This window comes from Coenobita brevimanus, chromosome 89 (assembly GCF_032717465.1).
Source record: "Coenobita brevimanus isolate Jiangsu-jjx chromosome 89, ASM3271746v2, whole genome shotgun sequence".
NCBI lineage: Eukaryota > Metazoa > Arthropoda > Malacostraca > Decapoda > Coenobitidae > Coenobita > Coenobita brevimanus.
Genome location: NC_137042.1, coordinates 26,294,915 through 26,439,093, shown reverse-complemented (window position 1 = coordinate 26,439,093; position 144,179 = coordinate 26,294,915). Strand labels below are relative to the sequence as shown.

Genomic DNA, 144,179 nt, shown 5'->3' with positions numbered 1-144,179 from the left:
TGCTGCTACAACCACCACCAGTAGTACTGCAACGACTATCAAACCCCCTTGCCATATTAACGTCTTTTATATTTTATTCTTAATACCATTAGACGATTCACTTGAGCTAAGAGAGACTCCGAACAAGAAGTGTTGGATATAACTTTTATTACCTCCCCTACCACATGATGGCCATCCTATGCTTAAAAAAAAATCATCCAGTTGTAGCAAGAACGGTATACTTTACGTGAGTGGATGATGGTCGCCACCTAACACTATCAAATGTTACAGTGTACTATGCAGAAGGAATCGCTAAGGAACAGATTTTAAGAAACCCCCAAAGCCACTTACAACACGAACCAACTTTCCACGTTGTCTCCACTCAGCCTCCCCCATCCAACCACCATCACAGTTCCTCTCCACCACCATTCTCCACTATCAGCCATTCTCCACCATATCCATTACTATCACCACCATAATCATCTCACCCATGCCGCCATCACTAAGACTCTTCATCATAACCGCCATAACCCCCCACCTCTCTCTCTCTCTCTCTCTCTCTCTCTCTCCCTCTCTCTCTCTCTCTCCACCACCACCATAACCATCCTCTACCAGCATTTGCCACCTCTGTACTACGCTTTTCATTTTTTTTTTCAGTCATCACCATCACCAACACCACCATCATATTATCCACTCTCAACCTTTCGCACAAGTTTCTACCCCTATTACCACCACCATCATCACCACACCTCAATCCCCATCATTATCACTATAACCCCCCCCCCTCCACAGCTACTCTTTTATCATTATCCTCTACTACTTTCACCAACATCATATCCTAGTCTCTTCTTTCACAATTTTAAGCTTGCATCACCATCTCCATCATCACTAATCTTCAATCACTGTCACCATCATCACTGCACATCCACCCCATTATCACCACAATCACCATCAGCATCACATTCACATTTCCTTAACATCACCACATCAAAGTGTAGGGTGGTAAGGAAGTGTGGCGCTAGTTGGTGTGGCAGGGGTGTGTGTGACAAAGGAGGGGTGTGTGGTGCAGTAGGAGTGTGGCAGGGCAGGTGTGTGTAATATGGCAGAGGTGTGTGCCAGGGCAGGGGTATGTGGTGTGGAAGGGGTGTGTGGTGTGGCAGTGGTGTCTGATATGGCAGGGATGTGTGGCGTGGCAGGGTCTGTGGTGTGGCAGGGGTGTGTGTTATGCCTAGTCTGTTGGATAGGGCAGGGGTGTGTGCAATGGCAGGGGTGTATGATGTGGCAGGGATGTGTGGCGTGGCAGGATGTGTGGCGTGGCAGGGTGTGTTGTGTGGCTGGGGTGTGTGATATGGCAGGTCTGTTGGGTAGGGCAGGGGTGTGTGTGGTGTGGTGTGGTGTGGCAGGGGTGTGTGGTGTGGCAGGCGTGGGAAGGGCCTTGGGCACGCGCGAGGCAGGTGCTGGGCAAACCACCTTGGACGACGCCAGAATACTGATGAGGCACGGCAACACTACCACAACACCACCCTACCATACCCTACCATGCTTAACCTACGCTACCATACCCTATCAGGTTTAGCCTACCCTACCATGTTCATCCTACTCAACCATGTGACCAGTTCCAGATTTGTTTCCGCATTGCCTTAATTGTTTCTGTTCACCCTGTGGGACAAGATTTGTTTTTCTCTTGTTCCCACTGACTGAACAGTACAACCTTGGACATGAATGTAAAACGACTAATGCCGGTCGTATTCTAGTGGAAGACTGAGATTTGGATTTTCTGAACTTGATGCATTAAAATCTTCTTCCTTTGTCAGTATGAGATTTGTCTGCCCCTTGTCCCTGTTCACCCAGCTCTACAACTAGGGACTAGGATGTATATAGAATATTGCAGTTCGTATTCTACTGGAAATTTGGAACTTGGAAAATACTGAGTCTTACCTTAATGGCCTTGGTGCAGCTGATAGGCATAAGTCAAACTCTTCTCACTGTGCAGGTACTACAACCAGGCGAATTTACTTAGCTCTGCAGTAGTAAGTCCGTCGTTGTCTGGGGATTACAAACAGTCTCCATTAATCATCTAACGGCCCCAGGAGTTTTAACCATTCTGTTCTTGCTATCGCCAGGTGTGTGTGTGTGTGTGTGTGTGTGTGTGTGTGTGTGTGTGTGTGTGTGTGTGTGTGTGTGTGTGTGTGTGCGCGTGCGTGCGTGCGTGCGTGCGTGCGTGCATGCGTGCGTGCGTGCGTGTGTGTGTGTGTGTGTGTGTGTGTGTGTGTGTGTGTGTGTGTGTGTGTGTGTGTGTGTGTGTGTGTGTGTGTGTGTGTGTGTGTGTGTGTGTGTGTGTGCGTGCGTGACTGAGTTTTTCATTCTTTGGAGTGGCCTCTCATCGTCAAAGGGTTAACAATCATTGGCTTCTATGGCTCACTCTCAGCTGCATGTAATCGGTTGGCGTTTGTTAGAATAGAATATAAAAGTTATCCTGACCATGAAAGAGTTAATGGTGGTAATATAAAAACTCTCAGCCTCACGTGAGTGACTCTTAGCTACATAAAATCGGCTGGCTGTGGTCGAAACAGAATACTAGAGTTTTCCTAACCATGAGAGGGTTAACGGCAAAAGCATAAACATTTTCAGACCCCTCAATTACTCTCAGCAAAAAACTTCGTCTTGCGGTAGCTGGAATAAAACATACAAGAAGACGCGACCGCGAAAGGCCTAAACTAACTACGATATATTTTTAACCTAGCCTAAAATTGCCATCTCTTTACCTTTATTGTTAAGCAGTAACAACAGATTAACACAAGAATACGATGCTAGTCACGAAAACTTACTATGGAAAAGAATGTAAAGTGGTATTGTCATAGTCTACCACTGAACTTCGTGATAAAAGCTGCAAAAAGACAATAATCTGGACCGAGTTAAGGTAAAAGAACTATGACTAAGTACGAGTTAATGCAGCGAGGGCCACAGAAGTTTCCCTCCTTGACCCTCAGTAGGGGATCTCCTTCTTATGCTGAATTTCAACGTCTGGCGGTAGCGGAAATTGAACATACTAAAAATTAAAATAAAGTTACCATCACACTGAAGTGGTTAATGGACATTGCATTTTGTCCTATTCAATATGACAACCTTTTTTGTTATATTTGTTACCTCCAGACGGCTGTACATAGAATTTTTTTTTTTTTTGTCTTCTTTTTTACTGGAGGGATTAGACCTAGCCTTCTTAAGTTCCATCAGTACAAGAGGGTTTTCTTAAACTGAAGAAAATCCTTTGGCAGAAACATACATCACTGCAGTAAAGGAGTTAAGTTATGGGTATTGTCACGTTTTTTCCCTAGAATTTCCCACCAAATAAATCTTCATCATCTGAATCTAAGTGTCTAGTTTAGGCCTGAATGAAGTCCGTAATTGTCACCATAATAAATGAAGGATGAACCACCAAGCAGCTGCCAGTCACTTCTGAATTTTGCCATATTTGTCTGTCTATCCCCAAATGCTTTAATTCCGAAGTGGGTGACCACGAACAAATCGCCTGAATGTCGTTCTGTCCTTTGCAGCTCCACCTCCGTCTCACACCACTCTCATTCCATGTACCTCTGTGCACTGTAAATCTACTTCATCCTTGGTTTTCTTTTCCACCTCATCCTCGGTCTCCTTCTCTCCATCTTATTCACATAACTTTCCAACCAATCCTTCACTCCCTCTCATTCACATACGTCTCCACTCCATCCCTCCACCTCACTCTCGGTCTCCCTGTCTCCCTTTCCCCTTCCCCCTCATTCACAGACACTCTCTTAGTGTGTCTGTCAGATATTTACTCACCACAGGGAAATCCGCTTTCGTCCTAGAATTATTCGAGATAGTGTTCATATTAATATTGTAAATTCTGGCATCTCATAAAGGTCACCAAGTTCCAAACGATTCTTCTGTGTCTAAATTTAAAATACAATTATCAACTCGCAGGCGCCATCCTGCCACCAATAATCTCTCAGCAGGAATGAGCAGCTGCAAGCCAGGAAGTGGTAGTTTCTACCAGCTGCAAGCCAGAAAGTGGCTGTCTCTACCAGCTGCATCATCCCTCCCACCTCACCGCACACACCATCCCACATCATACTACACCACACCTTCTCACTTTACCACACCTCCTTACTCTACACCACATGTCCTCATCTCATCTCACGTTGCATCACACCTTACTGCACACCATACTTCACCTCACCAAACCACACTCCGCTCTTTACTTCACCTTACCTCACAATGTACATTTCCTCACCTCACCTCACACCACAGTATACCTCACTTCACACTATACCACACTTCACCTCACCATACCACACCTCGCGTATTTACCTAATCTTTCCTCACAGTACACATTTCCTCACTTACCTCACGCCACACCATAATCTCACTTCATTGTACATCACACTTCGCCTCACCACACCACACTACACGCACCATACCTCCTCACCTCACCTCATGACTGGAATGTCACACTGCTATATTGCAGAACTTCCGCCTATCAGAAATCTTTTATTCCTCGAACTGCATCTCTATGGAACTCACTTCCCCAAAGTTGTTTCCCCCTAAACTTCAACCGGCAGCTGTTCAAGTCCAACTGTTACAGATTTTTTATGAATGGAGGACACCAGTAATCTGGTGTATGGGTTGTTTTTTTTATTCATTTGATTTTCCTTCCTCTGTTCTGTTATAAAAAATAAAAAAAATCACAATTTCACCTCACCTTACCTCCCCTCACCATTTTGACCACCCTTACATGGCAAGAGGTCACCTAATAATACTGGTACTATCGCGTACAGAGTGTCCCTTCCGCCAACTTAGAAACTAAAAGTTGCCAAGAATCACAAAAACAGCGAATCCATATCGCACGAATTTCAGCCCACAAGACATCTAGCTCTTTCATGGATTAAAGTTCAAGTGATCTGGATTTTCACTGTGACTGATTAGTGGAAGAAACTTTTGTGCACAGTCATCCTAGTCACGCACTAGTCCAGTTATGAACCTGGTTATGCTGTGCTAGTTTTAGATATAATTATCAGACAATAAAATAAAAAAGAAAAAATGAGAAGACAGTTTCTTTCCTGACTGCTATACCAAAATTTTGGAAATTCATTCTCTTAACCTCCTCAGTACGGTGACCTTGACCTTTTGTAATATCTTTTTCTTGTACCATCAGATAACTTTCAGCTTCAGGAGAAACTCCTCTTAGTGGAGAGATTAGCAAAGTATCCATGAAGTTCCTCAAAGGTGTTTCATTTTTACGTGAGTCGTGAGACGCCAAGCATACAAGACCGACTCAAGTTCACCTTGTTGTTATTGGAAAATAAATTAAGGTATAGTAACACACATACTACCCATCCTATATAACACCCATTTTCACAAGCTGCATTACTCCAACCCTGTCTCCCAACCTCCCACCAACTATCTCAGACCGCCCACTCCTTTGGACCATCCCCACCCTCTACCTACCCTCCTTCTTCTCATGTCAAACTTTAAAGAGAAATCGTTTCCAACATCTATTACTCTCTTCATTCAATGCCCATTTTCAGAGGGCGTTGTAATGGACCTAAACTATTAAATGGGTCTTACTGGGCCTGAACTAGATCTGAATGGCCCCAAACTGACCTGACAATGCCGTAATGGATGTTATGGTTCTGTCTAGCTAAAATGTTCTTAGTGACTCTGAATGGATCCAATTATTGCTGAATAGATCTAACTGGGCCTGAGTGAGCCCCAGTGAACCTACATTCATCTTGCCAAGCCTGGACGGATGTGAAAGACTTTAATGGATTATTGAACTGGATGAACTTAACTGGACCTGAATGTCCCTAAATGCCCATAATTGGAGCTAACTGGACCTGAGTTGACTTGGACCAATCTAACGAATGCTAAGGGATGTGATAGGTCTGACTGGTCTTAACTTGCTCTGAATGGAGCTTAGTAGATCTGACAACTGGACTGACTCTTAAAAGACTGAATATGCATCAACAGATCCAAATGAATCTATGTGAACCTGTTTGGCCGTGAATGACCTTAATGACTGAGGTCGTATTCTCAACAGCTTAATAATCAGTCCTAGTTTCCCTTTCTTAGCAACGTATTTCTGCATATTCACGTTAACGATATCCTGTCTACGAGTATATTATATGCAATCCATAACAACGTTGCAGTGACGTTAATAACATGCAATACAGGGGAACAGTTTTGTGTTTTAAGGAAAAGATACAGCTAAGGAAGAAGAGACGTAAGAAAGCCTTCTTAACGGAAAATGACATCAATGTACAGAGTGGTCCACAAGTTGTGCTTTACTAGACTAACCTTGCAATATCTTATGTGTTGTGGGGACGGCTCAACCTGCTGGAATGGGCGCTAGTGTGGCAGTGAGAGTAGGAAATGAATAAATACTACTGGACATTCATTGATAACGTTGACTGAGCCGTACCCAGAACACACAAAATATGAGATCATCTTGTATGAAAATAAACTTGAACGGACGAGAATTGTCCTTCACCTCGTCACCTCGATGACGTAATTTTCGTATTATTCTTCCAAACTTCAGACCATCTGGAACAGATCAGAAGAGACAAATAGCAGTGGAGGGCTTAGATGCAGCTTTTATAAATTGTTTCTGTAAGAGATTTCTTTCCCAAGTTTCATAAAAACGTCCACAGCTAGCAAGAAAGAAAAATGCTAACTAATACGTCACTGGACTGATGAAGTTAATGACGAAAACTGACCTGACGACCAGAACACACACAAAAGTGGCCTTGATAGCTGAGACTGAACAAGAAAATGGAAGCTGTGACTTAAAAGAATATATATAACAGTACTTTATGGGGCTTGGCTAGACCACTGGATTAATTTGCTCAAAGTTAGCTCATCCTGAAAAATCAAAGGCAATTTCAACTGTTGCTCTCTTCACGGTAAGTCGACTGACATAAACCGGGACAAAGGAAAACGCCAAAGAAATGATTTATTATTATTATTATTATTATTGCATAGGTGCCAGATTACGCGAGGAATGGTGATGTGTCCTTGTAAGAGGGGTCATTACTGAGTAGTCAGAAACGCCTGAGGCATCAGATAACAGATAGATCTCATCTCATCTCATCAGCCGTTTGAACTGATGTCCACTGCAGGACCGGCCTATCCCTACCGAAGTGGGGACGATACAGCCAATGTATCTCTACCAAGTGGCTTAGGCTGTCTAGTTGAGATTGTATGTAGGGTGAGTAGTGCTTGTAAGTGTAATTGTAGTTTTGGAGTGGCTTTGGATGTGTGTGTAGTCTGTGAACCAAGTGTAACTGGCCCGTGCAAACCGAATGGGTGCAAGCATACTTTAGAGCATGCAACACTGGTTCAACCACAGCACCCCTTGTGTCCGCCAATGAAGTATGTGGCCTGAAGAACGCTCCCAAAGTTTATTACCCAGATGGGGCGCGAGCCCTCGTTCTTCAGTGTACGAAAACGCACACTCTACCACTGTACCACAAAGGCTCCAACAGACAGATATACGAATATATATATATATATATATATATATATATATATATATATATATATATATATATATATATATATATATATACAGGTATATATCTATATCTATATCTATCTATTTACCTATCTATATATATACATATATATCTGTACCGTACATATATATATATATATATATATATATATAAGGGAGAGAGAGAGAGAGAGAGAGAGAGAGAGAGAGAGAGAGACAGAGACAGACAGACAGACAGACAGATATGCAACCAGATACTTGTTTGTGGAGAAAAATATCTGTAATTACTTCTCATTTACATAATTATCGTCCCACATTTTCCAGCAATCCTCCAGAATTTATGTTGAAAGTCTGCTCATATTATGACTAGAAGAGTTGGTGGTGTTTATTTTCTTGGCGATTTATTTTGCATATTACACCATGGTAGTCTTGTATGTATATCTTCTTCTTGATACTGGAGAGGGATGCCTTCATGCGGTGGCACTTACTTAACGTGGTGTAAAATAAGTACAAAATATCATGCAAACACGCCATCAACAACAGCACTTGCATAAGACAAAATCTGTTAGCGCGAAGATAATGTGTGCAGAATGAGAGCAACTCACAGGCGCTGGCTTTGTGAATGCCCCATGGTTGTAACAGTGCTCCTTTGGTCGTAAAAGCGGTTAGCTCGGAGGGTTAACTTGTAATCTGGTTGTAATTAGTGCTAACAATGCCCAGGGAGGAGGGGGGGAGGGTGAGGGGAAAGGGACGCCTTCATATAGTGGCACCGATGTGACAAGGCTGTGGAGCTGCCTGTTTACAGAAACGTCCATCAATCCCCTCCCTCCCTGAGTTCCGACTGCGGAAACAGGGCTTCCTCGTTCTGCGGTCTATTGGGTTTACGTTCAACTGAGCCTGGGTTTGCAGTTACTACTATTATTACTACTGCTACTACTGAGACGCCCGGAAGGTAACCCCCTGGAGACAGAGAACGTATCTTCCGTTTTATGCTTTTCCTCCACCTGACTGTTTGACTTATTTTTCAATCAATCAATCAATCAATCAAGAAGGGGCAAACGCCGTGGGGAGCATTGCCTTACTCACCCTCTGACTCCACCCACTCGGGTCCCTTTGCAACCCTCCTGGCAGCGACTCTTCCTCCACTAGGTATCTCCCGACAGGTGTGATCGACCTGCTCCAGCCATGAATTGCGTGGCCTTGCCCTTGGCATCCTCCGCTCTGTGTTAACTGGTTCAGAGGTCACCCTGTGAGCAGGATCAGCCTCAGGAAAGCGGGCCACGTGCCCATATAGCTAGAGTTGGCGTAAACGTATTATGAGGGTAATTGGCCTTTATTCAGTCTCACGGAGCTGTCACTTCTTACGCACCCTACTGTATCAGCGACATCCCATGATCCTGAGAAGACACTCAGTACCAAAGGAGTCAATTCGCCGCTTCAAGTCACTGTTTAGCGTCCATGTCTCACAGCCATAAAATAAGACTGGGAGCACCAGCGCCCTGAAGATGCGAATTTTCGTCCATCTACACAAATAACGACGGCGTCAAATTCCTGACCTGAGTAAATCCAAAACCCCGTAGGCCAGACCAATGCAATGAGAGATCTCACTGTCTGATCTACCGTTGGGATGGACCACACTACCGATATAAGTGAATCTTTCCAAGACTTCTATATACTCAACACATGTTTGGACAGACTGGACTGCTTCATCCAACGAGCCACCAAATGCCTGGACCTTGGTGTTGGCTCAAGAGACCTTTAATCCCAATGGATTTGCATTTTCGCGAAATTCCTCGAGGGCACTCAGTAGTATCTTCAGCGACTCTGCCAGGATAACTGCATTATCAGCAAAATCAAGGTAAGTAACCCTGAAACTGCCAACTGATATCCCACTGTGACTTCGACTCACAGCCCGGTCCAGTACCCAATCCATACATGTGTTGAAAAGTGCGGGGACAAGAACACAGTTTGAGGAGATCTTTCTCAGTGGGGGATTTTTTTAAATAAATATTTTCTCTCCGTTTCATTGCGAAGGGATTCCCAGAAGTATGACAAAATCCCCTGGAGGAGTAAGATTTTTTTTAAATATGCAACTGACGTCCTCGGGCTGAAGATGCTATGTAAGTATGCTGGTTGTATTAGTAATCTGCAAAAATTTACCACTTAACACTGGTTTCTTATTATTCCTTTCACTGCTGTAACCTTTAGAAGCACTTATTTAGCTCAAGGGAGACTTTATGAACTAGAGTAGAGTGATCTCCTGTGCTGAATATGTGCGATTCAAGATAGGAAGAATGAAATATGAAAAGTACGACATCGCGCTCAGTGGGTTATAAGTTGATTGTGATAATACGAGTATGTCAGACTGCAATATAAATAAATAAATAAATAAATAAATATATATATATATATATATATATATATATATATATATATATATATATATATATATATATATATATATATATATATATATATATATATATATATATATATGTGTGTGTGTGTGTGTGTGTGTGTGTGTAATGTACTGATATCTCGCAAACCCAAATACTGTCTTTTATTTTATTTACACACTTCTTAAATCGAGATACGGTACCTTGCATAAATAAAATCCAACCATCCATCATGCAGAGTTGTACTGGCTCTGAACTCAGGAGCGTTGGGGCCCGGGTCTATGCTATGTATTCCAGACATTTAAGGCAAACGTAAGGAGTCACCTCCCCTGAGAGGCATTATGTGAGCAATACACCCCAGCCACACCTTGGATTCTAACCTCTATGAGACATATACGGTTGGAGCGACTTGCCCTGTGTCTCGCGTGTCCAGTTACTGCTTGTATCAGCCATCTTGGTAAAAAATTTCTTGGAGTACAGAAAATCGTTTGTCTTACCACTCTGTGCAGGGTCACCTGAAGGTAGTACTACATTAAGTGACTGGTTGATGGGCGCCCCGATTTACCACATATTAACGTGCCGTGCGCAAAAATAAAGTACTGAGGAAGAGGTACCAAGGAAGCTCCTTGGCCTTCGAGTTACAGGCGGATATTATCTTTACAAACGAGAGCATTATTTACCTGCTGATGGGATACACTTCCCCAGAAACAAAGCAACGTCTAAGTATTGTTCGCTCGCCTAGCACTTAGTGCAGAAAATACACACAAGCCATGGATCAGTGTCTCATTTAAAACTTATCAAGAAGAATTAACAACTAAACACCACCATCGCAAATCACTTAGGGTAATTATACGCAATTTCAAAGATGTTTTTTCTTCTCATTCTACTTTTTTGTTTTATTTGCCACGTTATCCCTCCATCATTCTCCTCTAATTCCTGATAAGACCGACGCTCATTTACTGCAAGTTATTAGACACCAGCCGCCAATTTGCCAAGGTATAATCTTACGGACAAAAACCTAGCAAATTCTGGCAATAGGTAGCCTCGTGAAAAAAGAAAAAAGAAAGAAAAGAAAAAAGGAACTGGTTAGCAGAGTTTGATAATAGGTCAGGTTGTGGGCTTAAAAAGAAAAAAAAAAAAAAAGGAAAAAGATAAAACTGGTCATCAGAGTTGGGCAATAGTGAGGCTTGCGTTAAAATCAATAATACAAATAATATAAACAGAGACTTGGACCAACCAGACCTTGAATTTTTGTGGGACTAGGTCAGGGTTACTCCATATTATTTTTAGTTTGTTCTTGCTGCCTTCAGACGACTTTTTTCAGCTAACGAGAGACTTTTCGAAATGGAGGGGTTAGATATAGCTACTACTAACCCCTTGACCACGATGACGCCTTTTTTGCTAGTTTATTCTTGCAACTTCCAGACGACACTATTTAATTTTGAAAAAGTCTTCTCGAAACGGAGGTGTTTCTAAAGTCATCTGGAGGTAGCAAGAATAAATTACAAAGGTGCCATTGTAGCGATAGGCTTAATTATCAAGCCGCATAAAAAGGTTTGTTCGGAAGACTACTGTATTTGGAATAAAATTTCGGTAGTTTATCTGAAGGCTAAAAGATCTACTAATAGTAACCCTTCCTCTGCTCTTGGTACACTTAGGAATTTTATTTAGGCTAATAAAAGTCTTGTCTTGTCGAAAGAAACCCTAGCAACAGAGGATTAACCCTTTCAGACTGGGGACATTATTTTCTTTATATTATTTTTGTTGCTACCAGATTATTTCATACAGCTTAAGACAACACCCTTGTAATTATACCGAAGGGGTTAAGGAAAGCTACAGCATATGCATCCTTCTTGTCTGAAAAGTCTCCCCTTTGTTAAGTAGAATTATCTGGAAATGGCAGGAATGATTATGGCAAAAGACGTCACGGAATTGAAGGTGTTAGTATGGCTTTACGAGTGCTGAAGCAGTTGCGAGGAAAGATGTGATCTGATACTACCCAAAATTGTTACTATGCCCAAATTCAGTTAACACGCTTCTCTCTTCGCTCTTCCCTTTAAAATCCTTAAAACTTTGCCCTTTCTTCCTTCTCATCCTCACTTCACTGCCTGGTTCTCTCTCTCTCTCTCTCTCTCTCTCTCTCTCTCTCGTTTTGTTTTAAAAGGTTCCAACATGCTTTTTTCCGTCGCCCTTGGTCACGGCAGCTCTATATGCTACTCGATCTCTGGCAGCTTGCCTATTCAGTCCCTTATCCCTAATATCACACTCAATGGTTTTGCATGGTGCATTTTGACATATCAGTATTGCTTGGAACTAGACACGTTTTATGCATGGCTTTCTTACACTTAGTTGTGGTCATCAGGTACGTCAGTGAGATGGCTGAATTTTCTCCTCCTCCTTTTAATTAAACGGTTACATGAAGATCATACATGACCTCTCCAGTTCGAAAAGTTTCCCTTGAGCCGAAGAAATCGCCTGGTGATAGCAAAAACAAAACATCTAAGCTCGAAAATCACAGTAGAATGGTTAAACACTGGGTCAGACACTTTACAGCTGCTATCTTGTGGCTTGTCTTCTGGAGCTGGGCCAGTGTCCCGTTTTCCAATGCAAAGATACGCAAATGGGATTATATTACAGTGTGGTAAAGCTTGTTGTTGTTGTTGGTGGTGGTGGTGATGTAGGGTGAATGGATTTAAAGCTACGTAAATGAGATATAACACAATGTTCGGTTTTCCATTATACAACTGCACAAATCGGATAATATTAAGTGTCCATCCTCCAATATTTAGTTACACAAATGAGATATAATATAGTGTGGTAAAGCTTGGGAGGTGGTGGTAGTGGGGTTGTATATCGAGTGGATTTAAAGCTACATAAACGAGATAATATACTGTCGGTCTTCCAATATAAAGTTATACGAATGAGATATAGTGTGGCAAAGCTTGGCCGTGTTGGTGGTGAGTGTAGGGTGTGTGTATTGATAAGCAGAGCTGCCGATTGTACTGTACAGTGGTGTCGCTCCGGAGGACTTCATGGGGATGAAGTAATTGATCCAATACTTTCTCTCCCCCCCACCCCCCGTCTCTCTCTCTCTCTCTCTCTGACACACACACACACACACACACACACACACACACACACACACACACAATAGCTACTCTTCTCAAAAACTAAAAAAACAATAATGATGAAAGGAACGTCATTCTGGATAGTACTGCTGCAAATAAATGCTTATAAAGTGCCACAAATTGATGGTTAACCCCTTGAATCATATGCCGTGGTTTTTCTTTTATTCTTGCTATATCCAGACGTTTCTGTTCACCTTAGGAGAGATTTTTCGAGCTGGAGAGGTTAGACATGGGCTTTATTTAACTTCTTGTTTTCTAAGGGTTGTCCTTTGCTGAATAAAAATAATGTGGCAGCAATAAGAACAGGCAACAAAAACACCTCACCGTTTTCAGTGTATTAATGCACAGTCATGTTAGCCACGACCATCTTTCTCACCCTCCAGTAAATTGAAGCGCTAACACATCTCCATACAGCTAACAGACCTCTGGCAATGAACTCTAGTCTGTTGGCATAGGAGGCTTCGCAGCACTTCTTCCATTGCGGTTGATTCTGCATATCACACTTTAAAATTTTCTTGTATTCTGAGTGTGTTTTGATGGACAGTTGACACAGGAGACCTCGTGTAGCACTTCTCACAAACAGTTTACTGTGTGCAATACATCTTAATTTTTCTTGTACGGTTTTCATTGTATGTATGATTAACCCATAACCAAACAATCCGACGCACAAGTTAAGCTCAGGTATGTCTAGAAATATGGCACCAGTTCGTCGCTATGGCATCTCTGCTAAGTAATGTTGACTCTTGGCTGGTGATTCGAGTAGGTTAGGAGGGAGCTACTAGAGAGGTAGAGGAGGCACTAGGAGAGAGTTTGAGGGTTGTGTCCGGAGGTTATGGAGGACGATGGCTGGCCACTGCTAAACGAGACACACGTCACTCCAAGAAGCAGGAAAACATATGACGAGAAATCACAGAGGTACGGTAATTATTACCCAGCGTGGCACTGATCATCACGACGGGTCAGCACTGTTTATTAGACGTGTATACTCGAGATTGGTTATGTGTGGGGGAAGGGAAGGGGAGGGAGGAGATGGGAGGGGGGTGATAAACAGTAGATGAGGTAAGGTGATGCAATTGGAGGAGGGGGGAGGGGAATAGAAGCTACCGTGTTCTCTACCCTGGCCCAGGATCTCAATGTTGCCTGGCAGGAGGAGGAGGAGGAGGAGGAGGAGGAGATAATGATGATGATGATGATGATGAAAGTGAATTAGCTTAGTGCTTATCGACTACATGGACCATTACGACAGATAAATTTTTGCTCAGTTTCAACCAACCCCTAGAAAATGACCTGATTAGTAATCTAGAGGGGGGTTTTTGGCGAGAATCATGCCAAAATAAATTTAGACTAATTATGGCAACAATATTGAATATGGAGAATGTTGCCAAAACAGGAAATCAGCTGATCGTGTGTTCGCATGTTTCAGTTCATTATATTATGCCGTATTAAATTCGCTATCTATACGACTAACATTAAGCTAATGTAAGTTGAACAGGGAGGCCATATTTCATCTAGGATGCCGACACGTTGTGAGTGTTTACTTTATGAAGACGTCGTTACCAAGTCAATATCAGTTTAAATACCTTGGGAGCAACTTTGACTAATCTTGACTAGTACCAAGATACAATTTCGTACTGACTTTCCGTGCTCACAAAAACAGGTATCATCACGATAGTCAATATTCTGTGCCAAGATTAGTTAAAATATCTTGATTTTTAACGTTGCAATAACCAGTCTCAAGTATAATATCAAGTTAACCTGTCCGCCAATGTTTGAATCTCCGACTGAAACAAAAGTACTGCTAACTATGCACTTACTGACAGCTTCATTACTATAATTTACTAAGCCAAATTCGACTGGGAGCAGCTACGCTTGGCTGCTCGAGCATGGAACATTTATGAAATTAACATTTTCGCTACGGCTAGTGAGATACATTCAAAGTAAGAGGCGTTTCTTGTACTTACAGGTTCAAGCACTTCTCCAGCTGATTAGCCCATATCTTTTTAACGCAATATTTGTTGATGGTCAGACGAGTCTTGGAGGGGTGGAGGACAATTTATGGGTCCCTGCGCTGATGTCTGAGTCCTATCCACCTACTGGAACATGATTAATGAATATCTGCTGCCACGGGGGTTTGTGTCTCTATACCATATCATCGTCATCATCATCATCATCATCATACATTTCGTCCCACTTGAGATAAGGTGATGTAGGGTCTAGAAAACAAGGAATGAGAGACCATGAGAGAGGGAGAACTATCAACAAAATGTCCCATGAAATGAGTCACACACACATCTGCACACCATTCAATCGTTCGGAATCCTGTCTTCGTTTAACCACACACACACACACACACACACACACACACACACACACACACACATTCTGCTTGTCATATATACGATATCCTCATTACAATTAACTGTACAACGTCGTTAGTAAGGACAACATTACTGTGGTGCAATATATCAAGATAAATAGTATGGGTGCCACACGACGAAAAAAATAATAGCTTACAGTTCTGATTTATATTCTTATCGGAGTAGTGAAGGAAATTATCGAGGCTGTTTATCAGAATACCGACAGTTAAATACTCCGATAGCTTGTTCAGTTCATTAAGTTTAAAGCGAAGCAACACCCTGTGTAAAATTAACAGCAAATTCTAACATTACTCTGCTTTTAGATCTCGTAGATAATCCACATTTTTATCAATAAACTCAGCATCATGCATTAACCCACATTAGCCCCTTCGATAAGCCCATTTTTTATTGATTTGCATTCTTGGTAGCTTATCTCCATGCAGTTTTGTTCATCTCGGGAGGGACTTTCCGAACTGAATATAGTATTTATTAGCTCCTTCAGTAAGAAGCCTTTTTCGTAGGCTGAAGAAAATCCCTTAAAGAGAAAGGGCAAGGTTGATGATGATGATGATGATAATGATGATGATGATAAGAAGAAGAGGAAGAAGAAGAAGAAGAAGAAAAGGAGGAGGAGGAGGAGAAGAGAAGAAGGAGAAGAGGACAAGAAGAGAGAGACGAGGACAAGAAGAGATAGAAGACAAGAAGACGAAGAGGAAGAAGAAGTGGGAGAATAAGAAGGAAAAAACGCCACCAAATTCAAGGGCTTAATGCAACAATATTCCCTGCAGACGAGTTAACGGTACGCCAAAATCTCAAAATTGATCACTGACGGCCAAAAACGTGTTGCCTGGCGAAGCAAGCCGAGGCGATATTCTGGCATGGTTTCTGCCTGAGCGAGGTGGCCGATCGATTAAGATAAGTCTATTAATCGGGCTGGGGTTTTTGCTGCGTCAGTTGACCCGTGGAGCCGTGTGCTGTTGCTGTTTGGTTGTTCACTGTCTTCAGTATCTTATTTGGCATGGAAGGCTTCGTAACACCTATTCCTTAGCAATTTATTTTACATAGTACACTTTAACATCCTCTCGTCAGTTGACCCGTGTGGCCCTGTGCTCCTCCACGTCTGATAGCTGTGTATCGTATTCTGTGTGGCATAGGATGCTTGATAGCACCTCTTCCTAAGCGATTAATTTTGCATATTCCATTTATCATTTTCACTTCTTAATGCCATCACAGTTTACATTAAAAAAAAAAAAAAGAATCTGAAAGGATACTGCTGTATAATGTGCAGAATAAATCGCTGAGGAAGAGGTGTCACGAAATTTCCAAAAATCGTAAGTAGTAGGTGGTGGCGACCATCATCCACTCACTTGATGTAGTGCTGCCTACTTCTTCCTTAGCTTTTATCATTCTTTTTCTGTGTCTGCCCTCCTGTCTTCCTATTTCTCCCATCTTTCCTGTCACTTATTGCTTTCCTTTCCTTTACAGGTGGCTTTACATTGAGTGACAAGCCAAATGGTTTCCTGTATGCCAAGAAATCACTTACAACGCTGGGTGGTAACCATATAACCAAACCATACGTGCTCCCTTCGTGTCAACAAGTGGGTTGGTGGAGGGTTAGTGCCCCTCCCCGTAAAACAAATAACTCAAAGCCAAATGGGCACCCTTTACGGGATTATGGCGTCTGGCAATAGAGAGATAGAGAGAGCTTAGAATACAGGCCAGTGTATCGTGTACAATTTACTCACTGGGTTATCTTCTTGTCGGCTTTGGAGATCTCCCAACGCCTCTTCCTTACCGATTTTTTTTTTATGCGGTTAATATAACATATAAGAAAATGTTAAGGTATAAAATGAAAAATAAATGGGTAATGATGTACAACGATGCCTCCTATACTACAGAGAAAACGACATTATTCTTCATTCCGATTTCGCAACAACACCCTCTAAGCGATTTATTTCGTCTACTACACATTACATATTACTGGTGCAATATGTAAGATGTATATTACCGATGGAAATCATGTCTGTTTTAAAGATACATAAGTAACAAACAAGGGACTACTAAGGATATGCAAAATGAATCGCTCAAGAAGATGCTACAAGTTCTCTATGCCAACAAGAATACAGCCGAAGAATAAAGGCACAGAGACGACACCCTTTTCACACAACTTGACCTAGAATTGTCATTTCTCCATCTTGAATGCTGAAGTGTAACAACAGATTAACACTACAATATGATGCCAGTGAAGATGCAGTGCTATGGAAAGGATGTGGAGCCGCAGGACTGTCTGTTTCTACAACCGAGTTACGTGAAATAAGCTGTAAAAAGGACGAAAATCTGGACCAGATTAAGGTGAACAGAGTATAATACACAAACAAAATGTGCTGTGAAATGAAAATACAATAAACAAGCGCCGCAAAAGACAATAATACTCACATAAACAACACGCGCAAGGGTTTGAAAAGCAAACACCACATGCTATAAAAAGTAAACGGCAAACACGACGCACTGTGATGGAGCAAACACAGACCCAGCACTGAAAGGCGTATTCCCGTTGGCACAGGGCACCTCTTCCTCAGCAATATACAGGGTGACCCATATATTACAGATCCCAGTTGTGTGGTGCGGGGATGGCTCAGTCAGCGTTACCAGTTTCTATCCAGAATTATTTCCTACCTCCCATAACCTTTTTTCCATACTTTACAATGTCAGCTTTGTACGTCTACTCGTTGCGTCCGTGATTCGTACTCGTAGTTCCACGGAGTAGCTGAATTATCTGAGTTTCCCACACAACCAGAAGCTGTTTCAGCAACACACAAGCTTGGAAGGCGCCGGGTACGGACCATCATGTATATGGCAAATTACTTCACAACTCACGTACGGTAGTCTTTTCTTATGCTTTCTTCAAGCTAACGCTAGACCTTCAGTCGTACGCACCAGAGAGTGTTAACCCTCTCAAGACCGGAATAACTTGTCTTCCATTCTAGCTAAAGCCAGACGATTTGACTTATCCGAAAGTGAGTCATAGAAACCTATAAGTTAATACTGTCACCAATAACCGTTCACGGTTGGATAAAACTCAAGTATTATATTCCAGCTAACAACAGATTATTTCATTTAGCAGACGGTGAGTAAACGTGCCCAAGAAAGTTAATACAGGTCACATTAACGTTTTTCATGGTCGGAATAATTCTGGCAATCTAAGTTGGCAGGTTCCTGACCATTTTATTCAGCAGAGTAAATCGTAAGAATCTGTGAGTTATTACTACTGCATTATAATGATCTCACTTACCGACGAGGCACTAGGACAATGTAATTCAACTAGGTGTGAGGGCCTGAAAATGTCAACATTATTCTTGGTGTTACTTATTTTTGTTCAGTTCTTAGAGGACGAAAGGCTGCTCCTGAGGGCAATAAAATCGTCTGTTGGTAGGAAGAATATAGTGCGGAGTGTTCTTAAGCCCCAGTGCACGAAAGACCAATAGCAGTATAACTGAAACCGTATGCTGGAAGATATAATGTACTGTTTTATCCTCAGTGAATACAATTGCCCAGTAAATTTCTCTAGGCACCTATAAACCTAATTTCCGCTTTCTCCAATCTACATTACTAATTATATATATAAAAAAACGCTCTGGTTACATATTGAAGGCTGCCTTTATATATATCTCGGAATCAGGCATAAAAGGATCACAAATTCATAAAAACTGCGGTAAAAGCAGTGAAAATATTAAGCCGCAAATATTATGCTGAAAAGGGAATAAGGAGGAAAGGTCAGAGAAGAACAAAAAAGATAGATAGACAGACAGACAGACAGATAGATTGACTGATAGATAGATAGATAGATAGATAGATAGATAGAGATAGATAGACAGAGAGAGAGAGAGAGAGAGAGAGAGAGAGACGCTGAAGGAAAAGATGAAGTACAGCAATTTGAGAGATAAACAGAGGTGCCAGGGGAGGAAGGGAGGGAAGGGGTGGGGAAGGAGAGGAAAAATAGAAGAAAGGGGAGATAAGGGGAGAGTAGGAAGAAATGAGGAGGGAGGGTGGGTGGGAAGAATGGAGGGAGAGAGGGAGAAAACATAGCTGGAAGGAGGAAGTGGTAAGGAGGGAAGAAGGGATGGAAGATGAGGTATGGAGGGAGGTGGCGAGGGAAGGAAGACAAGAAGTAATATAAGGAGATGAAGTAAAATTTTGAGGAGCCAGTATGAAGAGGGGGGAAGGAGGGAAAATAGAAGAAAGGAGGGAAGAAAGAAAAAGAAGGAGAGAAGGAAGAAGAGGAGGGATGGATTGATTGTGGGAGGGAGGAGGGGAAGGAGGAGGGTGAAATGGAAGGAAGGAGGGAACAGAAATGGAGAGATTGGAGGAGATAGAAGAGAACGATAAGGAGGGAGGGAGGGAGGGAGGGAGGGGAGCGGTGAGGGACGAGGGGGAGGGGAGAGGAGGGGAGGTAGCATGGCCCGGGGGGAGGACAGACAGGTGTTTTCCCACAGTGTGTGTGTAGGGTTGCCACACGTCGCCACCAACCTCCCCTCCCCTCCCCTCATCCCTTCCCTTCCCCTCTCTCTCTTGCCTGCCCTCCCTAAACCCTCCCCCAACCACCCAAGCCCTCTCCACCCCACCCAAACCCTCCCCAGAACTCCACAATCCCTCCCTTCCCCCTCCCCGCAACTCTCACTTCAAGCATTTTCTCCAGATTTGATAAGTTTTTGCTAGTTTAATGGAATGTTATTTTTTTTCCATATCCTGCTTCGCTAAATATCACTCACACTCTTGCTCTCTCTTTTATTCTCGTCCTTTTGCCTGCGGTGGGTTTGTTGGAGCTGAATAAAATCGTCTGTCGTAAGCTGAGATAAAAAGACAAGTTTCTGATTTTCAGTCAAGACGTCAATCGTGATCATTTTTTATATTAGGTGACCATTTTCTTTTTTTTACTTTTTGGTGTCTAGTTTTTTGTCGCCAACACCTCTTACCCCATGAGAGAGAGAGAGAGAGAGAGAGAGAGAGAGAGAGAGAGAGAGAGAGAGAGAGAGAGAGAGAGAGAGAGAGAGAGAGAGAGATGCAAAGTAGGTTAATCGCAGTCAGAGTTAACATTAATTTTGAAACAAGTTATATTGCTTTTTTCTTTCTTTTCTTTTTCTTTCCTTTTTTTTTTTTTTTATACTTTTTAGTGGTACTTCTACACTAGCATTACTGGCATCTCGAGGCTGCTTAATTATTAACCCTTCAATCAGGTGACGCATTTTCTTCTTTTATTTTTGTTGTCTTAGAACGATTTCACTCAAGAAGGATCTGTAGTAGTGAAGGTGTATTCTGCTGGAACTGATCACCTCGTTTCCGAAAAACCTTAGTGAGTGACTGACAAACAGCGTCGTTCCTAAAAATGTTCCCGCATCTAAAAAAAAAAGGTATCATCGCAGTGGGGAGATGTGGTCCTGTGCTTATCGTACTCATCTAGCAACGCACGTGCCCTGAGTACGATTTGAGCTCATGCCATGGCGGATATTTAAAGCTGGTCGTATGTCTTTTCATTTGCATATAGATATTTGTATCCTGTGCATTCTACTAATGACGTATACAAATTTTCACACACACACACACACACACACACACACGACCAATACAACGCTTCCACTTTCACATGCACCACAGCACAAACACCCCTTCCCCTTTCGTACTCTGTCAACATGACAAGGGTTAATCCTGGCAATCACTCCCCCTCCGAGAAGAGAAGGTTCGGTTCTGCAGTAGACCTCTGAACCAGACCCAGTTCCATCGTAATGTAAATCAAGAGAAGGTGTCGGATCCGTAATACCAAAGGATATACTCATTTTAACCGCTTCATTACGGTGGCGTCTTTTTCATTTTATCTAACAACATGTAGACAGCATTCTTCATCCTGAGATAGACTTTCCGTACTGGAGGGGTTAGATAATAATTGGCTACCCAGATTTAGTAGTATCCACTACCATTACCAGGATGCTTAGACAGAACAGCTATCACTGCCAATCTTATCAAAATCATAAACAAATAATAATGATGATGATGATGATGATGATGACAATAATAATCTATCTATCTATCTATCTATATACCTAGGCTGCTTCCCCCAAGGAAAGGGAGGTAGCCGAGACAGGACGACTCACTCTCCATTTACTCATCCATTCAAACACATTCATTCGCATCTTAGCCCCAAAGGGGAGAACGGACAGATCCTCACCGCACCACACCGCACAAGGGTCAACTGGGCAATGCAATCAGTGACATCCGCAGCAGGGCCCGACAGCAGAACTGGTTTACCCCTGCCACATCATAACAGACCCATCCCCTTACCCGCACCTGACCTGACTAGCTGATCAGACCAAAATGCGGGAGAATATCCCCTCAGGGCTGCGTCATCACTTATTCATTCACAATTTCTCTCCATTTATTTCTGTCACGCACAGCCACTCTTCCTTGCTCAACAGACATCCCTCTCGCATCCAGCGCTCTCTTCACACTGTCCATCCATCCTATTCGTGGTCTTCCTCTCAGCCTTACACCTCTCACATCAGATCTAGTTATCTTTTTCACCAATCGCTCATTAGCCATTCTCTCCATATGCCCAAACCATTGCAACACCCTCTGCTCAACTCTACCAGCCATCTCCCGAACAACTCCAGTTCTCCTTCGCAATTCATCATTTCGCACCCGATCCATACGCGTCACTCCACACATACTCCTCAGACATCTCATCTCCATTACATTCAAACTTTTCCTCTCTGCTACACCCATATTCCATGTTTCAGACCCATATAATGCAGTCGGTACCACAACACCCTCATACAGCCTTCTCTTTACATCCATTCTAAGCGAACGACATTTAAACACTTTTTTCATTCCTCCCAGCACCTTTCCTACTTCATTTATTCTAAACTTCACTTCTGCATCTATTCTTCCATCCACAGCAACATGTGACCCTAGATATTTAAAACAATCTACCTCCTCAAGCAACTCACCATTCAAAACTATATTCATCCCCCTACCATCTATCAACCTCGTACACTTCATCACTTTACTCTTATTCTCATTTACTTTCAATTTCCTCCTTTCACACACCCTTCCAAACTCCTCTACCAACTCTCTCAATCTCTCCTCTGAATCAGTCACCAGTGCAGTATCATCTGCAAACAGCAGCTGCTTCAGATTCCACTCTCCTCCATCAACATTTACCAGACTCAGACCACCTAAAACTCTTGCATTCACCTCCCTTACAACACCATCCATGTAAATATTAAACAACCAAGGCGACATCACACATCCCTGTCGCAGCCCCACTCTCACGGGAAACCAATCACTCACAGCATTTCCCACTCTTACACACGCTCTACTATTTACATAAAAACTTTTCACCCCTTTTAGTAACCTACCATCAAGTCCATACAATCTTAAAACAGTCCACAAAGCCTCCCTATCAATTCTATCATACGCTTTCTCTAAATCCATAAATGCCCAAAACACATCCTTGCCTTTCGCTAAATACTTTTCACACACTTGTCTCACAGCAAACACCTGATCAACGCATCCCCTCCCTCTCCTAAAGCCACACTGCTCATCGCTAATTACTCCCTCTGTACCCTCTCTAACTCTCATAATTAACACTCTACCATACACCTTACCTACAACACTCAACAGACTTATACCCCTAAAGCTAGTACATTCATACTTATCACCCTTGCCTTTATACAACGGGACCACACAAGCACTTGCCCAGTCAATTGGCACCATACCTTTCTCAAAGCACACATTCAACAATCTTACTAACCAGTCAACAATAGTCACTCCACCACCCTTCAGGCATTCCACAGCACACCCATCCATACCTGCAGCTTTCCCTACTTTCATCTCCTTTACTGCCTTCTCCACTTCCTCCTTCGTGATCAAAGACTAATTCAACTCTCCCAACACATTTATTCCTTGCACCCTTCCATCCGCCACAATCTCAGCCACCCTTTCCTCCTCTACATTTAACAATCTTTCAAAATACTCTGCCCATCTCTTCCTTACTGCATCCATCTCAATTAACATCCTTCCATCCTCTGCTTTTACTCGCTCTTCCTTGTATTATTATAATAATAATAATACAAACATCCCACCAAAACTGGCCACTGGTAAAACAACTACCACAATTACCACAGCCTTGACAATTACCACCAACACATTAGTGAACACCAACCCAGCACCCACACCTGACCCCACTCACACACATAGCAACTGTCATAGCTATGTATTTATCAGGACTGGAACTTAGGTTTTGTTTTCTTCCTACGCGTCCGCAAACACGTGCGCATATGCACATACACACACGCATATTTAACTAATAAGTATGTAATAAAATAAATAAATAATAATTCATTTATTTACCAACAAGAGGGAACCATAACCTAGATTCTTTTCCTATGAAGTGGCTGGACACAATGCGGTTGAGAGATGACTGATAAAAAGTTTATGACAAATTAGTTTCACAACTTCCAGCCTCTTAACGGCCGATGCAATTAACAGAAATAATGTGATCTCTAGGGGAAAACTAAGAGAGAGAGAGAGAGAGAGAGAGAGAGAGAGAATTACGTCTCTGGGTGCGCGACATTGTGCCATCTTCGTAGTTTACTTTCCTCCGTCTGGGATATGGGGAGTGGGTTGCATGGAAATATACAAGAAGAGACAGTTAAAAAGGAGTTGGAGTTAAGAAAATCATTGCTTTTGCAACGGATGAAGTTGTTTTAGGGTTCTCGAAAGGAAAGAAAGAAACTGGTTATCATGAACCTAGACAGAATCGTAAAGTGCAAATGGTTGAGCGGAAGTTGGCAATATAGTGTTTAATAGTAAATTTGTTATGGAAGACATCTGAGTAAGCGTTGGTAAAGTTGTGTGTGTGTGTGTGTGTGTGTGTGTGTGTGTGTGTGTGTGTGTGTGTGTGTGTGTGTGTGTGTGTGTGTGTGTGTGTGTGTGTGTGTGTGTGTGTGTGTGTGTGTACTAGAGCAAGATAATAGATACAAGCTTCCATTCCCTCCGTAATACGTGCTCTACACTCTGCAGGTTCTCAGCCATGGAAACAACAGTTAATTCATGTAATATTAAAGTCAGTTGCACTTCCCTAACCGCAGCGTCCAAGCGCCACAGACGATCGCTGCCTGGGATGATTCAAAGGTCTTACTGGAACACAAGAACTGCTTACTTAATTGAGAATGCAGTAATCGCGGGAGAAAAAAATTAGTACGTTGAAAAGGACGTTGTGAGAAATAGGTAAGACATGCTGGATTAGACCGTGAGGGATACGGCTTACAAATTTTCTAGTATTTTTCTCACCTGAAAAAAATTATCTCCCGTTACCATGAAACAAAAGAAGTAAGTGCATATGTATCAGCAAAAGAGATAACAGAAAAGAGAAAAAAGTATTTCATGATGTGCATCACAGAATGACTAGAGGAAACTAAAGTTTGTGGTAAGCATTATACTCTCCTAAAATGGGAATCTCTAAGAGGAGGGAAACGGGCAAAATTTTACCTACTTCCCTTTAGAGGTGAGCTTTCCAAAAGTTTGGATGTGGAGAGGTAAATAATGCAAGACAGCAGCCGATGATCAAAGCTAGTGAACACGAAAACTAGCTAAGTCAGTGCAAATATACTGTACACACTCAACCACCATTGTTTTGCAGAGAAAACAATAGACTGTAGACAAAGGGTTCCTGTCAGTTATCCCAAACACTGAGGCTTCAATGAACAAAGAAGTGTGGCCTTAAAGAGATGGTGGTTCGGAGTGGATACTAACTAAAGATCAAGATATTGCTTAAGTTGAAACAAAATTTATCAGAAAAATGTTTAAGATATTACAAGCGTAAAGCACAGGCTGAAGAGATACATTTGATCTCCCTCCCCAGGGAACTCTGAAGCACAAGTATTAGACTCCCTGTTTAAATGATTCTGTATTGTGTACTGTGCGTCTGGGTTTCGTGAGGAAAGGCAGAGAAAAATGCACTCGAGAGCACACTGAAATACCCTCATAGTCACACAAGGAAGGAAGAATAGCCAGAAGGAAAAATGGGCATAGTACAGTGTTATCTTGGGTGCTGACATGCGGAAAATCACTAAAAGGAAAGACGTGCATCTTATGCAATCCTGCTGGCAACTACAATGCAGGAAAAGATCATCAATGAGAATAAGGCTGATAATGTGGAATCCTACTGAGAAATGAACGCAGAATAAAGACCGCCAGAGGGAATATGGAGATAATATGGAATCCTATTGGCTAGTAAAACGCAGAAAAGATCGCCACAGGGAATGTGGAGATAATATGTAATCCCGATGGCTAGTAAAACGGGATTTCCAGCTCCCCTCCTCCCCTGTCACCTGCCGTCCAGCCACCTCGGGAGTCCTACCCGCGTCCAATGTTTGCACTCTCCTCACTGGCACATACATGGCAATTACCACACAAATGACAGCCATCACAACCACCACAACTTCCACATTCACTGCATCACCACATACCACACAAATGATAGTCACCACAACCATCCAAAACTACCACAATCACTGCCTCACCACGACCACTAAGTCCATCACACATGACAACCACCAAACATGACAGGTACCACAACTGCCTCACCACAACTGCATCGCTCACCATACACGACAGCTATCAAAGCCAACACAGCTACCAGTCACTGCTCCACCTCAACAATTACATCCAAGAAATACAACAGCCACAACAACCACCGCAATCACTGTCCCACCACATCTACCACAATCTCCCACCACAACTACCACAATCACTGCACCATCAAAACTACCACAATCACGGCCTCGCCACAACTACCACAATCACGGTCCCACCACAATCACGGTCCCACCACAACTACCACAATCACTGCTCCACCACAACTGCCACAATCCCACCACAACTACTACTTTCACAACACACAACACCCACCACGACAACCAGACTCACTACAGCTGTCATGTACACACTGCACCTGCCACAACTTCTCTTTCTACCACACACGACATGCACCACAATTACCACACCCCCATGCCAACTACCAAAACCACCACACACACAGCAACCACAACTACCATAACTCCCAAAACTATCACTACCACACCCATAAAAACGACCACAACCACAACCAGCACAGTTACCACATCCACCACAAACATCAAACCCACCACACCCTTGACAACCACTAACCTTACCACATCCACCACAACCATCAAAACCACGACAACCTACACATCCACGAACCACCACAATTACCACACTCTACAAGTACATAACCACGACACCAACCACACCCATATGCAGCAACACTCACCTCACTCACCTCAACTACCACACCCACCACAACTACCACACCCACCACAACCACCACACCCACCAGTCAACACAGCCAGCATACGAACCACAACCATCAAACAGCAACCACCACATCCACCACAGCTACCACACCCACCACAACCGCCACAGCCACGACAATCACTGCCTCAGCACACACATGACCTAAGGCATTGGCAGCTTGGCGCACCTGCCTTACCAAACCACCTGCCTCACCCTTGCCCTACCTCGCCTCCACCTGCCTCACCCATGCCCTGCCTCATCCTGCTCCGTCTCTCTCTCTCTCTCTCTCTCTCTCTCTCTCTCTTCTCTCTCTCTCTTCTCTCTCTCTCTCTCTCTCTCTTCTCTGCTTTTTTTTTCTTTCTCTCTTCCTTCCAGTCCTCCTCTTCCTCCTTGCCTTTCTCAACGCTTATGAAATAATACTGCAATTAAATATGAAACGATATAACCGCATATGAGAGAGAGAGAGAGAGAGAGAGAGAGAGAGAGAGAGAGAGAGAGAGAGAGAGAGAGAGAGAATATGAGGGGCCAAGACAAGACAATGACATGCACATAATATGTCAGTAAGAAACGAGAGAGAGAGAGAGAGAGAGAGAGAGAGAGAGAGAGAGAGTCACACCGGTACACAGATCACACACACATTACGGTTCAGGGCAGGTGATGCAGACTTTTAATACCTAAGAGAACTAGAAACCACCGCACGATGGGATCTCACCACCCGCGAAACCAGAAAGTTTTTCCTAGGCACATAATTTTGTTCCTCCATTTCTGATTTGACGCAGATTCAGGATGTAAAACACACACAAACAAAGCCAGCCAGCCAACCTCACAACTGAAAACATTATCACTCTGCTCGCACCGTAACTCGGATGGTAAGAAACACAGGATGCCAAGAGTGAGAGAAAACGAGAATAAAGTAACGGATAGTTTCTTCGATTAAATTCCTTAGCACTTTCTTCTTACTGATTGATTTTTTGTATCTGGCTGGCTGGTATATTAGAGTGCTATTTATGTAGTCTACGTCGATATTCACAGTACTACTAGTAGTAGTAGTAGTAGTAGTAGTAGTAGGAGGAGGAGGAGGAGGAGGAGGAGGAGGAAGGGCTGCAATCCCAGGCTTATCTGAAATGTGAACCCTTGTGGACTGCAGGTTTAAATTGTCCTTCTTCAGCCCACCATCCTCCTTTCGCACGGTAGGGAAGTAGCTGAGGGACTTTTATATTACCAGGCAGCTGAGCCACCTGACTATATCGAAGAGAAAAATAACGTGTAATAAGCAGAATAAATCACTGAGGATGAAGCGTTACGAAATCTTCAAAGCCACCAAATCCCTCAATCCGAGGACGTATTTCTGACTCTATTCTTGCGTTCTCAAGACCATTTTATTCAGCTTGGGAGAAAATCCTAGTAGTGGTGAGGTTAATGAAGGCTTTATCTAACACCGACTAGTTCGAGAAATTTTTCCTAAGCTGAATCTAATCATCTGGAGATAGAAAGAATATAACAACAACAACGACAAAAAGAATATAATAATAAGAATAAGAATAACAATAATGATAATGATGACAATAACAGTAATGAAAAAGTAATGAAGCTGATAAACCGAGAACCGTACTGTGGGCTTAGGGGGTTTTCCAGCACCTCTTCCTCAGCTCCCATGACTCCCTCTCAGCTGAATAAAATCGTCTGGCGTCAGATGGAAGAGAATACTGGAGTTGTCCCGATCGTGAGAGGGTTAGTGAGCGAAACGATAGAATAAAATATACGGTTATGGAAATAGGGCAGATAGTGCGGTGTGTCAGTGCTCTTCGTCTTGTTTCGAAACGTGAAATTCAGATCATAGGGAGTCAATGTATTTTATTTTTTCATTCTTTTTTTCTCTGTTTTCTTTCTCTTTTTTGGACTAGGGGGACGAACTATTGATAAAAATGCTTCTATTCATGAGCCTTGTTTTTTGGATGCGTTGTTAATATCGCGCACTTATCTTTATTTATTCATATTTTATTTATTTATTTATTTATTTATTCATGATGCTTAAGCGATCGAGTCCTTTTCTAAATGGGTGCTTGCGAATGTGAGAGAAATCTGTTATTATTATTTTTATGCACTGAAATTCGGAGGTAGATATAATTTGATTGTCCATTCTTCTTCTTTTTCTTCTTCTTCTTCTTCTTCTGAGAGAGAGAGAGAGAGAGAGAGAGAGAGAGAGAGAGAGAGAGAGAGAGAGAGAGAGAGAGAGAGAGAGAGAGAGAGAGAGAGAGATAAGGAGGCAGGGATGGGCAGGCTGGGATGTGATTGGCTGAAACCTGCCCACCCTTGCACCTGTCTGGAGGGAGGGGGAGGGGAGGGGTGGAGGGAAGTGGGAGGGAGGGGTGGAGGGAAGTGGGAGGGAGGGAGGGAGGGAAGCGAGAGGGAGAAGGATGGAGGGAAGCGAGAGGGAGGGAAGGATGGAGGGAAGAGGGTGGGAGGAAAGAATGGAGGGAATAAGGGGAAGGATGGAGGGAATAGGAGGGAGACAGGGAGTGAGGGATGTATGGAAGGAATAACGGGGGAAGAGAGAGAGCGAGAGAGAGAGAGGGTTAGTCTGTTATAACTGCTCCTCTCTCTCTCTCTTTCTCTCTCTCTCTCTGTACTGGTTTCCTTTAAGATGTTATCGGATACTTGTCAAACACGTTCAGTATTATTCTGATCTTTTACCTTATCGCTCACAACAACACTGATTACAACATTTACTAAAACTAAAACTTAAAGCCCACACCTGATAAGGAAATTTGCTGCTGCTGCCGATGATGATGATGAATGTAGCGAAGATGATTATAATACTGGGCTGAGATTCACACAGATAATATTTCATCTCGTAACTAGGACCGGCTCTTGCATGAAAAAATAAGTAACGCGGGAGACTCTGTAGAAAGTCTTTTAATATATGCTGTTTTCACTACCAACAGACGCTTTCATTCAGCATAAGTTTTTTTTTTCTCGTAGTGATTAAAATGGTCAAGATTAATGGTCTATCAACCTATGTACGGTACGATGGCTTGTGTGATCAATCAAAATCAATTAATCAGTCTGTCTATCTATCTATCTAATTTTATCCATATCTATCAATAACTACGGTATCTATTTATCTATTACTTTCAACCCGGTGCTGGAGGGGGGGAAACCTTCACGTGGTGGCACCGATATAAATGGACGGGTCCACTGCCCAGTTTTACAAAAGTCCCTCACTTCCCTTCCTGTCCCCTCAAAACAGGATGGTGGACTGCAGGAGGAGGGGAACTTCAGCCTGCAGTCCACTGGGTTCACATTTCAGATGGACCTGGGGCTACAACAACAACAACGTAAACAAGAAGAAGATGAAGAAGAAGAAGAAGACAGTAACAACAACAACAACAACAACAACTACTACTACTACTACAACTACTACTTATTTTCAGTCTTGCCCCACGACGCATTTGTCGAGCTTACCTCTTCAGTCCGATGACGTATTTATTAATTTATCTTTTATATTTCCAGACGATTTTATTCACCTTAGTACAGATTTTTAGAAGCAGAAGGGTTAGATACAGCGTCTACTAACCCCTCCACTCCAAGAAGTCACTCTTAAACCCAATAAAACCCCCTACTGGTAATAATAATAATAATAATAATAATAACTCGGTCAGACAGAGAGGTTGATCAACAACTACAACAGCAACAACAACAACAACAACAATAATAATAATAATAATAATAATAATAATATGGACGTCATTAGAGCTAAATGGTTCAGGGGAAACTTCTCGTAGCGAAGGGGTTACATACGGCATTGAAAATATAAGAAAAAAAACACCGATGCAGGTACAGGACATACTATAATACTGTATGCATCAAAAGAAAAAATGGAAAAAAGTAAAAGAAATAGGACCGAAGAGGATTAAAAAAAAAAAAATCCCGCCCCTTGACCTTGCTCCTCCCATATCGCATCTCGTGGTGTTGGAATACCCCCCCCCCCAAAAAAAAAAAAAATCGTGTGGTAAGGATAATAATGATTCGATTGGCCAGACATCAAGGTAGATGCTGATGCTGAAGATTTTTAACATATTCCTTTACATAACTGAACGTCCTTTTTCTGTTCTTGCCTATTCCAGACGATTTTATTCAATTTAAGAAAGGCCTCTAGTACTGAATGAGTTAATTAATGCTATATGTAACCTGTCCAGTTCGAAAAAACTATCCTAGGGTGAATGAAATCGTCAAGACATAGCAAATTGTATACGAAAAAAAAAAAAAAATGACTACCTTAGGCTCAGTGGGCTAAATCCAGTGGCTCCATAAACTAACTGTTACCCATCTCGACGTAAAATATAATTCAAACACTCCCCACTATTACTATCACACCAATCCTGAATAAGGGAGACCAGGGCACGTATTCAGTGTAGATGGTAAGTATTAGCGGCAAAGAGGTGACAAGTAGAGGTGTGCAGTATGTAGAAAACCTGCTGGGCCTCTGGGAACAGACTTAAATAAAAGTGTATCCATAGCAATGAAAGGATTTATTAATTATATGGGATAAAAAGAAAAGATAAGAAAAAAGAAAACGAAAAACCAGTAAGTATTTGAAATCTGGGTGATGCCGTCCGTAGATTGTTGTTACAGTCAGCTTATTTTCATTTGACGGTCATGGATCACACCCATAACCTACGTACTAAGCCGTGGTTGCATGAAATTCGACAAGCCTTAGTTATGAGCTAGTAATGAGTCTCCTTTATTAGTTGTCAAATGAACCCTCTAGTCTGACCACACTTTGCCATCCACTGAACAGATGAGGTTTGGTGATCCTCGTCAGACTAGAACAAAGACATTATAACATAATCTTATTCCTCGTTCCGCGACTGCTTCAAGGTCAATACAGAAAATGCACAATAAAAGTAAACTCTACATTAATTTTAAACTGAGCAATTGTTTAACTCATCATAATTATGTATGGTGTGCAGGAGAAAGGTATTTTCCGCTTTGCCACATCAAAAAAAGTTAAAGCTCATCATATAATAAATAACAGCAGGCAAACACACACAACAGAGGCTTACAACCATCGAGTATATGCTAGTACACTACAGCACACACGTCGAACTTTGACTTTACCCTGTGACCCTGACCTTTGGATTTATCCTGAGCACTTCAACGATGTTAGTCTAAATCCGATAAAAACTATTTAAGGTGACTTTGCCATGTGTTCCTAGCTTTTTATCTATTGTTCTAAGAAACAACAGGTCAGACCCTTGGTTAGCTCTCATCCGTTTCACCAAGTTTGTTTGAAATCGGACCATAACTGAGAAAACTAGTACACTAGAACTTGGTCCACAACATACAACTCTGTCCCATATATATACAGTCAGCCGAGGATAGAGCAAGACATTAAGATGCTTGTCAGCATTAGCAGAAGTACTGAAACAGAGGATATACGTAATTTTTGAAATTAATACTCGCAGAAATTGTGGTGGCTGGGATGATAGCAGTAGCCTACTCGTAGTGGTAACAGCACAATATAAAGTATATTGAATGTGAGTACGACCGCTTCTTTACCAACGTCTGATGGTTACCTAGATCTGAAAACAACGACCAGAATCCGGATTCACAAACTTACTGTGAGTTCACTGTAATACCATTTTTTAAAAGAAAGAAGAACAAGAGGCAATGGAAGTTTCTGCGCTCTCCTTTCTTCGTCCTCTTTGCTAAAACAAGTACTGGTTACGACAGTGCATTGATAGCATGCTTGCTTGTGGCCCTTGGGCTGTAAATAGCCGGTCACGTGTCGTAGTGTGAAGTATGTTTAGGCGTTTTCCTTGTCATTTACGTTTGGGATCACCAAGTCACTCAAGATCGTATTCTAAATGGCAGTGTAGGCTTCGTAGCATCTTTCCCAAGCGATATGTCATGCCTAATGCACCTTGATATATTCCCTGTACCGACAAAGACTGCATCAGTAACATACAAAAGGATCCTGAGGGATAGTGTGCAGAATATATCACTGAGGAGAAGGTAGTACGATATACAGTATATACAAAGAATATACGTACACATGAATACATATACAGCACACTCACGTAACACAAGGTCGCGTGGAAGATGGTGGATATTCATCAGCATAATATTACATGGGAAGGATTCATAAAGGATCTCACCCCCTCAGTCCGGAGACCTCTCTCTCTCTCTCTCTCTCTCTCTCTCTCTCTCTCTCTCTCTCTCTCTCTCTCTCTTCATTTCTTGCTATTTCCAGACGATTTTATTTAGTTCAGGGAAGACCGCTCGTACGAAAGGGGCTAAATGAAAGCTGTCTCTAATTCCTCTGGCTCGAAAACTCTCTCCAAAGGCAGGCAAAAAAATCGTCTGGTGGTAGCAAGAACAAAATACGTCCACGGGCTGAAGAAGTTAATCAGTTTTTCACATTAAAAGAATCCCCACAAGAGATGAGAACAACCATGCATAACTTTCGTTCCCTTTCTCTCGATATTATTCACCCCACTTTGGCAGTGAAGGGCTTGGTGACTGAATTTATTATCCCTTTCATTTTTTTTTTTTTTAACTATATGCATAATACCTCCAGACGATTTTATTCATCCTGGGCTAGACTGATTGAACGACAGGTGTTGGATACAGCCTTCAATAACCTGTTCTCTGCTAGGGGGATTTCCAAAACTGAATAAAGCTCGTCAGGTTGCAGCAAAAATTTACTAAAAAATAAACTAAAAAATTAAATTCGATGGCTTATATTTGTTTTTTGCTGTTTTCAGAAATAACCACAGTACTGACGAGGTAAGTGAAGGCTGTATCTAACCTCTCCAATTCGAAATGTCCCCAACAAAACGAAATCATTAGAAGATAGAAAAATACCTGAAACACACACACACACACACACACACACACACACACACACACACACACACACACACACACACACACACACACACACGTCCTGGGGTTGAAGGAGTTAAGGCAAAAGTACAAACAAAACGATCCTACACGCAACTTAAGCACAAAAAAGATTTATGAATATACGGCTCCTGTACCCAGACATCAGGATTAGCATATGACCTTCGCCCCTTCAGTGCGATGACGTATTTGCTTTTTGCTTCTCCTACCATCCGACGATTTTACCTTCGAAATGACATCTCAGTGGGAAAAGGTTAATTTATCGAGAGAGAGAGAGAGAGAGAGAGAGAGAGAGAGAGAGAGAGAGAGAGAGAGAGAGAGAGAGAGAGAGAGAGGTTAAAGCAAGGTGAAATCGCGCTGTGGTGATCGGAAATAATAATAGGGGAAGGGGGAGGGGAGATTAAGAAGAGATGAAGGAGTGAGTTGAATGAGGGCGGTGTGATAAGAGGGTGTGTTATCAGCGTGGGACTGTGACTTATCTTGCTTACCACACTAACTGAAGGATTAGAGGTGAGAAGAAGAGGAGGGGGAGGAGGAGGAGATGGAAGCAGGAAAGGAAGAAGTGATAGGTGAATGAAGAGGCGAGAAAAAGACGAGGAGGATGAGGAGAGAAAAGAAGAAGATAAGGAAATAAGAGGAGATGGAAGATATGAGAATAAGGGGTGAGAAGAGATGGAAGGAAGAGGAGGAAGAGATGAGAGGAGGAGGAAGATGGGAAGGAGGAGATTTAAGAGATGGGAAGAGGCGCAGAAAGGAGAAGGAGGTGGAGGAGGAGCAGGAGGAGCAGGAGGAGGAGCAGGAGGAGGTAAGAGGAGGGAAGGGAAGAAGTGACAGAAGGAGAAGAGGTAGTGAAGGAAAAGGTAAATGGGCAAACAAAAAATGTGATGAGGTGGAGGATGAGGATAAAGTGAAGGAGGAGGAGGAGGAGGAGGTGAAAGAAGGAAGAGGTGAGAGGAGGTGGAGGACAGATGAGAAGTGTCAAAGACGTGGGGACGGGGGGATTGAGGTTAGGAAAGCATGAAAATTATAATAATGAAGAAAGTAACGGGCAGTAAGAACAATCACAAAAGTACTAGGCAATAAGAAATTTCTGATATAAACCTATAATAATGATGATGATGATAATAATAATAATAACTATAATAATAATAATAATAATAATAATAATAATAATAATAAATGGTGATCATTAGTTTCTTTAGAACGATGATGTCTTATTTATATTTACAAGTAATTCTTGTCACCCCCGGATGACCAAATATTTTCCATTAACAATTATTGCGAGAAGTTTTCCCCACGCAGAGCTGAATAAAATGATCTGGCTGTATGGAGAAGTCATCTAACTGAAGGGGCTAAGAGAGAGAGAGAGAGAGAGAGAGAGAGAGAGAGAGAGAGAGAGAGAGAGAGTTTAAAGATAATGGATAGCTGCGAGGAGAATACAGTATTAGGGAAAGTACAGGAAAAAAAATAAAAAAGAGATTTGTCAGGTCTAGAAACTAGCAGAGAATGAAAATGATTATGAAAAAGGGAAAGGAAAATGATAAAAATATACGAATCCAAGTAATACAGCAGGCATTACATGATTAATACTGGAATATTTAACCAAATAATACATGATTATGACAGGAATACATAAGCAAAGAATACATGATTAAACCCGAATATACTGTAGAAGCCGTGAATGTTCATTGAATGCATGAATATACGAAAATATAGGCAACACACGATTAACATACAAATATACTGGCAAATAATACACCTACCCCATCACTACGAGGATACACTTACACCCAGCCCCACCACTATCCACAACACCATCATCCACACAAGACATACAGCCCAAAATTTTAATAAATGTATCTACGAACGAAAATTCCTCGGTGTTTCTCTTATCGTGCACTATCAATTTACCTACTTGAAACGCACAGCTAATTTCAGGACGGGTTATCGTTGGTGAAGAGCGCTGGTGAGAATGGATTACATTTTTCCCCCAGGAACATGATCGCGGGAATAGTACCGGTGCGGCATTGATGAAAGTGACTGATGAACTGATAAGCAGACAGAGGGACAACTTTTTCGACAGTTTCTTTTCCATATCTTTTCATATTTCGAGTGAACATACATCTTGTACAGTCCCCACCCCGGAGGGGCTCTGGGAAGGGTATTGTTTTCGTTCGGTTTGTCTATCTGTCTGGCTGCTAACACTTTACGAGAAAACTACTTGTGCGATTTTGACTAAACTTACAGGGATGATGGGCTATGACTTTCTGATCACCTGATTAAATTTTGGGCCAAATTGGCCCAAGGCCCAAGCTGTAGCCCCAAAAATGTAAAAAAAGAAATAGTTTTTCGCCATAACTGTTTTCAGTTCCGTCATATCGACATGAAACCGAAACCTAAAGGTGGATCTTTCAAATCTGCGCCCTATAACATGCCTCATTACACCAGGGGGGTCACCCCCCAGTTAGCGGTAGGGAGGTCACCCCCCAGTCAGCGGTAGGGGGGTCAATGTCAGGTGGGTCGGGCTTAAAATTTCAAATGGGGATTTAATCAATTTTCACCCGATTTACTCCAAATTTGATGTGACATCTTCGACTAGATATCCTATTGTGCTTATACTGTACGTCAGCACTAAAATGACTGCCGGGGACGGGTTTGCTGTGTCTTGGCACCGCTACTTCTTCGTCTTTGAATTCTACTAAATAAAGTAGGTTCTGCCAGAATATGACATTCTCTCCTAGCTCAGTATCTCCTACAAACACTGGAATGGGCAGAGCCAAATTGAGACTTATTATAACAGAACATAAATAAGAAAATAAGTAGTCGTAGGATTCACCTTCCCATATACTGACTCTTAGAAGTTAGCCTACCTACCAGACTGCCTGCAGAACGGTAGGCAGCCACATTCCTGCACTAATACACTGAAGAGAGTGAAGGGGTGTGTAGGGGTTGTCTAGCTCCTTGCTCATGCCTCTTTTAGTTGCTTTGTTCTTTCTCATCCCGCCACACAGACAACCTGACTGAAAAATAAAATGCATAGTTGTTTGTTTTTTATTGTACTTAGGGTAATGTTTCCTCGGGAAATTTTTCCGTTTGTTTTATACAAATAATTTTCCACGCGATTTTAAGAGACGCAATACATTCTAGGTGGCCACCGTTATCCGACATTAACGATAACGATAAAACAATCATGTGCACAACGCGTATACAGAACAACGGAATGATGTAGGTATGAAATGGAGGAAGGAAGAACAGGAAAGTCATGCAGTATTTGATACTTATCTTTTAAGCGTATTCAGTACAAAGCTGGAAGGGCTGACAGCAATAAACAAACAGAACAAGCGATTCTTATTACCCGCTGAAGAGATAAGCCCATGTCTTTCTTATCACGGTGTATGAAAATAAAGACACCCATGGTCGCCTGCCATCCGTCCAGACCTCCGCTGATTGGCTACTGGCAGCACGCTTCATCTAGCCCCGCATGCCACTACACATCAGAAATATCCTGTCTTCATCTCTGTTTATTCCTCAAAGTATTTACTTCCAATCATATGCATAGTTTTCATATCATTTTATAAACCACTTCTGATGTCGATGGGATTAGTATATTCATTTCTTTGATTGTATGTATAAAATGAGTAGTTAGGTATTACAGAAGCCTTTGGCAAGGATGGCGCGCGACCTAATGGCTGCCTGGGCAAGTTTTTGTTTACTCTGAGGGGATAACTTTTTTTTTTCCTCCCTCTCTTTCCCTCCTTTGCAAATCCCCTCAACCATATCGGCCTGTATTATTACGAAGCTGATTTAAGTGGGATGAGATTGATGATACCTGTTCCTGAAGTGTTTTTAATTAGGGAATACGGAACGTATGAGATTGTTGTGGTAAGGAACAGCCTATGTACTCAAGGAAGACGGTAGGGAGGCACAGTATGGGTTACTCTCATGAATATGGATCAGGTACTCAGAGGATGAGGAGAAAGTTTAAATTTATGAAGGCACCTAAGGTTTAATCATCGAGTTTATGGCGGTCCGTATATGGGTGTGGTGGAGAAAACGGCAAGCTGAGAGAGAGAGAGAGAGAGAGAGAGAGAGAGATGAACAACGCAATGTAGTGCCAGGAGAGGCAATCTTCAAGTAGAGAGTTCTGGAGAATGCACAAGGAACAAAGCGTTGTCAGGAACGAGGAGGGAGAGATATTACGTATGCAGGAGAGAGACTGGAAAGCGAATCGAATCTGATAATAACATGGGAAGGGAAGGGAAGGGAGGAATGTCGGGTGTGATGATAGAAATAGGGGCAGGAGGAGGAAGAAGGGAGAAGGAGGGCATGGGGGGAGGAGGAAATAACTGTATGCCAGGTCGAACAAGACAGAGAGAGAGAGAGAGAGAGAGAGAGAGAACAACAGCACGGGAAGCGTGAAACATAAAAGAAAGCAGACGAAAATGAGTGAGCTGAGCGTTAGAAAGGGGACACCATGATCATGCAAGAGGCAGGTGGTGGAGACGGTAGGGAGAGGGGGAGGGGACAGGTGATGGAGAGGGAACGGAAAAGAAAGAGGCGAGAGGTAGGCAGGTGGTGAAGATATGGAGAAGAATGAAGGAACAGATGGTGGAGAGGGGAGAGGGCAGGGTAGGGGAGGGGGAGAGGCAGGTGGTGGAAAGGGAAGGGGAAGGAGGAGGGGCAGCTGGTGGAAAAGGTAGGGTAGGGGCAGGTGGTGGAAAGGGTAGGGCAGGGGGAGGGGACAGGTGGTGGAGAGGGTTTGGAGAAAGGGAAGAGGTAGGTGGCGGTGAGGGGAGTGGGGATAGAGAGAGGTGGGACAGGAAGGAGGGGAAAGGTTGGGGGAGGGTTAGGGAGGGATGGACAATGTGGGAAGGGCAGGTGGTGGTCAAGGGCAGAAAAGGTTAGCAGGAACGGATATAGGATAATGTAATCGTAGAAAAAAAAGGAAAAAAAAGTATTAGGAGTATTATGTTCAATGCTGAGGTGATATTATTAAGGGTAAGAATATGGGCAAGGATGGAAAAGAAGTGTGAGCCAGTATGATACTCAAGGGAAGGAGCACTGGTTGAGTAAGAGCAGGAGTGTCATCGATGAGGGCAGAAATCTGTGGGCAATGATGGGGGAGACGTGTGAGGTGGCGTCATAGTCAAGGGCAAGAAAGGCAAGAATGCAAGAGGGCAGTAACTGAGGCCAATGATAAGAAAGAAGTGTGAGGTGGTGTCATATTCAAGGGCAAGAAGGTGGGTAGGGTAAGGGCGTGATCAAGGCCAAGAAAGACAAGCAGTGGTGAGCTAGGATTTACGGGGCGTAGGCCAGTATATGTGTGTGTGTGTGTGTGTGTGTGTGTGTGTGTGTGTGTGTGTGTGTGTGTGTGAGAGAGAGAGAGAGAGAGAGAGAGAGAGAGAGAGAGAGGAATCTGAAGGGGGTGGTTAGACGAGGGTATGGGTTGATATGGGATGTACTTGTAGGTGGGGACGGGGTTGGGCTGTGTCAGGATGGGAAATGCGAATGAATAGGAAAAGGATGGATGAAATACAGACAGAAGGGGAAAAAGTAAATGGACAGATGTGATGGATATGCAGAAGAGAAAGGGAAAGAGTGGGAGAAGGGGATAAGGTGGGTAAAAGAAAGAGGGGCTAGTGAATAAGCAGATCGAAAAGGAAGCTAACAGGGAACAGTGAAGGGAAACAGAAAGAGAGAATGAAGTAAGAAGGGGCAGTGTGGACTGTCAAGGGTAAAAACAGTAAAGGTGAGAAGGGCGAATGAATAGGCAGAGATGGGATGGGTAAATGATAAGAGGTAAGAATGGAAAGAGTTAATAGACAAAGGTAAGAATGAGAAGGGAAGAAGAAGAAGAAAAGAAGGGCGAATGAGTACATGAAGACAGGACGGGCCAACGATAAGAGGAAAGAATGGAAAGAGTAAATAGACAGAGACAAGAGCTGGAAGGGAGGACAAATAAGAGGAAAGGGCTGAATCTGTGGATGACAATAGGGTGGATAATCAAAGAACTAAGGTTGGGATGGGTAGATGATACGATAAATTATGACAGCAGACAAGGACGATAAATATAAACAGACGAGGAAGGAAGAAGGGAAGCGCTGAGCAGAAGGGCAAAGTGTAGGAGAGCGGGCTGGACAGGGAAAGGGTGGACTGGGCATATGAAGCAAGAATGGGAAGGGTAGTTGGGAAGGGACCGAAATGGGAAGAGGGCAGGAGTGCAGGAGGAGTGGAAGAGAAATCAGGGTGAATCGAAACAGGGCTACGGTAGAAAATGTGAATATTATATATATATATATATATATATATATATATATATATATATATATATATATATATATATATATATAAAATAAAGGGCAATTGTGAGAAAGGGGAACTAGCAAGGGCAAGAGTGAAAAGGTCGAGCATGCAAGGGGATAGATTTAAAAAAAAAAAAGTTGATCTGGCAGGGGAAAGGATAAGCAAGGCAAAAAAATAAGACTAGGATGAGACGATACAAAATGAACAACGGCAAGGATGAAAGATGAGACCTAACAGCAGAAAGATCGTGATACAGTGCCACAGGACGGTGTATAATGGCAGAAAAAGCGTGCAGGTGACATGTAAAGAGCACAAGAAGTACTGGCGGTCACGGACAAGGGCTGGAAGTGCAGCTGGACCGAAGCATGGGTAAAAGGCCTGATCAAGGGTAGGAAGGGCAGGCAGGCAGGTGGTGGAGAGGAGGGCATGAGGGAGGCAGGCAGTGAGATGGGTGGCGACGGTCAGTATAACTCAGGCCACGGGGCGGGTAGGAGGCGGGCGGTGACTCAGCTGCAACTTCACCCAAAGGTAAGCATTCAACCCCGCACTCTTTCCCATACTGCACTACCATCCGTCTCGCTTTCATGGTCCTCTTCGTTTTTTACACTCTTACTTTCCACTCACTACCTTCCCCTTCCAAAGCTCTCGGGGCTAATTGGTGAGCTGGGATGCTGCAGACACACTGAGATTTGTCCGTGTGCGATGCTGGTGTTGCTGTGACCACGCGTTTCATGACGTCATGGTGATGCGTAGATATCAACGCCACATAATGACTGGTTTTTCTCTTATATGTACTATAATACATACCTCCAAAGTAATAATTCATAATTACACTGATTAGCATTTTTGGATAGGTGTCACTCATTTATATTTTTCGATTTTACTCTCCTGCAGGTCAAAACTCTAATAGAAGGCCTACTTTTTTTTTTGGGGGGGGGTGTATGTGTGTGATATTCGTGTCACTTATTGAGCAAGAGTTCTGAATGATGGATTCACCTTGATATTAGCTCATCATCTGAAGGTCGTGATCACTGGGGTCATTAGCGACGATGATGAGCTACTCGATGCTCTGGTTACCATCAACCTTAACACTGACAAGAAGGAAGTTAACTAAGGATATTACTTGTTCTATCGACAGGTTATTACATGTTTCTAAAAATATATGGCGTTTTAGTGTATAAGGTCACTGACGCCATCCATAACAAGACCGAGGTCACCTCAACTGACTATCACGAACAAAACTGAAGAGTCATCCTCGATCACCCCAATTATTTTTTCTCGATCACCCCAATTATTTTTTCTGATTGTCCCGTATGTCAATTGCCGCCTTATACTCTGGAACAGGTATATATTGCTTACTGTAAATCACTGATCACATCGTAATAACAAAAGTTAGACGTGGTAGATTAACAATAGTTCAAGGTTACTTTGTCTGTTCTATTAATTAATAATGAAAATGATATACTTCTCCACAGGTGCTGGTCAGATACCTGCAATAATTGTCAATATCTGTATTTCTCCACTGTTGCAAACAACACAAGGACTAACACAAACAACAAAAGGACTAACAAACAATGCAGGAACTAAAACGAACAACACAAGGACTATCACAAACAACGCAAGGACTAACACAAACAACACAAGGATGATCACAAACAACGCAGGGACTATCACAAACAACACAGGGACTAACACAAATACACATGAACTATCACAAACAACACACGTACTATTACAAACAAACTACCAAGAACAACGCAGGGACTAACACAAACAACGCAGGGACTATCATAAACAACGCATTGGCTAACACAAACAACGCGGGGACTATCACAAACAACACAGGTGCTAACACAAACAACACATGGACTAACACAAACAACGCAAGGACTAAAACAAGGCAGGGGTCATTAGGATTTCGGGAATGAAATCTCGACTACATAATTTTTGTACTGTACTTCGGTGGCACCTTAAAAGTATGTGTTTTATGCATTTTTCTACAGTTGCTTTAATATATGTTTAACTACATCATTTATCATCTGTGAGCGGGAGCCACGCGCATATTTTTTTAAAATTACATTTAGAACTACTCGGCCAGCTGCAGATTACGTTCAAAATTTTTCTTTTGCAATTTAAATGCCTTTTCTGCGTCTGACTCGCACCCAAAAACATAACCAGTAATCATGAGGTGAAACCTGCCCCACCAGCGGCTCACCGAAACATTTTCCTTGTTGCCATTATTGATGTGCGAGCAGACATCACGTTTAGTCTCTTACAGGATATCAGCAGGAACCATACACTCAACGAATGGGTGCCTGGTGCTCTAGTGGGTTAAGGCGCTCCAACTGGATGTGTCCCATTAGGGTTCCAGTCCTATGGATGCCTGGAGTTTATTGCATAAACAGCGCTGCTCAGGGTAGAGAAACTTGTCCCCTCGCCTAAGCATCTGGACTAAGTACCGGTATTTTAGCCCCGGACTCCTACGCTCCTGACGGGGCAATTCAATGGTAAATGATGGCTGAATGAATAAATTAAATCATAAAAAAAATCTGTTATACTTTATCAAATACCGCTGTGATATTCTAAGAACTGACGTTCCACTAATTTAACCAATCGACTCTCTGGACCTGAATAAAAAAAAAGAAAAAAGAAAAAAAAAGAAGGGGGCTGAATTTGGGGTTGGGGTGGTAGGAGGAGAGGTGGTGCCGCACCACGGTTTGTTCCGGATTTAAAAAAAAAAAAAAAAAAAAAAAAAGGATTCATGAATATCAGAGGACATAGTAAAAGTAGGAACGGGAAAGTACAAAACTAATTCTGCATTTATACATACCAGCTCTTCCTTCTCGATCCCTCCCATCCCGTGTAAGTGAGAAAGGTGATGATAAATGATGAGGATGAGGACGAAGATGATGATGAGATGATGGTGATGATGATGATGATATGATGATGGAGAAAAGTAGAAGCAACAGTACTGGAGAGTGGCTAAATTCAAACCGCTCATGATCCAGGGCCAAAACAATGGTTATCCTGAAATGTTAACCTCCTTGCATCCGACGACATACTGTCGTTTTGTTTGTGCTACCTCCAGACGATTTTATTCAGTTTAGGATGAGCCTCCAATGGTGAAGGGGTTAATGACGGTTCTCTAACCCCACAACATTCTTTCCACCTTAACTTAGCCCAGATTTTCGCCCTTTTGCAGCTTATTTCCATAACTCAGTGACAGAGTAGAGCAACGCTACGGCTCAACATCCTTTCCATGGCACCTCTCTGTGACTAGCACCTAGGGGAGGATTAACCACTAGGCTGACTAGGCTGCAGCCCGGGGCACCCATCCTTGAATGGGCTCCAACGATGGTCACTAAAATCTTTATATTGGGGTCACGTACCCTGGGTAGGAGCCCCAAGTCTAGTTTAGCATATGGTCCCCAATGAAGTAAATCCGGCTCTGCTAGCACCATACTCTATTATTAATCACTTTCTATGGTTCAGCATTCATGATGGAGAGACGACAATTTTACGCCTAGTTTAAGTGAACAGAGTGTTGTTGAATAATAAAAACTACGTGACTGATTGGATGGAACTACTGTAGATATGAAGATGTAACTGGTCTTTCTTTCTTCCCTCCTTGTGTAGGTATTTCTTTTGGACTGAGTTGTGTTAGGTTTGGTTAGAAATGGTTAAATTAAGTTAGACACTGGTAGGTTACTCTAATCAGTAAGGCCGACAACTCCCTGCAGCACGAAATGGAAAAAGGTCCTCATCAACATTCAGTACAGAGAGCTGGAACGTCACAACAATATCAAGTAACCCAAACATGGCGAACGTTCGACTAGGAAAGCAACAGAGAGTAATCAAACGTAATGGAGTCGAAAAAACCGGTGTAGGGGAATCGGGTGTAATGTCCGGGTTCGTCTGGGCACATTCTGGTTTTCAACATGCAGGTGACTGAAGACAAGACTAACTGGCGCCACGGATGCAAATACCTCTTGGCGCCGAACGACATTCGAATAATAATTATGACCAACCCTTCGACTGCTATGAGCATATTTTATCCAGGCTACAATCAAGTGATTTTAACCTCAAGGAAATTTTGTCAGTGAAAGAATGAAAAAAATATCTTGATTTACGCTTCACCACCATGGCCTCACGTTCAGGCTAAAAATAGATTTTTTTTTTTTTTTTTTTTTATACTATGGAGTGTCGTAGCCAGAGGTAACTTAATGGAACGTTTGGTAAATACAGGATCATTTACTATGCAATTATAAGGATATTTTACGACTAACTATAAACGGAAACGCGTATCTCCCACCGAAGTTGGCACGACTTTACCGAAAAATGTTGATAAAAGCGTACAACCCGTGCCCGCAGTCATAGAAAACGCAACTCCAAAATGTCAACAAACAGGGGAGACTCGCGACGTCGCTTTAAATATCAGGAGATATCAAGTTTTCTTTTTATAAGCATTCCTGGGAGTGTTAAGTGCCAGTATGATTGCATCCATCTGACCTCGGCCCTGCTAGAGTTTACCGTGGGAACCTGGGCAGCGAGGAGTGAGCATTGGCTCTCAGTAAGACGCGAAGGTCGGCCAGTGTAAATGTGTGTCATTACTGCAGAGGATGTTGAGGGTACAGGCATGCATAGGTTAGACTACTCTCTTGTCTTTTTTTCACAGGATGCCTCCTCTCCTCCCCACCTCCTCTCTCTCTAGCTCGCTCGCGCGCGCACGCGAGAGAGAGAGAGAGAGAGAGAGAGAGAGAGAGAGAGAGAGAGAGAGAGAGCGGAAGGGGGGGTTCAAGCAGTCTCCCATCCTCATCCCTTCCTCGTAGTCGTTTTCTTTTGCCATTTTTTTTTTTTTATTGTTCGCGTTACATTTCACTTTTGATTCTGTGTCCTTTGTGATCCTCGTTTTCTCTTCACTAAACCTCTTCACTGTGAGACGTCCTGTTTATTATAGTCTAATTACATACTGACGAGTGTATTCGACTTTACGATGTAATTATAAAACTGGAGGGGTTAGACAGCGTACAGCCGTCATTAACCCTTTCACCTCCAATGAACTCGGCTATACTGAATAAAATAATCTGGTGACGGAAAAAAAAAAATCATACACTCGGGCTGGGTTAATGGATGCTCTGACTGGAGTAACTGGAATTGACCTTATTCGTCCATTTGATTCTCAGTTTCTTTTTTCATCTTAATCGTTTCACTGCGATCACATCTTAATATTTATGGCCTCGGTCATCCCACCCTAAAGTTGAATAAAAGGTTATAATGATGATGATTCTTTTCAGGGTAGGTGAGACTTTTCTGACTGGATGTTATTGTTTTTAATTTCCGCAATATGGAAGTGATTCTTATAATTCTAGTAAAGATTGCTAGAGTTAACAAACATGAAATATCAAGACGCTTTCGCAGATAATGGATTATGATATTTCTTTACCTTGTCTGGCTCCTATGACTCACTCCCGGTTGAATAAGATCATCCGGCGTTAGGTGGAGTAGAATAAGAGTCGTCGTTATCTTGAGACAGGTAATAGAGACAGTATTAACTCTCAGGTTCCTATGACCCACACTCTGCTGAAGAATATCGTCTGACGTTAGATATACCATGAAAAGGTAACCTTGACTAGCTTACCAGAGATAAAAAATTAAAAATCATTATTGCTATTTAAAAACGAAGTTAATTAAGGGAAGGCCATTTCAAAGTGGAGGGGTTAGATACAGCCGTCATTAACCCCTCCAATCCGAGAGTTCTTATCTAAGCTAATAAAATCATCCGGAGGAATAAAAGACAAGAAAAAATAAATAAAATACAAGACGTCGCGTCGCCAGGTTGAAAGGAATATAAACTCTATGGGATGAGCTACCACGTTTTCAGTTTATCAAACCTTTTACTTCCCGTCCCCGCTCCGGAGGGGCTCGGGGACGGGCACTGTTTTCACTCGGTTTGTCTGTTTGTTTATTTGTTTTATTTGTTTGTTTGTTTGTTCGTCTGTCTCTCTGTTTACTAACAACTTTACGAGAAAACTACTGATGCGATTTTGACTAAAATTATAGGGATAATGGCTATGATCTGATCACCTGATTAAATTTTGGACCAAACTGGGCCATGACCCAGGCTGTAGGCCCCCCCCCAAAAAAAAAAAAAAATCGCCATAGCTCCTGTTAAATTCGTCATATCGACATGAGACCAAAATCTAAAGGTGAATCTTTCGAATCTGCATCCTATAACATGCCTCATTACATCACGGGGGTCACCCCTCAGTTAGTGGTAGTGGGGGGGGGGTCAATGTCAGGTGGGTCAGGCTTAAATTTCAAATGGGCATAAAATCGTCAATTTTCTCTCGATTTACTCCAAATTTGAAATATGACATCTTTGACTAGATATCCTGTTGTGCTTATACGTCAGCACTAAAATGACTGCCGGGGACGGGTTTGTTGTGCCTTGGCATCGCTCCTTGTTTATTTATTTCATTTTATTAAACTGATCTATTTTTGGTGTATTCTGGCTACTAGAAGACTGCTTTATTTAGACTGGTGAAGAGCCTCTCGCACGCAGGGGAATAACCCCTAGAGTAGGAAAAAGAATTCCTTGGCTGAATAAAATCGTCTGGAGTCAGCGAGAATAAACTAAAGGTTCACATCATACTGAAAGAGTTAACAGGTACAATATAATAATGTTCTGTTTGAATGTGAGTATTAGTGCCTAGTGTGACGTTGTGAGAAGAAGACTGAAGCAACGTAATATTCACATTAACCTATTGTTCGTAATTATTCATATGATTTTCTTCACATTTTTATAAGTTCTTCAAGGTGTTTACTTCCCTGGTGTCATAAATTTATATTATAAAGTATGCGGTGGAATGCACTCCCTGTAACTGGTAGCATATTCTTCTGATATTTCTTATGGATTAGAAACCTATAACGTTATGAAGACGTCTGAACGTAAGCTCGGTAGTTTCGAAGGGAATGGAAAGAATATGCTACGTACCATTAGAAGGGATGGGAAAAAAGTCTCCTGGATAACAGAACAGACAAAGACAGAAGTCAGAAACAACAATTAAAACACAGAAGTAGAGATGAAGAAGTTACCAACTTGTTGACCAGAGAACAGACAGGAAATCAGGGAAACGGAGCGAAGATGAGAAGAGTAAGTCGGCGCAAAGTGAGAAATTGGCATAAAAAACGTTCACAGTGGATTATGATGGAACTGGCTGACATTTTATACGAATGAGTGGAAACAACTAGTATGGCCTTGTCCTGCAATGAACTGACAGACTGATGATGATCATAATGATCATGATTGTGGTGGTGATGGTTGTGGTGATGATAATGAAATGGCTTCAGGCTACAGTATGGCAGTGCCAGGGCAATAAACTAATATTTGACAAAAAAATTAATGTGTTACACTGATTTTGTGGACGGCGGTTTAACTATATACAGTATATATATATATATATATATATATATATATATATATATATATATATATATATATATATATATATATATATATGCATATTGTGGAGTGATTAAACAGCATCTATATCATTTTCACCCGTAAACTCAGTGACTACTTATACTTTTTTTTTCCCTATCAGCAAACTATCGCCTTACACCTTCAATGAGGGCGTGTTTCTTCTTGTTCTGGCATTTTAGAATTCTATCTCCCAATATTCACAGAAAGAAAACGTTTCAGATCAAACAATAGGAAAATCAGAGTAAGCTGGTGTGGAGTGCAAATATTAACATCACATGTTTACAGTGAAGACATCCCGTGAATGAAAGCACGTGTCTTTGTTTGCACGCGTGAAGTGTAACAGACAGATACAGTTTGATCTCCTAAGAGTATCTCAAGAGTATCTTAGGGTTTTACTCATGTATGTGTTCTCGTAGCAAAGTACCAATGCAAGTATCCAGTAAATTTTAAGGTAATTTTCGATTTTAGATGTTCACTTGCTGAAACAGTTATAACACTATGACTGGCTTCTCACAACCTTAGCAGAGGAGGTCAAGGTGATTACGTATCCCCTTAATTAGAATGCATATTAATCTGAAGACTGAGTGAAGCAAAATGATAATTCCGTCATTTTCATAATCTTAATTCACATTCCCATGCAGAGACAAGGACAAGGAGATTAAGGATTTTGGATCTCCTTGGAGACATGAATTAGATGAAAAGAGAAGCCCCAGGCAGTTTGTCACCTGATATGCCGTAGCACTTCGGTGGAAATGCTGGCTAGTGGGATCACCTCCTACAAAACAACTGCGAAGGGGGGAGATTGTCTTCCTTATCCGCAGAGACAAAAGCAAAATAATATTTGCATCTATATACTCGTACAAGACAAACAGCTTATAACATCACCAGATAAACGATTTATATGTTAATTCCATTACGATGACTTGACCCAACCGAATTAGGTCTGGCCTGAACTCACTGGACAAGAGGCAGCCTGAATGGACCCAAACTATCCTCAACCTGACTGAATGCAAAGGAAACTGGGATGACCTTAACATCTTCAGTACGATTACGTCTTTTACACTGTATCCTTGGTACAATCGGACTTTTCATCATAATCACCATCATCACCGAAAAGATAGGATGAGATATAATCAAGAAAGAAAAAAGGAAAGACCCATCTAGCAGTGTGACCAGTGAAGTAACCCACACAACCTTCACTCATCAACAGTATTTCCATCCTTTATGTTTTCCTTTAAGCTAACACCCAAAGACTTTTTGTCCAGTTGAAATCCAAACCATCAAAGGACACAGTTCAAATAAATATATACCATCTTGTACATTTACTGGCCATACTGAAGACGTGCATTTTGATCCCTTGCCATTTCCTTTACGTTAACACCTGACATTTTTATTTATTTCTTTTCCTTTTCTATCTTTTCTTCTTCTCCTTCCTCCTCTTCTTTGCTTTACTTGAGAAACAATCAAAGGGCAGGGTTTAAGTACACATTCATCCACTTGGCTACTGGCCATAGTAGTTCAACACATATCAATTTGCATTCCTTGTCAGTTCCTTTAGGCTAACACCCATTTATTATTTTAGCAATCTAATGGCAGAGTTCGGACACACGTTCACCCACATAGTTACTGACCATAACAGGTGAACAAGTGACACAGGTGTAGGTCAAGGTCACCCACCGGTCACCTTCAGAATATGACGATGTGTGTAACTCCTCGGTCAGTGATGGAGGTCATCGGAATCTAGGTGATGGTCTTTTTAGCTTACTCTTGCTGCTGGCAGACGGTCTGAGTCAGATTAGGAATGGCCTGTCGTATTGAAGGAGTTTATTGAGAGCATAGTAAGTCCCTCTAGCTCGAAATGTCTATCTTAAGCTGAATAACATTGTCAGGGAATGGCAGGAATGAAATGGGTGGAAAATGCGCATTCAGAATGATAAAATAATCACGTTACCAACCCTTTATTTATTAGAAGTTACAGCAGCAGTCTCTCTTTGCATGCTTGTCTTCTTGCCAACTCATCGGAGTGCTCGAAATGTGTCGTAACTTGCACAGACAATCAGGAGTCTTCAACCACTTTTGCAACGCTGACAAAAATCAGATGAAGGTAAAAAGAATTAAGTAATAAAATTAATCGTGTTTGGTGATCAGTACAGCCTGGTTACATTTTTTTTTTTTTTTTATCATGGTATTTGCGTGTATGTGTCTGTGTGTGTCCGACTCTGGGCATAGACTTAATACCCAGTCCCCCGAGGCCCAGTAATTCTATGAGCCATACTCGTACACCTGCACATATCACCACTTCGTCGCCCATACCCATAGCCCATGTTACAACGGTCTGATTACGAACAGCAACTGACGTACCAATGGCCAGCATGCAGTAAACCATTATTATTATTCAAGTAGACGCGACCATGCACTGTTAATTGCAAATCATGTGTACCTCAGCATGCATAATTTATTCAAGACGAGACGCTGAACTGACTGCACGAGCGACCTTGGCCCCGTGAAGGCATCTCGGGCGAGTACCGTTCAGACACACACACACACACACACACACACACACACACACACACACACACACACACACACACACAGTAATGGTCGTAAAATTAAACCCTGCCCCCTGATAACTTCTTAAAAAGTTTATTCATGCTCTCTCCAGACGATTTTAATCAGCTCCGGTGATGTTTTTCGAACAGGAGTTATATTTAGCTTTCATTAACCCCCTCACTACCAGAGGTCAGTACTAAGCTAAATAAAAGCGTTTGTTATTAGCAAGAATGAAATAAAATGTGTCATCGGACTAAAGGATTAGAACCTGAGATCGCCCCGGGGAAAAAAAGGCCCTAAATTTTGAACATCATTACCAAAACACATGATGGAAAGTACAAGAAGTTTGACCTTATGACCGTCTTGTTAATTACACAAAGTAAAGTAAAATGTACAGTAGTTTTGATTTAAAAAAAAAAAAAGTATCACTCATGAGTGATAAAATGATATCCTAAACGACCAATACAGCTTGTGAAATCCCACGAAAATAAGGCTGTTATCACCTGAATATGCATAAATACAGGTTTAATAACGTAGAGAAAAAAATCATCGATCATTATCCAATAGTTTTTTTATTTTTCCATATTATGAAAGTTTCGCGTGAAATGTGCATCTATATCTTTTTTTTTTTTTTTTTTTTTTTATCGTGTGAACAGCAATGTATTTCTTATCCTTAAAGGTGTCTGTAAATTGACCTTCATTAAACAGGGCCTTGCCTTCACCTTCGACCTTTCAGTTTCAGTAATACAGACGTTGACCTCCATCTCACGTGATGCCCATTCTATATTTCCATTAACTATTTGGACTGTAATATTATCATGAAACGCATTTTTCTAAACTTAAGAATACTGTGTGTTCGATAGGGACGACACTTACAGCCACAAAACAAACCACGTACTCTTATCAACTGACATTTTGAATATACCGTACTATATTATGTTCCTGTATTAACTCACCATGATTACAGATAAAATACGTGACTGATGAATGCATATATTAGGTTTGCGAAAGGCAGTGTAGCCTCTTCAACCCGAGGATGTATTTTTTAAAAAAATGTTACACTAGGTGCCACCAGACGATTTTTTCGCCTTTGGGAAGGCTTTTCGAACTGGAGGATATATATATATATATATATATATATATATATATATATATATATATATATACTGTATAGATGGATATAGATAGATAGATGTGGTATGTATGTGTGTGTGTGTGTGTGTAAAACTTTCATTAAACCCTTCAATACTAAAGGTCCTTAAGCTGAACAAAATCGTATGGTAACAGCAACAATAAAATAAAGTTGTCACTGGAATCAAGAGATTAAACGATACTCTGCTTCAGACGAATTTTGTAATGTTATGCATGATTAAGATGGGATCTATTTTTTTTTTTTTTTACCAGGAATCAGTAGGTTGCTCTCACTTACAATGCATCAGAAAATTTATGAATGTGATTAATCCCCTCATGACTGGGAATACTCTAGTAACCTGTTCCAGCTAATGCTGGACTATTTTAATCAGCTGAGAGTGAGTCGTGGGAGCGTGGGAAAGTCAAACACTACAGACTCTTTTATACAGCAAAGGAGACAACCTCTAACCGTTAAAAAAATGTTAATGGGCCTTGTTTTTAACTTCATCGCCACCAGACTCTCCTGGAAAAAATAAGAAACTTCGGAGGTAAAAATAAAATTAAAATGGTGTCATCGTACTGAACAAATGATGAAATGATCTCAGGGGCCTACACATAGCGTTTTAAACTGTGCTGCAGAGGGGAGTCTTCGCGCTGTCACAAAGACATAGCTGGTCAGCTCCACTGCCTAGTTATGCATACACCCCTCAATTCTCTCTCTGTCCCCTGAATGAGGGATAGTGGACTGCAGGACGGTGGGGGTAGACAACTTTAACCTTCAGTCTGCTGGGTTTACATTTCAGATGAACATGGGGTTACAACAACTACTACTACTACTACTACTGCTTAGTTGTGTATGAGATTGTTTGTATGTAGCCTACATTTCTCTTCACCTATACAGCTATCAAGAACTTCACAATCAAACTAAAGTTAATATTACAGCAACAAAATAGGAAAAAAAAAATGTGATTCATGAGATCAGTTAACTGTTATGCAGATTTTATCCTATACATGTTTTGTGATCCCGTACACCAGGGCTATTCAGCTACTCTAGAAGTAGGGCCGAATTATGAAACTCAGATTAACAAAAGGGCCATACATTATTTTACCTGTATTTTTTCCCTCTAAACACCTATATACAGAAAGAAACGAGAAATTCACAAATTATTTGCGTTTATATTTTCCGTTAATACATAAATAAAAATGTTTGTTTATTTGTTTCCTTTCACTCTTTTGAGCCGGTCAAAGGGAAACGACTCAAGGGCCGGATTTGGCCCGCAGACCTCCAGTTGAATAGTCCTGCTGTACACATACGACCCCAGTGGTTTTACCGGAACAAATTATATCAAGGGGTAAAACAGCTTTAATTATGGACTTATATGCATAACTGCAATTGGTTAGCTTATGGCATAAGGTTAATAAGGTCATCGATCGTCTGAAATTACACGAGTTTGAGCCAAGGCTAGGGCAGGGAACAGTTTGACGTACGAGGACTGCTGGGCCTAAGAGAATGGGATGTCAAGCCAATGCCCGGGGTCGAATTTAAAAAAAAAAAAAAAAAAGCATGACAATTTATGAACTGATTTTCTTTTCCATTTTTACAATTCAGTACTAACCACTCACCTTTTCTTCTGTTGACAGTAACTGGCGCGGAGCGGTGAAGATGATGCAGCCAGACGAACTCAAGCGCCCTTCCTTTCACCCCACCGTCTTCCTATCATCATCCTCTTGCTAGTCCTTCATTATCTATCCATCGCTCAAATCTAACCTAGTACCAAATAGCATTTTTTAAGTATGAAGTGTGTGTGACTGGCTAGGAAAAGCATCCAAGCATTCACCTAGACTAGGTTGACTTGAGGAATACACAGATGAGAAAGATGTATTGTTAGGTAGAAGTGTTACTGAAGATATGAGCATGAAAGAAACAGTATATATATTAGAGTGACTGATGAAGTCTTTTTCGTCAGCTGAGTAAAAATAATACACTTAGCAGATGTCAGTGGAATGATTCAGTTCATATCCTCAAACCTTTCACCGTTGGATTAAGTGAAATTTCTCTTGTGAGTTACCGATTTACTTTGATCTTTGACGAGAATGGATGCATGACTGCGTAGAAAGAGGATCTGCGAAAGACGAATAATAGTGTCTGATCTTTGACGGCTGTTCTTGTGTATTATTTATATATTTATTATATTTCCCTCCCTCAATTTCTCGGGTCATCCACAAGCACCCCCTTCTCTCGTTTCTCTCATACCCTCTTCCCTCGCCTTTTCCGTTCGATCCCTTCCATCCTCTTTTGTTTGATTCTCTCCAGCTTGGCATTTTATCCTTCCTATCCCCTTCTCTTTCGTCTCCTCTCTCTCCCTCCCTCCCCTCGCCCCTGGCCGCCATGGCGGGACCAGCACCAGTAACCTTCGGGAGTTTGGCGGGGGTGGATGTGTCGCCTCTCCCTCCCGCCCATCACATCCCCAACGGGCCCTACCGCCAGCAGGACACACTAGGGCAGGACACCGGGTATGAGGAAGACACTGTAGACGAAGAGGAACCGGGACTGGGGGAGGACATGACGGCGGACAGTGGGGGTGGACTCCGAGGCGCGGTTTCTCAGGATTGCTCTATCAACAGAAAGGTAAGATAAATATAGAAATGACAAACCTGAAAAGTTGTTCAGAAATATATGGAGTCGTGGAAAGTTTGTGTACTATAAGCAGAAGTCACTTATTCAGGCAATTAAATGAAAAGTATGTTATGTAAAGTTCCCATTGAAAGTACACTTTTCCTCAAAAAATTAGTTTGCAACTTTATACTGATATTCGATCTTATATATATATATATATATATATATATATATATATATATATATATACATACAAGGTCAGTAACAATCGTGAGCCAACATTTAATGTCTAGGTTGCTAGGAGAATGCTGTCTAGCTCTCAAGTCTCTTTGGTTCCCACGTTGTCGCGTTTTTCATATGTTCGTATCTTATTCAGAAAAGCGAGACGCGTCTGATGTCAAACAGAAACAGGATGCGAGAACAAATACGTAAATTTTTCCAAATAGCCAAACATTTAAGTTACACAAGTCTCAAGGCGTAGTAATATTTACGATATAATTAAAGAAGTTGTAAAAACGGATGGCCAACAAGATACCGACAAAAAAAAGTAAATTAATTAATAAATAACTGCTAAGACATGGTTGTGATGGCTCTTCATGCTGTATCCAGTTTGTTATGGCAGCTCTTTTACTTCCTTACGAAGTTTCTGGAAAGATCAGTACGATAACACAAAGTTTTGTCTCGGATGTTATGTCGTATATATTTTTCCTGCGTTAGCATCTCAGTTTAGTATGTAATGTGTGGGATCAGTTGTTGGATACACACACACACACACACACACACACACACACACACACACACACACACACACACACACACACGTCTGACTGGATTCAGACTTTGGCAAGATAGAAGTGAGTTAAGGGTAGGAGTAGGAGGGAAGGGGAAATCGAGTGGAGGCGAAGGGGATGGTGGGTGGGGAGTAAGGATATACTGGAGACGGGAAAGAGTACAGCGACGGGTGAGGGTAATGGAGATGAACTGGGAACGATGATGGAGAGAGCATGAATTCGAGGGAGAGTGAAGAAAGTTTGGACTGGGTTACGATAAGGTGATGGGAAAGGATGGCAGAAAGAGAGCGACCGAAGGAGGATGCAAAATGTAGATAGTTTAGACTGGCGTAGCTAAAGGCGATGGGAAGGAAAGGGGGATATGTTATGGGTTAGGAAGGTACAGGGAAATAGAAATGGGAAGGGGTGATAAGGAAGGGAAGTTTGGGGAAAGGTGAGAGGAATGAGTGGGTGGGGGTGGGAATGATGGGGAATAAGGTTGAGGGAAAGATGAGGGATAGGGTGAGGTAGTGTGATTAGGAATGGCTGAAGGTAATAGCGAGTGATGGAGAGGATATTTGGAAGGGTGAAGGGTAGAGTATAGATTTTTTTTTTGTTTTTTATGTGCTACTTGGTACAGACTCAGCAGTTTGTCCCCTAGGGTCCAGGTTCTCTTTGGTGCCACACTCCCACACATGTTACCAAATCGCTGCCAATTACCAGCGTTCATATTGAGTAGATGCAAGAGCTGTCTCATTTAAGACTGGTGTAACTACTGGTATTAGAGGGATGTTCTTATGATTGTAGGCGTTGTAGATTGTAAGTAAAATGTCTTCGTGAAGTTTAAGTTATCAAACTGTTCCTTGTCCTTGTCTTGGATCGAACTCTCGTGATGGGAATGGTGTAGTGATGATGATGATGATGATTATGGTGATGATGATGATGGAAGGAGGATGGGCCGGAGGCAGGTGGGGTGCTGGGTGAAGACAACAGGGGACTGGATTGGGAGCTGTTTTTCTTGCATGTCTGAACTGAATCTGTCTGGTATAACTGGATCCAGGAACTGAAGCATTTATTTTTTATTTCATTATTTATCTTTTTTTTTTTTTTTTTTTTTTAAACGGACGGACGGTTGTAGTGAGCGAAGACTATGAGACGGACCTGAATAAGGTCTTGGATCCAATGACGTTCGTTTTACCTTGTGGGGGAGGACAACTTCAGCCTGCAGGCCATTGGTTTCACATTTCATATGAATCTCGGGCTGCTGTTACTACCAACTACTACTCAGAACTACTTAATTATACTTAGGATAGTCCCTTGATAATGAACCCTAAATATCGAATTCTTCCAGCTCGAAATCTCTCAGGTAAACTGTCAGAAGACAGAGGAAAATGCAAACGACGTTGTGGTATTTTGGGGCAATTGGGGAATATCTGTGTTCAGTGGGTTAAAGTTAGGTATTGGGTCCTGTCCATGTTACTGTTAGGAAGTGAGTACTATCCCCGTTAAAGTTTGGTAATGGGTCCTGTCCGTGTTAAAGCAGGGTACCGATATTGGGTCGTGTCCTTACCAGCTTATCACGTCATGGTCACAACATATGTAAATTTTACTAATGAAACTCAATAGTAGCTCGTGCAACCACGTATTGTATTTTCTTGTGTGGTGTTAATAGAAAAGGAGTAGTGTAACAATATTCTTTCTATTTGCCTGTCTATCTATCTCAATATATGTGTCTACCTATCTCTCTGTCTGTCTGTCTTTAGCAAGATGCCTTAATTTCGGAGGTAGCCACAAACAAACCGCCTTTTGTCACCCTCTTCTCCGCCATCGGGCTGCTTTTCCTCCAACCCATGCCACGCTCATTCATATACCTCTCCACCCCATCCCTCCACCTCATCCTCGCCGTCCTGCTTCATGAATTTGTCTCCTTTTTTGGCAGAGCAACAAACCAATGATGGAGAAGAAGCGGAGGCAGAGGATCAACAGCAGCCTGAGCGCCCTGAAAGCGTTGCTGCTGGAGGCCGCCAAAAAGGATGTGAGTAGTCGATAAAGCCACTTCTTAGTCTCTCATTCTCATATAATACTTCTTTGCTATCCTTGTCCTATTCCTGTAGTTTGGTGACCTTGTAGGAGTTGCCTAGCAGAACCAAGTGGCCTAGTGCATATATCTTCCCGCAACTTCTGGCACCTTGCCAAAAACCTTTCTAAAAACTTTACATCATCATCCGTCCCTCCTCTTTTCTACTCTGATGGCTCTGTAGCTGTTACTTCTATTGATAAAGCAGAACTCTTCGCTCAGACTTTCTCTTCCAATTCCATCTTAGACGATTCTGGTGCTGTTCCTCCTACACTTCCCCCCTCTGACTTCCTCACGGCTGACATTAAAATTTCTTCAGTTGATGTGTTTTCTGCCATCACTGGCCTCAATACTAACAAGGAATTGGGCCTGATGGGGTCCCTTCTGTTGTCCTCAAGAACTGTGCTTACACCCTGCCTAGGTAAACTCTTTCGTCTTTGTCTATCAACTTACACCTTTCCTTCTTGCTGGAAGTTTGCTGTCATTCAGCCTTTCCCAAAGAAGGGTGACTATTCCTAGCCCTCTAACAATCGCCCTATTGTTTTAACATTTTGTATTTCAAAAGTTTTCTATTCAATTAACAAAATAAATTTAAAGCATCTTTCCTATCACAACTTTTTTTCTGATCATCAGTATGCGTTCCGCCAGGGACGCTCCATTGGTGGTGGTCTCACCTACGTTTCAGACTTTTGGCCATCCTCCTATCGAGACTTTGGCGAAACCTTTGTCACTGCAGCTGACATCTCAAAGGCCTTCGATCGAGTCTGGCATAAATCTTTAATTTTCCAACTACTCTCTTACGGTTTCTTCCTTCTACCTGTGCTTTCATCTCTAGCCTCCTTTCTGGTCGTTCTATAGTTGCTATTGTAGACGGCCACTGTTCTTCTCCAAGAGCTATCAATAGTGGTGTTCCTCAGGGCTCTGTCCTATCACCAACTCTCATCCTTTTATTCATCAATGACCTTCTAAGCTGTACATCTAACCCTATCCAATCATACGCTGATGACTCTACCCTTCACAATTCTATTTGCTTTCTGCAGCGTCCATCTCAGCAACTGCTTCAACAAACAAGGGATGAGGCAATGGCACACCTAAAGTCTGACTTGGCTGATATCTCTGACGGGGGTAAAAATAACTTTGTTGTTTTTAATGCATCAAAAACTCAGTTCTATCACCTGTCAATCGGACAAAATCTTTCACAGGAGTACCCACTAATTTTTAATAATATCCAGCTCAGTCCTGCATTATTTTTAAACATATTTGGGGTTTCATTCTCTCAGGATTTATCTTGGAAAGAACATATTACCTCTGTTGTAAAATCTGTTTCCAAGAGATTCGGTGCGCTAAGTCGACTCCGTACGTTCTTTATCTCTGCACAGTTGTTGACTTTATACACGGGTTTTATTCGCCCCTGTGTAGAATACAACTCGCATGTGCGGGGAGGCTTCCCACAAACACACAGCTCTGCTCAACAGGGTGGAATCAGAGGCTTTTTGTATCACTAACTCTCCACTTCTTACTGGCTCCCTTCAGTCTCTGTCTCTTCACTGCACTGTTGTATCTTTATTTCTTTTCTATCGCTACTTCAATGGTCACTGCACCTCTGAACTGTCTGCTTGCATCCCTCCACCACTACGGCGGGCACGCAGCACCCATCTAGCAACAAACTCTCATCCCTTTTCTCTCCAACTCTCTAACGCAAGTGTTAACCGCTACTTCCAGTCCTCCATGTTTACAACAGGTCAGCTCTGGAACTGTCTCCCTTTGTCTGTTTTCCTACTGCCTACGATCTCCAGTCTTTCAAACGTAGTGTGTCCAGGCATCTCGAGATGAATGGATCTTGAATTTGTCTGTCTTATCTTTTTTTTTTTTTCCCTCGGAGGGAGCAATTTGCAGGTCCCTGGTCTTTGGTTCCTTCTTCCTTGCATAAAAAAAAAAAAAAATACTGGATGTGCCTGCTATATTTGACGTTGTACCTTGTTGTTCTCACTGCCCATCTCGATTTCGTATCATAATTTCTCTTAGTTGTATTTATTCATTATTCCCCTGTAAAAAGAAAGCAGACGTGAATTAAAAAAAAAAAAAAAAAAGGAGAGGGGGCGATGTAATTCAGTAAATATTTATTTCCATTAATTTACCTTCTTGTTTATTTTCCACTAGCTTACTTAGCCATTTTCACCTGCAGCCATCGCGGTACAGCCGGCTGGAGAAGGCTGACATCCTGGAGATGACGGTACGACACGTGCAGGCGCTACACCGCCATGGGAGCAACGGTCGTGACAGTGGTGAGGAGGAAAAGTACCGTGCAGGGTTTATACACTGTGCCACTGAGGTTACCAAATACCTAGCAAGTCACAGTGACCTGCCACGGGATATGCTTGCCAAACTTACTTCCCATCTAAATGATATCGCCGCCTCCATGAATGCTGCTGTCAGCAGTAACAGCACCAGCGTCCAAAACAGCATTAACGTTACCACCAGCCCAATGCCCATCATCCTTGTTCTTAATACCGCCCAGCCAGCCCAGCCGGCTCCAGTGCAAGGGGGCAACTCCCTGGGCGTCCAGCCATTGACTGTGGTTACCACGTCCCCACGCCCACCACTGCTGCCCCAGCTGGCTGGTGGCGACGTTACCATGGTAGTCTCGCCTCCTGCTGCATCAACCCGACTGACCACCAGAGCCCCACCTAGTCCCTCCCTCCAGGCTTCGGCACCTGTCCTGAGCTCCCTTTTGACGTCTGAGCCAGGGAGGGGTGGGGCGGGGCGGGTGGTGCTGCCCCCAGCACTGTCCTGCAGCAGTGTGGACTCAGCACAAGGGCCAGAGACACCAGATATGTCAGACAGTGACATGAGCTTCTCTGGATCCTCCACACCCCTCTCCTCGTTCAGTAGTGCTGGCTCCCCTATCCCACTTGAGGATCCTTCCCTCGCCACCCGCAGACCAGCCTCATCTCGCTCCTCACCTACCCACCCGGGCCAACAATGGAGCAGCACCATCTTCAGAGAGGAATTAGGGTCCTGCAACTCACGACCCGGCTCCCGCCGCCACCCAGTAATTGCCCCGAAGCCAGCCCAAAGCCACAGAAAGCAAAGGAGTCCCGAGCCTCCCCTTGCTGATCCTCAAAACATGTGGCGACCGTGGCACTAGACCCACGCCCACACCTCTCGCCCGCCATGGCTTCGTCCTTTTTAGCCATTGGAAAAGTCGAGCAGAAACACACAGGTGGGGTGAGTGGCAGCAGCAGGCCCGAATCACCATATAGTACAATGAAGCCATTGGCTCATACGACAGCAGCAAGAAAGAAATGGTATACGAAGAAACGGAACTGAAGCGCCCGGCTACCCCAGCATACCGACCAGCTCCCGTCCTGCCACTCCTATTGCTGCCGAGCACTTGTCCACCCCGCGCCTGCCCTCCCCACGCTAATCATCCACTTCCCACCCTACCACTACTTTCCTATCCATTGCCCACCTATCCTTACAGTGCCGTCCACCTTCCATCTACCCCTACATTTTCCTACCTGCTGGGTCTTTTAACAGACTTCCCTATATACCTTCAACATTCCTTACCTTCCCCCTCCCTCTTCAGCATCCCTGAAGGATTGCTGTCCCCCAAATGATCTCAAATGTATCATCACATCCCGCGTTCTCCCTCAGTGGTACAGAAAAAAAGAAAATGGAAACGGAGGTGATAAATGGAAAGGCTAATGAGAGGAATGTAACGGTGCTTCATACCGTCTTTCCCATTTATGCATATTCACCTCTTGATACTGCCTTACCAAGTGTTGCAGAAAAAAAACACATGAAAAGGGAAAAACGCGTGAATAAAAGGTGATAGAAACAAAGAAGAGAGAGAAAGAAAAATGCAAAATAAAACGAAGGAAATATAGCGCAAAAAATCGCCAAACGCATAAATTGTGTCTTCCCCCCAAAGTGCCAAGTCCATATCTTATTTTTTTACAATCTCTCATTATCTTCTGTATTATTATTATTATTATTTTTTTTACCCCTAAAAGAACGCCATTTGTCGTCCCTTATTGGTACCCCCCTCTTTAGTACTGTACGCTTAACCCGACTGGGCCACTAACCGTCACCGCTAATTGCACGTGTGTTGCCTGCACTTGCACCAGTTTGTTTTGCACTTTTTGCACCGTGTGTGATGTTTTTTAGTCTTGCACCATTGTACCTTGCACCATGTACCTGCACCCCCAGCACCCCCGCACTTGCACCACATTACCTCACTGAGAGGGCACGGGTTTTAGTCTTAATGTTGATGCACCGGCTAAGTTGTGAGAGGAAAGGCACCATGGTATGAACGGGGGCACACACACACACACATGGTTATTCATATTCGCACGCAGTAAAGCCAGTTTACCCCCCCCCCCACACACACACATGGTTACTCACACTCAGTCAAGCTGAATTAGACATACGATATCTCACACATTCCTCACACTGGCAAACGTAATCACACACATACTGGCACACATGATTTATAAACATTTGTACACTCCACAGATCTAATCATATCTCTAACATTCCAGTAAAAACTATGTGCCAGGGCTGTAATGATTCTATGGTTATTTCATTACAGACCAGAACTAGAGAATCAAAATAGTGTCATGGTGCCTCGACTCAGAATACCACTCATGCCTCCGGCTTCCGTCTCTCCACTCTCCTGGATGCAATTGTAGATTTGTTCTTGCTACCTTCAAATGATTATATGCAACCTGGGAGCTGTCCACCTGTTGAAGGATGTGGATGCAATCTTCACTGACCCTTCCAATATCGGAGAACTTTCTTAAGCACAATAAAATCGGCATGATGTAGCAAGAAATAAGTCAATGTACTGAAAAAATTGTAGCAAGAAATAAGTCAATGTACTGAAAAAATTAAGAATGCGGAAAACGGGCAAGTAGAGGTTGGAAAAGTTACACCAACTCCACATTTCTCTATCCGTCTCTTTCAGCTCCCTTAGGCCAGTTTGAGCAGCCTAAATTCATAAGATTTAAATCACACAGAAAAAAAAATAATGCCATCTTGCCCATTATGTAATTACGGTTCGAATTTTCTTATAGTAGCCTAGAAGAATATGAAAGTGTGAGATATAAAGACACAAGAGTCAGTTCGTGTCCACCCTCTATGCCTACCACTAGCTGGAATGAAGCCGTAATCAGAGTTTCACACCGAACGACGCCCTATAATCCAGTGTTTAAGTAGCAGTCTACTACAAGAGTAACAACTCTGGAGCCGACGTCCTCAGTCTGTCTTTCCGAATGCCTATGGCCTCCAGTTTAGTAAATGCAATGTGTCCAGACATCTCGATGTAAGCATAGCTAAATTTTACATCGATTTTATTCAGTTTTCATTGAGACAAGTTTTGTAGGCTCTCAGTCTTGGATTCTTTCTCTTTTGCACAGGAGAAAGAATCTTCTCTTGTAAGTGACTTAGCAAAGTTTGGAACTGTCACCGTAACACTGGACGATAGATCTATAGTCAGTATGTAACCATATCTTCCTTCTGCTAGTGACAGGGGTTAGAGTGTGAGTAAAAATTATATCTCACAAGTGTACCTTCGTCTCCGCATCCGTCTGTTAGTCAGTGTGGGAGGTAGGAAGACTGAGAGGCTGGTGAAGCCGGAAGTCAGCCCGTGCCCGCCTCGCTTCACTGTGGTGGTGTGTTTACTGTGATTACCCGGGACTCAGTGCCGCCTACTCGTGCCATAACTACTTAAATCATACACAAACTACTTAAATCTTGCCGTATCTATTTAAAAATACCTGAGATTTTTTATGGTATGATTAATTACTTTCGTCTTAAAAATCGTACACAAACTACTTAAATCTTGCCCTATCTACTTAATAAGCACTTGAGATATCAGGGTGTTCCATTAAATTTATCTCTAAAATCGAAAAAATGAAATTTTAAGTTATGCTTGATTACTTTCGTATCATTAGTTATACACAAGCGACTTAAATTTTGCCGTAGGTACTTAAAAAACGAGATTCTGTGGTATTTTTAATTACTTTGATCTTCAAAAGCATTATTTTAGCACCCATGCCTATCTCACTACACTTTAGCTCAAAAACGCATTGAGACCACAATATCAGTCCTTTTGGTTCTGTCTCGTTCTTTTTATGGTAATACTCAGACGCAAGGTCTTATTTTACTGCTGCTGTATTATCTCTCTCATCCATATTAGTCACCTTCCGCCTCTATCCTCTGGAATTCCCGTTTTCTCGTCGATTTGGAAGATTTCGTAACATCTCTTCTCCAGCGATTTATTTTGTACAGTGCACTTTTACATCCTCAAAGTCTGTTATTGGTGCAAGTTACGTTAACAAGATGCTGGAGAACATAAAGGCATTATATCCAAAACACATTGCTAAGGAAGAGATGTTAAGAATTTCTCGGCGAGATTACAGCTCAATGGCTAGACTTTTGAGCAGTTCTTGATTTAAATTCGTTCATCATACTTGCGGTCACGAGCGTTACTGATTATCTAGTCATTCCACTCTCTTTGGATATTCCCACGAAGTAACAGAGTATGTGCGTAACTGCCTGAGGAAGTTAGTAAAGATACCAGAGACACCAAATTTAAATAGCAGTTGTTCCAGACCTTCCAGTAAAATGCAGTCTTTGTCGCTAACAGCATGGCTAATAAGTGAAGAGCTCTGTACCTATTTATGGAAAACATGAAACTATTAAATTTCCGTGATATAAGTTTGAGGGTCGAGTACGCAAATTCTTTGTTTTGTGGTCTTGCAAAACGACAATTTTATCTTCTGACTTTGCATATAGCTATCCTGTTGTAAATTCTTAGAAATATATATAGATTTTTTCTTTCAATTGCACTAACCAGTTACAGGATGTTATATCGCGGACTCACTGGTTACTAAAAAGGAACAGGTATGAGGAACATTATCTGAAACATAACAGGCTTAGCAGAAATCATGTTCCACTCTTCCTCTGGGCAAGCAACCGTAGCTTCCAAGAATATTCTTGAGGCACGATCGAATTAAAGTAGGTCCATAAGCTGTACATAATAGTTTCCGACAGTCTTAGTTAACAAGAACTGGGCAGTTTTAACCGCGTAACATCTACATTTTTGGATGTATGTTTGTGTACCCGCAGTCATATTACTGTATTTGCTCACTTTACGGATGTACGATTTGGCTCACAATTTCCATTCTCTTCGTACTATTAACGATGACTTGAGATTTGTAGATCTTATTCATGCAACAAGAAGAAATGGCCATCGACTCTCAGCAGCATCTCAGTTCAGTCTGTTGAAACGGATCGTATTCTAGTTGGTTCAAGGATATATTCTGCACATTGCACCTTAATATCCCCTTGTGTGTCATCGGTGCAAACCGTGTCGATATTGAGAATGATGTAAATTGTATACAAGAGAATATATCGTGTAAAATGCTCACAAAATAGCTGAAGAACAGGTGCTACGAAGTCTCCTACGCTAACGAGAGTATGGCGTCATAAATACTTTCCCCCAATCAACATTCCCCGTCTACCACCAAACCGCTCAGATGGCATAACGATTAGCACCGTGATGGAACCTGTCTCGAGAGGTACTTATGCAACTTTCACATCAAAATATCTGCACTACTTAAATTAAATGGAGTTTTATTATAATTTATATAATTTATTTAAGGCCGACGAGTCCCGGGTCCACTTTTGTATTATTCTGTGATTTAAGTGTGATGGAATCTAATATAATTAAATGCATAATAAATTAAGGGTTGTGTTACTCTTGTTTATCATTTACAATTATGTGACGAACCACTGTGATCATCTATTCTCTCTTACTGGGTGACGTCCTAAAGCTTACTCTAGCTGCAACCTGACGATTTTATTTAACTTATCGAAAGAATCATGTACTGTAGGGGTTTTACATCCCAACCTCCAGTTCGAAATGTATGAGCTGAATAAAATCGTCAAGAAACAGCTCACACACACACACACACACACACACACACAAAGACATCCCCGAGCTCAGTGGTTAAATATTACGAGAGAAGGCAGGATGATGCAAGCGGTGCGGGTGAAAATTTATGGTAAGTATATACAAGTATGAGAAGGGCAGGTGGTGGCAGGGGCAGTCCTTACCACCACGTCACCGTCTTGGCCCACTCTCCTCACCATATTCCCACACATATAGACATCATCACCATCACCATCGTCCTAATAATCTCTCTCTCTCTCTCTCACACACACACACACACACACTTAAGAATGGGGTATGGTGGGGCCTAGAAAGCAAGGAAAAAGAAAACACATGATGAGGGAACTAATTAAAAGTATACCCAGTGAAACTGACCATACAATCCATTCACCATTCAAGCCACCCCGGAATCCTGACTCTACCTGACACACCCAAAAGACCTTTTATTCTAATTATATCCTACTGAGTACAAGGACAGTGACAGAAACATCTGCTGTCTCAACTATGGACATGCTATTAAATTCTTACATGGAGGCCGCCCGAGGTGAGTATGCAGAGGCTATATTTATAAACGTACTTTGATTATATATATATATATATATATATGGTAACGCAGGATTAAATGATGTATGTACAGTATGTACTGTATGTATGTATGTATATTTACGGCTGCTTGTTTACTCCGTCTTCATTCATACAGGTACCAAACACTTCATAGGCAGAGTGAAGTGAAGAGGAAAAAAAAAAAAAATTGATAATAATGATCTTGAACTGAGACATGTTTATCGTAGAAAGTGACTGGGATCCTTTATAAATGCCGACCACCGTACGCTCGCTGCGGGGCCCCGGACACCGTGGGAAATGATTCAGGTTCTGAAGTGGACACGGGCACCACACACCCTGTCTATAATAAATGCCGGCGTGGCCTTGTTCAAAACTGTCACATAATTTTTCTGCTTTCATATAACCTTCATAAACTATCAATAAATCGGATATCTAAAATTCGAGTTGTATTTTTACAGGTCTAGGAAATCAGCAAGTACCCGAAAGCAATATAAAATGTTGGTATTACTGGAGGCTGCCAGCCACGCGTCGGCACAAGGTCGCACTCCCTTCCCTCATGTCAACAGAATTTCTCTGCCGTTCGGACTATGCCTTATTTTTTAGGTCTGTGGCGATAAAGACTAGTTGAAATCTACGTCGTTTATGGCACTGTAGAAAGTGATAAAGTATTGTCAGGTAGATTTGAGGGCTACATTGCAGAGATAATAATACCAGAAACCCCCTGTTTAAGCATCATAATGGATTGGTTGATCATAATCTCGTGCTGGGTCTCGTAACTCCCAAGCTTATAACTCGCCGCTGCACCCACTGCCCTGGTGCCCCACTGTCCCTTCCCCCTCCCCCGCCATCCCTCCATGTTGCTTTATTATTTTGTCAAAACTTTTAACTTCCCTCGTTGACCAACAGTTACATCACACCTTCGCGGTTTTAATTCATGTATGTCCTTCTGCCATACTACATGATTTGTGTTTGACATTCTGACATTTTCAAAGCCTTTAACACACAACCCCATTCCGCTATCTACCCCTCTTCCCCTCCCCCCTCCCTCCCGATTCACTTCGCCCCCGGCCCACTGACCTTCGCCTGACTCCCCTGCTCCTTCTCCTGCCCACACCTGCCCTCTGCCCCAGTTGCCTCAGCCAGCACCTGCCCCCTGCCCTCACGTTGCCGTCACTCTCTCTGCTCTCGCTAGCTGCCACTGCCTCACGTGTGGAATGTGTAGACTTGCAGGGATCTATATTTGTTCTTAACGTGAAAATCACACCACGTATTAGAGCTTGGCGGTCACTTAGAACTGTTCTTGATGTCCCGTTGACATCGCTCCACCTATTTTTGACTGGCGGTCATTTAGATTTGTTCATGATGCCTCGTTCACTACTCGCTATTTTAGACTGGCAGTGATTAAGACTTGTTCTTGATGTCTCGTTGACATCACCACCTATTTTAGATTGGCGGTCCTTTAGATTTGTTACTGATGTATCGACAGTATCGCTGACATTACTCCACTTATTTTAATAAGAGTTATTTAAGTCTGTTCTTGATGTCTCGCTGCCATCACCACCTACTTTGGAGCGGGACATTTAGATTTATTCTTGATGTTTAGTTGACATCACCTGTTTTAGATTAGCGGTCATTTAGATTAGTTCTTGTCTCGCTGACATCATTTTACCTATTTTTGACTGGCGGTCATTTAGATTCGTTCTTGATGTCTCACTGACATCGCTCCACCGATTTTAGATTGGCAGGAACTTAGGTTTGTTCTTGTCTCCTGGAAATCACTTATGTTCGAGTATTGTAAACTGGCGGGATCTCGATCCCTTCTTCAATTCTCGTTGAAATCTGCTTAGGCTGAGATTTATCGATAAAGTCTTTAGTGCTGACTGGCGTCATTTCTGATTATCTTGTTGATATCACTCATTCTGAGGAACTATAGGACTATCGTTGGACGTATTGTATGATCAATAAATTTCCAAGCATGTCACCTCAGTCCTTCACAATCTCAGTCTTTCTTTTACAGAATTCATTATCATTATTCATTACATTCCAAGCACAAATGAGTTTGTAATATATATCGATATATGTCAGAACCTGGCTTCTGAAGCTCTTTAGGGGTGCATTTGATAGCAGAAGATTGCTGCAATTACTGTGTTACCCGATGACACATGAACAAAGGAGTTATTTGCAGCTGTGGCAATGGTATTTTTTTTAGTGCAAGGAAGAAGGAACCAGAGGCAAGAAGCCCGCAAATCGCCCCCCCCCCCCACACACACAAAAAGAGCCAAACTCGATCCGTTCATTTCGAGCTGCTTGGCCACACTGCGTTTGAAAGACTGGAGATCATAGGAAGTAGGAAATACAGACAGACGGAGACACAGTTAACTATTAGAGATGGACAGAAATGGAATGAGAGTTTGTTGCTAGACGGGTGCTACGCGCCGTCGTAGAGACGGAGGGATGCAAACAGATAGTTCAGAGGAGCAGTGACCATTGAAGTACCGATAGAAAAGAGATAAAGATGCAACTGTGCGGCGAAGAGACAGAGGTTGAAGGACGCCAGTAAGAGGAGACGAAAAGCCTTTGACTCAACCTTGTTGAGAAGAGCTGTATGTGGGGAGCCTCCCCACACATGACAGTTGTACAGTACTCTATGATCTCCGCTCCTTTATGTAGATGTGTGGAGGAGGATCCAACTCCCCTGTTCACACTCCTGGTAATTTTTCGTGAAACACTGGGAATACAGGTGTAATACTTTCTAACTGAAGGCATATCACAGCATCACACTTCACTAAAATATCCACCGACTATTTGTCCAGATTTCAATGCCGTGACTTGTTCAACTAAAAGAAATATAGCCACATGCAGTAATTCGATTTCAGACTGAGGCACGGAACGACTTTTTTGAATTTCATCAAAACAAGATTTTACTAATTTACCACAAAGCCCACACCCCACGAATATCATTACACCAGCCCTAAGTGAGACTGCTGTAGTAGTATTCAACATGAACTGTAGGTTTCGGCACACAGGGATACTGCTGGGTCTTGGGGAATGAGCTGTGAAGTCAATGTTGAAAGTCGGAAGAAAAAAAAAACAATTCCTTTGGGTCACAGGCTTGAATATAGTCTAAAATGTTTCAAGTGTATGATTGCTAATGCCATCCAGCCCTGTGCTTGTATAATGTTTTTTTTTCTTTATAATGTTGTGTGTCCACTTTAAAGCGATAGGAGTTATATTCAGTCGAGTGGAAAGGATTGTCTATGCAGAGAAGACCGCTTTTCACGTTCGCTAAGTCTTGGTGTAAGAGGGCTTATGCTACAATAGTGGTTCATAAGAAAGTTTTCTTGTTCTTTGTACGAGGGGATGTGCTGATTGTTGGAGGTTATAATGGCATGGGCCTTGGAGGTACCTGTTTATGATTTAGTGACACTGCTCAGAGTTCTTCAAAGCCAAAAGGGATCTCAGGAGTGACTTATTATAAGGCTCTCCAAGTTTTCTGCTTTCTTTTGTGTAATTTTGTAGTCAATTTCATTTTCTAACTGCTGGAGCTTTGTGATGGTGCAGTGTGTGTGTCAGGCCCATAGCCAGACTCTTCGAAGGGGAGGGGGGGGGAGTCATTTTCTGCTATGTGATCTGTGGTTGCTCTGGGTGATAGCGCAGTCCTAAGGTGACAGTGATAGGGAAGTGATAAAAAGAGTTCAGCTATCGTTTGCCATGTGGTGGTAAATGAAAGTGAGGGTGAATAGAATGTAATATCTGGGGACGAAGAGGAACAGTATGCTTCATATGGGATGTGTGTACAGTACAGTATTGCTATGTGTCACTGACAATGTACAGCTGAGGAAAGTTTCGCCTTATACACCTGTTTGCCAGTTCGGACCTTTATGCATGAGACAACCACTAGTGAAGCAGTAGCCAGACACTCAAATGTCTGGTACCACTGTGTGGGAGGGGAGAGGTTAAGGGAGGAGGAAGACTGGGGGAGCTGATGGTTCCTACCCCTCCCTCTTCTGTCTCCATCCTTCTCAAACAGTTACCAGATAAATGAATGCTGGTTACTGCTTCGCTACCACTTGTCTCACATTTACTATTTCGAAGTGGTGGGCTAGTGTATAACGCGGAACTTTCCTCGGGTGTACATGTTGTTGACATGTGATGCCGAGACCCTGTCCTTGTCAGCTGCTGCATCACATCCTCAGTATGGTGCAATAATAGCCAGTGATCCAAATGCAAAGGACCCAGACACAATACAACTTATTCAATATAGTCTGAACATCTGAACACTTAAACAACCAACACATGCTCCACACACACACTTAATGAGACGGCCTCCTCTCGACATCACTTTGTGTACCTCTACTCATATCATTCAAACTTCCTGTAAAACAGTACACAATCTCTTACCAGCTCACCTCACATAATTATATTATACCCTATAAAATATCTAGGGCTGGTGGCAGTACTTTCTAAGCAGAGGGAGAGTGGCCATGTGAGGTTTGCCACAAGGGTGTGGAAAGTAACTCCCCTCTTGTGCAGTATTTGTGATAGGTGGTTGGATGATAGATGTAGTGGTATTAGAGGCAGACTGCATGAAAATGCTGATTTCCTGCATGCGGTGTGTCAGGGAGAGCATACAGAGATTGTCAAGTGTGAAAGGATTGATCTTGCTGGTGAGTCTTTTAAATGTATGGAATATGGGAGGCATGTTATGTGCTGGAGGTGGGGATGGAGCTAGCTCTGTGCCTAGGGCAAGGAGTGGTTGGAAGAAGTTCTGGGAGCTCTTGCCTCTCCTGACACTGGAAGGGTTCTCCTGCTAAGGAATCTTTGTACATGGCATGTGTTAGAAGTGTAATGATGTATGTCAGTGAGACCTGGGCAGTGAAGGAAGAAGATATTCGTAGGCTCAAACGTACAGGAATTACAATGATTAGACGAATGTGTAGTGCATCCTTGAATGCAAGGCCTGGGGGGCTAGGTTTACAACTGAATAACTGAGTGGATGAATGGGACTGGAGAGTACTGGTGCTGTGATAAGGAGGGGCAGATGGTGATGGTTTGGGCATGTGCAGAGGATGAAGGATGACAACTGGGTGCAGAAAACAAGAAGTTTGAATGTTGGGAGTAGGGTTGCGTGAGGAAGGCCGAAAAAGACCTGGGACGGGATGAGGTCATACAGTGTGAACCCAAGGATTAGGAACTGAACAGGGAGGCTATCACGGATCGAGCAGCATGGACAGCTGCCATTAGGAGATCAGGGCCAACATATGTAAGTATGCTGAAGCCTTTATAAATGATATAAGATAAACAATCAGAATGAAACACGACAAACAGAGGAATACCTTCTCCAATTACAAGAAGGTGCAATTCACTTGAGACACAGAGAAAGCATCTGAAAAACTTAATATGCATTCTTTTCCAAACACTGCATGGATAGCAGCTGGCTAGCTAGTTTAAAACAATCCAAATAACTGAGACCCAACTGTAAACAGTGAGACCATCTATGTTGCTACTAACTGATGGTGCTAAACTATCATGAAATACAGTACCAGTACTGTACAAATTTTATGAAATATGGAAAAAAAAACTGTATACAAGGTCTTTTCAAAAAGCATTCGACCTTAAGTTCATGAAAAAATAAATAGCTAACCTGTTGAGCTAGAACACTAATCCCCCTCAAAGTAGGCCCCTTTTGACTTGATACATGTAGCCCAGTGCTCTTTCCACTGCCTGAAACATTTTTCAAAGTTGGTTTTTGGTATCTCCTGCAGGTGCTTCATTGCATTTGTCATCATTTCTTCTCTCGTCTCCAATCGGGAACCCTTCAGCTGAGTTTTGAACTTGGGGAATAACTGAAAGTCGCACAGAGCCATGTCTGGTGAGTTGGGTGCCTGCAAGACCTGCAGGATACTGTGCTTGGCCAAAACTTCCTGATTCAGTTGAGAGGAATGGGCAGGGGTGTTGTCATGGCACAGCTTCCAATGTGCCACTTTCCAAAGGTCTGGTATCTTCCGCTGAACTGCGTCACGAAGATGATGGATAATGTCGAGATGGTAATGTCTGTTGACAGTCTGACCTCCTGGTGCGTATTCATGATGCACAACACCATGGTAATAGAAAAAAAAAAAGTGTCAACATGCGAGTGCATTTCACCTTGCTGTGGCCCTGTCGCTTTTTTTGGCCAAGGCAACCCTGCACACTTCAACTGGGACACCTGTGCTTTAGTCTCTGTGTCGTACCTGTACACCCAAGTTTCATCTCCAGTGGTAACACTCTTCATAAAGTCTGGATCGCAGTTTGCACACTCCATGTCTTTGGCAATGTTCATCAGAGAGATCACAACGTATGTGATGAAGCACCTACAGGAGGTACTGAAAACTGACTTTAAAAATGTTTCAAGTAGTAGAAAGAACGCTGGGCTACGTCTGTCAAGTCAGAAGGAGCCTACTTTGAGACGGATTAGTGTCCTGGCTCAACAGGTTACCTATTTGTTTTTTTAGAGCCTAAGGCTGGACCTTTTCTGAACAGACCTCGTACAAACAGGCAAAATGCCAACTGGTCACAATGCCAGCCTGTTATCTTTATTTATTTATACTCTGTAATAGTAATACATGAAACATAAAATTAATATAACACCAACCTTTAAACATTTGCTGACGAGTGTATTGTGCATATCCAAAACCACAATGCACTTTCAATTTATTAATCCATCCCTGGAGGGGGAGTTCCTGATCACATGAAGTTCAGTGATAAATAACCTGTTTTCTGCACTAGCTTCCTGAATGGCCCTAGTCGCATCACCATCACCACTGAAATATTTCATATCCATAACTAAAGATACATCTTTCACTCTTTTTTCTTTCAAACTGAGCAAAATGAAAGCAGTCTCTCCCTCTTTCTCTCTCAAAAAGCAAAACAGATTTGGGCACCAGGCAGCATAATGTCTGGATAGAATGCAAGAGAATGACTGACATCACCAGCAACAAAGTTTATGACTGCTCCTTGAGTTAAATACTCCTAAAATGTGTAGTCTTTTTTCCTATTATTTGCCACACACACACACACACACACACACACACACACACACACACACACACACACAAAAACTTGCTAAATGTGAATTTGGGAATTTTAGAGTAGTGCTGACCATTTTGAAATCATGAAATTAAGTTACAAAACAAGATCCTGCCATACAAACAATAAACAGCGGTCTTTGGGTTTGTATGCAGCATAAAGTGCATTTGGGAAAATATTTTGTCCTGTCTGCATACAAAAAGTGCTCATTTTCATTCATTTCTCATAAAATGGGGAATGAAACCAATGATAAAACTTGCAAATAGCTATATTTAATCCTTCTCTATATCAACAAATGTGCTGTACTGTTAAAACAATACTACGTCTGGTTCCACATTTATTTTCTCTTCCTCTTGATCATACTGTGATTAGGCGTACTGAAAAATAAATGAGACTGTTACTACTTAAAATGTAACAACACAAAAAAATATGTAAGACACAATTCTTTTCAGAGTTTTTATCAGGAATACAAATGACTGAAGATGAATGCTTGCCTTATTCCCTCTCAGAACTGAGGAACATAAAGGTGAATACAATCCACCAGCTGTTTTCTCACTAGTTACTACCTGTTTTGTACCCACTGCTGAGCGCTGCTGTCATGCAAGTTAAGTAATTAGAAAGTTTTTTCAGGGAAAGGACAAAATATTTACTCAAAGATAATAGCCCTAACACAGCTTTACATATTCATATGCAACAGGGGAGATCATCATTATTCGGACCTCCTTTCCCACTCAAGGGCAGGGTGAGGAGTAGTAATGTCCAGACAGGCAAAGTTTGTCCAATTCAATGGGCCATGCTTCCATTCATTCATCATTCAAGCCCACAAAGTCCTGGCTCCATCAGATAGGCCACCCCAAAAAAAAAAATTTCATCACGTGCTGTAGCTTCAAATATACCAATCTGACAGAGCCAATCCGAATGCTGTCACATTATATAAGGGTGCCAAATCCCTGGTTATGAACTTCGACAAAATTCATCCAGCCAGCTCGATCTCCTGTCAGTCCCTTAGCCTAGCCAACTTCCATACCTCTCCTCACACACTCATCCACCATATTCCTCCACCTTCTTCTTGGCCTACCTCACCTCCTCCATCCGTCAAATTCGCTCAGATATACCTTTTTCACCACTCTATTGTTATCCATTCTCTCCACATGCCCATACCATCTCAGTACACTCTCACTGCATTATTCCATATCCTATCCACCCTCTGCACTCCACATACATTCCTCAGCAGTTCCATCTCCACTGCTCTCATGCTCGACTTTTCATTTTCATGCCACACCATAGTCTCATATCCATATGTTAAAGTTGGCACTAACACTTCTTCATGTAAGCTGCGTGCAGCTGCAACACTCAAGCCTCTGTTTCTTGTCAAAAGCTTTCATAGCACCAGCTACTTTCCTTTCCTTGTGTCACTCTACTTTCCACTTCTTTTGCACATTTTCCTCTCTTTTCTATCACTGCACCCAGGTAACTGAATTCTTACCAAGTCCAGTCTCTCTCCATTCACTGTAACATCACACTGAGAGTCACCTTCTCTCTCAATACCCATAACTTTATCTTTTATACATTTACGCTCAAGGCCCAACATTCACAGACATCTACAAAGTTCTACACTAGTTTACCAAGCTCTTGTTCAGTATTTGCAAGTAGCACTGCATCATTGCATACAACAAATGAGATAATCCATCCATCACCATTCATTACCAACACCAACCCTCTCTCCATTACTTGTGTTTTTACTTCTCTCATCACTCCATCAATATATATATATATATATATATATATATATATATATATATATATATATATATATATACTGTATATACACACACACACACACACACACACACATCCATAAATGCCATAGACACCTTATAATCCTTCTCACAAGCCTTCTCCACTATCTGTCTCACTGCAAATACTTGAAGCACACATCCTCTGACACTAGTAAAGCCACCCTGTTCATCACTCACTAGGACTTCTGATATCTCTCTTACTTTCTCTATAATAATTCTTCCATATACCTTCCCTACAACACTCAATTGACTTATGCCACGATAATTCTTGCACTCACTTCGCCTACCTTTATTTTTGTACAGGGGTACAATCATTGCCTTTTTCCACTCCACTGGCACAGTTTCACACGTCCATGCCTTCTTACATCATCTCCAACAAGCACTTCATTCTGCTCTCTCCACTACACTTAATCATCTCTGCATACACCTTATCATCCCCAGTTACTTTCCCATTTTTCAGCTGCTTCACAGCGTTCGTCACCTGTTCGAATGTCACATTTCCTAGCACTGCATTCCTTCTCTGTACACCCCCAAACCAATCATTTTAACAGTTGCTTTGCTCTTTCCATTCCCATTCATCAGACTTTCAAATTATTCATTCCATCTGGTCCTTACTTCATCCTTATGGGTTAATAATCTACCACTTACATCCTTCACACTTTCACATTTCTTTCCACTGTCACTTATACATTTCTGCATCTCTTTCCAAAATAACTCCTTATTTTTGGAGTAATTTGCATTAATTTTTCTTCCAAGATCATCATTTCCTTCACACTTTCACATTTCTTTCCACTGTTACTTCTACATCTCCACACCTCTTTCCAGAATGACTTCCTATTTTTGGAGTAATTTGCATTCACTTTTCTTCCAAGATCATCATTTACCTCCTCCTTTTTCCACTTCATTAGTCTCTTTATGTGATTCTTGCTCTCAATATATTCAGTTCTTATATCAACTGAACCCCTGTCCTGTATCCACTCTAGCCACTTCTTCCCCTTTTCCTCCACTGCTCTCTTAACCTCTTCATCCCACCATGCCATACCTTTCTCCTTTAATGTTACTCTTGCCACACAACATACCGCTTTAGCATTCCTAACTAAGCAATCCCTATATGCATTCCACAAGCTGTCCAGATCCATTTCAATCCAATTCACTGATTCTCACTCCTCCCCTACTTTGGCCCTGTATTCATCTGCCATGTCTTTGATCCTCAATTTCTCAACTTTCAGCCTCTCTGACTAATTTAGTGATATGAATCAGAACAGAAAGGAAACTCAAAATACAATCATACTGTGACTGAATAGCTCAAAAAGCCATGCACTTTAACATAAAATGTCTGTATAAGATTTTGACACTGAAAGACCTAGCTGCAATCATGCATTTCCTTCAAAGCATTAATAAAACGATATGCACAGGAAACTGACAATTAGAATGAAAAATAGAACTGTAAATAATACAAAGCAGAAAGTAGACAAAAGCTGCTCATATAAATTACATATTTAAATATACAAAAACACTCTGCTGAATGTAAGTGTGAAATTTATCAGGTTTGTGAAAATTATTCTAATCAGCAAAAGAAATCTGCCTGTAATACTTCTGTACAGGTTTATCTCTCTGAAGATGCACTGTCGTTAAACATATACAGTACATGAACTTTTAAAAGTTAAATACAAAGCTGCCAAAAAAATAAGCTGTAGACTGTTCTAGGGATGGGTTACTGCTTTACTGGGGAAGCACATTTCATAAATGGCACAGAAGAACAAGATGAAAGTTATGCAGCAAAGATAATATTTTATCAAGCTTAAATATTTCCACAAGTATAGTACTGTATAATGTTTAAGACATGCATAGCACATTATGTCATTATCAACCTCTCCAAAGAATTCTATTACTTAATCCTGCATTACCTCATGTTTGTAATGATGTCTCTGTACTCAGGCACATAGTGCTCAGACTCATTGGGTGCTGCCTCCTGGATGAGGTAATGACTTAGGTACACAGGGTTGAGGCAGGGGATCTGACGTGAAGCAAAATTAGCCAGGTCCACCTTCTCTGTGGTCTTGTTAGGCTCCCAGAAGAAGTGAGTTATATCCTTCACATCAGAGAAAGGGGGCCTAGAAAATATCTCTGTGTCAAGGGAAAAATATTCTAGACATATCTCAAGCTTTCTTTATCATAACAGGAGTTATTCACTCACACAGTCAATAAGGAAATCAACAACTAAAATATTTTGGCAAAAAATTTGCCAACAAAGTACTGTGACATGTCAATACAACATACTGAACAGTAGCTGAAATATTTCTTTACTCTCAACATGCACAATAATTACTGCACCTGAGTTCCCCCAAGTCAGTGTGAAAAATGAAACTGTTTTACTAACATTAAAAAGCCAAACCAGATGAACAATTTTGACTTGCTGGATATGGCTCTTATAAATTACGGTTCACTGTCAAGTATGAGGGACCATTAACTTGTAGGTCACTTAAAAAACTGGGCTTAACATGATAAGAATCTACCACACATGCATAAAAAATAATGGATTAACTCAAAATATTCTGCATTTGATATCTGAAACAGATCTGTAGGTAAAGAGAAAAGGAGGGGCAGACACACATGTGGTTCAATGAACTGACAGAAAAGAACTGAGAGTGAAGAGAGGAGGCAATTAGGCAACTTGTTAACAGTATGAATGCAGGATCAACCCCTTCTTCAATCATGTCAAGAAGCACAGAAGGCTTATACTCTCACTGCTTACTCAGTAACACCTTTGAATTGTCTATCATCACTCAACACACTTTCATCAACAATCCCTCAATATCCTCCTCAGACTAAAAATAACAGCTACTGGCACTTAGGGGAGTGTGTGGGGTGGAGAGCGAAGGAAAAAAAGAGAGACATGTGGCCTCAACCACAGCCTGAAGCACAATGAAAGTCCTGGAAGCTCAATATGGTGAGATAATATCTGACTGTATTCAAGTGATATTTGAATTTTGTTGTCAAGGGGGAAAAGTTCAAGAGATCTGTTTGCCAGGCTTCACTCAGTAAAATTACCCTTTGGTTCGGAATGCGGTATGGTGGTTTTAACTGAATAAAATTATTCTTTGATTCAAAGCATGGTGCAATCCTCAACTGAGTATAGTCCTCCCTTTGGGTGTAACAGTCTCCACGCAACTACTGGTATGTCTACAGCAAATATATTCATTTTAATTATCTGACCATTTCTTTTTCTTATACTTCCATAACTGTTCCACAATCTCCTCTTTTACAGCTCATACTCACCTGGCCTTGACCACCTTGCCACCACCAGCCTTGATAAGTCTGGTGAAGGCTCCGATTCGCTCTGCTGAACTGCAGATAAGGGCTGTCATGGACTGAAAGGCTCCTCTCACAGTACCCACATTATCATTGGTAACTCCCCTATAAATGATCTGTCGCCACCGCCAGGCAGCTGTTGCTAATTGAGCTTCTGTGGTGCCAGGCTGAAGCTTGGGGAGGCTAGTAGCTTCTGGGTTACCCCATGCATAAGGCTCCTCCTGCAGGAGAGAACTGCCTAAATTAACACATTATAATAGTTTTGTACATGCAAAAGGATAGATCATAATCACCCACTCCTAACAAATGGCATAATAATGACACGGGAAACTCCTGGACATGATGATCATGATTGTCATCATCACGACCTTTTTCCTACCCAAGGATATTAATAATGTGGTAGCTCCAATTATACATCAATCTTGTCTTAAAAATTCTTACTTCCATTCCAGGCTGTAGCTACCATTTACATACTGACATACTTGTGGTTTAAATGACAAGTTAAAAATGGAGTTAGAGGAAAGTAAGGTGAACTAATCTCAGTTAATCCATCAAATTGCATCACAAGTTCCATATCCTGGTATTATCAGCATCATTCCTTTCCTGAAACTTACACATAACTCTCATATCTAACCCTTCAGCTTTCTGTTCTTTCACTTTACTTTTCACAGAGGCACTGATGGGGAGCCTACATGATGTGGCACTGTGCACATCGAGTGGAGCAGAGCAGCTGAGGTGTCCACCAAGGTGCCGAACCTCCTCATATTTCCCTGTACCTCACCTTGGAGATGGACCTTGGTCAGACCCTGGTATGGAGCTGTCTACCACAAGGGGGTGCTGGTTCCCTACAGTGTCCATACTATACTGTACCTGTAGGACAGCCCCAAAGAGACAGTTGCTACCTGAGGTCGGCCCAGACTGGAGTTCAGTTGCAGCAGCAGCAACAACAACAATTTTTGAAAGGACTCACTTTAACAAAATAACCAAGACGACTGGATTCTTCAAGATATGAATCATGTAGAAACCATTTTCCAGATGCAATGGACCCAAGGTTCCTCTCTGAGCGACTGGGTCTTGGCGTAATGACATGAGTGGTGGATGGATCAAAGTAATCTGCCTGGCTCACCACACCACCCAGCTCCTCCACAAGCTGGGTGTAATGGGATCGCTCCTCATTCATTCCCAACAGCATGAATACGAGTGTCTTGGAAGAAGTCTTGTTGTTATGGGCGCCATCTGTGGTCATACCTGGTTCTTTTAATGACTTGTTCTCTTTGTTATCACTCTCTCTGTTCTCATTCTCCATCTCCTTTGACAACAGCTGTAAATAAATAAGTCAGACTATAATATGCTCTACTAACAATCTTACCAACAAATCACTAAGGATTTCTATCTTGAAACTGTATACTTGCACAACAACATTACAAGAGCTCTGGCAAGATATAAACTATGCACAATTTATCTGCAGTTATTGTCTCAGAGTGTGTTGGGGGGGGAGGGAAGCTATGTTGTGGCTGACCTTATGGTTGTTATTGATGATTTCCTGAGTATCTTTGGTCAGCTGATGCTGGAGGTGAAGTCTGGCCTCACGCTCCTGGGGATCCTCCCATGTGATGGCTGTGGTCTGGGATTCGGGCACTTCCACTGCCATTATCAGGGAAAATCACAGTATAGATAAAGGATATAAATGGCAATATCATTTACAGTGCGCAACATACTGTATAGCTATTATAAAAGCAACAGCACACAATTCAACATCATATAATATCTTCCCCATACCTAATGCAGTTACAGCACCTATGAAGGGTGTGCTTCTGCTTACCTTATAACTGCCATCGCATGCACAGGGAAACCCTTCAAATAACAGTAGGAGTCCACTGTGCTTGATAAATTGCATGAAACTTCAAGAGTTCCACAAAGCATGTGAGCCTTAATGTCTTTACTGTTCTATGAAAATTCTCCACTCTCCTGGCAGGTAGCTGGAACTAGGATCTAACTGCCTAAGTGATTAAGGAAAATGATTCTGACAGTATAAAAGTGTGCTCCTGCTGCACACCAACAAGGAAAGTAAAAACTACAATTAATAACAAATTTCACAGACACCCTGCATAATCTCTCATTCATTCAAAATTCCATCTGACTGAGAAAGCCTGCTCCCTCAGTAAAGAAGGTCTCCTCCCACCACATATGCCTCCACATTTAACACAAAAAGATGTTAAGACCCATCTCCTCCCCGAAACCTGGAAAGATAACATTGGTGAGCCTCTCTATGACAGGGATAGTGAATCATGTGCCCAGGGGTGATCATGCTTATTTACTTCCTTTTTGATATAAGCACTTATAGCTACAGGTTCCATGGTTCTCTGTGCTTTACCTTATTTATTTTGTAATGTATCTGATTCTCTTCTGCTTTTGCAGTGCACATTTATCTTTCTCTTGTGTGCCTCTATCTGCTATATTCTTTTTTAGATACTGTATACCTGTACTATCAAGGTAGCTCTAACAGACTCATTTATATTATTTCCTCCTTCCATTCTCACTTTCTACACATGGGAAATTCTGGACATTCAGCATGTAAGTGCTTGTTACTGACTGCAAAGTAGGTGGAGGCCATTTTGTGCACTTTGCTTGCTGCTGATTGCACTATACTCACAGTCCTTTGTGCCATCCCTTCTCATTGGAAATTACGTTAGATTTTTTTTTTTCTTTTTAATGCAACGAAGTAGGAACCACAGGCCAGAAGCCCACATGACTGTTCCCTCAAAAAAAAAAAAAAAAAAAAAAAAAAAAAAAAAAAAAACCAAATTCAAGGTCTGTTCAGTTTGAGATGCCTGACACACTGCACTTGGAAGACTGGAGGTCATACGTAGTAGGAAATATAAACAGATAATGGCAAATGTCTGTTAGCTACTTTACAAATGTTATGCCTGCTATCTAGGATTTTTTTTTTTTCTGCAAGTTATTTAGCCAAGTAATCTTCTCAGTCTACAATCAGTAAACTTGGTTACTTCTACTGTAATGTTCCCTGCCCTATCAAACTAAGACACCTACGAATTTCATTCAAACGCTTTTCCCTTCTTTGCTTCACAAAACACGCACGTGCGCACACACGCGTACGCGCACATGCGCACACACACACACACACACACACACGCACACACACAGAAAGCAATTACTCATTCACACCAAATGACTTTGGAAGGCACCCAAGGAAGTGGTTCTGGACTGCTTACAATCACAAGCAGCTATTATAAGTGGCAACTAGAAGAATGATCTCTGATTGGCGCCAAGGAGCTGATACATTACTCCGTGTCCTATTTTACGATGCATGATGCCTTCCTTTGAAGCTTTCAGTGTTTTGTTTGCACTTCCATGGGGTTTTGGCACCCCAGACCGAGCAAAACATTCTTAATCTACCATACAAGAAATATCTGGGACTACCTTTCTTACGTGTCAAGTGGGGTTGGTGGAGGATTAGTGCCCCTCCCTGTAAAACAATTAACTCTAAGCCCTTGGCCACCCCATTTGAGATACATGGCGTCTGGCAATGAATGAATGAAAAAACCTTTCATACGGTACTCTTCCTTGCATGACAATGAGTTTTCTTACAACTTTCCTTTGGTGTATTATTCATATGGTCATATTCCAGTGTCCTGCAGTAATACACAAGGTGTCCTACTTATGTATATGACCATAACCAATAATATATGCTTAACTTGGACCCCCCCTTTTTTAAAATTATAAGTGAAGGCTTTCATACTTTAAGTGTGGGTCAATCAATGTAAAAAGAAATCTGGTTCTTAGATTCCACCCCATCTAGTCATGCCGCTGCTACTCTAAAAGCTTGCAGATCAGAAATTAGGATGCCAAAATAGCGTGTTATAATTATCTTCTTAGTCAAGAGCAGTGTGTCTCAGCATCTAAGATGTTCAACAATGAGAGCAGAATAAGACAGCAACACCAGAGATGTAGTAGTATCACAAAGCCCTAAGAATGTAATGTGTCTCCAATGACCAAAGTGGAGTCAGTGCAAAAAGTGTGGTGATGGAGTTGCATCTAAGAATTTTTGTTATTCCTGGAACTATGACGTGCTGCAAAAACTTGTACGCAGGTGATGATACAGGCTGGGAGGTGCTGACAGAATATATGGCAAAAAATATAATGCCAGTCAGGCAACTCAGGAGCTAGATTTGGAGGTGAGTAGTCTGAGGACTAACAGTCAAATGCACTGGGTAAAGAATACCAAAAGAATTCTCTATCTCCCATCTTAATGCCATACTCCCTTTAGGCAAATAATTTCCTAAACTTATGTAACTTTTATTAATAAATACTGTACTATTTTTCTAAAGAACTGCCAAATTAACTCACTACATTGTGTGTCAACTGGTATGGTTTTGGTTGGAGTATGTCTCATCCGGTCGGTCAATGACAAGTTTCTCCCAACTCCTCCACTCCTGCGGCCTGATGTTATGTTGTTGCTGGCTAATGCATCTATCTCTTCAAGTTGCTTGGATATCTTTGCTCGTTCCTCCTCATCCTCATCTTTACTAGAATTCTTTTCTTCTTTTTCCTTGTGTATACTCCCATTGCTCTGTTCTTCGCCTTGAGTTTCTTCTACTTCTTGTGCCACATCGCTGTTATTTTTCCTTACTAGTCTGTTCTTCCTCTTCACTGGGGAACTCTTCCCTCCAACAAGAGAAAGACTCATCTTGGGATTATGTGTATGAGGGAAAAGGTGTTCATCTATTCTACTATTTTCATCTTGACACATCCATATCCAATCTGGAGCCACTATAAGTTTTCCATCATCTCGAGCTTGCCTGAAATCTTTGGACAGATCATTTTCTCGTCCCTGGAATATGAAATGAGTTACAGAGGGGTCATACACCCAGCGGTAATCCCCTCCAAGGGCTGTAACAGCTTTGTACAATTCCTTCTGCTGTTCCTGAAGCTTGCGTGATGTACAGATAACAACACCTGTCAGAGGGCCATGACGGTCTGCTGCAACCGCTTCTTCCTCTTCTCTCAGCTCTACCTCTTGCTCAGTCTTCTTATCCTTGCGCAAATATACTGGTGTTTTCCTGATCTTGTAGTTCTTCAGGAATTCTCGCCCCTCACTGACAAACTTCTTGTTGTAAGCTTCAAGTGGTGTACTTGGCAGCAACGGCTTAGGATCCTGTGGAGGGTCAGGGATAGCATCAATCATGCGTTTGAACCGCTTTCGTGTGCGTGGGGATGGACTGGGGTACCAGGTGCTGCCATATGGGGTCTCTGGTGTCTTCATTTCTGAAAGGCTTTCTTCCCCTGCTTTTGCTGCTGTTCCTGGGGTGGGGTAAACTGTAAGGAAAGTATGCAGTAGCTATTATAATCATTAACACTGTAAATATAACAATGAAGAATATGCAGTACAATATTGTATTGAATCATCAGGTATCTAGTGAGGGATGTTAAAGTTATAGGAAGTGAGGAGTGTGTGCAGCAGCACAAACTATTGATTTGTGATATGGTGCTTACAGAACAAATGTAGGTGAAGCAGCCCAAGGTTATGAAGGAGTGCATGGGGGATGTGCATATGGTCTAAGGAATGCAGAAGGGGAAAGGATACTCAAGTTTGGGGAGGCAACGGACATGATTGTGTGCAACACATATTTTAGGAAATGTTGAAGGCCTCAGGCGATATAGGGGTGAGTTTAGTCACTGACCTGATAAATAGGATTATTTATGAGTGTGTTGTCCCAGATGATTGGCTGAAGAGTGTAATTGTAAATGTGTATAAAGGGAAGGGTGATGCCCTGGAAAGAGGGAATTATAGAGGTATAAAGCTTTTAGATCAGATAATGAAGGTAATGGAGAGAGTTTTAGAAGGTATGATTAGAGAAGGAGTGAATATTGATGAGATGCAGTTTGGGTTTATGCCAGGTAGGGGGACCACTGATGCCATATTCATTGTTCGACAGCTTCAGGAAAAATATATTGGTAGGAGAAGGGATCTTTATTTTGTTTTTGTTGATTTGGAAAAGGCCTTTGACAGAGTCCCTAGAGAGGTGGTGAAGTGGGCAATGAGAAAGCTTGGCTTGGAGGAGTGGCTGGTTAGGGTGGTTATGGCCATGTATGTGGGTGCTCACACCCAGGTGAGAGTGAATGGAGATTTGAGTGATGAGTTTTCCGTGAATGTTGGTGTGCATCAGGGGTCAGTCTTGAGTCCCATGTTGTTTATCATGGTACTTGAAGCCCTTTCACGTGACTTTAGAAACGGACTCCCGTGGGAGTTGTTGTATGCTGATGATTTGGTGTTGATTGCAGAGAATGAAAGGGAGGCGGAGGAAAGGTTTAGGAAGTGGAGAGATGGTATGGGGCAAAAGGGTTTAAGGGTAAATGCAGATAAAACAAAAGTGATGATATCTAGGGTTGGTGGCGGTACTGTCAAAGACGAGGGAGAGTGGCCATGTGCAGTTTGCCACAAGGGCGTGGGAAGTAATTCCATCTTGTGCGGTGTGTGTGATAAATGGGTGCATAAGAGATGTAGTGGTATCAGAGGTAGACTGCGAGATAATGCTGATTTTATGTGTACGGCGTGCCGGGGTGAGCAGGTGGAGATTGTCAGACGTGAAAGGATTGAACTTGCTGGTGAATCTCTTGAGTGTGTGGAAGAGTTTTGTTATTTAGGAGACATGTTGTGTGCTGGAGGTGGGGCTGGAGCTAGCTCTGTGGCTAGGGTGAGAAGTGGTTGGAAGAAGTTCAGGGAGCTCTTGCCTCTCCTGACATTGAGGGGGCTCTCCCTACGTGCTAAGGGGTCTTTGTATGCAGCGTGTGTTAGGAGTGTAATGCTGTATGGCAGTGAGACCTGGGCAGTGAAGGAGGAAGACATTCGCCGGCTCAGACGTACAGAAATGACAATGATTAGGTGGATGTGCAGTGCGTCCCTGCGTCCAAGGCCTGGAGGGGCTGGGTTTACAATGGAAGAGTTGAGAGGTAGGATGGGACTGGAGTGTATTGGTGTTGTGATGAGGAGAGGTAGATTGAGGTGGTTTGGACATGTGGAGAGGATGGGGGATGATAGTTGGGTGAGGAAGGTGAGAAGTGTTAATATTGGGGGTGGGGTTATGAGGGGTAGACCGAGAAAGACATGGGACGAGGTCATTAAGTGTGACCTTAGGGTTAAGGGACTGAACAGGGAGGCTGCAATGGATCGTGCAGCATGGAGAGCCGCCATTAGGTGACCAAGGCCGACACATGCAAGCATGTTGGAGCCTTTAAAAACGAAAACGAAAACGATCTAAATACAATGTGGCATGTGGGGGCACATCATCCACGCACTCGATGTAGTGCTGCCTCCACTCTCTCTTGCCTTCTGTCTCTGCCTGTCTGTCTGTCTTTCTCTCTCTCTCTCCCCAGGTGACTATACACTGAGTGTGACAAACCAAATGGAAACCATCTGCTGGGTGTTAACCAAACAACCAAATGACACCTGGTGGTCTAGTGAGTTAAGGTGCTTCAACCAGATGGGACTTGTAAGGATTTCCATCTTAGAAGTGGTCACCCTTAACTTAAATATTGAGATTAAGTAGCCTAGCCCTGGATTCCTATGCTCCTGATGGGGCATTAAAGAACTGAATAATGAATGGCTGGATCTAAATATATGTTTAAAAATAATGTAACTTTGGAGTAACAAATTGTGTGTACAAGATGTCCCATATTTTTTGTTACATGTGAACCTACAAAATATAGCGAATGTTTTTGGCATACCAGATAGAGCCAGGACTTTGGGGAATGAGTGATGAGTGAATGGAGGCGTGGCCCATTGGACTGAGCAAACTTGGGCTATCTGGACGTTGCTGCTCCTCACCCTGCCCTAGGGTGGGAAAGAAGGTCTGGATGATGATGATGATGATGATGATGACCGGCAAAATTGGAACAGTAATAGCCAATGAGGGTAGGCAAACAAACTCCGTTAAATTAATGAGTAGATACGATCATACTCTCTTTAGTGGCACTGTAGGGGGGGGAAAAAAAAAAAAAAAAACTCATTACCTCAGTGGTGTTATCACTGAAGCAACTGCCACACAGAGAATACAATTGTAAAAATTCTTTTAATCAGTGCTATGACTCTAATTACTGTTATCATTTCTAGTTTTCACCTTTCTTTTCAAGCTGCAATCTAAACTGCTGCAAATTAATAACAATGAAGTTATGGCAGTTACCAGCAAATGACAAGTCATGATAATTTTTCTCCAGGACCAGAGTGGAAACTGGAATATTTTCGCTGTTGTTCTTACAGCCACAGGCTCATCTGAACATCAACCAAAAGGCATGCTGCCTGATGCTGCCCTTCTTCTATAGGCCCTCATCCTCTTTTCAGGGGGCTGGAAGGGAGTGTGTGTGATGTTTGTATAACTGGGAAACAAAGCTGCACAGTTATGTCAGTGCCAATGCATGAAAGCATCCCTATCCAATCTTGTTAAAATATTTACAAATATATTTACATATAAAATGGAAAATTTTCATTTCTTAGCTTCCCAATTTGTGTTTCACCTAACAGCCTAAGTCATCTAAAGTGTTACATCATCATCATCATCTAATCCTATGCTGCCCCATGAAAAGTGTTGCAGCCCGGGGCGAGGCAAGTTGGTTCTGACATTTAAGATGAGAGTGACCAGCCTCACCTCCCCCTGAGTGGCATTACAAAAGCAATAAATCCCAACTCCTTGGATATAAACCTGCACAGACTCAATCCGACTGAAGTGCCTTAATTATCCACTAAACCACCAGGCACCATAATCTGGTTATGGTATATGGTTACCACCCAGCATAGTAAATGGTTTTCTGGTGTACAAAAAACCATTTGGGTTGTCACTCACTGTAGTCACCCGTAGACAGAAGAATGAGGAACGAATGAAGGAAAAAAAGACAGAGGAGGAAGGAAGGAAAGAAGGATTGCTCCACAAAGATAGTGTGGCATAGTAAATTACCATGGATAATCTCTATGATGTAGAACATTCATTAACCATATTTGTAAACGCTCACTGTTGCCTATTTTAGCAGTAAGACTTACGCTTTCTGAATGACTCTGGATCTGGGGTCTTGATCTCAGATGGTGAACAAAAGGACTGGTTCCTTAGAGCTTTAACTTTCTTGTTGATGGGTGTAGGAGCCACTTCTACCTCTTCAGTTTCTTCCCATGGCAGTGTCTCATTGAGTGCATTATTTCTTCTCACAGTTTTCTCTGTAAAGCATTGCTGGTGTAAATAACAAGCATAAATGTTTGCAATTAATAAACAGGACACAAGTCAAGAGTGAGGGCAGTGGAAATGAGTTATCCGAGAGAAGCATATTGAGTTACGGTACATGAGCACTATAGTGTGGATGTGGATGTGACAGAAAGTGATGGGAAAAAAACACTGAGGTGATTTCGCCATGTGGAGAGGATGGAAAGCGAAAGGAAAGTGTATGAGAGTGAGGTGGAGGGGGGGACAGGGAGGGGGAGGCCGAGGATGAGATGCAGGGATGGAGTGGAGAGGCATATGAGAGAGGGGTGTGTGAGCTAGGGGTAGGGGGGGAGGGTAGTGCAATGGCAGGGGACAGGGCAACATGGAGGTAATTTGTCTGGCCAACCCTTCCATGATTAAGGCGTCTCGCAATGGACAGACAGACGAATTTAAATAAAAGAGCCATCCATCATCCAATCCTACGTTACCCCATGAGAAGCATAGAAGCCTAGGGCTAGGAAAGTTGATCCTGACACTTAAGATGAGAGCAACCTGCCTCACTCATCTCTGAGTGGCATTACTTGAGCAATAAACCCCAACCACCCCTTGGATATGAACCTGCACCGGCTCAATCCAACTGGAATGCCATGATTACTCACTAAACCACCAGGTGCCATAATCTGGTTATATGCTTACCACCCAGCATAGTAAATGGTTTCCTAGTGTACAGGAAACCATTTGGCTTGTCACTCAGTGCAGAGTCACCCATAGGCAGAAGGAAGAGGAAAGAATGAAAGAAAGAAAGACAGAAGAGGGAGAGACAGACAGAAGAGGGAGTGTAAAGTCACCCATACGCAGAAGGAAGAGGAAAGAATGAAGGAAAGAAAGACAGAAGAGGACAGAAGGAAGAGAGGAACAGGCAGACACCCAGAGCAGCACTACATCGAGTGAGTGGATGGTGAGCGCCCCCACCTAAGTTACACACGACTATTTGTACAAGAGGGTAAAGATTCCTTAGTAGACTTTTTGCTGTTTCATAAGGTTTAATAAATTTCTGGGATTCATATACACAATATTTATCACAATTCTTGCAATTCATTTTAACCATTTCATATTTTAATATATTCCTTTTAACTTTAGGCCTATAACTCATATTTCATTATTGTGTCTTAAGGCCTTTTTTCCTTTTTTTAGTGATGTTACAGCATCTATGGTACCCTTTTGTTTTTTTTACATTTAATATCTTCTTGGAAATTTTTGTCTCTATAGGTAATATTCTTTAATTCTGATCCTGGCATTATGCATCTCTTGTGCAACCTGTTATAACAGAAATGTAATAGCACCTGACGATTTCTTTCATATTTAGCATCAAAGTATCTTCCATCCCATGGCAGCAAATTTATATGACTAATTCACTCCTCATTCCCATTTTCTGGCCTACCTTTTCCTTAACCCGTACCGTGCTGGTGACGTAGAGATACGTCCCCCTCTAAAACGCCAGCGACATAGATCCATGTCCTACAGCACTGATAAGTCATTGCAAGCAACCAAAGTAAAATGGAAGGTAATAATGCACCTTGCTAACTTCAGACATTTCCCCACTATGCTTACAACACTGATTTAGGAGTGCAGGAGGTGACCAACAATCTTCACAGGCTCACAGTCGCCCTGCTTTCTCAAAAACCTCAAAGATTTCAGAGGTTGCGTGGCACCAATTTGACTCTATTCAACCAATTTTCTGGCTTTGGTGATTACTTTTATTAGTGCCAGGGATCTTATATTGATGTATTAAGCCTATCCAGCCATGAGGAAAAAAAAATATATACAAAAATCCATCCATCCATCCATCATCCAATCCTATGTCGCCCCACAGAGGAACGTAGGTACCCGGGGTTAGGCATGTTGGTCCTGACATTTAAGATGAGACTGACCAGCCTCACTCATACCTGAGTGGCATTATGTGAGCAATAAACCCCAACCACCCCTTGGATATAAACCTACACAGGCTCAATCCGACTGGAGCACCTTAATTACCCATTAAACCACCAGATGCCATAATTTAGTTATATAGTTACCATCCAGCAAAGTAAATGGTTTCCTAGTGTACAGGAAACCATTTGGCTTGTCACTCAGTGTAGAGTCACCCATAGGCAGATGGAAGAGGAAAGACAGAAGGAAAGAAAGAGAGAAAAGGGACTGTAAAGTCACCTAAAAATATATATATATATATATATTTTTTGCCCAATGCGGTACGGGTTAAAGTCCATCTCCGAGTTGCCACACCATTACTGTTTGGTAAGGTACTGCACCTAAACTGTTATTTTATTACATGTTGTATGACAGATATGACCTGTTTATGACCGTCTGTTCTTTGTAACTGTCATGATTATTACTGGTATGACTTGCAATGATATCTTGTAAGTCATACACTACTCTGTACTGCAGTACCTCCCTAGTACAAAAAACACTATTTCACACACACACACACACACACAAAATAGCTTTCACATATATAAATGAAGACATGCTGAGAAAGATAATAACATCATTCATCAGACCAAGCCACACACCCTCGTCGTTCCATTGTCCGGCAGCCACTAGCAAATGCAGCCAAGTAGCAACGCCTAACATCATCATCATCATCCGGACTTCCTTTCCCACCCAAGGGCCGGGTAAGGAATAGCAATGTCCAGATAGCACAAACTTGCCCAATCCAAATAGGTCACACTTCCATTCACTCATCATTCAAGCCCCCGGAATCCTGACTCTACTGTGGTAGGTGGGGACGCCTATCATCCACTCACTCAATGTAGAGTGATGCCATATGAGCTCTACACTGAGTGACAGGCCATATGGTTTCCTCTACCCAGGAAACCATTTACTACGCTGAGTGGTAACCATATAACCGGGGTTTCTGTCAGGGTTTAGTGTCCCCCAGATTCCCCTAACCAAAATCACTTAATCATGGCTGTCGTTTCAGAGTGGAGTCAACGATGCCTACCAAGACGAGAAATCTGTCCAGCTACTTTTACAACCACTAGATGGTAGTGTACCAGGGCCCTTTCATGGTAGGGGCAACTCTAGTATTCTATTCCAGGTGCTGCTTGACATTAGCATTCAGTTGAGAGTGAGTCATACTACTCTGATAGTGTTAATGCTGTCTCTATTAACTCTCATACAGCTCTCTTAACCAGCCCTATCCAAAAATAAATTGCAAAGGACGTTTTTGCCTCGCTGGTGGGGTGGGGGTAGGGGGGTTGACAGTAGGGGTGGGGGTAGGGGGGTTGACAGTAGGGGTGGGGGGTAGGGGGGTAAGGGGTGGGGGTAAGGGTAGGGGGTGAGAGGGTGGGATGGTAGGAGGGTGGGGGTGTAGGTGGGTGAGGGTTGGGTGGCGGAGTAGGGGTAGGTGGGGTGGGAGGTAGGGGGGTAGGGTGTAGATGGGTGGGGGTAGGGGGGTAGGAGATATAGGGGGTAGGGGGAGGGGGTAGGGGATAGGGGGTAGGAATGATAGGAGGGTTGGGGGTAGGGGGAGGAGGGGCAGGGGGGTTGGGGGTAGGTGGGTGGGGGAGGGAGGTAGGGGGGGTAGTGGGGTGGAGGGTTGGGGTGGGGGTGGGGATGGGGTGGTGGTGGTAGTGGTGGTGGTGTGGTGTGGCATGGTGGTGGTGTCTTTTGACCCAAGTTGTCATACCGTACATGTATATACAGTATATATATATATATATATATATATATATATACAGGTAAGCCCTTAATTCACGCGAGGGTTACGATCCCAGACCCTTCGCGGATGTGGTAAATTCGTGTATACATTCTGCCCTTGTGTGCACATAATTACGCATGTCTACTAAGTATATTACATCTGAATAATACTGTTTATGCATTACATACACCTTATAAACTAGCATAAAGTATGAAAAACAACAAAAGTGTAAGAAATTTAACACTGAAACCTGACAAGCACAAGCGTAGGTGGAGACACTTCAGCAGTCTGGTGCACAAACCCTCACTGCCTCCCATATGCTACATTCTGCCTTCTTTATTGTCCAAACAGTTGACTCATTCACCCCAAACATATGGTTCCAAGCCAGTTCACAGGCATAGGTGAAGACACTCCAGCACAGTCTGGTGCACTAGCCCTCACTGACTCCCGTATGCTACGTTCTGCCTTCTTTATTGTAAGAACAGTTGACTCACCCCAAACACACGGTTCAGAGACAATTCACCATGAAGTCAATTCACCATCAAAACATGGACAATTCTGTCATTCTATAATTATACTTATTATTAATTAATACCTTAATAACTAATTTTCCGGTAGATGTTATATCTCATATAAGTAAAAAACTAGTGTACTGTACTTGCTAAATAAACTGGTATGTAAATAAATGACGGGGAATTGTCCTGACGGGGAATTGTCGACGACATTCCTCCCTTAAGTTTGTCCAATACTTTAACTTTCTCTGTCAGCAACATCACTTTACGAGTCCGTTTTGGTGTGTTACCACATGCATCACTAGCACTAGGCTTAGGCCCCAAGTTGGCAGACAAGGCAAGCAATCACTGGAAGGCAGAAAAATAAGCCACAAATAACGATTCGGGAGTCATGCATGGTTCGACTGTCAGATTCAAACTGACTGTGGGGACCGACCTTCCACACACAAACACACACACACATACACACACACATATACATATATGTATGCACACAGGCAGCAGGTATGCATTTTTATATTTTATTTATTTCTCTTGTATATTAAAATTATTTATTTGAATACGATAATTTTGTTTTAATTATTGTACGAAAAATTCGTGGATAACCGAAATCGCGTGAAAAAAGTTCGCGTGAATTAAGGGCTTACCTGTATATATATATATATATATACACATATCTGTATAATATCCTGTCCTGTGGTTTAATACACGGGACAGTACAAGCCTGACTCATTCCTGTAAAGATACACTTACGTAACAAAACACACACACACACACACACACAACTTTACAGTATAAAGATGTCCTCACCATAAAGTTCCCTAAGAATGGCCTTCCTGTCTAGACTATGGGAGGTAGACGCAGTGACGGCAAACTGTTCCTCAGGCAGCCTTAATCCAGTATGAGCACATGCCAGCAGCCAGTCTCCCGTCACAACTGGCACACCCCACTTTACAGCAGCACGGTATTTACCACCTTCTGATGCTTCAGGGCAGATGAGATGTGTTGATCCCTGAATATCCTTGCTGGGGTTGGACTTCTTTGCAAACACCTCTTGGTACCTGGCACATGTATGGTATCATATAGCACTGAGCATAGGAAGCCACCCCTGATCCAGACTGTTACCTAATTTCCCCAAATGAATTAATTTACAAGAATCCAAACCATTATACTTACCGTAGCTACTGTACATTACAAACATGATATTCATGACAATGTGAATGTGGCAAATCATGGATGCTTACCTATCAATGGAACCAGTGGTGGGGATAGGTACTGGTAACTGGTGCAGCACCACAAAAAAATTGTATGTTTCACACCCTAGAATAAATAATGACAGGGGGATCTAGACATATGCAGTATGTTTCATTACACACAGTTCATTAAAAATCATGGAGGTTCATATCACTGCAAGGTTTATGGCATTTTGATGAAGGTGAATCCACTGTCACAATATTTTGTATGTAATGATTCTCGCCCACCCTCACAAATGCCTGTGTGGTGGTCATTACAAGACTTGACCCTTTTTAACTGGGCATCTCCATGTGGGTATGATGATATACAGTATGTGCCGAATGCACAAAACTCTATACAGTGAAGAATGACTCACTGCCTGTATGTTAAATGAACATTAATTTCTTAACCCCTTCACTACAAGATTCAGCAAATAAAATAATTCTGTGATAACATGTAATCCCTCCATCTTTGTCTTTCTACTTTATGGTCTGTCTCTGATTTCTTCTTTCAAGTATAACTATATTTAGCTTTTTCACGCTATATGGCAACAATGACTAGCAATTACACCCCCAGGAAGTGTTTCTTTCATCTGTCATTCAGTCTCACTAGTAAATACTTTCTTAAAGAATCAGTACATCTCCATTTACTTCCCCTTGACAAAACCACCTTAATATGGAGTAAGCAATTATAACTGTGACAATAAGGTTATAAAAAATGTCCAAAAAAAAAAACAAAGCAGACTTACATGCCTCCAAGGAGAGTTGTAAGAGTTTCCAAGAAGACCCTTTCTTTCCCAGCATAAACAGAAATAGCAATGGTGCAGTCTCCCAGAGGGTATGCATCACCTGGTAGCTGCAGTGGCATGTGGTAATATTTCACAGGTAGCAATTTCTGAGAAAGATAGCCGAATTAGGACTCAGAAAAAGGAAAAGAAAAACATAAAATTAGCAGGAGCCATTACTATAAGACATGCAAATGACATTAGCAGTGGCAGTAACAAATTAGCTATTATCATGAATGAAGTGGAAAGATTAATAAATACCACTGACTCAGCTAGTGCCTCTACTGGCACATTACATGAAATAAGCATGTCATATCCCACCCACACATGTTGACACTGTTTTAATGATTCATGACTAAAATTCTAATAAACTTTCAGTCTTTTTTAAGAATTTGGTTTTTAGCCTTTCTTATGAAGGTGAACAGAAATCTTTCCCCCTTACCCTTAGGGAAATGGGAAGGCAAAGTTTTGGTACATGTTTTACTTACATTTTGCTCAGTGCAGTCCTCAATATAATAATATGACACCATCTCTTGGGCACTCAGACAAGCCTCCTCTACACTGCCACTAAGAGCAAAGTCAACATGTCCCTGATGGTCTTTTGGCAAAACCATCCCTCCATTTTCCTCTATGACATGCACCAAACACTTCAAGTTTTCTTCGCTGTATCCACTCACTGTAAATACCTTTCCTGCAAATTCAATGCCATAAACAGTTAAAGATAAATAATTTTGGGGGTACCATTCATTACTGTACCATTTTATCATTCATTATCCAACACCCAAACCCAACTTTCCACTGACAAATGGGGTGAGTAGGATCCAACACAAGAAAAGGAAAACACTAGGGCAAATGATCTGTTACTTAAGTGAGTCGTGAAATGGGTTATAAACCATTCATTCATTGATGAAGTCCTTAAAATATCATATCCAAATCACAGGCATAAGCTGTCCCCAATGTGTGCTTCACTTAATTAAGGTCTAATTGCAAGAGCTGTTGGCCAGATTCAATCTGCTGAATGCTTTGATGAAACAACACACTGTCCATTCATTCATTTTCATCCATCAATTCTTAGCTACACTTAAACTTCCATTGCTACCTCACTTTCTCATACATTCACAAAACCATCTTCATTGCCTCATTCCTTTCCACTTCCTCTCTGAACTTTGCTCATGTTACTCTGAATCAGTGTCAAAAGATACGAATAACATCAGGACTACTGGGCCCCATAAACAGCAAAACAGCACAAGCAAAAGATGTAAGAGAGGTCTAATTATACAGATTGTTCTGTGAAAAGAGTAAAGCCTCTAATCCTATCCAGAAAAAAAGATCCCAGATTATCGCAAATGGATAAATTACAGGGATTCACATGGATGTTCGTTAATGCTTAATTTTGTATACATATATGCCATGGATTTAATTAGGGTTGTCTTCTTGATCATACACCATACAATATTTATATATTCTTTGCTTGACTTTCCAGTCAAGTAGAAGTGGCAAGGTCAATTTATTTAACACTATTCTGGGCCGACGACGCACTGATGCATCATTTGTTGACAAACCAATTCCAGGCAGTTGATGCGGTGGTGCGTCATTTATGGAGCAATTTTTCATGACCTGAATATGTGGCACAACAATTTGGTGAACACAGGCAACACAGCTTCATTTCACTGGAAACTCATCCCCAGCCCAGGAACAGGGTAGAAAAGTAGGGCAAGGATGGCTTGGGAAAGTGTTAAAACTGTGGACAGACTGAACTTGAAGTGACAGTTTCTGCATATAACATATTACATGCTTACTGTTTCAGAAATGTAACAAAATTATTGATTAAGCTTTCATATATCAGATATTTCTGCAAAGAAAGTGTTCCAAGGATGCAAAATTACTGCAGTTCTATTGTATTTCATTGTGGTCATGTAATAAATATATATATATATATATATATATATATATATATATATATATATCCAGTAATCCCTCTAATATCCAAACGCCCAACATCCGAACATCCCCACTAACCGGACATAATCGTCCTGGGATCCAATATTCCCAAAATGGGCCAAAAACCGCAAAAAATTAGAAAAAAAGGTCTGACTTTTTTCCCACCCGTAATTTGAAATTGCCGCCTGGCGCCAAACAGCTGTTACACCATGGTCCCTTCACCCCTTCCTTCCTCCCCCCTCCCCTGTCAGGGTTACCATTTGGTATTTTTCATTACCAAGTGTGGGCCAATTTGGTAATGAAAAATTCGTTTGGTATTGAATCAGAATAATGCATTACCAAATGGATTTTTCACATGTATGAGGATACACAGGATGGAGATGGTGGATTGTTTGCCCTCTCTGATTAATCTGCTACCCTACATAGCGTAAAAATAATCAACATGGTGTTAATTATAAGGAGAGTGATTACATGTATTTCCACTTGTATATATAATTAGTGAAGAATAAATGCTAGCTTTACGAATTTGGTAATGAAAAGTTAAATTTGGTAATGAAAGTTGAGGAGATTGGTAATGTGGCCGTTGTGATCTGGCAACTCTGTTACCCCGCCATCATCAACAGTCACAGCCTAACTCCGATCGAGAGCAGATGTTCATAGCAGTGCAAGCCACAGGTGCTTGTTTTTTGTGAATAAACAGTGAATAAACTGCAATACCTCGCCACTAGAACACACAGGAATTTAGAGTGTTGTGCAGTGTTATGAAATTAGAATTTAGAGGTCAGAGGATTAACTGTGGACTGCAAACTGGTGGTTCAAACCAGTCCAGGAGCCAGGGACTTGTAAGTACCCAGAATGTTTAATATTGTATGAACCTACCTCTAAAACCTCATTTTATACTTCTTTTGCATTTATTTCAGTCTTTTATGTGCCTTATTGGTGTGATTTGGGTCTTAAATAGGTGCTATGCATGTCCAGAGGGAGTTGTATAGGTGTTTCTCTGAGTTAGGGTCCATAAGTACAAGTCCATAAGCTGGGGCCCAATATCCGGACAGGACCACTATCCGGACCTGCCTATGGCTCTATTAGGTCAGATATTGGAGGGATTACTGTATATATCTATATATATATATTAGCATGTGTAAACAGAAAGGAATGAATTATTACACTCACCCTTAAATACTTGAGCTGTATTACCAGCCTGTGAGCTTGGAAAAGCTGAAGTGTTGACAGACTCATTCATATTGGTGTTATTACTACCATCCAACTTCTGGTGTTTAAGGTAGTGGCTGAGGACCTCTTCATCAACATGTGTCTCGTCATTTCCAATTGAATTGTTGGCATTATTTCTCTTTGGAACTTTCACATTAGTGTGACTAGGAGATCTGAAGTTGTCTGAGTCAATTCTATGAGTAAATGGTAGCTCATCAGCTGGACGCATCTGCCTGACACTTTCAGTGATCCAGTCAGCATATACAACATGTGGCTGTGAGCTCCAGGATTTGATGGTGCTTAAATGTTCCTCTACCTTCTTCCCTGGAAATCACAGAATGAATGAAAAACATGATGACTGCACTTTCAGATTATGACTTTTCTGTATGCTTCTTTTAGTTATGCTATTTCTAGTACAACTACTAATATATCTATCTATCTACAGCCAGACGCAATAATCCCATAAGGGTTGGCTGTTTGAGTTTGCTGTTTTACAGGGAGGGGCACTAACTCTCTGCCAACCCACTTGCTGACACGTAGTGAACAAGTATGGGTTGGTTATGTGGTTACCACCCACCACTGCAAATGGTTTCCTGACTTACAGGAAACCATTAGGCTTGTCACCTCAATGTAAAGCCACCTGAAAAGGAAACAAGAGTAATAAAGTGGCAGGAAAGCTGGGAGAAACAGGATGGCAGGAGGACGTACATAGAAAAAGAATAATAAAGGAGTAGGAAAACGTAGGCAGCACTACATCAAGTGAGTGGATGATGGTCGCCACGAACTACCACCGTAAAAAAAAATAATAATAACAAACTGACAACAGCCAATCCCATATTCTTTGCTTAAGGTGTAGCAGCCCAAGGCTAAACTGCCAAAGTCTAGAACGTTTAAGGGTAGATGATCAGTATAAACTCCTCATAAAATCAATTGATAGAAAAAATAACCCTGGAAACTCTGGGAGTTCAAGCGCACACTACAAAAAGAAAGGCTGTCACACTGACTGGTGCTACTGACTTATACAAAACCAAATAACTATAATGATAGTAACAAATGACACAAAACAAAAGACAGACTACAAAGGCTGCAAGAGGACTGCATGAGAATGTGCTAGTTCCCACATCAATGTATCAATATAAGACTTTGGTATGACAAAAGTATGAGATGTCTAGAGTGATAATGGTGGAAATAAGACATAAAATATATGTGGGATGCACAGGTCTGCCTCGATAAGAAATTCAGATTTATGAAAGATGTGGAGTATGAAAGTCTACTGATCAAATGGTAAAAGTATGTGTGCTTAGATGGTATGATCACATGGAGGGAATGGTCAAGAACAGAGTCATGAAAATGGTATATGTGAGTGAGCAAGTACTCATAATATGCTGCCTTATGTTCTCCTTGCTCTCAATTTTACTTTAGTGTTAGCCTTTAAAAAAAGAGGGAGTAATATATGTACAGTACACTTGAAAATCCTAACTTTGATATCAACCAAATAACTAATCATACTTTTATTGGGGATCGTTTTAGTTTATACAGAAGGGGAGTGATCTACCAGTAAGGCTCATGTGAGACTCAACACTGCCACTGGAAGCGTCTGTGAAGGGTCTCAAGCCAAGCCACATCAAGTTCCACAGATGATCAAAGAGCGCGTGGTATAGGCCCTACGTAATGGCATAGTCTATCTTAGTGTGTAAGGAACTCTAGCTATATGTACATAGGGTAAGTCATACATAAGACAAGCTAGTGCCAGCCAGGATGAACTTTACCACAAAATGACAAACTATATGATAACGTCTAAACCTGTTGCTGATACCTACACAGTGGGCTACAGTAAGCAAAGTCACACTGAATAACTATCTCTTCTTATCATGTCATTAATACCATTACCAGTATGTGTTCAGATTCATGCAACATTCCAGGGCAAAAGTTGGACCACCTACTGAGGTAGGCATAAACTATTACCTGTATCTGTTAATTACTGCTTTTACACTACATAAAGTTTATCCGGATTCATGTTAATGACATTTAGTACATTTGGTTGCTTACTGAGACCACCTGAAGTGATCTTGCATGAAAAACAAAACATGGTACTGTATTAATGACATGACAGGAACCTACCACATATTGTTTGGTACCATATGAAGTTATTTCATTCTCTCCTTTTTCAACCTGAATTCATTAGTTTTCATGAATACAGTACTTTGATGTTATAAACTCACATACATGCTTACACACCAACATATGCACATGCATGCACATGTGCATACCAGTGAATATGCTCAAACATGCATGCATGTGTGTGGGCAACCACACACACACACACACACACACACACACACACACACACACACACACACACACACACACACACCGCTCGCTGGTACAGTGGTAACGTTCTCGCTTGCCAACTGGTGGACGGGAGTTCGCGCCTCGCTCAGGTTGCGAAAAGTTTCACTGACGAAGTGGGTGGTTACTGTCCCCCTTGAGCAAGGGGACGGGTGTGTGCATGTGTGAAGGTCACAGCCTTGCCCTTAGATCGGACTATATGAGCTCTCAGCTCCCTTCCGGGAGGGTAAAAGCTGACGATCATGACCATCAAGTGATCCTGACCGACCCGGACCCGGTGAATTACACACACACACACACACACACACACACACACAGCATTACAAATTACATGTAAAAAATTAACACAACATAGGGAAATATTGTACTGGCTCAAGTCTGTCCAGGTGAGGTATAAACACACCAAACAAACATGGACCAACAATGGTTGTGCAACATGACAGACACTGTTGTTCTTAACATTTTTCTACATATTCACAGAGAGTGCAGACATTGACAGATATTCAAAAAAATTTTCAGTTATCTTCGATATTAAATTCACGGAAAGAAAATCTGCCAAAACTAGTTTTTTTTAGAAACAAAGTTTGCCACCATGACTGATATTAAATTCACAGGAAGACTTTGCCAAAACTTGTTTTTTGCAGAAACAAAGTTTGCCACCATGTTTACTTTCCCTGGATTTTGAACTCTTTATTCAAAATTTTATCTTCTTAAAACCAACTGCACCAACTTCCTACCAGCATACACTACACATAAATGGTTGCTCTATCTGGTCATGATGAATTCCCCTCTTGCAAAATGGATTATGAAAGTACTGACACTTGATAAGAAATGTGAGACCGTAACAGTGAACTGAAGATTGGTGGGTCAGCTTGCAACAATGTAAACATGAAAGGTCATGTCACTGGCACTGCCAGCTGGCTAAGTTACATCAGTGTTTGACCATGTAGTACCAACAACAGTGTGAAAGTGGAGAGAAAGTTTGTGGTGTGGAATTAAGGTTGGCTGCTGAGATATTTGTGAAACAACTCGATCTTGTCAGTGATGGATCGATGAACTGGTTTAAACTTTGTCATGGGCTGACCAAAGTGAAGTGTTATTAAGGACTCTTAGATGCATTGGAGGAGGCTGTGTAAGAATTTCGACAGGATTTGGGCATGTTTGTATTAAAAAAAATTTTTTGTTTGGGCTATTTCTCGGGTTTTCTGGGGTTAACTTTAGCTTATCTGGAAAATTTGTGTATCTGGAATGCTTTTGGTTGAGTCCAATTAAGAGGATGTACTGTATACAATATTAGTGATCATTCATGACTGAAAACATATATTCAGCAGGCAAAAAATTGATTGAAACTACAGAATTTTCTTACCCAGTACAACATGCGAGACAGCTTCACTAAGTTGGTTGAATCTGGTGGCACCGCCTGCATTCAACACTCTCCTCAGCTTCTCAAGGTGAACTGCACTGAACCCCGACAGAAAGATCTTGCATCCATCAAGAAAAAGACCAGCACGCATTACCTCTTGTAGGTCTAGACTTTCTAAAGACTCCAAACCTCGAGTAACTGGTTGGGGGGGAAAATAATAATACAGTAGTCTGTATCAAAGATCTGTTTTCTTGCTTACTATACTGAAAATAATAGGGAAACTTATATTGATTAATTTAAACTCAAAGGTGCTCTGTTACAGTATGGAAACACACACACACACACACACACACACACACACACACACACACACACACACACACACAGTACATTTCTTAAAAGCTTTTACCTTCAGCCGAATCAGTGTCTTTTTTCTTGAGCACTGACACGTCAAGTGCTGTCTCATCAATGTGTGTTGCTTTAGGTACCCCAGTATCATTCATGATTGTGCTGCACATGGAGAAGTCAGGTTGGGGCACTGAAATATAAGCAATGAATGAATAAATTAATCAATGTAGCATTTCACATAAAAAAAAAAAAAAAGGCATTCTTTACAAACCAGTACTTTAATAAATTTGGGGGTGACTGGTCACCTTTGTCTCAAATATCAAGACTAATTAGCCTAACCCCAGGGCTTCACACTTTTGATTTCAGGGGCAGTACAGGAATGAGTAATAAACTGCAACAGTTCTGTGAGCCTCTATCAGGGTTGTCAAGTCGGTGATAATATTTCCCGACTCTGACTCCGGAAATTTTACAAGTACGACTCTGACCCCAACTTAAGCATATACTGTACTAATAATACTGAACATGGATATGATGCAGGTAAATGAATACTATTCATGGATTTTGATAGATGCAATTCTTAAATCTTTATTTTAATTTCTCTAATTAAAGTCCTTCCATAATAACAAATAAATCATTATACATGGTTGTAAAATAAACTGAATAAAGTACTGAAAAGATATGACTGATATCATTTCAGAACCAAAAAGCTCAGAGTTGGGGCTGTGGGAATTTTACTGACTCTGACTCCAACCAAAAACAGATGACTCCACGATTCCAACTCCGACTTCACAACCCTGGCCTCTATACTGAATAATGTATTTAACTGGTACCCTCTACACCCCACGTTTTTAAGAAACCATGTTGCAACCTTAAATCCTCCTAACTACACCCTTATCCTTCCGTCACTCCTCTATACCCAACTTATTATACTATACAGTGATTGTTATACTGTTATCATTCATTTTATATAATTGTGTCCTATGCAAATCTCTTATTACAGTTATAAGTAAATCATCATGAACATTATCATCCTAACCTCTTCCCCCACTGAAGGATAGCGTAAGGTTCTAACAAACTAACTTAACCCCTATGTGCCGGGTGACGTATATAGCCATCATGATTTTGGGAGTGGAGCAATGCCAGGTGATGTGTTTAGCCGCAAGCATCTTCCCGTCCCCTTTGAACTTTAACTTGTCCTTACTCATCGACGGGACCACCTGGAGATGTGGGGATACTTTCATTTGAAAGGGGAAGTGTTGGTGAGTCTTATGTACCTTTAATTTTTTCTCTAGCTGTTATAGTTTGGCAGATATTAAGGTTTGAAGTAAAGGTATTTTTTCCAAAATCAGGGATCTCCCATAGGGAGAAGCGTGCAACATCAGAAAACCCTCGGCGTGTAGGGGTTAAACTACATGTTTTAATAAAGTTTTGTTATTAATACTTTACCAAATGGGCATGGCCTTCCCATATTTTCTATTGAATGAAGTCTTTCACAGGATACTTATTATTCTTGGATTACCACAGCAACTGGGCATTTTTATAAACTTACATCTGAAAGCTATAAACGAGGATTTAGAGAGCGTAAATATTCCATCGACGTCTACCAATAGCTGACCATATTCAATGTTCCTAACATGCATTTTTTAATCTGAAAGCTGACCGTCAAATGCAAATGAGGCTAGGTTGGATTAGGTTAGGTTTGGTTGAATCATTAAGTTTCCCACAGCATTAACACACCATACACTGACACATCCAGTTGGAGTGATGGTTGGTAAACAATGTGGTCAGTCAGAGACATCGTTGGTAAACACTGCCGCAGGCAACCTGGCTGGTTCCCTAAATACCAAAAAATAGGTTTATATATATATTTTTTTTTCAATCACTTCTTGCAGTCACAATTCAACAGTTAACAATCTCTGTTGCATATGCACCCAAATTACTCACCCTGAGATCGAGAGTTTGTTATCATAAAAGTGGTTAAGTGATCTACGAGCCTGCTTTGTGTGGGTGTCTTATTCCTCCATACAGAGGGCTAATACACTTCTGACAATAATTCTTTTTTAAATACAAAGATTACTCACCACTCTTCAGATTAATCTCAATCTGTATGACATGCTAATTGGCAATATAAAGGAATTAATGAGTGACAAATTAACACGCACATAGTCCAAACTTAAAGTAATGTACTGTACTGTTGTTTCATTATCAAGCTGCTGCAGAATTACCTTCCACATAGCCTATCCCTTTAAACTGTTCAGGATTGATTACAATATTACCACTAAATCAGAAGCGAATTACTTTTATGTGCTTTTAACCTCTCAGTCACAAGCCAAAAATCTCTCTCACTTACAAGAGCATTTTGACTTCCACTCATCCTGGCTGTACCTTAAGTGAGGCCTGACTATACAGTACTATGAATCACTGAACAAATATCCATACCAATCCATTTTGCCCATACCATTTGCAGTAGTGTCATGGGTTGGGGTGGAGGTATTGCGCTTGGTGACTACATAGCCATCCATCTTTAGCGCAAATCCCTGCTCAACAGAGTCATAGATCCAATCTGGGGTGAGACACTGTATACGCCAGTTTACTGCATGATTGTATTTTTCACCCTCAGGAGATGGGATGATCAGCACTGATGTGGATGTCATGTCCAGACTTGTTGAATATGATCCACCTGCAAATTTAAAGGTAAAACAAAACTTAATTGACTGTTCATTATAAATTAAGTCTGAAATGGTGTAAAGAATCACACCCAGTGTACAGGAAACAGCAAATCTGTGTATGGTAAAAAAAAGCTATGGAACATGGTGAAATTTTTTGGCTTATCTGCTGGAGACAGGATTTCGAGGACTTGAATGGTGAGTGAATGGAAGGTGGCACACTGAAATGGGCAAACTTTGGCAGGGCTCCTCCATCTATCCATCCATCATCCAATCCTGCATTGCCCCATGAGGAGAGTGGGAGCCCGGGCCTAGGCAGTTGGTCCCGACATTTAAGATGAGAGTGACCAGCCTCACTCATCCCTCAGTGGCATTACATGAGCAATCAACCCCAACCACCCCTTGGATATAAACCTTCACCGGCTCAATCCGACTGGAGTGCAGTAATTACCCACTAAACCACCAGGTGCCAAAATTTGGTTATATGGTTACCACCCAGCATAGTCAATGGTTTCCTGGTGCACAGGAAATCATTTGGCTTGTCACTCAGTGTAGAGACACCCACAAGCTGAAGCAAGTGGAAAGAATAAAGGAAAGAAAGACAGAAGAGGGAGTGTAAAGTCACCCGTAGGCAGGACAAGGAAAAAATGAAGGAAAGAAAGGCAGAAAAGGAAGGAAGGAAGAGAGGAAAGAGCAGACATTCAAAGTGGCACAACATCAAGTGAGTGGATGATGAGTGCCCCCACCTACCACACTGGACATCACATAATGCATAAAAAGTAAATAAAATGACATGGGATGCAGAGAAATACCAAAATACTAGAGAAAGGCAGAGAATAAGAGATAGCCCTTAAATAAACTGGAATGGTATGAGGAAAAAGGCAATAATAAATGAAAAATTATTCATCTAAGCATAGCTGGGATGGTGTATAGTAGAGTACTTAGGCAAGGTGCAAAAATGTTACAAATGACAAAACTGATAAGGCACATGGTGAGTACAGAAGAGCTGTACATATTTTCAAAATGAAGATGCTTACAAATAATACACTTCAAACAAAATGTTATAAATTGCATTCGTGGATTTGGAGGGCTTATGAAAGGACAGATCAGAAAGCTGTATATCAGTATACAGTATTTGGTGCCAAAGGAAGTGTGCTGAGTGCAGTTCAATCTTATTATCATCTAAAGATGGGGTGAGGTATGATGCAGAAACAGAGAGGGAGAAAGGATAATAAACCATCCAAGGGATGTCATGTGAAATATGCCACACAATCATTCAAGCTCCCAGATATACATGCAAAATTATTACACATGACTGCACCAGAAAATCTATAATAATAATAATAATAAAAAAATAAAAAATAAAAACATTTATATGGATATTTCTGAGCTCTTTATTACCTCCTGGGAAAAGTTCATTCATTCATTCATTGCCAGACGCCACAATCCCACACGGGGTGGCCAAGGACCCCGAGTTACTTGTTTCACAGGGAGGGGCACCAATCCTCCACCAACCCACCTGACACATAGGGAGTGTTAAAATAAAGCACAATATCAGAGACCCAAGCACAAACACAAGGGTCGGTATTCTCATCTGGTAAGCAAGCTCCATAACACCCTTTCCTAAGTGATTGTTTTTTTCTTTTAATGCACGGATGAAGGAACCAAAAGCCAGGAGCCCGCAAACCTGCTCCCTCCAAGAAAAAAAAACAAAAATAAGATAAAACAGCATCAAATTCAAGATACTGTACGTAAATTTCGAGATTTTGCTTATTACACCTTGCTATCGTATTCTGTGCTACTTAAATTCTTCTAACATCACCATATTCTGCACAAATAACATACAAAGCGATATTAACCAGCCGTATCCAAAAATAAACCACTAAGGAAGAGGTGTTGCCGGACAAGACTACAAACCGTGGCCACGCAAAACACTAAGACCACTTCCACAGTCACTGCTTTGTTTGTTAAGATGCCAACCAATAAGACCTTCACCGTTCCTCTTTCACCTACACAGTCATCTTTGGTGAGGCTGGGGATGCCAGGCACGATGAACATTATTAGAATACTTGACTAAAGAGGGAGATTGCCAGAGATCAAACACTGTGGAAAGCTGCCATTTGGTGACCAAGGCCAATGTGTGCAGGCATATTGGAGCTGAATTGTGCATGAGAAAGTCACACCCATGAATAACAAAAAATTTAACAAAGGAAATGCTCCCTATGTGTCAACAAGTGGGTCGGTGGAGGGTCAGTGCCCCTTTCCGCAAAACGAGTAACTCAAAGTCAAACAGCCACCCCTTACGGGACCGCGGCGCCTGGCAACAGACAGATAGATAGACGAACGATACGATACCATACAACTGAATATGGAGGCTGCTTGAGATCGAAGGCTGACGTGTGAAAGCATGTTCGAGCCTTTATAAACAATATGATACCATACAACTGAATAGGGAGGCTGCCAGAGATCAAGCAGTAGGGAAAGCCGCCATTAGGTGACCAACGCCGACATGTGCATGAATGTTTGAACCTTTATAAATAGAATGATACCATACAATTGAATAGGGGGGCTGCCAGAAATCGAGCAGTGTGGAGAACTGCCATCAGGTGACCAAGGCCGATGCACAAAAGCATGCTGGAGCCTTTATAAACAATATGATACCATACAATTGAACAGGGATGCTGCCAGAGATCGAGCAGTGTGGACAGCTGCCATTTGGTGACCAAGGCCAACGTATGCAAGAATGCTGGAGCCTTTATAGTCGGTATGATACAATACAACTGAATAGGAAGAATGCCAGAGATCAAGCAGTGCAGAGGGCCACCATTAGGTGACCATGGACGACGTGTGCAAGCATGATGGAGCCTTCATAAATGATATAATACAATACAGTATGATTACCATGCAATCCATACTATGCTCTATATCTCCCCAGTGAAGCTCACCTGTTATGAGTCCATATTATAATTACAAATCATAATAGATAGATAGATAAATAGATAGACAGAGTCCATATTATAATTACACACCATGTTTGAGAGTATTTTCACCAAGATACCAACAAATCCTTTCATGCAGATGATCCATTACAACAAGAGGAAATGTTGGCTGGGAGAGAGAGACAGGTTAGAGCTTGCACTCCTCAACTTCTCTAACGTTTCGGGCTACACAGAACCTATTTTCAAAGAGTTGGCATGATTGTAGTCCAAGATGTTAGATAAAACAAAGAATTCAATCTCCAACCTGAGTCTCTCTCCCATAAATTTCCAAATCCATTCATCCACCTGTCAATCATCCAACCCAGTAGTTCCATCAAGTGCTAGGTTACTCCATCCAGATTTTTTTTAGGTGAATGGCCAGTTGCTTACCACTTAACCCACTTGATCACCAGGCATCCCAACAAATCACCTGTGGAAGCACTCTAAGTAAGCCTGACCTCACCAAGTCAGTACACCCATCATGAAACTCTGCCTCTGACACACCACCAGTTGACACAAGCCATGTCATCAACAAGTATCACATCTCACACTGCCCATCTCAACAGCTGACTTTCAAATGCCAGAGGGTGGGAAAAGTAAACATAGGAATTATATTGATTAGTCAATTATTACAACCACCACTGTCCCTTCAAATGACTGTACTGTTGATCAAAAGGACTTAACCTGTCTAATTAACATAACTACCTTCCCTAAGTTGTAAGTTCCTACCATTTTCCTCTATGATGTTCTTGAGAGCTGCCTTGGTACGTCGATCCATTTGAGAGACACAAATCGCCAGCCCTTTGAATACTGGGCAAGAAAATGAGAGGAAGCGCTCATCTGTTGCTTTCACATCCTCACCCCACCCTTGGTCCTTTCCCTGGCCTGATACTGCCCTCCAAACAGCCTGTACCCACTCCTCAGTCAGAATGGGTACCTCCTGTTCCACTGCCACCTGCAAGTAAGTAGATAGAAAAATTAAGAAAACATATGAACAACTAAGAAAATCACATTACAGTTAATAAATATACCCCCTCTGCTATCACAAGGTATGAACTCCAAATACTGAACCTGTAACAGGCATAACATTGCAAAGCCAGCTTAGGAAAAAAAATATAATGGCAGATACAATACATATCCTCTGGAGCTCAATGGTAAGCTTTGGATGAAACAAATTTGAAAATGCAAACTATATTAAGGAAGAAAGAAGAGAGAACCTGTATTTTTACACAGGAAAAATCATCAGAGAAATTACCAATATGCCGGGAATCGAACCCGGCTTGGGATAGATTAAAAGCATCTACTTGCCCGAGTGCCAGGGGGTTAATTCACCCTCTTCAGGCCCACAGTTGGGGGCAGAGGGACGTTGGTTACAAGATTGTGACAACGTGAGTTAACTTTTACCTGGTCATGGTGTAGTGGTATGATGCCTGGCTCTCACCTGAGAGTCCCGGGTTTGATTCCCGGCATATTGGTAATTTCTTTGATGATTTTTCCTGTGTAAAAATACAGGTTCTCTCTTCATTCTGACTTGCCATAAGTGCTTCAGATAGATTAAAAGCATCTACTTGCCCGAGTGCCAGGGGGTTAACTCACCCTCTTCAGGCCCACAGTTGGGGGCGGAGGGACGTTGGTTACAAGATTGTGACAACGTGAGTTAACTTTTACCTGGTCGTGGTGTAGTGGTATGCTGCCTGGCTCTCACCTGAGAGTCCTGGGTTCGATTCCTGGCATATTGGTAATTTCTCTGATATATTAGGGAAAATAAACATCAAAATTGGGTACTGGTTACTGTAATCATTCAAGATCCATATAGCAACTAATTTCCAAACACAGCTTATGCACTTAAATGTGGGTGTTGTTGTTGTTGCTGATCTACCCCAGTCTGTCTGGCCGAGCAGACCCAGCAACCATAGGCAGACAATTGACCGTGGGTCATCCCTTGCAATGAACCAATGTTCTCTTGCAGCTGACAGCACCTCACAACAATGAGGCACGGGTAAAAGTGTAGAGGTTTGGGTTCCAGATGGCCACTATGTTTGTGTCATTCCATCCAATTAGCTGGGCCTCACAGTAGGCTCCACATCATCCTGTTGTCTGGTTATGCGGTTATGGTATCGTCCAGCATCGTAAATGGCTTCCTGGTTTATTGGAAATCATTACACTTGTCACTTAGTGAAGAGCTGTCTGAAGTGGAAAGAGTAATAAAAAGTGACAGGAAAGAAAGGGAGAAACAGGAAGAGAGGAGGGAAGTCACTGAGATAAAATGATAAAGATGAAGGAAGAAACAGCATGCTTTACATCACGTGAGTGGAAGATGGTCATCACCACTTGCCACCAAGCAGTGGGGGTATAAGTTATGAACATTATAACTGTCATCCTCTCCCGAAATTTCCACTTAAAAATGGGGTATTGGGCCAGGATCCTAAGACAATTGAAAACAAAGGAAAATAGGCACCTCACACCAAGCTGTGGGTGTACAATTTATGAACATTATAACTGTCATCATCCTACTCAGAAATTTCTATGGTACTTAAAAAAATTCTGGGGTCAGGATTCTGAGGCAAAAGAGAGAGCAAAAAATATATATATATATATATATATATATATATATATATATGAAAACTATCAAGAGATTGCCTTGTGAAGTATGCAGGAAACTAGATGGATCTGAACAAATGTTGACTCAAGCAGTTTAAGATGGAGTTTGATGCATGTTACTTTTTTTTTCTTTAAATTAACACCTGTGCTATTTTGCCCTAAAAATACCAGATGTATGTAGTATTTTCATGTCAGGTGCATGAGGGGACTAACAAACAGTACTGTACTGAGTAAGAGCTCCATCCATTCATCCATCATCCAATCCTATGTTGCCCCATGAGGAGCACAGTAGCCCAGGGCTAGGCAAGATGGTCCTGACATTTAACCCCTAAAACACGGATCGTCGCATTTGCGACGCTCGGCCATAAGGGCAGGATGGCGGGTCGTCGCGTTTGCGATTTTAGTAAATTTTGAATAACCGCGGGCAAGCAGGCTCCAGCTGGTATTGTCTATCAGTACCACCACCCTCTAGCTACAACTAGCATACTTTACCTTTGTACTACTGGCCTCAGTTGTTGCCAAATATCGCGTTTTCCCCCCGTCCCCCCCCCCACCACGGCCCGGCCAGCCTGGCTGTGATACATGGCAGTGCTCTGAGCGCTCAGAACTGTAAATCTGCGATCTCCTCTCACAAGCAGTTTATGCTACTAGGAAACGCTTGTTTCCCCAGTTGTAACACTAGCTTTTTTTCTCACGGTTTGCCTCTGTTTAGCGTCAGTTTACTGCAGGCTTTCAAAGTGAGATTATGGCGAGTTCTAGCTCTTCCCAGTCAGTGCAAGCAGCCGACAGGAACGAGAATAAAGTGGCGGACGTAAGGCAGAATAAAAAGCGCGCCGTGGTGATCTTTTGGGAAGTAATATGATTGAAAATAATGTAGTATACATGTTTTTAGCTGTGAAAATGGAAATGTTTGTTGAGTGACGGGATGACCGCCGCCACAGTGCGTGTCGGCCGTACGCTCCGTTGATTTTAGCCTTATTTTCAGTGCTTATTGTACAAATACGGATTCCTAACTACCTTTACGTTGTAGTATAAAGTTTACTGTGACAGAATGAGGCTGTGGTAGAGGGGAAACCGGGTTGCTGGAGGTGTGAAAGTGAAGATTTGGTTACCAAACTTTGCAAGTCTCCACAAGTCCTTGGGTAGTCCACAATGGCTCAACACCTGTCTCTGGAGAAAGCTGAATGTAAGTACTATCTGCCATACCAAGTATAATGTTCTAGGGTTAATCTCTGATTTTTGGCGAATATTTTCCTACAGGTACTCAGACCGCAATACAACCCCGCCACTCGGGGGGGATCGACTGTACACAGCTGCGTTTTAGGGGTTAAGATGAGAGTGACCAGCCTCACTCACACCTGAGTGGCATTACATGAGAAATAAACCCCAAACACCCCTTGGATATAACCTGCAACGGCTCAATCTGGTTGGAGTGCCTTAATTACTCACTAACCCACCAAGCACCAGTATTTGGTTATATGGTTACCACCCAGTGTAGTAAATGGTTTCCTGGTGTACGGGAAACCATTTGGCTTGTCACTCAGCGTAGGGTCACCCATAGGCAGAAGGAAGAGGAAAGAATGAAGGAAAGAAAGACAAAAGAGGGAGTGTAAAGTCATCCATAGGCAGAAGGAAGATGAAAGGATGAAGGAATGAAAGGCAGAAGAGGAAGGGAGGAAAGGGCAGACATCCAAGGCATCACCACATCGAGTGAGCAGATGGTGAGTGCCCCCACTACCAAACAGAAATGAGTAAGAAGTTAAAATTCTAGTTATCCATTCAGACAAGTTGCTAATGGCTTACCAAGTACTTTTTACTGCCAACAACATTTGCAATCATGTGGGTAACACCCTGGTGGAAGTTGTTGGAATAGATACCAGCCATCCGCTCCACCAAAAGTTGCAGCTTTGCACGCTCCTCCTTCTCAAAGCCAGTGGAGGTGAGTACAAGGCCTTTCATGGCTGTGTTATGGATGGGTGATGGCAGCTCGGGGATGGACTCTTTCCGATGTAAGCATGACAGGATGCACCGTGGTCCTAGAACGCTGCAGGTGATACAATACAGTACATAGTTTAAGATATTCAAAATTCACCATGATCTTAGAAACCTGGAGGTGATACATGACACTGTTTAAATTAAGCAAACCATTTATAAGTAGGCATGGAATATTAGACTGAATGTATAGTGTCCAACTGTTCCTGTAAAAGTTTGACAGCACTTAGGTTATCTGGGTCTGAACTGCATTACGTTATGCTCTCCTACGATGATTAAAACTGTTTGCACATGGCACAAATAAGGTAACAAAAAAATGTACTGAAGGAGCTAAGCATTTCTTACATCATAAGAGTTGCTATATCCACAGATGACCGTAACATAAACATGGGTAGTTAACATTCCCATACTCCTTGCCAAGTAAATAAATACTGTAATGTGCAGTACTTACACACACTTGAAGCCACTAGTGAGGTGCTTGAAGGCATCTCCTTCAAATGGGTCAATAACAAAAACATCTTGTTTGCTCGGGGCCATTTTAAGGCATTCCTCGGAGCTCACCCATTCTGGATTCAAGCCGTTTTCATCACATGCCTATGGACATATTAATCAAGATGGAATACACGCATATGGCAGCTACTGTGAATCTGTAAATATTCACTATATGGAAGACACATACTGAAAAAATTCAATAAAAGAAAAAAAAACAATACTTTATACCGCATACTGCACACTTGGGACTTAAATGTATTAGTTTTGAACAGTACCACCGGATACTCAAGAAACTACCAACACTTTAAATGTCCAAAACACCGCATATGCTTTTCTAAAACAATACAGCACATACTAAAATACAGCAACCTACAGGTATACATATTTACATAAATAAACACATAAGCTATGCTCCTTACAGGGCAACACAGGATCAGACGATGATGATGATGATGAACACATAAGCATTCCTACAGCCTGAGGCAGTACAGTACAGTACAACACAGATGATATTACTGTTGTAGCCTCTGGCTCACAGCATCTTGAACATGATAAACCAGTCACTTCAACCAAAGATTTTCTGTATTGTACTGGTGATGCAAGAATGGGTGTTTATACTGAACGGTAAAGACATTAAAGTAGGGAGAGTGTGAGCAATTTATTGAAGAATGTACTGGTACAGAAGAATACATGACAAGGGTCTGATGCCCCTTTTTAACCCACATTGGACCTACTGCCTGTATCAAGGCATCCCCAGGTCAGCATATCTTGATGCTCAGGTCGGTGGCTTAAAAGATGTACCATATTTTGGTGCAGGAAAAAGAAAAATATAGTAAACTCTCAATTATCTGTCGTCGCAATATCCAGTCCAAAGCAATATCCAGTGCTGCCGGCTTGGCTCTATTAAAGCAATATCCAGCAAAATTATGCAATATCCGGCACTGAAATGGAACGTAACCGGAGGCTGTATGCAATATCCGGTGTTGAGGTGTATCAACCAGCTCAAAAACGGCAGCCAACTGGCACTGCATTAGTACATTACTGTATTTTATCATTACTTTAATGAATTTTATGCTCAATGTTCATCTTTTACTCACAGGAAAGTTTTTAGGAAAGACGGTTGAGACGGATAATAATGCAATATCCGGCTCAGTGCCAAATATTGAGCCAGTGAGGGGTACTATGCAATATCCAGTGTTGGGCTTGGCTGAATTACAGCGGATAACTGAGAGTTTATTGTAACAAACTGACAAGTCCAAATCATTCTGAGGCTCCCATGCTGTATAGAATGTCGCATGACCTTGGCAGCGGGCAGCTTTGAGACACCCCCAGGTCGGCAAATTTGATATTTGGTTCACTGCATAAAAAGGTGTACTTTGGCCTATGGAGAAAAAAAAAAAAAAAAAAAAAAAAAAAAAAAACAGTTTAGAATTCCAAAGCTGTTTAGATGGTCACTTGATCTTGGCAGCTGAGCTCACCTGAGGGTGGTGGTGCATCATCTTATGATGTTCCCACTACAGCAAGCATTTTTTTTACTACAGTATTGCATTCAAATGCACTTTGCTGAGAGTTTTATCATGTACATGGTACTATTTTATATTGAACAGTTCAGTGTCCTCATGTCCAACAATGCCCCTGCCCCCCTTTTTTTATACAGCAGACCCTCACCATAATGAATTTATTGGGGGAAAGCCAGGTTCATTAAAGCCAATAGTTTGCTACATCCGAGGGTCTCCCCTCCTCTGAAGTGGAATTTCAACCAGTTTGAAAATAAATGAGTACAATTGCATATTCTAGTACCAAATACCAGTATGTAAACTACCCGGTATACCCATTATACACTAACTTGGCCCATAATTTCATCCTTTTGCACCTTATTTCACATAAAATTCAAACTGTTTATTTTGCCTATAAACAATTACAGAGTACAGTATCAATGTAAGTATATACAATTTAAAAGATTGAGCTCATGAAATTAAATACTTTTTATAAGCTCACAGCACTTCTTCATGTCTAGTACAGTACTGTATTACTACCGTACAGTCTTATTACAACTCGCAGTCAAGACGGGGAGAGGGTAACTTCAGGACATGGAGTAAAACGAGTAGGAAACATCTGTACTGTGACCAAATGAACCCCATTTAACGGCCATTGTTAGTTATAGCCGACTAAAGTTTGGTGGGCTTCATGGAATTTGTTAAATCCGATATCTGCAATATCAGTTCATTATGGTAAGGGTTTAGCTACTGTAATAATTGCCTTAAGTATGGTAAACACTCAAAACATTCTTAAAAAAAAAAAAAAAAATTGTTTGGAAAAGTTACATCACTACAGTTTATTTCCACAGATGTGCATGATTTTTTTTTTTTTTTTTTGGGGGGGGGGGCCTCCACTATGCTGGGATGCCAAGTGGCAAAGCCAACATAAAAATGCAATGGCTAGGAAAGGCAGCATCACCAACTATCAGTTTTCTAGCGCTTGCTGGCAAGGTAACACCATAATCGCGTGTTGGACAGTACATTATTATTATTATTATTACTTTGCGAGATTAGGGCATCAGGCTATAGATGGATAGATTATTTTTTTTTTTGGAGCCACTTGCCTTTATTTATCTGCCATACTGCAATTAGAATCCAAGTTTTTTTTTTTTTATGGGGGGGGGGCTTCATTATGCTGAGATGCTGCGAGTGCCACAGCCAATGTAAGCATACCATGGCTAGGAAGGGCAGCATCACCAAGTGTCGGTTTTCTTGTGTTCACTGGCAAGGTTACATCATAATAGCGTTTTGGACAGTACTGTTTTTTTTTTGGGGGGCTACTTGCCATTATTTATCTGCCATAATGCAATTTTATGTTTGTATATCGCTGTTTACAACACTCTAGGGATTCTTGTGTCTTGAAATACTTTTGTCTGATCTAAATAATCTATCCATCTATTGCCAGACGCCTCAATCCCGTTTGGGGTGGCCACAAACAAATCGCCTCCAAGTCGCCCTGTCCCCCGCCATTTCACTCCCCTGCTCCCAACTCACACCCCCCTCTCTCATATACCTCTCCACCCCATCTCTCCATCTCATCCTCGGCCTCCCCCTCCCTCTTTCCCCCTCCACCTCACTCACATACACTCTCTTCGTCAGTCTTTCACCCTCCATCCTCTCCACATGGTCAAACCACCTCAGTGTGTTCCTCATAACGCTTCCTATCACATCCACATCAACACCACAACGCTCCTTTATATCATTCGTCAGCCTGTCTCTCCATGTGACTCCACAGGCTCCTCTTAAATAACTCATTTCCACTGCTCTCACTCTTGACTTGTGTCCTTCCAACAACGTCCAAGCTTCACTTCCGTACGTTAGAGTTGGTATCACAACACTGTCATGTAGTAACTTTTTCACTTCCATGCTCACTTCCCTGTTTCTTATCACAGCTTTCAAAGAACCAGCAACCTTTCTTCCCTGCTGTACTCTTTCAAGCACTTCACCCTCCAAACCTCCATCCTTACTCATCACACTACCCAAGTACTTAAACGTACTCACATTTTCCAATTCCTCACCATCCAACCTCGCTGTACATTCACTGACTTCACCTCTCTCAAAGACCATCACTTTACTCTTCCCTACATTCACCTTTAGATTCTGTTTCTTACACACTCTCTCAAACTCATCCACCAAGCCTTGCAGCTTAAATAATATTCCCATTAAAGTTATTTGTTCAGTAAGGCATTAGTCCAACAAGACAGCACTGTCTGTCCTAATTACCATACTGGACACAAGGCCACTATACATATTATCATAAACTGGTCAAATCTCTGGATACAATAAATATTTACTGAAACAATGGTGCTAAGGCTTACAATCTATGCCTAATGGGGGTATGGTGACCTTAGAAATTGATGAAACTGACACCTATCAGTCTCTGATGTTTACAGTTCTTCTGACTCACCCAAAACGATGGGAGGATAAAAAAGTTGGTATTCAAGCTGACACTCTATTGCGTACGATAACTTGACAGCCAGTGGAATGACTATCTGGCATATTATGTGAAAAACATCTTTAAAAAGTTGGAACCAGGGCTATGGGGGTTTGGATGATGGCGACTGACTGTGTGCAACTATTACCTCTGGTATTTTTAGTACTGTATTTAAAATTAAACAGTACAATACAGGACATTACATATTAAAACAGGAGTTTAACAGAGTCAGCCGTGTCTGACAAATTCATTTAATTCCTATCCATTAAGCTCCAGCAGGACAATACATTTTTGTTAACTACAACAGGAGGGTTAGTATAAGTGAAGCTAAAGATGTCAATAATTTTTTGGAAAATGGGCACAGCCTTTCCTTACTTCCTACTGAATTGGGTCTTTCAAAGGTTACTTGTTATGCTTATAGATTACCACAGATACAGGGCATTCTTTAATCTTACCTGTGAAACGTGTAAAGACTTATTTATATCACACATACTGTGACCTCAACAAGTTACCACTGAGAGCAGAACTTACTGCCAAACTCCAAACACACATCTTACTTTTGGCATAATTGCAAATTCTCTACAGATATGTTAGGGTTGGATCTTTTCAGTTATGACAGGTAAACTTAGGTTAGGATATGGCAGATTATATTAGGTTTAGTATGTTAGGAATCAGAATGGGATTTGGCCTGATACAGTATGTATTCGGGCACTCTCTAAGGTTACATTAAGTGGCAATCCCAGGTGATTAAAATTAAGGGAGGTCTGAGAGGTGATGCCCCCCCAGTTAGGAGGGGGGGGGGAGAAGTGAAGGAGCATTGTGGTGCAGATGTGATAGAAAGCATTAGGAGAAATACACCGAGGTGATTTGGTCATGTGGAGAGGATGAAGAGAGAGAGACTAATGAGGAGAGTATATGTAAGTGAGGTGGAAGGGGGGGAGAGGGAGGGGGATGCCAAGGGAGGGATGGAGTAGAGAGGTATATATATGAAAGAAGGTGGTGTGAGCTGGGAGAAGGGCAGTGAAATGGCAGGGGACAGGGTGATATGGAGGCAATTAGCTTGTGGCCACCCCTTATGAGATTAAGGAGTCTGGCAATAGAAAAATAGATAGACGAACCCCATCAGTGAGCTCGTCTGTAATCAACATGTCAAGTCAGTTAGAGGCTGCCAGTAAAACTTCAATTGCTATTTAACTACCTGTTTTGCATATGTACCAGGATTACTTTCATTCAGATCATGAGTCTGTACAAATACAGTCAGAACCGCCACCCCCGTCTGGTAAAGAATCACCAAGATCTCACATACAGTACAGTATGTGCAAAAATAAACATCCACGAATGATGAACAATACTTACTTGGTATGCACACAGCACTGCAGTTGTGCAGGCATCCTCACAAGATGCAGACTGACGTACAAAATAAAGGTTGACATTCCCGTCTTGAGAGTAAACACTTGATTCCATGCTGCCTAAAATCAATCCATTCTGAAGAGAATTAAAAATGGAAAGAGTAGCTTGTTACGTACCATCATAATTTTATATAAGCAGTGAAATACTGAATACAGTACATAAAACAGTAATGTACTGTATAGGATAGCAATTTTAAATCGATATCTGCTGGCTTGAGTGTTACACAATATGGTAAGATTAGCTACGACATTTTTAAATTTTTTTTTGTTTCCCTCCCTCGAACTTAGCCTTGGCAATCTTCAAACCAATGCCTGAACACACAGTATCTACTCATAATACTGATGATGAATTGCTGGAATACTGTATTCACTTGCTAACACTTTTGTCATAAATGACCCCTGGGGTCATTACCCCGTGGATTGCGCAATTACCTTTTTTAATCCCACTCCATGGTGTACAAAAAATGAAGATTTTTTTTTGGTTTTTGTTTATTATAAACTTTTAAGATAAACATCCAGGGCATCATCAAGTAAAAAAAAAAATAATAATAATCTTCGTTTTTGTGTAGGGCCATGCGTAAGTTTACCTAAGGTTATAGTGGTAGGTGATGGCGACCATCATCCACTCACTTGATGTAGTGCTGCCTACTTCTTCCTTAGCCTTTATCATTCTTTTTCTGTGCCTGCCCTCCTCTCTTCCTATTTCTCCCATCATTCTTGTCACTACTTATAGCTTTTCTTTCCGTTACAGGTGGCTTTTCATTGAGTGACAAGCCAAATGGTCTCCTGTAAGCCAAGAAACCATTTACAACGCTGGGTGGTAACCATATAACCAAACCATACGTGCTCCCTAAGTGTCAAGTGGGTTGGTGGAGGGTTACTGCCCCTCCCTGTAAAACAAATAACTCAGAGTCAAATGGCCACCCCGTATGGGATTATGGGATCTGGCAATAGATAGATAGATAGATAGTAGTAAAAAAAAAAAAAAAAAAAAAATTTGTTTATTATAAACTTGAAGATAAACATCCAGGGCATCATCTGATGAAAAGAAAAAACTCTTTCTCTCTCCGCCTTTGCATAGCGCAATGTGTAAGTTTGCGTAGGGGTGGAGTAGTTAACGGTGATGCATGGCCAGCACAGCCTGAATTGTGGCTTGCAACGTGACGCTACCCAGCCTAAGCTGTAGCTCGCAATCCACGGGTTAGTGACCCTCAGGAAGGATAAATGACCTCAAAGAGTGGTAGGAGTAAATCTGCAACAAAAGTGTCATATTAGAAAAGTGTCAGTAAACTGTGATATAAACTGACAACACTTCAAACTACTTAAATTCCAGTCTGCTAAATATTTACCAAAAAATGCTAGTCCCATTGAGGATGCACCCGAACTTTCCACAGAATTAACAAAATTACCTATTGACAACATTCCAATGTGTCTGGGGTTACCTGATGCTATATTATTACTTGTTTCATCACCAAATAAATTTTGGAAGGAAAGTAAACTCAAATTGTGATAAACACGTTCAGTTGTTCATAAAATTCCTACCCCTGACAACTGAAATGCATGAGGGGTATTTATACAGAAGTAAATGCAATCACAGATGCAAAAATCAGTGTAAAGCAATGGAAGGCGGAATACCTGTACGAACATACACTTTACATATAATGAACCATGTAACTCTGGAGAAAATTTGCTACAAAATTTGAAAACAGCTATGTAGCAGAACCATAAACATTATCTGCTTAATGCCCAGTTCCTCCCCCCCGCACATTCTTTCACTTGTTTATTTATTCATCAAACATTACACTTAACAACTTAAACTGTATAATAATGCTCTCATGGTTACCGAACAGACAAAAGTACTTACAACTGTAGATTACGATCAGCTGACAGTCACTCTTGGCGGGTTGTCTAAAAATAATATTGCTAGAGAATTCCAGCAACCCTTATGTGAATTGCTTTGGAGCCAATAAGCAGTAACTTTTTGGCCTTTTGATTTATACCAACTCGATGGAGCTGCACTTTGAAATCTGATTTACAGCCGATTTAAACAGGGTGCTGTACAGTACACTGAATAGGCCGGGCACAAGACAGTGGTGCCAACTGTTGTGTTTGTTTTCTAAATTTTCCGAGAAAGAAACAAAATGCTTGGTAATACTGAGCTTTTATACATAAAAGAAACAATTAATCATCTATAGTCATCAGAGCGTAATAGCTCTCAACGGAAGCTAGACTTTACGTGGACAGTAATGTTAATGAGTTATTCCCTGTTGGCTGTTTCGGCACTATAGACTCATATCGTGATGACGATGAAAAGTCATTAATTGTTTAAGGTAGTTTTGTTGTTTTACCATTGAAAAAAATAATTTTGCTCATAATAAGAGAACGTGTCGAATTCCTTCCTGGCCGGAATGTCCCAAAATATAAAGTGCAAGAAAACGTGAATCAGAAAGCAATGAGGGAGAACTTTTAACTCCGGAATACTTAGTGGTAGGTGGTGGCGACCATCATCCACTCACTTGATGTAGTGCTGCCTACTTCTTCCTCAGCCTTTATCATTCTTTTTCTGTGCCTGCCCTCCTCTCTTCCTGTTTCTCCCATCTTTCCTGTCACTTCTTATTGCTTTTCTTTCCTTTACAGGTGGCTTTACATTGAGTGACAAGCCTAATGGTTTCCTGTAAGCCAAGAAACCATTTACAACGCTGGGTGGTAACCATATAACCAAACAATTACGTGCTCCCTACGTGTCATCAAGTGGGTTGGTGGAGGGTTAGTGCCCCTTCCTGTAAAACAAATAACTCAGAGTCAAATGGCCACCCCTAACGGGATTATGGCATCAGGCAATAGATAGATAGAATACTTACATTAGTTGCCCTCTGCCACTTCCGATAGGAAGTCTCTTGTTCAGCTTTCAGTGACAACGCTCTCTTTACTGTTATGGTGGTTACTGGGTGATAAGTTAGGAATAAAGAGAGAGAGAGAGTTTAACAGTGGTGTGGTCAGATCTCCAAAAACTGAGAGCCAAGGTGGGGCTATGGCTTGTTGAGGTGGGGTGGGGGACACTAAGCCCACTGTGTGTATGTATAAACTCATCTCCAGATTAGTTTCACAGTACAGTGGATACATTAAGGAATCAGACATTTCAAATGAAGGGGTCAGGGAGGCCCAGGAAGTGAATGGTGGGGGGTGGGACCCCTGGCCTTAGGCCCTGAGTTATAGCTCGAGACCCCCTGGCCTACCCGTAGCTACGTAACTCGATTTTACTCTTTTCTTATGATGGGTTACTGGACTTAATTAAACCCTAGAACGTTGGTTGGAATAAAATACAAAGGCTGTATGCTATAATAAAGTGGATTATACTATCTATCTATCTATCTATCTATCTATCTATCTATCTATATATATATATATATATATATATATATATATATATATATATATATATATAGGCTGGCAAAATTACTGGGAAGAGGTAATGAAATATGACTATAAAAATTGTAATGGAATGGAAGAGAGACTGAAAAGTGAAGTACCTATCTACAGCGGGAGAGGAAACGGTAGGGAAAAGGAAGAGGCGGGGGAGGGGGGTGGTAAGATCATAGGAATGAACTGTGCTGTTGATTTACTAGCTGACAGGAAGAGCACCTGATTTAAAGCTGCCCCGAACACCACTGGGTCTCATAGAAAGGCTGACAGAGATCCACCACCAGATCAGATCTCTGACATTCTTAAGAGCAACGATGATGTACAAGCAATAAAGGTTTGTCTGCTGCTAGGATGGAGATGAAAATTGGATATATAACCCTGGACACAGGAGAGGTTAGTCGCTCCAGCTGCACAGCCCATGGCAAGGACTATGTAGGCTAATGTAGTGGAACGTCTGTCAGATGTGACTTAACAAATCAGCGGAGGAAAGAAGGCAGATGACCGTATTTGGAGGCTTTCCCGCACCTTTTCCTAAGCGATTTGTTTGGCATACTACACTGAACCTTTCTGCTGTATGTCTTTTATAGTTTTGCAATATCGAAATAGACTCCATACTGTAAACCAGTACAATGTCCATTGTGAGCGCGTGACGAGAGAACGAGCGCCTTGTTGTCACAATTTCCCTGTGATATAAAATTATAGGCGGAATCTCCGATACTTATTTGCTAGAACTGATGCCAAAAACGCAGTGTTACGACGGAAAATCTTTAAATTTGATTTCGTAATTTAGACGTTCACCGTTTAGAGCTGAACCCTCCCTTGGAAAACTCGACATTTCAAGGGGTTCCTACGTCTTTATGGGTGAGTTTTTTGTTGATAACAAAAACCACTGAATGAATGTATTACATGCAGAAAGAATTTCAACTCTACTTCACATAGGAGTAAAGCTATTAGTTTCTGATAAGCGTGACGGTCGGGTCGGGCCGGGTCGCTGATTTCCAAGCACTGAAAGTAAACATCTCTCGTTCTCTCGCTCATAGTAAAATAAAGGACTTTATTGGCAGGCCTGTAATCTTCACCAGATTTTTTTTTTTTTTTTTGGGGGGGGAGGGAGGTGGCTAAACATAATGTATATACCTCTGTACTACAAACTTAAAATTAAACCGAAACGCTGAAGTTTGCAAACCATCCGATATTTTTCAGTTTGATTCCACCTAAAAGTTGATGCTTCATGAGGGATGTATGTTTAGTGATGGAGTTGGATGTTTAAATAAAAGGCTTCACTTTCTGACAATCTGAACTTTCAACTCAAAATATGACAAGTTTAATAACTTTTCCATTTTACATTTTTGTTGCAGCATGCTGCACCCTTGTCAAGATTCTTCCTACACGCCCGCGGTAAGATTCAGGTAGAAATTTACCACACTGCCTTTATTTTTTTGGAAATGGTAAAATAATAAAAATCTAAGTACTATTATGATTTAGTTTATAATCAGTTTGGATCAAATTTTGAAATATTCGATCAAACACGCGTAAAATTGTTTGAATTTTTCAGCAAAGTCACTCAAGGTTTTCTTCCTTTTTTGGTTGTAGGTGGGGGCGCTCATCATCCACTCACTCGACGTAGTACTGCTCTCGGGTGGCTGCCCTGTCCTCTCTTCCTTCCTTCTTTCCTTCATTCTTTCCTCTTCTGTCTACAGGTGACTCTACACTGGGTGACAAGCTCAGTGGTTTCCTGTACACCAGGAAAGAAAATTAGTACGCTGAGTGGTAATTACATAACCAAACTATGGCGCCTGGTTGTTTAGTGAGTAATTAAGGCGCTCCAACTGGATTAAGCCAGTGTGCGTTCATATCCAAGGGATGGTTGGGGTTTATTGCTCACGTAATGCCACTCAGGGAGAAGTGAGTCTGGTCACTCTCATCTTAAATGTCAGGACCAACTTGCCTAGCCCCCGGCTATACGCTCCTCATGGGGCAACAGGATTAGATGATGATGATATATTTTCAAGTTCAGCCTTATCACCCCAGTGTTGTTTTCTTCCATATTAAAGGTCACTCATCTTCCATAACAACATTTATTTCACACACACACACACACACACACACACACACACACACACACACACACACACACACACACACGCACACACATTTGCATTCCATCATAAAAAACTTGATCTTAAAATATACATATTCCAATATACGATATGCACAAAATATAAACATTTATTCAACATGTCAGACACGAGCAAACATGGCTTTTCTTCTCTGTCGTGTCAATGAATTCGTTCAGAACTGCCTTCAAATCAGGACTGTCAAGTGTTCTAGAATGAACACTCAGACTCATTGTGTAGTTAAGCCGGTTGTAGGTCATTGTGCTTCTCAAGTAAGTCTCAGTTTGTAAACAGAGTTACGATAACAAAACACAGAAATATAATTATGAACACAATAGAGAGAAACTCACGGGCCAGAAGGCAACAGAGAGCTATTGACATCGCTTGGCGATTGACAAGAACAACATTGCCACACAAAGTAAATATTGGAAAACATCATAACACTTCCACGGTGCGTCTCAAATAGTTGTGCCAACTAAATTTATGATAATATATATTTGACATATAGTATTATACTTACAAACTTGACCAGTTTCATGAGTTGTTGTTGAAGGTTTTGACAAATCAATATACAGGAAACATTGTGAGGACTAAAATCCCACTAACCCCCCCTTTTACTGAAATTACGGACCTGATTAATGTACTATATGCAGAATTAAGTTAGTAACAAGGAAGTGTTGGGAGCCACCTAATACGAAGAGCTTCAGTAGAAGGTGGTCCACATCAGTCTTTTGTACCATGGACCAGGGCCCACGTTCACGAATAAAGTTTTTATCAGCTGCCTCTCGTATGATCGGGTTTTGAAGGAAGATGAGCAATTTATCCTACACATTACACCTCAGTATAGTTTTGTATGTTACTGAAGGGAGCTATGACAATATTAACAAGATATAAGCAACGCAAATTGTTACGGTGTAGTATTTATATTATGATGATCCGATTTCTGTATGTTTGTTGGTTTGTCCATTTGTTACCGTAACACAGCAAAAACGGAGCATTGTAGCACCATTTTTGTTAGAGCAAGGTACCACTAAAATGCTCTAAATTGAAGAATAAAGCCTTTTCCTGTCCAATTGGGCCACAGGTTCCCGAGTTATGACTCATTTCTGGCCTTTTAATGTCGAGCGGCTTTGGCGGCCTTTAGCCGGATCACTCTCTTTGTGGGCATGAAAGTTACCGCAACACACCCAAAACTGAGCAACGTAGTGCAATTTTTTTAATAGCAAGGTACCGTTAAAATGCTCTAACTTGAAGAATTAAACAGTTTCCAGTCCAATCGAGCCACCATTTCCCGAGTCATTACTCATTTCTGGCCTTTTGACATCGAGCGGAAAGGCCGCCGAAGGCGACCTTTAAGCCAGTATTAAATAAATCGGTGAAGATGAGTTACTACGAAGCCTTTTATGCAGCCTAGAATACGGCCGTAGAGCATTTATTTTTTTTACCTACGTAGAATTGAAGCGGTGAGGATGGAGTGGTAGGCTGTGTGGCAACCCTGCATTCACCACATCCCCACCCGAGTCATGCCTCCGCGGTCGCGGTGCCTCAGTCCGCTCAGGTCTTTCGTGAGTCGTAGCTGTTGTGCAGCAGCCGCTGGAAGGCTGAAGCGGGGCAGTAGGGCAAGAGCACAGTTTTAGTCTACACCCTCAACTTACTTTGGCAACGAAGAGGTGAGGACATGATCTAAATACAGCAGTCTGAATCAAGTATCAAAGTTTCTCCCTTACCATACGAGTACATAATGACTGTCCGTTGGTGTTGTGCTGAGGATGAAAGTAACTTTCTATTTGCTGTTACTTCAGCTTGGCCTCTTAGCAACTAAAAGCACACACGGTTGACCTATTGCATTCTTTTTTTGCATTTTCAAGCATGCTGATATGTGAAACAAGTACCAACAGATGTTGGAGCTTCAAGACTCTGCTATAGAGCTTTGCTAAACTCAATAATTTCTTGAACTGGGAGCATAATGTCCCTAATATAGGGCTTCGTAGAAGTTTCTAAAGTCTACAGGAGCGATGCATTTATCTTCCATGAAACGTTAGCGGTGGACGGACGGACAGCACCGCTCCTCGAGATGCTCTGGCATCAAAAAGGGAAATCTGAGTCCAGCGCTTCCTTATATTCATATCATGAAACATAATATGAATGTTCCTGATACTATGATCAGAACGTCCCATTCGAAACGATGGGCAGGAAACTGTAGCTACTGTATTTCGATCTTGTATTGCCACCAAGGGCAGTAGGTTGGTCGTCTATCTGAATGGGGTAAAATGAAACTGATTGTCACCGTTTTTATCAATATATAAGCACAGAAAACAGTTGGGACTTAAATTTTCACCTGCGTCATTATTTTATTACACTGAGTACGTAACTGAACAGTGATATTTTTGTCAAGTGTTCTTGTTGGGTGAGAATGTGAGTGTTCTTATTACTGTGGTGAGTCAGTGTCATCCCTGGCTTCCTGGATGTCTACTCCCTACTGGTGACATCACTGCAGGTGACTGAGTCATCACCCTGGCTCAGAGATTTTGATAATAAACCATTCACTGCGATAATAATAATAATAATAATAATAATAATAATAATGTTGTTATAGTTTTGGCCATCTCCAGAAACGTAATTTATCTTTGGTGAGATTTATCAAACTGGAAGGGCAAAATGTAGCCGTCGACATTAATCCTTTTTCACCAGGAACGATATCCAGAGCGGAATGAAATAATCAGATATTAGCCTAAATACATTACATATTACGACCTCGTAGTGAATTGGTTTAATTATACATTATAAAGGCGTATATTTTTTTTCCATTGTACTGTACAGTGAGTGCATATGCACCAAGTTACTGACATTCAAGGAGAAAACGCGATGTTGTCTTACAAAAGAATAAAGTGAATATTTAACTCGACAGAAAAAAAAAAAAAATTATCGCAGTGCAGCTAATGTGTAAGAACATATTTAGGAAGAGCTTATAAATAAGTATATTACTACTGTTTTATATTTCAACTACTATTCCTGTCTTGATAACTGATTCTGTCCTATTACCGACTCTTTTTTCCCTCTCACTTAGTAACCTTAAGAGTACTGCTTGTTTCCCTGATCTGAACGAAAAATCTTTCATCATCATCATCATCATCATCATCATCATTATCCTGTCAGTCCACTGGGGAACAAAAACCGCTTCCCTATCCTCCACGTAGAAGAAACTGCTGTAAATCGTTCAGAACACTTGAAAGGTTTGATCGCGGCACTTACCTTCCGCATGACAACTCCTGTGTTACATTATAAGGGTTCCTAAATTAAAGTCGCATAATCTGTTCTAGGTTTTAAAGATATCCTATTTTCCTTTGTAATAGTGTTAGGTTTCTTGACTTAAAGTACTATAAACAGTTCTAAGATTCAAAATATCCTACTTCCCTTGGTAATAGAAATGTTCCTAAATGAGTCTCAAACCAGTTCTAGATTTTAAAGATATCCTACATCCCTTCATAATGCCACCAAGGGAAGTAGGCTGGTCATCTCCCCTTAAATGTATTGGATTAGGGCAGTTTAATTTGTTCCTCTGAATCACCTAGGAAGTGAAATGGAATTGGATGTCATCTTTTTCATTATATATCCACATAACATTTTTGATCATGTGCATACTTTCTTTTTCGTGCCAGATTTTATAGTGCATAAGAAATGAGATGGTGTATGATCAGGGGTGAGGAGATGGTTTATTCGGGTATATTTTGAAACATGTATGCTGTTTAACTGAATAACAGGAATTAACCCCTGGAGTATGGTGACGTATTTTTCTTTTTTTCCGTTTTCCTTCATCATCATCATCATCACCGCCCTCTTCTCCTTTTTCTTTTCCCGTCGTCTTCTTTTTACTTTCATATTATTTCTTCTGGGCCAAGTTAAGATAAAAAAGGCGTAGGGTTTGGTCCTAAGCGGAATTATAGCATCTCGTGGTAGCAGAAATACAAAAATGAAAAAAAAATGAAAAAAGGGAGTTATAGCGACATCCTGGTACTGAAAGGGTCGTTTTCATTTATCCACTTCTGTGTTCTTTCACTTTAAGTTGGCCCATACTTTTCGCCCTTTTGTAGCTTTATTTTAGCTCGGTGGCGGAAAAAGACAATGCTACGGCGCTGCATCCTTTCAACAGCATTTCTTCGCTACTAGCATCATATCCTGGTGGTAATCTATTGTTGCAACTCACTCCACAGGATGGAAGAAAGGCACTTTTAAGCCATGATAAAGTAAAACAGGTATAGGCATATAAGCATTCCCATTGCTCTTTATTCTGCACATTACGTCCCATTACCCTTTCGTGTTATTGCTGTGTACTGTGCTGGGGAGGGAAGCCTTCCCGTGGTGGCATTGATAGAGATGGGGAGCTTCACCATCCGGTTATACAGACGTCTCTCACTTCTTTCCCTGTCCCCTAAAAGGATGCAAGACTGCAGGTGGAGGGCAACTTTTCCCTGCAGTCCACAGGGTTCACATCAACATGAGCCTGGGGCTGCTTCTACTACTACTACAACTACTACTGTTACTACTACTTCTATTACTACTGGTGTTACTACCACTACTACTACTACTAGCACTGCTACTGCTATTGCTACTACTACTACCACTACTACTACTACTACTGCGTAGATATGAAAATGACCTTGCATACAAAAGAATGTTAAGATGCAAGCTAATATGCAAAATAAATCGCCAAGGAGGAAGTGTTACGAAGCTTATTATGCCACCAAGAGTGCGACACCACACCGCTGGACTGAACTGGATGATCCCATGTGCACATACACGCTCAAACCAGCCAGAACCGGACGCTGGCCGGATGGGGTCAACCTTTCCACACCGGGTTTCTTCTCTCTCTCTCTCTCTCTCTCTCTCTCTCTCTCGTTATGCATTCTCAGCACGACGTTTGCGTCATCGTCTCCTGTTTCATGTTCATACAAGAAACACAGACAATTTACAGTATACTCGCTTGCTTTTCTTCATTAACCAGAACATACGGTGTCTTGTTTGCGACCGGAGGGGTAAAGACGAATTCATAGAGTTGAGATTGGATGAGCACGGCGACGAAATCAGAAATATTTGGCAGGAATTTCTATGCATTTCTTAATTTTTGCTAGATTGAATGAGTGAATACAAAGACTGAAACAACCCTACCGTACATACAATTTTTTTTTTTTTTTTATTGTTGCCTGACCACCTGTGACTTCATGATGCTAGATGAAGACGTGAGTGACGGGAGTGGGGGAGGTAAAGTGAGAGGGGGCGTGGAGAAATGAGAGGGAAGGATGTGAAGTAAGGGGGAGGGGAGATGAGGAGAAGTGAGAAAGGAGGTGGTAAGGAGGAAGGTAAAGTTAGATGAGAGGAAAGAGGGTGAAGTGAAGGAGAAATGAAGTGAAAGGGAAGGTAGTGGGAGGAGAAAGGTTGAAGTGAGGGGGAGAGTGAAGTGAGAGAGGATGTGGTAAGGGGAAGGTGGAGTTTGATGGCGGGGAGAGGGAGTGACGTGAGCGGGAGGGGGAAATGTATGGTTTATGACATATACGTGCCCGATGATCATGTCTGTGAGAGAGGTGGAGGCTGATAAAGAAAGAGGAACGATTGCCGATTAGCAGTGTTAGAAATGAGTGGCAAGGAAGAGGGGTTGGGTGTGAGGTGGTGGGGGAGAGGATTATGGGGGGTGGTGGGGGAGGTGAAGGGGGAGGGAGGTTGGGTAAGAGGTGATAAGGGAAGGATTGGGGAGGTAATGGGTACATGGAGGGCGGGGGAGCGAGGATGGTTGGGTGAGAGGTGGGAGGCAGAATAAGGACAAGGGAAAACTGAATGATATGTGAGAGGGCTGGGGAAAATAATACAGAGAGGCAGGGGAAGAAAGGCTTCTGTGGAGGAGAAGAAGAAGAAGAAATAATGATGATGATGATGATGTCGAAGAAGAAGAAGAAGAAGGAGGACGAAGAAATGAAGAGGAAGAAGAAGATGAAGGAAGAGGAAGAAGAGGAGAAGAAGAAGGAGGAGGAGGAGGATAAGGAGAATATATATGTTATTAATGTTTATCCACTGCAAGAGGACCATCAATGAAGACAATTAGTTTTAACCAAGTCACAAGCTTCCCCTAGAATACAGCGCGGAACAGTCGTATTTTCACCCAGGCCCTCAACTGTATCACTGGGCCAACAGGGGCGTGAGGAAAACAGACTGTGTTCAAGAGTCTGCCCAGCTCGGGAGTTGAATAATTTTTTTTTTTCCCCAGGCTTCAAATGCTAACCATTTCATCTCCGGTTTCCTTCGCTCTGTGTGTGTGTGTGTGTGTGTGTGTGTGTGTGTGTGTGTGTGTGTGTGTGTGTGTGTGTGTGTTTGTGTCTGTCCCCTATCCATATTTCCACCCACATCCGCTCTTCCTTCACGCCTTCGCCCCCATCCCACTTCACCCCCCCCTTCTCTCTCTCTCTCTCTCTCTTGCAGTTTCTTCTCTACATCCAACCTACTCCTTCACTTTTTCCTCCACCCCTCCACATGTCCTTGGTTATGATGAGGTGTTCTTGCCTGGAAGGACAAAAAAAGTATGAGAGAGACTCGTGAGTGACTTTTTGGATGAGTGAATTTGTGTGTGTGTGTGTGTGTGTGTGTGAATTATTTGTGATTTTTGGAAGTGATTTTTTTGTTGAGTGATTTTTTTTTGGATAAGTGAATTTGTGTGCGTGTTGTACTGTTGCGTATGTGCCTCCGTGCATGTGTTAATCTGTGAAAGTTTCCTGTTATGCTGTGAAGGATCTATACTAATCCCTCAATACAGTGACATCTTTTCCTTTCACTGTGGCTACCGAGGAGTGGATTTGATTAAGCAAGTTCGGGGGACTTGTCATACTGAAAGGGTTAGGAGAGATGATTCATATGTCCCTGAATGCCAGAGCTCAAGAGATGATTCTTATCCCCCGGAATGAGAGAGGTAAAGGGAGATAACAGAGGTCAGGGGAAATCATTCTTATCCCCCTGAATGCCAGAGGTCCTCAGCTGAAACAAATCTCCTTGCAGGAGCAAAAAAAGAAAGAAAGAAAAAAAAAGAATATGGGGATCGTAGTGGAAACGGTAATTTTTTTAACTGGATCATCGAATGTAGATATTTTGACCACTTTGCTACTCTGACTTATATTTTTCTGTTTGCTTCTCTGTCAAATTATTTAATATGGGCTAGGAGGGATGTCTCGCACTCAGGGGGCTAGAAGCGAGCCCCTTTCACATCTTTAACGCTTTGAGCCAGGGGATGTCTTTTTATGCCATTTTCATTTCACTCTTACCATCCCAGTGCGATTTTATTCAATATGGCATAGAGTCTTTGAAAGGGAGGGGTTAGATGCAACCTTACTAAACCCTTTCATTACGAGACCCCTTTCCTCAACAGAATAAATCGTCAGGAAAAAAAAAAACTTCAATAGGACGTCCCTCAGATTCATGGGGTTAAAACTGATTTCTTCCAGAGCTCGATATAATAATATGGCGGTAGCAATAATAGAAGAGAACATGACTGTACTGAAAGAAACTGGATTCTACAGCATATTTGTTCTAACCTGACGATAATCCCTAACCCCTTTCAGCTCAGTTGATACCCAGGTGTTATACTAGTAACCAAGGATATTCAATTCTTCCTCATAACAAAGACTCATTGAATGTAATGCAACCACGACTTCATACTCAAGTTGCGGGAGTGGCCTAGTTCCTTCAGATGAAAACAAACTCTCTATGGTAAATTACACGTTCGTACAACGTTGCGACATCTGACCTAATAGTCTTTATGAATAACAGTAATTACGAGGCCACAATAATTTCCTCGCATGCCTAAAACAAAGGCTGAATGAAAGACATTGCAAACAAAGGCAATGATTATAATGAAACCATAATTCTTTCATCTCAACGTGGCCCAGATGTTCGTCCCTTTGCAGTCGATTTCACATAGTTCAGTGACAGAAGAAGACAATACTAAGGCTGTACATCCTTTCCGTAACACTTCTTCGGTATTATCATCATTTTCTGTTGCTAATTTATTGCTGCAGCTCAGCATTCAGCTTTGAGAGATCGCAGTTTTAGACCACATCAGAGTGAGAAGAGCATAGTAACAGTAGTCTCTAACGTATGTAATAATAAACAATCTTCATCTTCGGCAGTATTAATTAAGATTTACTAAATTGTAATTCCTAAAGTCATACTGTCTTGCTTTATGTCTGGCTTGTGTGCTTGAATCTGCAACACTTAATTCGAAAGGATATGATTAAGTTATTGAGGCCACTGGAAAACAGAGGAGAGCAGAGACCTTACCCAAAGTGGTGTGTGTGTGTGTGTGTGTGTGTGTGTGTGTGTGCATCGTTACGGCTCTGCTTGTCCTATTCAAAGGCAGTTGTTTTGGTAACTACACAAACTTGCTAATAGATGGGTACCTGCTTTCTCTTTCCTTGCTTTCTAGACCTAACCTTACCCCATCCTTAAATAGGTTAGAACATGAGCTAGTAATGATGATGAGGATGATGGTGCGTGAGTTCCAATATACTACGATATTATACTTGTAAATATCCTAGATCTGACAAGGAAGTAACCTTGGAAGAGAAAAAAAATCCATCATACTCGTGTGCACAATACTGCAATTCTGGGTGAAAGTTTCCTTGAGATTATAACGTTTTTTGTTATTTTTTATGACAAATGAAGGACGCTGTCTTAGTTGTTCCATTAGAAAGGGAAATAAACACCTGCTTAACGTCGCGTTGTGAAAGTGATAATCAACCCTGTCCCCCATTTCCACTCCATCCTATCCCCCAGCCTCACGTGAGGGGTAAAGTCATAAAGGGAGTGGGGAAGTTGATGCAAGGGACAGAGAATAAAACAGAAGATAGTGATAATAAATAATGGCTTGGTGGAGGTGGGCGGGACAGATACAAGATAGAGACAGTGGTAAAGAAGACAGAAGTGGTAGACAGTGGTATGGTGTGGGCTGGGTTATTTGTTTGTTGTGGATTGATATTAGCATGTAATTTTCTCACCCCCACATACCCAACACACACACACACACACACACACACACACACACACACACACACACACAAAACGCTGCCATATTTCTCGAGAGGTGGATATTCTGAATGAGGGAGCTATAATATATTTTCAATACAGACGGTGAGTATTAGTGCCAAAGTGGTTACATGTGGAGGTGAGTGAAAGTAGGACAACTGGGCTTGAGAACGGGTTGTTAAGCCTATGCACAAAGTCGGACAAAAAAAAAAAAAAAAAAAAAGAAAGAAAGAAAAAAAAAGGGACGGGAGGGGAGACAGTACAATGCAGGGGTTAAACCTGGCGCGCGTATTTTTCAAGTTCGGTTCGACTGTGTTTTTCTGGGCAAGCATTTACAAACGATCTTCATTTCTACGATAAAGAAGCCTTGGTTGCAGTTATTATCGTAAGTCGTTATGTGTGGTGGTATTTTTGATTGTTCACTTTAATAATCGCTCTGGTTCATGTGTGAAACATTTGGTATCTGTATGGGTTAATGAGTTAAGGTAAAAGTAGAAACGAGCCATTTTATACACACTTTGATATATATATATTTATTTATTTGTAAATGCAGCCCCTGGAGACTGCGTACGTGAGACTACATCGATCAGCACTCAGGCGGCATAGGAGGCTTCGTAGCACGCTCCCTTTGACGATTTGTTTTGTACATTCTTAGATTTCTCTTGCGTTCCATTCTTATCGTTTAAATATCATCATGGAGTGAACGTAAAACATATATAGGGGACACTGGGGTCCAATGCACAGAATGAATCGCTTGGGAAGATGTGTGACGAAATATCCAGAGCTATTAAGAATTCGACCCTCAATTCCACGATGTACCTTGACGAAGTAGAATGGGTGACCATCAAGATGAAAATGGTAAAGTATTGCTTGAGCTGAATAAAAAGTAAATCTGGAGATGAGAATAATAATAATTTCTCGGGCTGAAGGGAATATACAGTCCGGTTCGGTGCCCACGTCGTCAGCTTTTTCATTTAAATTCAGTGATCATATTGGTGTTTATGAGCGGCTTGCAAATAGATTTCATTTTTTGTTTACATTTGTTTCCCTTTAGCTTCACAAGTTACTCCTCCCCTTGTTTGGATAGAGGAAAAAAAAATCATTATCATCATCATCAGCAGCAGCAGCAGCAGCAGCAACAACAACAACAACAACAGCAACAGCAACAACAACAACAACAACAACAACAACAACACCATCACCACCATCATTATCATCAACATCAACAACCAGCCATTCACCAGTTATCAGTCATCCATCTGTCATCCATACACCAAATCATCATCATCATCATCATAACCCTATTTTTCGACGATAGATATCGGGTAGGTGTTGGTGCGGACGTCACTACTTGAGCATACATCCTGTACGCCATCAGCCTCTACAGGACGAGAGGCAGGGGAAGGGCGGGACGAGGAGCGGGGTAGCATGACCAGGAGTGGAAATTACCTCCGTCTCACCTGTGGTCCTCAGTCTGAAGGGAATGTGGTGGCATAGAGGCTTTTCGTTTTGGACTTTAAACAATGAAAGCTCACGTCTTATTGAATTAACCCTCTCATAGTCGGGGCAAATCTATTATTATGTCACAGCTAACGCCAGATAGTTTAATTCAGCTGGCAGTATATAGGAACCTGTGAGAAGAATATAGTTTGGCGTAAATCATAATGAAACGTTTAAGTGGCCATAACGTGGTGAAAAGATTACTGATATACGTTATGGAACTTATGCCGCGTGAAACTTAATTCAGCTGGTGAAAGTCATCTGGTGTCAAACAGAAGAAAAAAAAAAGCTAAGTGGGTCGAAAGTAGTGCAAGGGTTAAGATGGACCTATTTTTTAAAAGCTTCATGAATGCAGTTATAAACTATGCTTTTGTAAATTTATGGCGTCAAGACATTTAAATGAATGTCATGTTATGCTTGACGTTATATTTCTAGTCTACCTTGAGAAGCTACCTAGGGAACACCTCGACGTTCCTAACACCAACAAACATCCGCCCGTCACCATCACTGCCTCTCACCACAAACACGAGTGAAAGCCCCTGAGTTTGATAACATTGCCTCGGCCTCGTGTGTCCACAGTCGTTAACAGAAGGTCTAGCGATATATCTGTGGGAAGTGTGTGTGTGTATGTCAGGTTTTACTGCATTAGCTGACTCTCGTGTGTGTGAAGGATTGCAGTGTCTAATTTGGTCTGTGTGTGTGTGTGTGTGTGTGTGTGTGTGTGTGTGTGTGTGTGTGCGTTACTTCCAGATAAACCTTTTCTAAGACAGGAAGCCACTCCTCAGCTTGATGAATAGTTTGGCGGTAGCTAGAATTTTTATAGCAGACAAGATTACTCACGTCTACGGAAGCTTGCTTTTGTTTTTTTAGTCTATTTAGAGTAAGAAGACAACCCTAAACTAAAGAAAATCACTTGTGGGTTGTAGTAAAAAATATACTCCTGCTTTACAAGGATTAACAGTAGAGGATTTATCACTTTGTCGAGAGAGAGAGAGAGAGAGAGAGAGAGAGAGAGAGAGAGAGAGAGAGAGCCAAGGTTAGCGTAATTTCCCTTGGTCTCTGACTATCTCTGTGAACTAGTGGCTTCCAGGGTGTTTCCGCCCTTGAGACAACAGTGACAGTGAGAGACTGAGAGCGGTGGACAAGTATTCCTATTTTCGTTATTTTAGGAGGCTTTCTAACATCTCCTGTTTTGCAATTTATTTTGTCTATTTCATCTTTATAGTAAGTTCAGTACCTTTTATATTTTATTGATATAGATATCAATGGCCTACACAATGAAGAGCTGAATAAAATGTGATATATGTTCATTTCTATTGGTATGGAAGATGTTATATTGAGCCTTTTTAGCCCGTATTCTCGTCAGATAGTAGGGTTAGAGACAGTTGCGCAGTCTCACTTTTAAGAATAAACCATAAATCAACAGCTCTGATTTTTAGAAGATTTGAATATTTTTTCCCACAACATATCACTGTTCTGGCATCCTATAGTCATATGAGTAACTATAACCCACGGGTATAGGTAAAAAAAAAAAAGTAACAGGAAGAGTTGTGGCACAACTAAGGATCGGAAACAACAGCTGATTCATCGCATTCCAAGCCCATTGTACACGCTTCAAGCAACATCCTGCCGCCACAAGGCCAATGTAAAGGTTGCAAGATCACAAGATGGTGTTGTTAAAGTGTCTGAACTGTCCATACCTCAGGCTCAACTAAAACCATACAGTTCCGTAGTACCATTGTTGCTTGTATCATCGTCTTTCCTTGTATCTGTACTAACATACTCCTGGCTCACCATGATTCTACCTCTCTACTACACCATACTGTTTTCCACTGCCATTATTTTACTGTTTCACCGTCTTTGCCTAGTAACTATCCTACCCCACTTCTAACCTCTCAGCTACACCATACCACTGTCTACTAACTTCAGTTTCACCGTCTTTGCCTTGTAACTACATTCCTCTTACCCCTTCCATGACTTCAAAACGACATCGCTAATCAAAAGGTGGCCCCAGTAGTCATTTGTTATGGCTCCACCTTGACTCCAGCGCAGACACACAGGAGCTGAGCATGTCAGTTTCGTGTCCTTGACTTCTGGTTACTCATGCCAGATAACAGTCATTCTGAACTGCGTCTTAGCTGTGTGTTTTGACGCTTTACTGTGGTACATCTTGCTCGCATCTCTCTCTCTCTCTCATCAAATTATGGTAACATCCGACTCCATATTATCCTTTCAGTCCGATACCTTCTTTCAGCTATATTCATGTTACCTCCAGACGATTTTCTGGAGCATCCTAGTAACGCAGGGGATTATGAATGCGATCTGTAACCCCTCACTTCGACTCCTCAGCTGAATAAAATCGTCTGAAGGTGGTTAATAGAGAGAGAGGATTGTACAGTAACGACTTATCAAGTAAAATAGATAAATAGATAATGAAGAAGATAACAGGTCCTTGCATGGGAGTGGTGAGATAGTGAGGATGGGATAGTTAGAGAGAGAGAGAGAGAGAGAGAGAGAGAGAGAGAGAGAGAGAGACGAAGGGTTATTGAAGGAGATAACGACATTTGTGGGGAGTGAGAATTATGGAGGGGTGGAAATGATGAGGGAGAGAGAGATGGTAATGAGATTGCAAATGGGAGGGTAGAAATTACGAGAGTGCAATGGGAAGATATCGCAGGACTCAGGGTGCAAAGGGAAGATAAGAATTAGTAAGGTGCAAAGGGAAGATAGGAATTAGTAAGGTGCAAAGGGAAAATACCGTAGGACTTAGGGTGCAACAGGAGGTGCCATAGAACTTAGGGTGGAAAGGGAAGATACCACAAGACTTTGAGTGCAAAGGGAAGATAAGACTTAGTAGGGACTAGGGTGCAAAGGGAAGATATAAAGATGACAATGGCAGAACTAAACATGGAATCAGAAAGGAATTTACCAGAAAAGCAGACAAGAGGAAAGTGCAGTGAAAGGTGTAAGTGAGATGGAAGAATAGCGAAGGGGTGTGTGAGGGAGGGGAAGGGTGAAGCCCCGTTTTCGTGTGTGTGTGTGTGTGTGTGTGTGTGTGTGTGTGTGTGTGTGTGTGTGTGTGTGTGTGTGTGTGTGTGTGTGTGTGTGTGTGTGTGTGTGTGTGTGTGTGTGTGTGTGTGTGTGTGTGTGTGTGTGTGTGTGTGTGTGTGTGTGAGTGTTAACTTTCTGTATCTTCTGATACTCGCGAGAATGAATTTTAGATCGATATTATCCTAAATGCTGGTCCTGTTGGCTGGAAGATGGTGTGGGCGAAGCCATGAAGAAATCAGCTGCGTTATGTAAGCAGAAAGAATGGGATGGCAATACCTCAGTTTATCTGTTAATGTCATTATCATCAGTGTACACGGTAGCTGCTTCCACGTCATATGTAAGAAAATGCGATCACTCGGTGCTTGTTCACAGTCAGTCTTGATAAAGGGGTTCATTTTACACCACACAGTGAAATAAACTTTCAGCTTTCCTTCGTAGCGGAAACAGAAGTATAATTACTCGAGACAATTTTTATTGGGAAATACTTGTAACAGCCGTTTATACCTTATAATAATCCACGGTGATCCACAAACTTGCCACTTCTCCTCAGACTTAATTATATCATATGTGATTGAACTTTTCAGTTATTTTGAATCAAACATTAATTTCAGTTAACATCTACATTACATAACCATCCCATGTCAGTGCTGGCAGTGACTTATAAAAAATTATTATTATTTTTAAAATATTTCTCTCTTCATTCCGCCCGTCATCTTTGCGATACCTGCTGTTTACCACTGGTACACGTGATGCTAGTGGCTGTCCTTCTTGCCCATTGCTAATACGTATCGTTGTGCTTAGGACTGGTTCAACGCAGTCCTGCCCTGGGGTGGAATTGCTTTAGACCAGTCATGACAGGTCTAACTGACTAGAACAGCCACGGGAGCGGTCTGAACCTGTCTTGACTGATTGGAAAGAATTGCGTAAAAGCGGCTAAGTGAAGGGTGTAAAGGGAAGGGCAGGGCAATGAAAAGATGTAAGGGGAAGGACAGGGCAATGAAAGGATGTAAGAGGAAGGGCAGGGCAATGAAAGGGTGTAATGTAAAGGGAAGGGCAGGGCAATGAAAGGGTGTAATGTAAAGGGAAGGGCAGGGCAATGAAAGGGTGTAATGTAAAGGGAAGGTCAGGGCAATGAAAGGGTGTAATGTAAAGGGAAGGTCAGGGCAATGAAAGGATGTAAGAGGAAGGGCAGGGCAATGAAAGGATGTAATGTAAAGGGAACGGCAGGCAAGGGATGGGTGTCAAGGGCAGGGCAATGAAAGGGTGTAAGGGGAATGACAGGTTAGTGAAGGGCATAGAAGTGCTGAGTCTCACGTCATAACAACCATGATCCCAAAGGAGACTGTGAGCTCAGCAGCTGACCTCACTCTGACCTTTAACATCTGTCCCGTGCCTGATTCACATGGACGTCGCGTGAGTGTGTATATGTGTGTGTGTGTGTGTGTGTGTGTGTGTGGAGGCGGGGGAAAGGGGTGGGTGGGCCGGGTGGGTTGCCCTTAATTGAATAAAATGGTTTGGTGGTTGAGAGCACGGCAATGATCAGTCCGTCGTCATCATCATCATCATCATCATCATCATCATAATCATCATCATCATCACCACGACCACCACCACCACCACCACCACCACCATGTTTTTCTTCTTTTTTCCTCAGCCTAACCCTGCTTCCCGTTTTGATCCATGAGGTGGGATGGACTGAGGAAACAGACCCAGGAATACAGAAAATCAGTAGGTGTGCACTTAGGCAGCGAGGATGACATCGATAATCTTTTCATTTTAACTTGGGCTAAAAGCTGAATGCTGAATTATAACAAGCGGTTGAAACAAAGACATAGTGCAAGTAACGAAGAAGTGCTATGGAATGGATACAGAGGGAAACTACTGTCTTATTCTACCATCGAGATACGGTACACAGGCTGAAAAAAAAGGCCAAAATCTCCGCCAGGTTTAGGGTGAAAGAACTATTTACCAGGTCTGTGTACCACCGGAAGTCAGCCAGGTAGTGCGAGGAAACCCTAGAGCAACGCCTCGTCACTCCTGTTGCTTCAGTTGTATGTTTTAGAACCGCTGGCTTAAGCCCCACTGATGCTGGCTTGAGGAAATCTACACCTGCTCTTAGTGTTGAGGTGTTAATGATTAGTTGCCTCATACTTAGCGGCAAAGTAGGGTGAGAGAGAGAGAGAGAGAGAGAGAGAGAGAGAGAGAGAGAGAGAGAGAGAGAGAATATGTATAGATAAACAGACACAATATACGCTACAAAAAGCCGTCGGATACATGAGCGTCATACCTGCGTAGCCGCCGAGCAGAAAAATGTCTCGTGGCATCGTCTCAGCTTCCTGGGATTCGTCACGCTATTGTTTTTCACCCAAGGACAATTGTTTATTTTTTATACAGGCAGACAAAAATAAAAGTAATATTACCATTCTGTTTTTCTTCTTTTTTCATACTTGCATACTAAAATGAAAGCAATATAATCCTTTTTTTTTTTTTTCTCATTTCTATGTCCTGGTTTCAAGACCCAGACTGAAGAAAAATCGCCAGACAGTAGCGGGAATATGATAAACAGGACTTGACTGTATACTAAAAGGGTTAATGGAGGTTATTCCTAAATCTTTCCCAGATGAGAAATCTTCCTTCAAATGGAGAAGAGTAAAAAAAAAAAAAAGGTCTCACTCAAATATAGAAAAGGTTAAAAAAAAATCCGTCGCACAAGGGTAATAGTCTGGCTACCCTGTGACTCACCCCCACCACCATCCACATACACACACACACACACACACACACACACACACACACACACACACACACACTTTCAGGATACAGAGCGACTAACGAAGCGGAATTCCTATGGTATGTAGAGGATGAAATGTAGGTTGAATGTTGTGGTTATTATAACACCAGCTGCACTCCACCTACACACACACACACACACACACACACACACACACACACACACACACACACACACACAAACTAGATATCACCCACACCTACATCACTTGAGCCAATTACGAGTACACTGAGACCCTTCCCCAGCACTCTCCCTTACACTGGCTGCTTGATGTGTGTGTGTGTGTGTGTGTGTGTGTGTGTGTGTGTGTGTGTGTGTGTGTGTGTGTGTGTGTGTGTGTGTGCGCGCGCGAAGAACATTAAGCTTAATGTACAGTATACAAAACTCTTTAGACCATCTGACTGAAGATGTCTATGTAGTAACACAAAACCTTATAAATGACACTTGCACCAAAATAAATCCGTACTCATACTAATGATATTTCTGTTTCGCATTTCCGTGAGATTTATTTCCATTTCCGAGTAAAACTGAGCCAAACCATGAAAATCTGTACTATGACATTGTGCAAGGGACACTCCTGCACGATATAATGCCATTTTGCTATGTCTACGCGTACCAAACATCTGCGAGCATTTGAATCATAACGCCGCCTGGACACATTAATGAACGTCGTGTGGGAGCGGATTTATAAACTACTAAATATGCATTGTGTTTAAGATTGCTTACATATAATTTTGCTTTCACTCATATAGTCACCAAAGACTTCTCCATTTAGAATGAAAATGGAAGTGATAAAGTACGGAAAACGAAAAGATCCGTGATAATAGGTGTTTTGGAGATTTGTTAGCCTTCAGTATTCGTTATGATCATTTATACATACAAAGCAGACGTTGGCCTGTCCTAACTTCCTTCAGAGAGCTTCCTTTGGGTGTTTATCCGGCTCCTGGTTTGACCACGTAATCTCGTCCTGTCTTTTGAATGTATGACAGTATGTCTCCGGACTGCCAGATGAAATTCTCTCTGTGTATCAAGAATGTGAAGCTGGAACGTTTCGAAGGTACTGGTACAAATAAGTTAAGGGTATGTCATAATGACGCACTAAAAGGAATGTTTGGTTTACCAGAATGGATTAGCTCACTCTGAACTTCTGTCATAAGCAGTGTGTAAGTGTGACCACTTTATGAAGCCTAAAATTTAGAGCTGAACATTTAACCAGTATTATCTCCGCCACCAAGTAGTGCACAGTTTCTATGTATTGAGGACAGAGATTCAGGAATGGATGAATAAGTTATACTTTATTTTTCATTTATCTATCTATCTGTCTATATCTAATCCATCTATCTATCTATCTATCCATCCATCTATCTATATATCCGCGAACTAGTTCTAAGCATTTTTCTTTGAGTCTTTATACGTCAAACGAGTTATTATTATTATTATTATTATTATTATTATTACCGGTATTATTATTATTATTATTATTATTATTATTATTATTACCGGTATTATTATTATTATTATTATTATTATTATTATTATTATATTCCTTCTTGTGGGTCAACACTGCTGTGTATGGATATATACTGCAGCACATGAAGGCCATATATTCTCCCAAGACCACGTTTTTGTGAGCACCTACATCCTCACTTAAGCTGAGGATTGTCTCAGTAATAAGATTAGTGTGTATGAGCCTGGGCTGTGACACTGCCATTATTTTTGGTTTTAGTTAGGCCATCTGTAGTCTGTGCCTCATTTATACATAAGGATAAAATGAGGTAAAGATCATGTGGCACTAAATCAGAGTAAAGACACGTGACAAGCAACGCAAGAGAAACTGGAAGGGAAGAAATGAGAATGACAAGAAAAGGTTAAAGCTCATAAAACAGATATGACACAGTGAAGATAAGCTGAGACATAAAAGAAAATCAATATAATGTGTTACTTTCACTCATTTGGTCGCTTCTGTCAACTTAAATATAGGCAGAGAACGTATTAGATGGATTTTGAGGTAGTACCAATGATAACGTTACAAATATCATCTGTCCTTTTTTGACTGACCAATCATATAACGAGCAAATTATGGGATATGTAGTTTCTGTACGTTCTAGCTCATGCGGTGCTTGGATGAAAGAAGTACTGTTCACGATTAACAGATTTTTTGGGTAACTGAGTTCCTCTTAAGTATAATGTAGTCCAGACGAGGATAAGTCAAACCCGAGCAGTGAGCACTCTGTCTATCTATCCATCTATCTGTATATCTATCTGTTTATATCTGTCTATCGCCAGACTCCTTAATCCCGTAAATGGTGGTTGCAGACGAATCGCCTGCATGTCACCCTGCCCTCCGCCAGCTGGCTGCCCTCATTCTAACTCACACCTCCATCTCTCATATACGTTTCCTCCCCATTCCTCCACGGTCCACCTTATCCTCGATGTACACTGATATTTATCTATTTATTTATTTTTTCAGTTCGTCGCAGGAGTGGACCTGAATCACCATCCAGAATGAGGAGTGCACAGCTAGCCGTTGTGGTTGTGTTGGTGAGCCTGGTGTGCAGTGCCGCAGCCCTGAAGTGCTTCCACTGCAACAACTGTGGTGACGATGCCGGTACACCATACCAGTGTGACGACCAGTATGACCGCTGCATGGTTAGTATTACTCCAGTGTTACCATGAGGTGTGCATGGCTAGTGTGTTACTCCAGTGTTACCATGAAGTGTGCATCATTAGTGTGTTACTCCAATGTTTCCATGAGGTGTGTATGGTTAGTGTGTTATTCCGGTGTTATTATGACGTGTGTATGGTTAGTGTATTCTCACGTTATCACGAGTTACTATTATTCGTGTTATCATGGAGTGTGTATGGCTAGCGTATTTTTCCACTTTCATCACCCACCTGTGTATTGGCAAGTGGAGCTGCAGTGGCTCGGTGGCTAGCGTACTCATATACTGTACTTGCTTGTATATTACCGAGGACATAATTTATACAGACTGACACACACACAAACATAGCCATTATGACACTGCGACTTTCACATGCCCTCCTACAGATACACCTTCCCCATTCGTACCCCGCCAGCATGGGAAAGGGCTGATACTGCCTGTCACTCTCTGAACAGGTCCGGTCTTTTAGTGGACTTCCTATGGACTGACCCAGATTTCTTATAGTTCTGAGTGACTGATTCTCTTATATTTTTCCCCAGAAAGTGCAGCTGGTTAATCGCGTTGAGAAGACCTGCGCACAGAAGCTGGCGTGTGGTCTGGGCAGCGTGGAGAGAGGCGTGGTGACGGCGTGGAACAAGATCAAGAACTTCCTTAGCGACGTGGATCAGGGTACGCTGTGTTATCCCACCTACATAACCCCCGTACAGTATAGAAATTAACCCACTCGTTAAATCATGAATGTAAATCAGTCACATAATCCACCCATATAATCCACGTATATATGTCACTTATTCAACCTACCTACATAATCCACGTATTGCACCGTGGTAAAAAGCTAAATAGTCCACTTATATCACCTAATGATTCCACCTGTATAACCCAGATGTAGAGTAATACGAGTAAGCTAAATAACACACGTACAATAATAACCTAGATATTCCACGTACGGTGATAAGCCATATAACCCACGTAGAGTACATAGAGACAACATACATACAAACAGATAGATAGATGCCTATACCGATAAATGTAAATATATATGCAGGCAAACAAGCAGTTGGATATAGGTAGATAAGTAGATAGAAAGACAGACAGATAAATAATGGATAGACTCAATAACTACTGTAAGTGATATTTTCCTCCCTCCAGTAGAAGTGTTAGACGAGGAATCTGCCCACATAGTGCAGTGTTGCGATAGCGACTACTGCAACGCCGCCCCTGCAACCTTCCTCCACCCCATGATGCTCCTCCTACCCACCCTCGCCTTCTTCTTCCGCCTCTGAGCTTGGTCCTCGTGTAGTGTGAGTTGGCGGTAGGTTTGTGCACCCTGTAGTTAACCTTAAATTGAGGTGCCGGAGAGGGACGCCTTCATGTCGTGGGCCGATATATTCGGGAGGCATCACTTCCTGGTTATGCAATTGTCCCTCAGTCCTATCTGCCTGTTCCCCGAAAGGAGGATATTAGTCTGCATGAGGAGGGCAACTGAAGCCTGCAGTTTACTGGGTTCACGGCCAGATTAGCCTGGAGTCACAGCAACAACTACCTTCAATCAAGAATTAGAATGCAAACTCCCTTTTTTCCATGATATCTCTTTGGACTACCATTCTCGTTACTGCCTGCGTCCTGTGGTGTGGGATGCAGACTAATCACACTTTGTCCACAGGCGTTCTATAAATGACCGTGAGATCGCAACGTACATTTGTTTTTGTTTGGAGAATATGGACCTCTGCTATTTCTTTTCGTTCTTAATTAGGAAAAAAATATCCAACGATAATTTTCCTCTCGCAGCTAAGATTTTTCTTGTAGGGGGAACAGGAAACATGGGAAGACTCAATACTCTCCTTTCCTTGTTCATCCTACAAAAACGGTTGATGGTTACGACTGAGAATTAATCGTAAGTCCGTGAATCTGGCCCCTAAATATTTCTACAGGATGTCAATGATACGGGCAGTTTTCACGCAATGTCGAGTCGTAAGCAATAGTTTCTACTTACCCTCTGCTCCCCTCTCAGGCTGATATAAAGAGTTTGTTCTTATTTAACGAAGATCTGCAAAACTTTTCGGATTAGTTGATGGCCACGTGTAATTACACTGGAAGATTAAAGTGACTAGTAATCAAAGAGGCTCATTCCCATATCATAACATCGAATTTTGCACAAGTACAAATTAATGCTGAGTTGTAGGAATAACCCAGTTCTGAAAAATGAAAACAAACCAGGTATAGCAAGTCGTAGCAAGGGTGTTACACCGAGCAAAGCCCTTTTGTTGGTAATTCGAGGCTTCTCTTAGACTTCACGAGTAACAGTCATCGCAGTGTTCCTCCTGAAGTCTCAAGGCCTTGAACTACCATCTGCACACGATATAATTCACTTTATTTTTCGCATTTCCTATTTGATGGATAAAACGTTCTTGTTTTCGATGTACTCCTCGGTATATGTACTGTACTGTATATTAGCTCCGTTAGGCCTTATTTGTTCATTATTATGGCATCTCTAACTTTTATACCAGAATTAAATCGTCAGAAAGCGTTTTCCTTTTCAATAAATGTATGCTTTTGAATTTTCAATATGCTTCCTGTATTAATTATTTCAACATTTGCTAGCTTTGTATAATTAATTTTTTTTCCTTGCCTGAGCATTTGAAAGCTTTATGTAATTGTTTGACCTTGTCTCAGCATTTGAGAGTTTTGTATAATTCTTCGACATTAATTCAGCATTTGTGAGCTTTGTACGGCATAGTTCCCCATATTATTTCAGCATTTGTGAGCTTTGTATACCTCTTCACTTTATTTCGTTATTTCAACATGTGTTACTTTTGTATGGTTCGTCCCAGTATTGCGGCTTTTGTGATCTTTGTTTAGTACATTATATGAGCATTTGTGAGATTTCTGTAATTCTTCACATTCTTCAACTTTTCAGTAACTAATTTCTCACATTATTTCAGCACGTGATAGCTTTGTAAACATTAAATATGGCACATTTCTTCAACATTTCAGAGGCGACGGATGCAAGCCTGATCTATTGCTGTGAGACGGACTACTGCAACGCGGCCATCCCCCTCCTGCCCTCCTCTCACGCCTTCCTCTCCTCCCTCCTCTACTCCCTGTTGTTCTTGTTTTACCTGTAACTGATGTAGATAGGACTATACACCTTTTCCTCTAACTTGGTCTAAAATTGCCATCTGTTTATCTTCAGTGCTAACGCTGTAACATGAGATTCGCAACAAAATGTGATGATGGTCACGAAGAAGTACTATGAAATGTGTAAAGATGTAGTATAGTCTTTTTCTACCACTGTTTCATGTGCAATTATCTGCAAAGGGTTGAAAATTTTGGCCAAGTTAAAGTAAAGGACGTATAGTGAGGACTTTTGTAGTATTTTGATATGTGTTTAGTATAGTTCTGTACTTAATGTGGATGAAATAAAGTCTGTCAGACTTTTTGTGATGTTGATAGACTAATTTAGCCGTTTTCGACCCGTATAAGAACCATATCCAATAAAGTGATCATTAGTAGCT

At 41.7% G+C, this 144,179-nt stretch overlaps 3 protein-coding genes across 5 annotated transcripts; 2 read left to right on the top strand and 1 right to left on the bottom strand.

The window, feature by feature from the left end:
• The first annotated feature begins 53,523 nt into the window (after positions 1-53,523).
• On the top strand, positions 53,524-60,079 carry LOC145411420 (uncharacterized). Its single transcript, XM_080281460.1, has 3 exons — positions 53,524-53,763; positions 56,461-56,556; positions 58,784-60,079. The coding sequence occupies exons 1-3, from the start codon at positions 53,524-53,526 to the stop codon at positions 59,744-59,746; spliced, it is 1,299 nt and encodes a 432-aa protein (XP_080137586.1). The 3' UTR covers positions 59,747-60,079.
• A 12,397-nt stretch (positions 60,080-72,476) lies between these two features.
• mus101 (mutagen-sensitive 101) lies at positions 72,477-116,114 on the bottom strand. Its single transcript, XM_080281506.1, has 18 exons — positions 116,007-116,114; positions 110,638-110,780; positions 109,998-110,238; positions 106,323-106,548; positions 102,408-102,629; positions 100,011-100,139; positions 99,605-99,799; positions 95,851-96,213; positions 93,225-93,427; positions 92,701-92,846; positions 91,530-91,780; positions 86,354-86,524; positions 81,673-82,638; positions 78,821-78,945; positions 78,272-78,622; positions 77,269-77,522; positions 75,897-76,103; positions 72,477-72,567 (listed from the first exon to the last, which is right to left on the bottom strand). Exons 1-18 carry the CDS (start codon positions 116,112-116,114, stop codon positions 72,528-72,530), a joined length of 4,341 nt encoding a protein of 1,446 aa, XP_080137632.1. The 3' UTR covers positions 72,477-72,527.
• A 7,045-nt stretch (positions 116,115-123,159) lies between these two features.
• Positions 123,160-144,161, top strand: LOC145411324 (uncharacterized). Of its 3 annotated transcripts, none has more exons than XM_080281350.1 (5): positions 123,160-123,269; positions 140,472-140,650; positions 141,204-141,333; positions 141,817-141,976; positions 143,659-143,797. In XM_080281350.1, the coding sequence occupies exons 2-4, from the start codon at positions 140,507-140,509 to the stop codon at positions 141,945-141,947; spliced, it is 405 nt and encodes a 134-aa protein (XP_080137476.1). In that variant the 5' UTR covers positions 123,160-123,269; positions 140,472-140,506; the 3' UTR covers positions 141,948-141,976; positions 143,659-143,797. The 3 variants fall into 3 exon arrangements, with proteins under 3 accessions (XP_080137476.1, XP_080137477.1, XP_080137478.1); XM_080281351.1 differs by having other exon boundaries at positions 141,817-141,965; positions 143,659-143,773; XM_080281352.1 differs by lacking the exon at positions 141,817-141,976 and having other exon boundaries at positions 143,659-144,161.
• The last annotated feature ends 18 nt before the right edge of the window (positions 144,162-144,179 follow it).

Coding starts and splice junctions, on each gene's coding strand:
- mus101 (XM_080281506.1), bottom strand. CDS start 116,114: ATGGAATCAAGTGTTTACTCTCAAGACGGGAATGTCAACCTTTATTTT. Junction 106,549..109,997: donor TTGGCAGTAAAAAGTACTTG/GTAAGCCATTAG, acceptor ACTTACTTGCAG/GTGGCAGTGGAACAGGAGGT. Junction 86,525..91,529: donor CATTCTTAGGGAACTTTATG/GTGAGGACATCT, acceptor AATGCTTTACAG/AGAAAACTGTGAGAAGAAAT.
- LOC145411324 (XM_080281352.1), top strand. CDS start 140,507: ATGAGGAGTGCACAGCTAGCCGTTGTGGTTGTGTTGGTGAGCCTGGTG. Junction 140,651..141,203: donor ACCAGTATGACCGCTGCATG/GTTAGTATTACT, acceptor ATTTTTCCCCAG/AAAGTGCAGCTGGTTAATCG. Junction 141,334..143,658: donor CCTTAGCGACGTGGATCAGG/GTACGCTGTGTT, acceptor TCAACATTTCAG/AGGCGACGGATGCAAGCCTG.
- LOC145411420 (XM_080281460.1), top strand. CDS start 53,524: ATGGCGGGACCAGCACCAGTAACCTTCGGGAGTTTGGCGGGGGTGGAT. Junction 53,764..56,460: donor ATTGCTCTATCAACAGAAAG/GTAAGATAAATA, acceptor CTTTTTTGGCAG/AGCAACAAACCAATGATGGA. Junction 56,557..58,783: donor TGGAGGCCGCCAAAAAGGAT/GTGAGTAGTCGA, acceptor TTTCACCTGCAG/CCATCGCGGTACAGCCGGCT.